Here is a 122,663-nt window from a genome sequence, read left to right on the forward strand (position 1 = left end):
GGCCCACCTTGTAGATGTAAAGTCAGAGACGATCGCTCATCTATTGCTGCTGTTTGAGTTGGTCATCTTCTAGACCTTCATCAGTGGTTACAGGACGCTGCCCACGGGGCGCTGTTGGCTGGATATGTTTTTGGTTGTTGGACTATTCTCAGTCCATTTTGTGTGTGTGTGTGTGTGTATGTGTGTGTAAAATGCCAATACTATGAATTTTAAATCAAATCCACAACACAATAATGTATAAAAAAGTCAGGGGGTCTGAACACTTTTTAAACCCACTATATGTGGTCCCAACAATTCCTGCTGCACCACCATGTCACTAAATACCAGGTGATGGATGTCCATAAAATTATGCATCTCCAACCATCCTTAACAGATAGCAGCATATGCTATCACAACCCCTTAAAATATTAATAAATATATGATATAAAAATATTAATTAATCATTTTGTTTTGTGGCTGGGGGGTTTGTAAGTTAGGCACCACATATTTCTCCTCTTTAAATCTTCCGTTAATCAAAGATCTAATGTTGAGTTATTATAGTTCATACTTGTTTAAATTTGCAATTAACGTAACATAACTCACCTTTATCACATCGTGTCTTGGTCATTTTGTCCACCGTCTGTCTTTCATCACATCAGTTACAATATTTCTCTGTCCCCATGAAAGCTCCTTCAATCTAACACTCGAGTGAACTCGCCACATGAACAGATGGCTGTACACACATCTGGCACAGCTGGAGCCGAGAAACACATCTGTGCAGTCCCAGGTGGGGCAGGAGGAAGGCGCTGCCTCTCTGGTATTGACCTCTGCTTCGATTCTTCTGTGCCCTAAGACGCCAAAGATGTTTATCTGTGCCTGGAGCTGCGAACCCACCCAGGCCGTAACTTTTTACTTTATATCACAACTCTGGTCTGTTATGTACTGTTAACTGGGGTAGTAAAAAGGTGTGAACCCTTCACCTGCATTTCAGCATGAATTTCTAAAGTCTTGCTACAGTCTGTGTCTACTATTAGAAAAGACTGGTTAATGGAAGCAGACCATGGAGAAAAATGTACAGTTGAGATATGAGTCAACTTTAATAAGAAAAGTAATTTGGTAGATTTTAGGTAAAATATTAAGGTGTACATAAACTTTTGGTGACTTGTCCTTCTCCTCTGGCGTTGCAACAGAGGTGCTCGTTTCAGCATTAGCTAACCACAGCACTTGTTTAAACAGGTTTTATTCCCCCTTCGAATAGTAGCAACCCCAACACCCCTAACCATTAACTTTGTTCTGGGCTGTGCTCGTAAATAATTTTCATTGTGCTCTACCAGCAGCTAAACCCTCTCCACAAACACATTTTTACATAAGTAGGTATGGTAATTTAGCAGTTTAATGGTCAAAGCTCTTCAGAAATAAAATCTCATATAGATAGAATGCTAATTTTTATTTTTTCCCTGTCAAGAATTCTGGGTAATTACAGAAAAGGCTAACATCTTATACACCGCTCAAGCATAACAATAAAACCACCTCCTTGTTTCTACACTCACTGTCCATTTTATCAGCTCCACTTACCATATAGAAGCACTTTGTAGTTCTACAATTACTGACTGTAGTCCATCTGTTTCTCTACATGCTTTGTTAGCCCCCTTTCATGCTGTTCTTCAATGGTCAGGACTCTACAGGACCACTACAGAGCAGGTATTATTTGGGTGGTGGTGGTCCTGTGGGGGTCCTGACCATTGAAGAACAGCATGAAAGGGGGCTAACAAAGCATGTAGAGAAACAGATGGACTACAGTCAGTAATTGTAGAACTACAAAGTGCTTCTATATGGTAAGTGGAGCTGATAAAATGGACAGTGAGTGTAGAAACAAGGAGGTGGTTTTAATGTTATGGCTGATGTGTCATCTCCACCCAGTTTCATTCTAATGTATTCAATGCATTTTTTTTCTTTAATATATTTGTCTCACTAACTACTACCTACTTAAACCACCCACATTTGACAGCAAGTTGAATCATAATAATGGTTATCTTATAAATACTTTGATTAAAGGGTGCAACGGTAATTAGTAGTAGTTCCTAGTTTGACTGGATCCCAAACATTCCGATTAAATGAATCTAAATATAAAGGACAACAATAAAAATCTATTAAGCATCTGATTTCCTTCATGACCTCTTGTAAGTTTGGGTGGTTGATTTTTGTTTTTGTTTCCCCACAGTGAAGAAAACTTCCTTGACTAAGCTCATGACTTCGTCCGACTGACACTTGGTGCATTTGGTTTTAATTGAGGCCCATTTTCAGGCAGCGCAAATAGAAAACACATGTATTAAACTCCCCACCTGGTTTTGATCAGCTACTGAGTTTGTGAAGCCACGCGTCCAAGCCCGGTGCCAAAAACAGAGCTGCAGAAAAAAATCTTCTGTGTTTTTGACAATTAGTGACCATTTAAACAACTTCAGCTAAATTTTGTTTTAGACCTTAAAGATCATTTGGGAATATAATCCCAGTGCATGAGGGATTCTCTGGGGATGAGTTTATTCCTCCTCCACTAGAGGGGGTTCTGTGTCTGTCCTGCTCAATCATCCCTGATTTGTGACTGCTGACTGAATTTAGGAGACAGGATCATGAGTTACTTATCTCTTAATTGACTTTAATCTGTTCTTAATTGTAGCAAATGTATCATACTTTCATTTTATATTGCACAATGGATTGAAGTATAAAGTAATAAAGATGTTCTTAGAGAAGTGCATCTTTGGCCATTATTACTGGAGTTGGTTACCATTTGCTTCAGCCTCCTTTCTTCTCAACTCCTCTAACAAACCCGCCTATTACATTTTGGAATATGACTTTAGGGATTTGCTTCCATTAAGCAATAAGAGCAACACCAAGGTTGGGCACTAATGTAGATCAATATTAGGGCCCTGTGTGCTCTGTGCTGGCCAGTCATGTTCCATCCCAACAATAGCAGACCATGTTTATATGGAGCTTGCTTGTTTTTAGCATCATGCTAACACAAGAAAGGATTTTCCCTTAATTGTTAAACAAAGATAAAACACAAAGTTAATTGGAACTGTTTTTGTGCTGCAGCACAGCGACACCGAAACTATCAAAAAAAACAACACATAATTTATTTTCTACTAGAAGAGTTTGGCACTGTACATTTGAGCATGTTCTCTCTTGGCATCTACCAAACCATATATATTTGTCAGATTGGCAGATGATGAGACGTTGATGAGATTTGTCCATTGGCAGTGTGCTTCACACCAGTGATGCTAAGATCTAGTATTGTTTGTGATAAACCTAGGCTTGTATATGGCAGGAAACCTTTTACAGACAGTTTTGTGCTGAGTTGCAATCAAGGATAAACAATTTTAAACACTACATGCTTGCAAAATGAACATTTGTTGAGCTTGTGTGGCCTACTACACCATGTGCTCCTAAACACATCCAAGAAAGCGTCTCTCTATGTGTAACCTACAAATTATAAGGGATGTCCACATTCCCTTTCCCAGGTAGTGTGTTCTTGCTTAAATAATAAGAAAGCGTATTGGATGTTAATAGTTTTTTAATTGAGGGCATTGATAAAACCCTGACCCTGAGTGGTTTCATTAACCATTTCCCTCAACACTACGCATCTGGTTTGACCATCCGTACACCCCACCAGCCCCCCTGCCTGCACCCCATCAATCCTTTTGTCATCCAACCACAGTCTCCATATATTTCCCAAAGTGATCCGTGACACTGCGATACAAAAATGATGAATGGATTTTTCCACACAGGAAACGACAGCTAAAGAGACACCCAACCCTCTCACATCACCATGCTCTCTCATTTTTCACTCTTCTTTCTCTAGTCACCCTGCCATAGTGCCCCAAACTTGTCATGACCAGGCTCTACCAGATATAGATTCGTACCAAGATGCCGGTTCCAAAAAACTTTTACTGTTTTAATTGTTGGAACTTACATTATCTTATTGTCTATATTAGGGCCAGTCTGAGCAATCAGCAGCCTAAGCAAGTCCGTCTGAGCCTGGACTCCAAAGTTAAAGTACCTTTTTAATTGTTAATTAATGAAAGGAATTTCATTAGAAAGAAAATTATATATAAAAATACACATTAAAATTATACAACATCATGATTTCGTTTATCATAAGCTCATGTCTTGAGAAGCTAAAAATCTTAACATAAGATCAATAAGGTAAAAATTATTATTTTTATAAATATACTGTACATTTATATTATTTCCAGTTGGGTGACACAGTGGTAAATTGTGATAGCCCACTACCACTGGAATCGCCCAGTCTGGTGGCTACATACAGACATACATAACTGTCTGTATCAGACAAGATTTTACACAATATAGAATTCTATTTTATTGTATTCAAAAAAAAAAAAGATGACAATAGACACCATTTATTTATTTTAGTGTCTGTACTTTACTGTAGTGCCAGTTAATTTTTACTTAATAAAACCATCAGTACATTAATTGTGTAAGTGTGGATAAACCTTTGATTTTGGTGGCTGGATGGAAATAGAGATAGATTTTTATTCCACAGTGTAACTGCTTGCTTTACTGTGCATTTGTCACTACATTCTTGATTCTTGAATAACAATGAAAAGACCTTTCTACTACAAATATAGAATTGTATATTGAATTGTATTCTATATTTGTAGTAGAACTGTGTAGTAGAAGTCAGAGACAGTCCAGTGAGTCCCACAGACGCCAGGTCTTCAGATCCAGAACCACACGATTGGACACCAAAACAAGGCGAGACAGGTCCACGTTGCAGTAACACATCAGAAGTGTGTTTATGCATGAGATGAGCTTTCTATTTTACTCCCACAACAGCTCCTCTGATTACACATTCTACTCTAAACCAATATCACCCTTTAATTCTTTCCAGAATTTCCATTCTTCCTTCTGGCTTCTAAAAGCCACAAGGTGCTTTTAACCAAGACCCCTGAGAAAGAGAGAGAAGCACTGAAAATACATTAAGTGAAGTGATGGCTGCAGTGGACTGATGTGTAGTTCAGTATAAAACATGTAAAACAGTGTGGTGATAATCGATCCGGGGGGTCAGTCCTTATTAAATGACACAGTGTATTATTAGCACTGCATGTTATACATTCTACATAAAACACTAGTTTAAAATCCATCAAAACACTTTGTCTTCCTATAATACAGATGCCCTTCAACAGACAAACCATGACCCTTACAAATCAGTCATCACACAAAATAAGTCATCATTTAATATTCCTCTTATTCGATCAGTGTATGAGATGGAATTATTTTAATTCAAAAGAAGGATAATGAGTGGAGGTGTCCTTGAGATGACTGTGAAAAGGAACCCTGGCAGAGAAGCACGACTGATATGGAAAAGTGAGATTTAACATATGACAATGTCTGCTTGTCGTTATGAGAATTCTCTTGAAGAAAAACCTTGTTGTGCATCTATGTGAGCTTTGACAATGTACAACATCAACTATACAGAAACTGTTGTGGTTTGTTGGTGTTAATGTTTTTTTTTTTTTTTACAATTTTAGTCTTGTATAAACAAATCTTTAGGTTTTAAACCTGACAGAAAATAAATCATACAAAATAATAAATGGAGTTTTATTCTTTTTATTAAACAAATTAATATTTTTGTAGGAAGTTTATACCCTGAAGTTTTTTCTTAAACTAAGTTATTTAAATGTTATTATTATTTTATTATTATTTTATTATAGTTATTTTGGTTTGTCAGTGTGAAATAGACATTCAAATAATTTATTGCAGGGTGACAAAGTGAATTAATTTAACTGGTCCTAAAATAAAGATATTAGGCCACAGTTACATGCACAGAGACCTGCTGCAGTGTAATGCACTTTGGAATTGTTAATGATTTTAATTAGGAAGGGGCAGCGGGAGAGCGCATCACTGCCATGCTTTCACTCCAGGGTCCTGAGAGCCAATTAAAATGTAGAGCTATTCAAACAGCCTGGCCTCTTTCTGCAGGGTGCTCGGCTCTGCTGCTTTGCTGTCCAGCACAGCAAGGTTTTCACGTAACCCTCTTACACTGACTCACTGACTGTGATGGTCGCAAAGCCGACGCCTGGTTGACATCAGGAACCAGAGAACCTTTGCTACAATAAAATGACATTACAAATACCCTGACCCTGATTTACCCTGATTTAACTGGGTAGGCCTGAGCATAAGTGGTGAAGGAATGCAGAGGGCATAGTGTAATCTTCTCCACTGCTCAGGGGATTTACCAAAATGAATTGACCATGGGGGGTTCCTACCATTCTATAACATTCCTGCCATATCAACAACTGATGAGAACAGTAACAGATTCTAACATTATGCAAAGCTAGTGACACATGTTGCAGGAAGTGTGCTGGGGCAACATGCAAGCGATAGTGGGCATGAAAGCTAAAACAGCATTCCTTTGCCTTTTGATCAGATGGTCTGTGAAAAGCAAACCAAAGTCAGTCTTATGAGCTGTACACATGTACATTATGAATTACTGTACAGAAAGAAAAAAATCTTTTAGCATAGAAGTATGAGCTGTACCTCCACCGCCACAGCAATTGGTTAAGAACCCCCTGGTTTAAAATGTCTCACAAAAGGTTCATTTTATCCCATCCCTAACACATGTTTACTAACTGCCTCCTGGTTTGATAGAGCTCCTACTGTTCTGTACAACAATAAAAGCTCTGGGTTTTCCAATGTTGCTTTGGACTGTCCTTATATGCTCTTCCTATAAAGTGTGTCAGCCTTTATTACCCCTCAGCACTGCACAGCTTCAGACTGTGTCAGAGATAACCAACCTATGCTTCCCATTTTCTTCAGTTATGAATTCTGGAATGGTATTTCTTTGAAAATAATAATTAAAAGAGGGATAGGGGTTCCATTTTTTACAAAGAAAACTGACAAATGAAGAGGTAATATTTTATTCTCACAAGAAAAAACATGAGCATCCATCCTGGCTCAGCATGAAGTGTTTTCCTAGAGGAGAACCTCAGGCGTTCTCTGGGCTTTCCACAAGGCACAAGTCTCAGAACCATGCAGTATGTTGCATCTAATTCAAAGACAAGCTTGAGTGTTATCTAAGAAATTGTAATTTCACTTTTGTCCTCAATAAAGATTATATATATATATACTGTGTATATATATACCCTGTTTGCAACTAAATGAGGCTTAGTCATGAGTACAGCATGTTGGCTGGACTGGTTGCACTAAAATAAAAAAAAAGGATCTATTACTAATGTTTTTTAAAGAATATAGTTACAACAGATTTCAGAAGTACTCCTGATCCAAACATAGATTCTTGTCTTTATAACATAGTGCAAAATGTCCCAAATGTTTCTGAAAATGTGGCTTGTACATTAAGGTCAGAAAGTCTGGAATATTCTATACAAATCTCAGAAAGCATGTTATGGGTATAAATAGTCAGACATGCCTTTTGAAGCAACTATATGTCCAAACAAACAACTGCCAATAAGTACAATAAACATGGAACAGTGGTTATTGATAAAGAGGTCCTTTTTGCAACTAACTGAGCCTTGGTCATGAATACAGCATGTTTGCTGGACTAGTTTCACTAGATCTATTAATAATGATTTTGAGTACTCCTGAGCCAATGTGGCTATATTTGTCAGACATGTCTTTTGGAGCCTTTTCTAAGCAACCATATCTCTTAGAATCATTCGTACAAACAACTGTCAGTAAGTACAATAACCAATGGAACAGTGGTGGTCAAGGTTTAAGGATTAAAACTCAATTTTAGGATGGCAGGTCTTCTTGCTCAACATCAATGTCTAACCTCACAAATGCTCTTTTGGCCGAACAGCTACAAACTCCCACAACCACACTTTAAAATCTTGTGAAGAGCCTTTGTAAGGGATTCCTGACAGGCTCAAGATCAGGAGTCCACTTACTTTTGGCCATATACTGTACTGTGTGTTGTTTTTGAATGTTTCTTCTATAGAACAAAGATACTATGTGAAAATCAAAGAGAAACATGGTCCTAAACAAGTAATGTATTACCTGCAGTGCTGCAGCAGAGTTATTGCAGAGTTATTATACATCCTTATGTAATAAGTACATCATTTCCTTAGTAATTTCATCTACTCTGAAAACGCAGTGTTACAAAGTACTCCATCTTCACTGTAAACCTTTCCTTATTTAAAATCTGCATCTGATATCATTTGCTGGTAGTACACCCATCATTTGTCAGGTACAAACAGCTGTCAGCTAAACAGAAACAATATTAAATAATTTGGATTATTTGCAAAACTGAAGAATAGAAAACTACAGCACAGCAGATTCAATTAAAGTAGAACAAGTCATATGATATATATAAGCTAAGAACACAAAGTGCTTTTACATGTGACAACCAGAAATTGTCTCTTCCTATCTAAACATCTTGGACCAGCATTGTTTTCAATTATTCATACAGGTTATATGGATTTTTCCCAAATGGATAATATGTCAGTCCCCGTTGAGGTGGAGGTTTGCTTTGGTTTTGCAAACTCAAAGCTTTTCGTAGTCATTACAGTCATTATGGAAATTTATAACTAACCATTTAAGTCAGCTAAACACATGTACAGGTGAGTGCCTAACCTTTCAAATCATCAATTTACTTCTATTAAATGTATATGGTCAATATGCACTGGCAAACTGTTAAATGTCCAATTGATCTGACCATGTCTGTCAAGTCTGCATGTATCTAGGATAATTACCAAATTCTAGATATGTGTATATTTAATCAGTGCAAAGACATTATTAAATCATTTATTCGTTCATCTTCCAGATTAGTTCTACCCTGATTTGGGCCACACTGGGTATGAAGCCAGATATGGTACTTCAGCTGTCCTGTAAAGTGCATGTAACTCTGCAACCGCACCACAATGCCACACTACAACCCTGTAGATCAGTGTAGAAAAGTGCACATACAACAGAATATTTGAATAACTTTTTTAATTACATGTGTTAATACTAATAAATCGATGAAAACAGATAGGACACTACAAGACAATTAAACCAGGAATATTTAAACCTATAGATAGATAGATAGATAGATAGATAGATAGATAGATAGATAGATAGATAGATAGATAGATAGATAGATAGATAGATAGATAGATAGATAGATAGATAGATAGATAGATAGATAGATAGATAGATAGATAGATAACTTTATTAATTCCATAGGTAAAGTCAGTTATTACAGCAGCTCCAGTACATTAAAGCTGCTGGTATAAACGATCTTCTGTACCGTTCCTTGTTACAGCAGAGTTGGATGAGTCTGTTAAATATATAAATATAAGGCAGTGGTAGCCTAGTGGGTATAGCTTTGGGCTATCAATCGGAAGATTGTCGGTTCAAATCCAGACTCTGTTATGCAGCCACTGTTGGGTCCTTAAGCAAGGCCCTTAACCGTCTCCTCCAGAGGTGCTGTACAATGGCTGACCCTGAGCTCTGACCCCAGCTTCAGGATGGGATATGCGGAAAAAGAATTTCATTGTACATGTATATATGACGAATAAATGCTAATAAATCCTCTTCTTTGCATAGCATTAACAGAATCAATGCATTACTGTGTAACTACAGCATATATACTCGAATTAATCTAACCAGTGATGTGCAGTATGCACCAGGATTGATACCCCGGTCCTCCCTACAGTCCATGACATGTTATTGTAGTTGATGAAAATCCTGTTCGTGTGTTTGTAATATCATTAAAAATCGAGCACGGTTAAACTGCGCAGCCGCAGATCTTCTCTCTCCGTGTCCGTCACAAATCACTACCGAGACATGAAGCCCCGCCTCTCAGAACGCCTTGAAACCGTCTGCCTTTCGTCTTCTCCCGTCGTCTAATGTCGGGGGCGCCTTGAAACGACATCTCCAGATATTGCTTTTCACCCAGACAGCCCAGTGTGGACTGGCCAGCAGCCAATCAGGAGCTTGTTTATACTAGGTGAATGAATGTTCTGGCGACATGCCAACCAATCAAATCCTGATCTGAGTGGTGCCTATTTTCTTGATTATTTAAATTTTAAAAATCTGCTCATCTACAAAATTGCTGTTATTTTTAAGCAAAATATATAGAATGCCTTTATTTGTTATATGTACATATATAGGTGTACAGTACAACAACATTTTTTCTTCAGATATCCCAGCTTGTTTGGAAGCTGGGGTCAGAGCACAGGGTCAGCCATTGTACGGCGCTCCTGAAGCAGACAGGGTCTTGCTTAAGGGCCCAACAGTGGCTGCATGGCACAGCTGCGATTCGAACTCTCAACCGATAGCCCAAAGCTCTACCCACTACGCTACCACTGTCCCTATAGACACTTAAAAAGCTATCGCCCAACATGGGGCTCAAACCCACAACCCTGAGATTAAGAGTCTCATGCTCTACCGACTGAGCTAGCTGGGCTTTTATAAACTGAATAAGTATGTATATTTGTGGCACAGTCATTATGCCTGACGCCCTTCCTGACGCTTCTGCCCACTGTTGCCTCTGTTTTTCTGTTGTGGACTTTTGCTTTTGTAGCCTCGCCGCAAGACTGCTACTTACTGGATGCATTTTCTTTTTTGCACCATACAAGATTTTTAAAAGAGTTTATACTATATTTTTGTGAGTTTGTGCCTTTTAGGTAATAGTGCATTTGTAAGGTCATGCACTGATGTTAGATGAGAGGGCCTGTTTTGCAGTCAAAGGTCCAGTTCATCCAAAAATATGTTTAATGGATTTAATATCAGAGCTGTGTGCAGACCACTGGAGTTCATCCACACTAAATGTATCAAACCCTATTCTTATAAGATAAGATAGACTTTATTTTCATTGTAGTTATACAATGAAATTTTGGTTGGAAGCTCTTTACCGAGACAAGCAGCAACAATTAAAATAAATATAAGATAAAAAATTTTAAAATATATAAAAAAGTACAAAAAATATATGACTCGGTGCAGCACATAATAAGCTAAAATGATAAGAATTTATACTTGGTGAAACAATATGGACATATACACATGGTTGAATAGTGCAAACAGAACAGTGTAACCGATATCCTATCACAGTAGAGACAGATAATAATAATAATTGTTATTATTATTGCACAAATAGTATATATTTATATACAGAATGTAAAGTGATCTGTACTTTTATGGACCTTGCTTTGTGCACAGTCAGGCTGAAATAGAACCATAACACTATTACACTTTTAGCAATGTGTGGGTGAAACAAATAATAAATTATCCACTTAATTTTACTGTATAGAATTATGTAAACCTTTGTTCCTATATTGTTTAGAATTTAATTTGTTATGAGTGATATGATCCAAAAACAGATTTACCACATGAATAAAACATACTTTTAGTATATAAATACTGTACTGGAGATTTAGACTTAATCTTTTTGAAAATGACTGGGTTTTAATGAGTGTTTTAGCACAAGTACAATCAGCATAAACATGTTATTACCGCTCCATGTTTGTTTGAATCTGCCGCTGCGTGTGTGCGCTGTCTCCATAGCGCTGTTCCATTGGCCACAGATGTGAACCAATCAGGGGCTCGAATGGGACTCGCAACGCAGCACGAGCTCATTAGCATAGCGGGATGTGACCAATGGGAGCTCGTGTTTACTTTGCCAGGGCTGAGAGAGAGAATGTGTGTGTATGTGTGTGTGTGTGTGTGTGTGTGTGTGTGTGTATGTGTGTGTGTGTGTGTGTGTGTGTGTGTGTGTGTGTGTGTGTGACAGAGAGAGAGAGAGAGAGAGAGAGAGACAGGAGTCTGAATGGGGCGGCCTGCACCGGCGCTGTAGCACATCCACACTACAACAACACTCACGGAATATACCAGGATCATATTTTAACATGATTTTTAAAATATTGATCTGCGATTTTTTCTTTTTAATTAATTATATTTATTGTTATGTGCGGATTTAACACACCAGTAAGTAATAATTTTTTCTATGATGTAATGCAAATATATTGTAAGGGAACACTGTACATTTTACACATATTTACACAAATAGCAAACATAGCTGAATAATAATAATAATAATAATAATAGTAATATAATTAAATATCATGTGCAATGGATTTCAAATACATCCTAAAACCTTTTTTAAAAATTAACATGCATGTGACACCTAATTCTATGTAATTTATTTTCTGTAAATTCGCAACGTTGCTTATTTAATGTAATTAAATAATAATTTTAAAAGAATCATTTCTGCTCTTGTGGCCAATTTATATTTCTTACACTTATATACAACATGTACAAAATTATTACATTATAAAACAATTATCCTTGTTTTAAAATCTAATGTCTAAATCTACATTGCTACAAATTTACTCTTTGAATTAAATGAGTTTTTAAGACTGTTAAACAATAAACAATCCTAAGCTCAAAAACGATGTAATTTATTATTATTTTTTATAAATGATCTGCACCGCCGTTTTCATGTTTTAACTGATAGCGTCTAAATCTATTCAAATAAACTCGTATGTAATTAGACCTCCCGTCACTGTGATTAATTTCAGCAGAAATGTTTTTATTTTATCACTAGGACACGTTTGATTTCATGTTGATTTGGTGTTGTTATGTATGAGCCGGTTGTTCGGTGTGTAAGGCCGAGCTGAGAAGCGCCACTTTGTTCTCATCGTGTCCGGGTTACGCGCGCTTCCACTCGGCCTGCCTGTCCGCCAGCACCCGCTCCAGTCATTCAGCCTGACGCTAAATATAAAAACACGTTTAAACTTAATTCGTGCGTTATATTGCGTTTTAGTTTAATTGCTCTGTAGTTCATTCTAAAAATCGTGGGTTTTTATGGTGGTTTATATATTTTATTCCATTTTCTAAATCATGCATTTTGAAAGAAGCATTGTTGGACGATGCTAGTCTGCTGCTGCTGCGTTGTCATTAAAAAGCAAACGCGCAGTTTGGACCTTAATTGTAATTTATTCCTGATTTTAAAACGATATGAATGGTATTGATTATATTAATTGTTGGTGTTTTATTCGTGTGGAGGTTTTATTGCGTGTGTTTGGAGGATTTGAATTCAGGACTGAGCGGTAATGGCTGACATACTGCAGCCAGACAAAGGCAGCTAAGCTCCCTGCGCCCTCAGCTCACACTGTACTGTAGCTTAATCAGTTCTACTAAATATAGAATAATGTCAAATTCTCACACAATAATAATACATTTACTTTAAATTAAGCGTGTTGTCTTTTATAATGCATGATTAAAAGGGTAAAATCTTATAACCGATGCTTTGATTGGCTGATTTTGTAAGGAATAGGCTTGTTATATTAAAACAGGTCTTTACACTTAGGGTCAGAAATATGGAACTGCAGGTGACCAGAAGCCCAATTTTATTATTAATTGTTATGTTCATCATGATAATCTGAATAAAATGTAGTGGTTACAGTTCATAATATATGATTACCCTATGGTCACTAAAATGCTGCTTTTTATAAATAAATTCTTATGTCTGAATAATTGTACCATACAAATGAATGTGATGTTACAATTATTAATGAGATATTACAATTATTTGTAATATTTTTTGCACCAAATTTGAGCCGAGTTCTAATTTCAAAAGGACACGAGGATATCCAGAATGACACACAGGAATTCAATAGCATTGTGTTTTAAAGTACACGTATTTCCATTTACTCAGTAATACTAATTTTAACTCCCAACATAAAAAATACATACTGCAGCTTTATTACGAATACATTGTAATTTTACAGAGAAAATACATTATTTACAGGGAAGCCTTCTTTCTTGCACCAACAGCTCTAATTGTGAAGGGATATTTTAGGCTTTCCAGTGACATGCATAGCTGCAAATACTTGACGTTTTATGATGTTTTTTTATCTCTACTGACTCCAAAACATCACATAGTTGATTCATACATAATTTTAAATGAATGCATTTATTTAATAAAAAAAAAATCATGTACAGATTTATACTGTAATTTTTTTTTTTTTGAGATTTAAGACTTTCCAGGATCACATGCATGAGTCCAAGAATATCATGTCTTTATAGTATTTTACTCTACTGGTTTTACTTTATTAGTATCTCTCTAAAGTAGCATACTGCATCTTTAATAAAACACATTACAAACAAATAGTTATTCACTGAACTGTTTACTTTTCATATAATAACACAAAAATGGATGCAAATCTGACTCAGTACCTCCAACTCTAAAAGGAATGTATGCTTCTATCAGTGTAACATGCAGGCGCACAAGAACATAATGTTTTACAGATTTTTTCTCCACTGACCTAAAACTACTAAACAGTTCATCCATACACAAAAATGTTGCACAGTGCAGCTTTAATAAATTAAATATCAATGCAAATAAATGCAAATTAACATCTTGTGTGCAAAACATTTGACTAATTATGACTCTAGAGCTCTGATTTAAAAAAGAATATCTTATGCTCTTCTGCATGTACAAGTGTCAAGTTTTAACATGTTTTGTCTTTACTGACTCAGTAGTGCCTTTAAGCTTTACATTGATCATTATGTGCTGGAGCATTAGTAACAGGGTAACAAAAAAGTAATTTCTGTTGAATTTATTTATGTAAAAACATTGAACGACATGTAATCCAACACAGTGTCTGATCCAGCTTTGAAAACTGACATACTGACTCAGAAGTCATACTTGCTTAAATTCCACATAAAACAGTAAACTCTTGCAGCGTTAAGATACGACACAGATAGTAATTAGTTGTTTGTTTAGATGCCGTGTATACAGAAATCTTGCACCAAACCTGACACAAAAGATTAGAGCTTCTGTACTGCCTCAGTGGTACCACTGCTTCATTTCTGACCTAGTCACATACTGCAGCTTTAATAATAAATTCATATGATTTGCATTATAATTCATGCATAAAGCTTATTTTTAAATGCTTTTAAGTTTTTCATACAGCATTTCTATTAATTATTGTAGATTAAGTGTGATGTGTAATTATGATTTTGTGTAATAGTTTAACCCTTTGTATAGGCCTGTTAGTTGTTGCACTTATGCAAAGTAATATGCAACTAAAAATAAGTGCAATCAAATATGTATATCAATCATTCTCAATGCTTAAAATAAGAAGCAGAAAGAGAAAGAGTGGCATACTGCAGCGTGCACACACAAACACAAAATTAATAATTTCATTATTCCACCAGTCAATATGTTAATCATTGAATTAGCAGTGGTATATTGGCTTGAATGTGTACTATAGTGCAGTACGGGAAAAATGTAAAATGTAAAACATCAACAATAGTTACATTAATACATTAATAGACAAATATGGGCATCAATATATATATATATATAATAATTAGGGAAGTTGTAGCCTAGCAGTTAAGGTACTGGACTAGTAAGCATAAGGTTGCTGATTCAAACCCCACCACTGCCAGATGCCACTGTTGGGCTGTTGAGCAAGGCCCTTAACCCTCAATTGCTTAGACTGTATAATGTAAGTTGCTTTGGATAAAAGCGTTTGCTAAATGCTGAAAATGTAAATGTAATTACATGATAAATACAATGTCACACACACACACACACACACACACACACATACACACACACATAGGCCTGCAACATTGGCGAGTTTTGCCTCAGATCTCCACTGAATGTATTAATGACCATTTCAGTGAATCCGTCCAGACTTAATCTGATGCCCAATTCCATTCAAACCAATTACAATCCAATTAATCAACGTTTCTGTCTGTGCAGCTGCACAGGATTATGTAGCATTACAGATGCACAGAATGACAATAAATATTTTGTTATTTTAACATTTGAAAGCATGAAGTTTATTTTGCATTGTTCAGGTTAGGAGTGAGTACAAAAGCAATCCACATCATTTGCTGGAGCATTGTGTGTAACTTTCAGCCAATGCAAATGTCACCAATGTGCGAGTGCACACGCCTCACATTTATTGTGCTCGACTGGACTGTTTAATTGTCTTGCTATGAAAAGTAGTGAGTAATGTGTCGATTTTTGCCTAGTCTTATAACAATTGCTATTCAAATGAGGGCTTCACAGTGAAGCTCGGGGTGCGTTGAATAACCTTTTGCATGGAGCCCTTTGTGTGCGTGATACTGGATGCATCTGCATTAATTCTGCAACTGAACATCTGTATCAGCTCGCTGTAGGCCATTCCCCTATAGCGAGCACCAGAATTTGACCTGAGGTCTAATTTCAAAAGGACATAAGGTGATCTAGAATGACACACAGGAATGGCATTGTATTTTATAGTGCTTATAGTATTTCCATTTACTTAATAATACTAAAAACATACTGAAACTTATATAAATAAATTACAATAAATTGTAATTTTACAGTGAAGCCCTGCACCAACAGCTCTAATTGTGAAAGATTTAGGCTTTCCAGTGACATGCATGGCTGCCAGTACATCATGTTTTATTATGTTTTTTAATGTCTACTGACTCCAAAACATCACTCATTTGATTCATGCAAACTTATAATCACTGCTTTTATTTAAAATAAATGCATTTATTAAATGTATATATATATATATATATATATGTGTGTGTGTGTGTGTGTGTGTATGTGTCTATTTATCTATATATACATATATTTACATATATATACATACACACACCACACACACACACACACCACACACACACACACACACACACACATATATATATATATATATATATATATATATATATATATATATATATATGTATATATATATATATATATATAATTATATATAATTAATATGGAAATAATTTAATGGAAATGTGAGGCTTTTCAGGACCACATGCATAAAGTTTGATTCTATTTAATTCTGCAACTGAACAAATATATCAGCTCGCTATAGACCATCCCTCCCAGTATGGACGTTAAATAGTGACACAGCTGAAAACAGTAGAACCGGTGCGCACCCAGAGCTTTATAATGATCCAGAATCGATCTGCATGCACATGAAAGCGAGGCGCAAATCAAACTAAAATGGTTTTATTTCCATGTTGGCAGAAAACATGATCGGAGGCCGCAGTCGGACAGGACAGGCTTCATCTGAGAGCGACTCCGACACAGAAGGATTATAAATAAAGAAATATATGGCTTTGGTTTGAACGGAAACGTTTCAGCGCTGCCGGATTTGCTCGGGATTATAGCAGTGCGTGTAGCAGCAGGAATGGAGGGCCGGGATTTCAGCGCTCCGGCGGCGCACCTCCTGTCCGAGCGGGGCGCTTTGGTTCATCGCGCCGCCTCACGCATCACACCGAGCGGACACAGTTCCGTCCAGACCGCCGCTGCTTTCCCGTCGGGGAAATATTACCCATCCCATCTCCCCATGGCCACACATTCAGGTATGTACTGCACACTCTTTAAACGTGTGTTTTACCGCAGAATGATGCCTATATTTTATTTTAACATTTTGTGAGAAATGGAACTGTTCATGGAAGCTTTAGATGTGTCTGAATATGGAGGCAAATTTCCTTCACATCACTGGTTTGGATTTGGATTAAGCTGGTAAAACATCAACCTACATGTATCCTACAATAGTAGCAGGACTATTTATATACAAAAGTAAAACAAGTATGGCTGATTTATGTTTAACTTTATTCGTTTCCCAAATGTAAAATCAGTAATTAGTTTGATCTTTTTAATTATATTTACCCTGGTATGAATGGGTATTTTCATGCTGTTTTACTCTACAGCTGCAAATTGTACAGATTTGTGTTTGGTAAATATATAAATAAATGTCTTTTCTACATTAGAAACACAATACAGGTATTGCAAACCATTTCTGTTTCTCCATGTCCCCCCATTTATGGTTTCTTTATGTTTAACTTTATTTATTTTTCCAAATTTAAAAACAGTAATAAGGTTTGATCTTTTTCATTATATTTACCCTGGTATGAATGGGTATTTTCACGCTGTTAATCTACAGCTGCAAATTGTACAGATTTGTGTTTGGTAAATATATAAATAAATGTATTTTTCTACATTAGTAATATAGGTGTTGCATACCTGTTTCCTTTAGAAATTGAAAGGGTCATTAAAAACCGTTGAGTTTCTTCATGTCCCCCCATGTCTGGTTTCTTTATGTTTAACTTTATTCACTTTCCCAAATTTAAAAGGTTTGATTTTTTTTAATTATATTTACCCTGGTATGAATGGATACTCTGTATGTTGTTCTGCTCTACAGCTGCAAATTGTACAGATTTGTGTTTGGTAAATATATAAATAAATGTCTTTTCTACGTTAGTAATATAGGTGCTGTGCAACTATTTCCTTTACAAATTAAAGGGGTAATTAAAACTGTTTTTTGTTTCTTCATGTCCCCCCATGTTTCTTTATGTTTAACTTTATTCATTTCCCCAAATTTAAAAGCAGTAGTAAGGTTTGACCTTTTTTATTATATTTACCCTGGTATGGATGGATATTATCACGCTGTTTTACTCTACAGCTGCAAATTATACAGCTTTGTGTTTGGTAAATATACAAATGAATGTCTTTGTTTACATTAGTAATATAGGTGTTGCATAACCTTTCCCTTTACAAATTGAAATCATTGTTTAAAAAAACGTTTTCATGTCCCCCCATGTCTGGTTTCTTTATGTTACTTTAACTATGCAACTTTATTAATTGTTCCAAATTTAAAAGCAGTAATAAGGTTTGAGCTTTTTAATTATATTTACCCTGGTATGAACAGATTTTTTCACGCTCTTTTACTCTACAGCTGCAAGTTGCACAGCTATATATATATATTTTTCTACATTAATAATATAGGTGTTTCATAACTCAAATTGAAATCATCCATCCAAATAAAACCCCCCATGTCTGGTTTCTTTATGTTTAACTTTATTCATTATTTTCAAATTAAAAGCAGTAATAAGTTTTGATCTTTTTAATTCTATTTACCCTGGTATGAATAGATATTTTCACGCTATTTTACTCTACAGCTGCAAGTTGTACATATTTGTGTTTGGTAAATATATAAATAAATAAGTATAAAAAAGTATTTTTCTACATGAGCAATATAGGTGTTTCATAACTCTTTCCTTTTACAAATTGAAATCATCGTTTAAAAAACATTTGTGTTTCTTTATGTCCCCTCTGTCTTCTAATACGATACATATCACCTTTTAAACTGGATTTTACCTGTTTTTTATCTGGTTGATGTTGACTGTTTTATTGTGATTGTACACTGAATGATCAAAATATGTGGACATGATGGACAATATGGAGACTTTTGGTTACTTGGTTACTAGTTAACTCTTCTGGGGATGATTTACACAAGTTTTTGGTTGTTTGTTGTAATTGGTGCCCATTCAGTCAAAAAATTTATTATTTTCCTCAATTCATCTTAATAATCGGTGTCGCTGAGAGAGGATACATTACAGCTGTGGTGATGTGCATCCATATCAGGCTTGGATGCAGGCTTACAGTACGACTGTGCACTCTCGCTTCTGAGTAGCAGAGGGCAAACTGGTGCATTATGGGTTAATGCGTAGCCTATTACTCTCTGATGTCGTAGACCACTGCCGGTTAATGCCTGAAATTTCATCCCTTGGTTCATGATGGGTGAAATGCGATGAGAAGCATTTTTTTCCTTTCAAACAAATGCAGTTCAGGTGTGTTAATGTACGTGCTAATGTGCTCTGTTTTCTTTAGAAAATGGAGAGTGATTTTACAGTTGAATGATTATGTATTAACAGGAAATAATGCAAGACTTCTTGATATAAAAAAAATGCTGACTAAGTTTTGTTTTTCCATTTTGATTAACATGTATGATAGGTGCACCGTTTAAACTTTTTTATGGTCGATTCTGATTTTTTCCCAGACAATCGTTTTGTAGTATTAATACATTAAACACACAAGCAGATTTCAGGGTTTTATTAGTCACAACAATTTACTTTTGCTCATTAACAGACTAAATTGTCTTTTACATATATATATATATATATATATCCTCTGACCTGCGCGCAGCACTTAAAATAACCCTTTTCACCAATGCACTCTGCACAGGCGCCTCTATCCGCCAATCAGAGTCCTTACACAGTGTTTGAAGGCCCCACCCCTCGCGAGTTTCGAACCCACGAGTTCAGAATCTCTGCGCTGGTGTGCTAGCGGAATATTGTCTTGTATTATATTGTCTTGAATTATTGTAGTGTAGAAGTCATGTAGAATTATGCTGCATGTATTAACATTTATTTACACTTTGAAACACTTCCAGTCAGGTGACATTTTTGTACCCATATTCAGGCAGCATATAAGTGCAGTGCATGTTCACTTGACCTGCTTAAATTATTATTAACAATATGAAACCACAACACCAGTAAGATGATATTATAAATAATCAAACTCCCATTGCAAGTTCCAATAGCATTTTTGTTTCCAATAGCACACTGCATATCGTGCATCCCTACCATTTTAAATGCTTTTTGAGATGGGCTATGAAAAAAGGACTCGTTGATGTACTAGTTAAAATGGTTAAATGTATTGCTGAATGAAGCCACTGTGGTAGACAAACGAGTGTAAATGGTTTTAGTTTTTGGCTATAGCTAAAATTCAGTTGTGTGATTATTCTTTTATTTAGTTAAACAAAGAGCCCATAAAAATAATGATAATAAAAAACTGGTGGTGTTTGGTAATATTGTGAATAATGTTACATCTAAGCTTAAGCATAACAAATTCTGACACACACACACACACACACATGTATCCATGCTCTGTGGTATAGACATAGATGTCTTTTGTTCTTGCAGATGTTGGAACAGACCACATTTACACCAATGTAAGCTATAGGCTAGTGTGTCACCAACCGGATGTGTTGCGTCTTTTGTACTTTTCCCATGGCCCGTTCCAACGCACACACACACACACACACACACACACACACACACACACACACACACCTTCCTCAACGAGTTATCAGGTTTGAAACAGTGATAGAGGTGAGATGCAAAGATTGCAAAGAATTTTAATACTGGTGATGAGGTGAATTTGTCACAACACACCGTGCATCGAAACCTCTCCTGTGTGGGGCTGTGTAAGTCACAGGCCAAAGTGCCAGTCATGGTAATTGATTTAGATCTATAAATGTATTTGTATCCTCTGTATTTGAGCAGATTGCTGTTAGTAAGACTACTAGTCTATTCCTGCTTTCTAAAACCTCATGTTGTTTGATATACAGTGATTTTATTAACCTTATTGTGGACTGCATTACTTGCCATTGACGGTATTTATTTATGTATTTATTTTATTAGGATTTTTAACAGGGCATGTAGTTACTGGTTACACAAGATTTATTAGTTCAAGTTTTTAATGTCAAACACAGTCATGGATAATTTTATATATCCAATTCACCTCACTTGCACGTCTTTGGATAGTGGGAGGAAACCGGAGCTCCCAGAGGACACGCACACAGACACGGGGAGAACATGCAAACTACACACAGAAAGGACCCGGACCACTCCACCTGGGGACTGAACCCAGGACCTTCTTGCTGTGGGCCGACAGTGCTACCCACCCTATTCACCCCTGCTTTTGATTGGCCAATACCAAGGTTTTTATTTACCAAAGGTTTCAGTACTCTAGGTGCTCTTGGGTTTTATAGCTTGACCCTATATACCAGTCTGCTGGTCTACATTGAACTTGTGCTTCAAGCCAATCAATCTATGCACACTTTTGACTCATTATTGCCCTTCATTCAAACCAAGGCAACCCAGTGCTTACAATGTGCTGTTAAACATTCATTCTAATGAAGCAATGCATGTGTTTGGTACCAACAGTCCTAGAGCCCTATAGCAAAGTTTACAGCTGAACATCTACAATCAGTAATGATCATTTTATACTTAATAGCATGGTTGAAATATGGTGGATTGAAAGTTGACCCCCCTAATTGCCACTGTATAATTTGCTCTTTGCTTAGTCATTATTATTATCGTTAGTTGATGCAGTCACACCTTTTAACACTTTTTTCCTTATTTTAAAAAGGGTTGTGATTTCTTTTGCTTTATTCGTGTGTTTATTTTGCCAACTTGTTATATAACATCACAGCTGTAATTATCTAGGCCACTTGCCCTCAGCTGATGCCTCAAACCAAATCACAGGCATGACGTTATTCTCGAACACACACTCCCTCTCTTGTTCTATTGCTTAAACAAGTTTTGTAGCGTGATTGTGCATCAGACTCATTGTGTTGTGCCAGTCGGGACTGTTAGAGAGGAATGGGCTTAATAAACAGTTGTCACTTAGTTTAAATTGAACACCTTTTGATTTCATTCATTCATTCATTCATTCATTCATTCATTTACTCTAATCATGTGATCCAATTAAGCTAATGATTTATTTAAATTTAAAGAGGTATTAAAGAAAGTGTTACCAACAGGAAACAGCAAACCACACTCTACTATATCACAGCAAGCCATACTAATGTACACTTTGTGACCGTATAAAAAATTACACCATATGCCGCTCAGGTGGCGCAGCGGTAAAAACACGCTGGAACCAGAGCTGGGATCTCGAATACATCGTATTGAATCTCAAGCTCTGCCTGCCGGCCGAGGCTGAGCGGCCGCATAAACAACGAGTGGCCTGTTGTTCAGATATGGGCGGGACTAAGCCGGATGGGGTCTCTCTCTCTCATGACTGGTACAATTACGACCTCTTCTGGCTGATTGATGGCGGCTGCACAGAGATGAGAAAAGAGTGCTGTCAGGGTGTGTCTCTCCGTACACAGTGCTGATCTGCAATGCGCTCGTCAAAGTGTAGGTGATAAGATGCATACGGCATGCTGCCCACGTGTCGGAGGGGGCGTGGGTTAGCTTCGTTCTCCTCAATAAGAGCAGGGATCGGCATTGGTGGAGAGGAAGCATGACGCAATCGGGCAATTGGACGCACTAAAAAGGGAAGAAAATGCATAAAGAAAATTAAAAAAAAAGACACCATACAGTCCAGATGTTCTCAACAACCAACCATTGAGGAGCAGATGCAGCAGCTGCATCTGAGATGGTTTGGGCACGTGTGCAGGATGGATGTGAACCAAATTCCATAACCAACTCCAAGGAGGATGGGGGTCCCTGCTGAGTCTGGTTCCTCTCAAGATTTCTTCATGTATTTTTAGGGGAGTTTTTCCTTGCCACTGTCGCCCTTGGCTTGCTCAACAGGGGTTTTTGGTCTGTTGGTTCTGGATTCTGTAAAGTTGCTTTGAGACAATGTCTATTGTAAAAAGCGCTATATAAATAAATTATCCTTGACCTGACTATGGAGGAAACGACCCTCCCAGTGGAGAATCCAACAAACTGCACTGAAGAAACCTTGGTCCAAACTAATTAGATGAGATCTAACAAACCTTCGGCTCACTCTCAACCAAGCTAAAACACTCGCCATGGACCCTAAAGCTTGGAGAAACATTATCAAGCAGTATCGAAATCCTACAGCACCCACAGCAGCATACTGGTTACGGGACCACCCCCACCCAAACACTAGCTAGGGACCTCAGTCAGTCTCAGTCAATTCATGTCTATAAAAATGAAATATTCCTTGGTGATTCTGGTTCTGTTGCCCACCTTTGGGGGTTCTAGATTTGTTTCATTACTTGTTCTTTTGCTGACTTGACTTGCTGACTAGTACAGAAGGTTTTACACAACCACAGTTTTTTTTTAATTGCACTAAGTTTGTAAAAACTAGATGTCAGTCTCAGAGACGGAGACCTTCACAGCAGCAGCTGTTCTTTGCTTTTTCTCATCTCCATCCTTTTCAGAGTTTGTTTCTGAGGAAGCAGCGAGCTTTCCTTTCTCCTGACTCTGTTATCTCAGTCGTTGCTGATGGTGAAACATGCTACGCCCAGCAGGCTGTGCTACTCGCAGATGGAACGGTGGCTGCTAAGCTGTCCTGACAGTTCCTCACAGATATCAGGCTTCATATTAAAGCCATTATCTACCTGCTACAGCATGCCATCTGACATTTCATCCGTGTGAAGGATGCCGACTGTGCGGCTGGGGCGGAGTGGGGGAGGGTGGAACAGCACCCAGATAGACTGGTTTTCAGAACTGTAATGGCTAACACTGGTGTAAACTGGTGTAATATAGTGGTTGCCCTCTTACTGGTGTAAAATAAATGGTTGCACTCTTACTGGTGTAAAATAAGTGTTTGCCCTCTTACTGGTGTAAAATAAGTGGGTCCCCTCAGGGCTCTAGACTAACGTTTTGCACTGGTTGCACTGGTGCACCTAACTTTTTTTCTTAGGTGCACCAGCACAAAAGTTAGGTGCACCCAAATTTTCGACCGCATCGCATTTAACACCGCAGTTTTACAGGTTCACTTTTTTTTTTTTTTTTTAATCACTGTCCATACAGGCAATATTGACTTGTAAATAACTAACAATCTGGTCAACATGGCCTCGTCTGATGATCTGTTTGCTGCTGCCTGCCGCTGAAAGGCAGTGGGGAGAGGGGAGACTTGGGCAGTGCATTTATCGAGGCATGTAATGTGTTTTATAGATGCATTGGGCTTTTTCAGCCTTTCAATTCAAAATGTATTAGAACCAGTCACAAATATACTATTGCCGGCCACTGTCTTCTTTACAGTTAATTATAGTATTACAGACTAATTATAGCACACTTATAAAAATTATAAAAATAATAGAGTAAATGTGTATGTATGTGTGTATATCTATTTATATGTGTGTGTATATTTAAAATTATATGTATATGTTTGTGTGTGTGTTACAGAGTGTAATCTTAAATGCAGTGCATTATATTATCGGCTTTACTGAATCTTTTACACAGATTCCCAAAATCACTTGCGGTGCACTCACTGCGTATTTTGACTACATGTATTGTAATATATTTTGGTCTTTTAGTTATTTTTATATTTTACTTAACGAAAATATTGTCGTGTTTTTACTTTCACTATCGCGGCACTTTACCGCTAGCATTAGCCCCTTGCTACTGTAGAGGGTCGGCTCACCTAGCCGCTGTCCGGTGGGGATGCTGCGGGTCTTTTGCTGTGCGGTGGTGGAGGTGTGGGAATAAAGACACACGACAGGGTAGAGTCACTTTAACTGTTTAGTCAGGACTTAAGTGAGCGTTACAACACTTTACACCGCCGAGCTCCAGAACCCGAACTTCCATTCTGGAACATCCGGCAAGTCTCATATACAAAACTAAACTTACTGCAGAATGTCCGAACGCACGTGTATAAACCTGGTGCTGCATTCTGATTGGCTCAGCTGAATGTCGCTCACATATCACCGCTACAATATTGTCCCGCCCTTCACTATCTCTGATTGGTTTAGACCATGATATTGGCCTAATGTGTGTCTGTTGTTTTTTTTTTCCCTCGGACGCCTGGTCGCACCGGTGCGACCTGAGATTTTTTTTAGTCGCACCATTGAGAAATTAGGTCGCATGTGCGACCAAATTGGTCGCACTCTAGAGCCCTGTCCCCTCTTACTGGTGTAAAATAAGTGGGTCCCCTCTTACTGGTGTAAAATAAGTGGGTCCCCTCTTACTGGTGTAAAATAAGTTGTTGCCCTGTTACTGGTGTAAAATGAATGGTTGCACTCTTACTGGTGTAAAATAAGTGGGTCCTCTCTTACTGGTGTAAAATAAGTTGTTGCCCTGTTACTGGTGTAAAATGAATGGTTGCACTCTTACTGGTGTAAAATAAGTTGTTGCCCTGTTACTGGTGTGCCCTCTTACTGGTGTAAAATGAGTTGTTGCCCTGTTACTAGTGTAAAATAAGTGGTTGCCCTCTTACTGGTGTAAAATAAGTGGGTGCCCTTTTACTGGTGTAAAATAGGTGGGTGCCCTTTTACTGGTGTAAAATAAGTGGTTGCCCTAAATGGTATTCCCTCTTACTGGTGTAAAATAAGTGGTTGCAGCTTTACTGGTGTAAAATAAGTGGTTGCCCTCTTACTGGTGTAGAATAAATGGTTGCTCTCTTACTGGTGTAAAACAAGTGCTTGCAGTTTTACTGGTGTAAAATAAGTGGTTGCACTCTTACTGGTGTAAAATAAGTGTTTGCCCTCTTACTCTTGTGCCCTCTTACTGGTGTAAAATAAGTGGTTTCCCTCTTACTGGTGTAAAATGAATGGTTGCACTCTTACTGGTGTAAAATAAGTGGGTCCCCTCTTACTGGTGTAAAATAAGTGGTTTCCCTCTTACTGGTGTAAAATGAATGGTTGCACTCTTACTGGTGTAAAATAAGTGGGTCCACTCTTACTGGTGTAAAATAAGTTGTTGCCCTGTTACTGGTGTGCCCTCTTACTGGTGTAAATTAAGTGGGTGCCCTCTTACTGGTAAAATAAGTTGTTGCCCTGTTACTAGTGTAAAATAAGTGGGTGCCCTTTTACTGGTGTAAAATAAGTGGGTGCCCTAAATGGTATTCCCTCTTACTGGTGTAAAATAAGTGCTTGCAGTTTTACTGGTGTAAAATAAGTGGTTGCACTCTTACTGGTGTAAAATAAGTGGGTGCCCTTTTACTGGTGTAAAATAGGTGGGTGCCCTTTTACTGGTGTAAAATAAGTGGTTGCCCTAAATGGTATTCCCTCTTACTGGTGTAAAATAAGTGGTTGCCCTCTTACTGGTGTAGAATAAATGGTTGCTCTCTTACTGGTGTAAAACAAGTGCTTGCAGTTTTACTGGTGTAAAATAAGTGGTTGCACTCTTACTGGTGTAAAATAAGTGGTTGCCCTCTTACTGGCGTGCCCTCTTACTGGTGTAAAATAAGTGGTTGCCCTCTTACTGGCGTGCCCTCTTACTGGTGTAAAATAAGTGGTTGCCCTCTTACTGGTGTAAAATAAGTGGTTGCCCTCTTACTGGTGTGAAAGGTTGAGAGTTTGAATCCCAGCTCTGCCGTGCAGCTACAGTTGGGCTCTTGAGCAAGGCCCCTAACCCTCTCTGCTCCAGGGGCTCTGTACAATGGCTGACCCTGTGAACACTATATTTTATTTAACACATGTGGTTAAATGCACACCTTTAGTTTTAACCATGAACACGTTACAGTACAGTTTCTTATCAGAGCATTCTTCAATCACAGGTCTGCGTCGCCTGCGTCATTACAGGACCTGTGAGTTCATTCTTGTTCATCCTGCATGCACAAACCTTTCAACAGGAAAGTCTGCATCGTTATTGGCAAGGCCGAAACCATTTCCTGCCATCTCCCCCCCTCAGGGCCATTGTTACACCATTGTGCATGTGTGTTTTATGGCATGTTGTTTAAAGATAAAAACACACAACCTCAATCCTGTTTTACTGCGTCTGAGGTAATACGAGCTGCCACCGGCCTGCTTTCTGCATCCTGCCTGGATATCCGAGCAACCTTGCTCTGTAAAAACTCCCACTGTAAAACTGTTTGCTTCTCTCATTATTGTTATATACGTAACACTGTGGGAGCGGAATAAATCTAATATACGAAAGTATCAGATTTAAAGACTTTTGAAAGATTTTTAAGACTTTTTTTTTAGGCCTTGTGCAGGTGAAAAGATGCAGTCGGCTACTGCACATGTGTCAGAGGGGGCGTGTGTAGGTTTGCTCTCCTTAATCGGGCGGGGGTCAGCACCAGTAGAGAGGAAGCATAACGCAACTGGGTAAAAATTGGACGTGCAAGGCGCCCAGGTGGTGCAGCGGGATATTCCGCTTGCACACCAGCGGGCATGATTGGCAGTGCCTGCAGCAGACACGTCTCTGCTAGGGCGGGAGGGCCGGACTATGTGGGTGTGGTATTCAAATGCTGTGTAAGGACCCTGATTGGCCGATAGAGAGGCGCCTGTGCAGAATGCATAGGTGAAAAAGGGTTCCGCAAAGGGCTGCACGTGGGTCGGAGGAGGCGTGAGCAGCAATATACCCACCTCAACTGCAATCAGGGATCCACAAGCAGCGGAAGACAGATTGACTACGCTAAATTGGGAGAAAATGGGAAAAAAAATGCAGAAATAAAATAGAAAAAAAAAATCGGACGCGCTTAAAAATAGGGAGAAAATGCATTAAAAAATTCCCACTTTAAAACTGTTTGCTTCCCTCATCACTGTTATATACGTTTGGTTGTCAGAGCGGAATAAATCCCCTTTCGCTGTATGTTTTTATTGAATGGCTCACTGCTGGAATATCCCTGGAGAACAGCGGTATGCTAAAGCTGCTCTTCAAAGACCAGAGACAAACACAGGTGCTGGTGGCCCTAAAAAAGTGCGTGTTAGGTTTACGACCGGCTGCGGCTCCGGCTCAGCTAGAGAAAGGTGTTTGTTTGCTGGCGTACCACCGGAGGGTCATAAAATTTGTGAGGCGTCATTTCTCGCACCTCTAAACAATCTTCAAAGCGATACTTTGCTCCAAATGCTCGCTCGAGTTACAACAAAATTAAAACCATCAGGATCCAACCACTATGCTTTAGCTTTTGTTTGCTATTAGCAAGGTTGGCATTTTTAATTTGAAACAGCCTGTGGACCTCAGTTGACCTCATGTTGAGCGGGGGGTGTTTTTAAATTTAGCTTCGAAAAATCTGGTATAATTGAGCCCTTTCTTTTTTTAATTTTATTTTAGTTAATGCATTTTCTCCCCATTTTCCTCCCGATTTAAGGCACTCGATTTGTCTTCCGCTGCTGAGAGATACCAGATTGCATTCGAGGAGAGCACGTCCCTGTACACGCCTCTTCCGACACGTGTACAGCCCTCCTCTACTCGCCCCTGCATTCTGCACAGGCGTCTCTTCCGCCAATCAGGGTCCTTACACAGCGTATGAAGATCCCACCCACACATAGTCCGGCCCCCACCCTGTACATACGGTGGCCAGTTAGTATCTGCTGCAGGCACAGCCAATTATGCCCGCTAGATGGCGCCCAGCCGACCGGTAGCTGTTTCGACCCGAGGAGTTCAGGAACACGGTGCTGGTGTGCAAGCGGAATATCCCGCTGCGCCACCTGGGCGCCAATTGCGCCTTTTCTTTTGATGGTAGTACGTAACCAGTTTTGTTGGCATTCGAACAGGTTGTTATATGAAAAGTCGTATATCATGGCAGGCAGGTGTGTGAGAAGCTTAGAAATGTGTGTGTGTGCATGTGTATTGTTGCATGTAGATGTGGGCATGGATGTACTGTGTGTGGTAGAGCAGGTTTAAGATTTTTATTTGTTGATGTCAGTGATGCGAGGCATCAGTAGGGGTGTGAGTCTGACCGAGTTATGTGAGCGTGGTCAGCGTTTGTGAGTCTGGAAGCGACCGCCGAGTGCCCTACCGCTTGGCGGCATGCCTTACCCTTCTCGCACTGTGGGCCAGGCGGGTCAAACACAAAAGAGACCAGCAGACCGGGCAACACCTTCCTGTATCGCGTTACCGGTCTTAAATTTCAAAACTCTGTTGTCTATTTTTACACCTCAGCTGAGTAAGCGGCGCTCAGGATAGCTGCCGGAAAAAGCCGAGGCAGCAAGAACGACGACGTTTGAAGGAGTTGTAAGCAAATCGAGTGGATCTTCGGATCTTCCTTTCTTGCTCGCAGCTTCTCGTCAGGCTACCTGCAGCTGCGCATTCACACGTGACAGCTGTTAGCCATTATTAACGTCTGAAGCAGGAAAGCCGCGTTATGTGTTTTTAATTTCAGTTTTATTAGCGGGATCTCCCGGAGAGGCCGTTACCGTGAGGGCTGCTTTCGGAGCAGGGTGGGGAGGTCTGGAGAAAGCGACTCTCCAGGGACGGCAGGGAGAGTGTGTGATGATGGGGGAGCCTTAACACTCAAATCCCTCCCAGCAGAAGCCCTATGGCTGGCTGCCTCCGGGCCTGACAGGTGCAGTACTGATTTCTTTCATCTGCCTGAGTGACTGCCCTGCTGCCCTGAGGCTTTTACAGCATGCCTCACTGAGCTTAATAATAATAATAAAATATCATTATTATAATTATAACAATAATAGTTTTATTATTAGGAAAAATAAACGTACAATTGGTTCTGGGAGTGGTGTTGAGTTTAAAAGGCGTTGAGTTTCAAGATATTCTTTCCCATTAGGATGTATGAGAAACCTGTTAATGCGTTCCATGGTCCTGTGAAACTGCATATATTTTCTGCTTATGTAAAATAATGGGGTTGTTTTTGACACATATACACTAAAAAATATAATAAATAAACAAATATAATATAAAAAAAAACACTGAAATACAATCAAAAACAGTTAAAAAATAATTTAAAAAAAAATACAATAAAACCTCCACTTTACCTTCCTTATTGTTTCCTTATGCTTCTTAATCATGGAGATGCTTGATCTTGGAATTTTGTATTCTGTTTAGTAAAGGCGCATTCACATGAGACGTGACAAAATAGCTTTTGTGCTGCTGTGCCGTTATTTCCTTAGCTTAACGTGACTTATTGTACTAAAACAACGAAGAATTGTATTAGTAGAGAAAACTTATGAGCATTAATAATTAAGACAGTTTTAGTGTTCGCATTAAGCATTATTTTTTATGATAAGCATTTTAGAAAGGCTGATTCTGACACTCAGAACCTCGAGCTGTAACACAAGTTTAAAAGTGAAACAGAGGAAAATGCAGATAAACACAGATACATGTGGAGCTTTCAGAGTGAATTTGACGGTTATTCCACACTAATTTAGATTCGTCTCATATTCGTACTTGGATGACGTTTTACCACACCGCTCAAGCCAAATGCTGAACAAAGCAACAGTCGCACACACGTCGAGTTCAAGGGTACCAAGTTCTCGACTGCACTCGAAGTGCTTCGAGTTTTAAGGATTTGGAGTTTAGGGGACATTGAGTTACAAGGTACCACTGTATAATAACAGTGATATTTTGTAGAAAACAAAGTGTGAACCTTGTTAATTAAAAAGAATCTGACTTAATCTGGATATACATATATATGGAATCTATGGAATCAAGACAGGAATACTTTCTAGAAGAGCGATAATGTCAAAGCATTTCACACCAGAGAAATGTCTTGCTTACAGATGTCAATAAGTAATTTACTAACCAATAACAGTCAAAGAATGAATCATTGTGTAATTAATTCTGTCACTTAAAAAATGGGAATAAAATTCCATTCCAATAAAATTTTCAGTAGCTGACTCTTGATTGTGGATGGCTCAGTGGGTAGCACTTTTGCCTGACAGCAAGAAGGTCCTGGGTTCGATCCCCAGGCGTGGCGGTCCGGGTCCTTTCTGTGCAGAGTTTGCATGTTCTCTCCGTGTCTGCGTGGGCTTCCTCCGGGAGCTCCGGTTTTCTCCCACAGTCCAAAAACATGCCAGGTTAATTGGAGACACTGAATTGCTCTGTAGGTGAATGGGTGTATGTATGTGTGTCTGCCCGGCGATGGACTGGCTTTGTAATTCATAATTCGCTTTGACCCACCCTCAGTGCGCATGTGGCGGTTTTGTTTTACAGCCACATTCAAAGATCTGAAAAACCTCATTTCATGTATTAATATCATTTTCATCTACACCTTTATCTGTTGGGAAACACTAGGCGCAAGGCGGGATTATTTTGGACAGGGTGGCTGTACATTGCAGGGCAATAATATCAGTAAAGCTAAAAAAATAATAATGTGTATTATGTTTTGACGGGGTGCTATATGATTGTTGGTGTAAAGAAAGTGGCAAAATGTGCATCATTTATCATTTACAGCAATTTACATTTTTATTGGGTCTCTTTTCCTGTTTTGACCACTAGGCTACACTGCCTGCTGTCCACTCTCACTGTGAACGTGAATAAATGTGTCCAAAAGCAGCATCCTTCATTGTCATTACTCTTGCTCACACAATTGAAGATGGGGTTTCTTCAGAGTGTTTTTGTTTATACACACAGAAAAAATCACTCATATTACCTCTCATAGCAACGACAACAAAAGATGTGACCAAAAAATAAGCAACCGATCACAGTGTGCAGGGTTTCGTTGCAAACAGAAGCATACAGCATAAAGTAATGAAGCCAGAGCAAAGCACATCACTTAGAGAATGAGGCAGGGGGTGAGACTGGGGGAGAGGGATTAGTGTTGTATAAAATCTATCCAGTATTAAAGAGACAGTGGAGGCTTAGGAGTTAATCCCCCCGCTGTGGGGCAGGAGTGACGGAGGGAGGAGGTTAACGGCTGGTGGAAGGAGGAGTGCTGGATTTATGCCTTTTAAGTACCCATTTTCTGCCAGTGCTAGCGCTGAGCCAGATTTTTCCTGCGTCAACCCGGATCCGAAGAAATGGTTACAAGCGATTACATGTAAGGTGACGGATACGCGTTTTATACGAGCGCAAATCGTACAATGAAGTGGGAAGTGGGCGCGAAAGTGGGTCTTATTGCATATTCCAAGGTCCTGGGTTTGATTCCCAGGTGGAGCGGTCCGGGTCCTTTCTGTGTGGAGTTTGCATGTTCTCCCCGTGTCTGTGTGGGTTTCCTCTGGGAGCTCCGGTTTCCTCCCACAGTCCAAAGACATACAAGTGAGGTGAACTGAAGATACAAAATTGTCCATGTCTGTGTTTGACATTAAAAAACTTGAACTGGGGCGCTTAGGTGGCGCAGTAGTAAAACACGCTAGCACACCAGAGCTGACATTTCAACCTCGTTGGTTCGAAACTCAGCTCTGCCATCCGACAGGCTGGGCGCCAACACGAACAGCGATCGGCTGTTGTTTAATCAGATCGGAACTCACGACTGATGCAATTACAACCTCTGCTGGCTGATTGATGGCACCAGGGTGTGGCTCTCTGTACACAAAGCTGATCCGCATGTTAACTCGCCCTGTGCAGGCGAAAAGATGCAGTCGGCTACTGCACACGTGTCGGAGGGGTTGTGTGTCAGTCTCGCTCTCCTCAATCAGAAGTGGAGATCAGCATCAGTAGAGAGGAAATCGGGTAATTGGATTTATTTATCCTAAATAAATATAATATTGCATATTCCTGTACTGGTCAATTTACAAAAGTTTGGGAACTTGTGCTCTTAATTTCTTCTGCCTTCCAAAACCAGGTGTAAATCAACAGCAGCTTGTAGCTTGGAGCGGTTGCCAGGTCCCTATCATTCATTGGTATTGGATTACCTGATTACCTGTCACTGGTTTGTTTCTTGCCTCTAGAACCACTGTTGGGTACCTACCACACCTACTTGTGAACAAAGTCATGCTGTTTTGGAGATACTTCAACCCATCAGTCAGGCTGTTATGATTAGTTATGTAATAAATTGTGAAATTGTGTGTAAATTGTTGTAAATGCTTGTTTACTTTCGCTGTATGTGTACGGAGGTGTAACGGAGTCTCATGTGTAGATTTAGGTGGGTGGGTAGGCTAGAGGTGAGTAGCCAGAGGTGTTTTATTGGGTTTTGGGTTTTGTGTTTAGGAGAGATTAGACAGAAACAGGAACGGGGGCGGTGCAGGGTCGTTTCTGACAAATAGTCAGGAATGCTTTGAAGTGAAATCCAAACACGACAATGCTCTTTTGTTTCTCGCTCTATCTGTATAGATATTGAGTTACTTTTATGCCCTTGGAGGTCTAGTAATTTACCTTTTCATTTTTTTCCCTCATTTTTGATGCCAACCAACAACCATATATTTACATCTGCAGTGTTTCTTTAATTAATTAAAAGTGGCGCAGCAGTAAATTATGCTAGAACACTACTGCTAGGATCCAGGGTTTGAGTCCCCAGAGGTGCTGTCAGCATGTTGGGCATCTACATACAGCCCAGTGATTTTGAGGAAACTGAACAAATACATAATTGAGAAATTAATAAATGTATTTATTTTGTCTCGTTGTAGAAATAACAAATAGTGGCTCGGGTAGCACTGTCGCCTCACAGCAAGAAGGTCCTGGGGTCGATCCCCAGGAGGGGCGGTCCGGTTTGCATGTTCTCTTCGTGTCTGCATGGGTTTCCTCCGGGCGCTCCGGTTTCTTCCCACAGTCCAAAAACATACAGTCAGGTTAACTGGAGACACTGAATTACCCACCCTATAGGTGAATGGGTGTGTGTGTGTTTGTGTGTGTGTATGTGTGTGTGTGTGTGTGTGTCTGCCCTGTGATGGACTGACGACCCGTCAAGGGTGTTACTGTGTGCCTTGCGCCCATTGAAAAGCTGGGATAGGCTCCAGCACCCCCCCTTCCCGCGTCCTTAATTGGATAAACGGTTAAGAAAGTGAGTGAGTGAGAGTGGTTGCTTAGTTTAAAAAGCAGGGTTGCCAGATCTGTGGCAAACACACCCATCATGTCTCGGGAGCATGAATTACGTTATAGAAAATCGGTGTATTGGACTACTGGGGAGAAATTTAATTTACCTTCTATGGTGGAGATGTTTTTTTTTTTTGCTGTGATTGTGTAGTGGAGACTCGTATGGAGTATCTATTATTCTGAGTCTGAAGCACTGCTGGTGGCTACTGGATCAGTGCTGGTGCATAACTAAGCACTAGAACTTGCAAAAATTAAGCATAAAGCATACAATACTGAGAAAAAGGCGAGAACCAAGCGAGCCTCCCTAAAAAATAAAGTCTATTACTCATGTAAACAGAGAGACATGCGCCGGCTAGAGGACAGTTACTGAACTACAGGTCTTCTAAACAATCGGACCAGACATTTGATTTTCCAGATTTTGTCCGTTAAATCCGAAATCCGTTAAATGGAGGTCTGTTAAATCACACTGTATTTTACAATTAGAGAAATAAAGCAGGCAGTGCCGTTAACCTCTGCTAACTTACCCAGTTTCCATGACCAGTCATCACTTTCCCAGCAGCTCTGATAGAATGACCTGATATAGGGACAGTGCTGTAATAACATGCACACTGTGTTTCTGAGAACTGTCAGGATAGAGGAAATTAAAACGAGCCAGTCATTATCGTCCCTCCAGCTCCTCTGGCTGCCCATCTTTTACCGTTGGGCCAGTCTGAAACCCTGAGCGCGTTAATGCCCCGTTCACGACGCCGCTCTCTCCAGGAAGCTTTATGATGTTCCATGAAATTTAGTGATCCCTCGTTACGCAGTGCCAGCAGCGGAGCTCTTCCCTCCACTTTCACAAACGGCCTGGAACTCTGGTTTATATTACGACCTGATGAGCAAATCCTTCACAAAATCAACAGCTACACCCAGTAAAATGTTATTGTTCAGGGATTGGGAGGATTCTTAAAAGCCTGGTGGAAGAACCGGACAGTGTGATATGTCTGTAAAACTGAGGTTCACTTCCAGTCTTGTTCTGACGTCGCTAATGGAGCATTAGTTTTAATCACAGGACAATTTTTCAGACTGGTTTCTTTTGTCCTGCACTCGTTCTTAAGTGTGACGTAGTGACAGAGAAGTCCAGCCATGAGAGTCATCTGTCTCCATCGTTTCCACCCACACATGGAGGTTCTATGGATCATTAAAATGAATTCCAGTCTAACCATGAAAATTCCCACACCAGAGTGGAGTATTTTCCCCTCCCTAATTTCACCACTTGTTTACATCATTTTTTTCATAAACTTGCTTTGTACTGTGGTATTTTTGACAAGATTGTCATATTTAACCTTAACATCCCTAATATATCATTTGTTTTATTGTTTTTTGATGCATTTTAACCCCCTATTTCTCCCAATTAAGCATAGCCAATCTGCTGCTGGGGACTCATGACGGCATCCAAGGAGGGTGTAAATTCGCCTGACACACACTCCCTCCGATGTGTGCGCACCCGTACTTTGGTGGATTTGCTCATGAGGTCGGCTTTACGTATGGAGAGCCACACCCCGATCTCTGCGCTCCTTCACTTTCTGTACAGGCGCCTCGGGCTGCTTACCAGGCTCCTTGCACAGCGTTTGAAGACCCCACCCACTTTATTAGTCCAGTCTTTCCCACCCAGCAGACAAGAGGCCAATTTTATCTGCTGCAGGCATTACCAATTGTGCCTGCTAGAGGGCGCCCAGCCGACAGGTAGCAGAGTTGAGATTCGAACTCGGGAGAGGATTATCCTGCAGCGCCACCTCGGCGCCCTAGCATATCATATTACTGTCATACATCATTGCCAGTTCACAGGGCATCATTTTACCTCACCATTCACACTTGGAGACAGTTAAGAAATGTAATACACTCCTCATGCTTTGAAATTTTTTTCTATTTATTGATGCATTTTCTCCCCTTTTCTCCCAATTTAGCATAGCTAATTAGTCTTCTGGTACTGGGGATCCCAGTTATGTCCGTGGGGATCCCAGTTATGTCCGTGGAGGGTATATCCACCTGCCCCACCTGCCCCAAAGCCAATTTTGTCTGCTTCAGGCATTAGCCAGTTGGGCCTGCTAGAGGGCACCCAGCCGACCAGAGTTCAGAATCTCAGCGGTGGTGTGCTAGTGGAATATCCTGCTGTGCCACCTGGGCGCCAACAGTTATTTTAATACATGCTGGAAAATATCAGAGCTTCAGTGACGAATCGGCATCTGGAAAAATCGAGGCTGGAATTGGGTTGGTGATTGGTGCACACTACACGACTGTTTGTAACGGGCATGTGCCAATGGAAAAAACATGAAAGGTCTGGCTTAAAATCATGTGGCGTGTGCTAGGCGTGACCACATGTGTATGCGTTCTTGTGTTTGCTCATGTATACTGTACACACATAACTGTATCAGTAAGTGACAGCTGTCCCTCTGACAAGTGTGACTGTTTGTCCTCACTGTGTGTGTGTGTGTGTGTGTGTGTGTGCATGTGTGTTTCGTATGTTTTATTTGGATAAGCGCTACCATTCTTTGAAGCGTGCCGTGGCTTTAACTCCAACTTTGATTGATTGTATTAGCTTTTCTTTGTGCCAGCTCGCAGCCGCCCGGTGCGTCTGGACGCCATTCCTGCACACTTTATTCACCAAAGCAGCTGCACAGCTGTGTGTTTCAATGAGGCTGTCAGTAGTGTGTATGTATATGATGAGATTAATAAATGTGGATTGTATGAATCCCTCCGGGAGACGGGAGTATCTGGGGTGTTGGCGCTAAGAGACGGAGGAGAGAAAGAGCCAGTTCTGTTCTCCTCGGCTCTCTTAATTTATGGACCCAGGAAGGAAATCTTTTATTTGTTGCCTTTCATCTCTTTCATCCAGTCGCTCCCCCTCCGCTCTGCCTCCATCAATAGATCCAGACCGGTCTCTGTTTCTCATATACTGGTGTAATACAGTAACAATGGAACAGGATAAAGGGAGAAAAAGCGAATAAAAGCGTGATACTGAGCGTGTGATAGAGAGAGAGAGAGAAGTACAGCAGAAGCACAGAGCATTGTTCCATGACAGAGGAAGATGAATTCAGGCAAAGGTGACAATGATATGATGTCAATATCGTGATCTGTTTACATTGATGCACTGTAATGAGCATTTATAACATACTTCATCATGTATTGTCCAGATAGACTCCTGGGTAAACTCTCGCTGTGGTTAGTTGGAGTCCTAGTGCTCTAGATATGTTTGTATCTGTATGATTTGAAGGATTTAAACTCATTTAAATGTAAACACCTTTAGACACCTTGCACAGGCTCAGTTGATAATTTGAAACAATTCAAGCAATTGAGGGTTAAGTACCTTAACCACTCAGCTTGATGACTGGAAACATCCTGTCTGAACTGATGAACTTGATTTTTTATGCAACTTGAAGATAGTTGATTAAAAGTTGGGCCTAAACATCATAAACATGTGGACACTGTCTGCCTTGTGTCAACAGTTATTGGTGGTAAAATATTTTTTGTGTTGTGCCGGAGGGCTCTGTAGTTCCAGTCGAGCATTGTTTGAGCATTTTTGCTGACTAAGCATTCCTTTCTGGCCACAGTTTACAGTTTACCCATCATACAATAGCTACTTCTTTATTATTAAATATCACAAAACAAAAAGTCTTTTCAAACCAGTTCTGTGAGCATGACAGTGAGTTCAGTGCACTTCAGTGACCTCTCAAGATCATTTAGATTCATGAACATGACAATGAGTTCAGTCTACTTTTGTTTCCTTCTTAATAGTCAGATCCGAATGCTGTAGAGCAGTTTCGGGATTTGGTAGAGAGGAAAGTTTGCAGCATAAACCAGTGAAAGAAATGAAATCCACCACACACATAAACTTGGTTTGCTTCGTTCATGTTTTACAGAAAGCTTGCTCGGTGGAGGTACATTTTTGGTAAATGGATGTCTGCACATGGACACGAGTCATTAAGCAGCCCATGCCCTTATCTGTAAATAATACACACACAGTCTGTTGATGTGGCGCCTGCATGGTGTTCCTGGTTTCCACATCGTTGCTTCTCTATGAACAAGACTAGAAGAGAAAAAAATACAACAGAACAAACTCCGTTCTCACTTTACTTTCTGCTGAGTCTTGGAAACCGTAGTTCATGTAAAGGTCAGAGCCTCGGCGTCAGAGCACACATTCTTGTCCACTCAGGTGATAACTACAAATATACTTTAGTTTCTTCTCATGTAAACTCAGGAGCGTTGACACGGGCATGTCTGTGGACATACACACATCCTCATGACTCTTCCCGTTTGCCTTTGCTCATGAACCTGTCCGACAGGAATGTGGAACCTATTTAACGAGAGAAAGTGGGAATGCATCAACTTGTCCAGCCAATGTGCACCCATGTGGTTTTCTCACCAGGTCAGTGCCACATTTTTCACTTTTTTGTGATTTTTTTCCAAGCATGTCATTGTTCAGAACTAGGGATGTCTCGATCCGATCTCAAAGATCGGAATCGGGGCCGATCAAGGCATTTTTTAACTGATCGGTATCGGCTTTACTAATGCCTTTCTAATAATGTGTCAGTAATGATATAGATTTGTTCTGTTGTAACACTTTACAGCCAGTTGAAAGTCATTTCTGTGTTTTACTGCTCGTGATCAGGTATTAAGTGTACACGCTTTCTGTCTACTCTGTGATCTTTTAAAAGTCCTGAAATCCACACTTGCACTCACCCGTACCTCCCACAGCTGTGCTGACATGGTTTATAGCTCCAGAGCGCCACATACATCGTAAAAGAAAAAGAAGCTAATCCACCAGTTCCGCCAAACCGCGCCATCTCAAGTTAGTGGTTAATGGCTGTGAAAGGATAAAGAGTTTCCATTTTAGATAAAACTGGGCCAGCGGTGTGAGAACTCATCTGGAAAAGGTTTTTTGGGGGTGAGTATTGGCGTGTATGTGTGTTTGAGTGTGTGTGATGTTTTATACCCAGGGCGAGTAAATTTAAAAAGAGAAATGCTTTCCGGTCCCAGTAAGCGGCGGTGATTGCGAGGGGGTTGATGGTTGGTCGGGCTGAGTGGATGAGTGTGAGTCAGATTGAGGGCCGTGACTATTATGATTGTAAGTACCGGCTATGTGGCCACCGCTCTGGCAGGCCGCTTTATTTCGGCGCTGTCGTACTGCTCTGACCCGGCCTTTCCAAACCCTGTAATTAAATCCACGGCTCTTTTGTTTGTGGGTGTGTGTGTTGTTTCTCAGTGCCCTACAGCTCTTGCTGCCCTGATTGCAGTCTTAACTCTTGGCCTAGTACAGCAACCACAGCTGTAAAGCATCTGCGTGTGTGGTGACATCTCACAGTCCTTCACTTGCTCAATTCCCCGCGCTCCTGTTTTCATGCAGAAGCCTTGAAATGCTTTATAAACAGTGACATGCTGAAATGAGAGCAAAGGGAAGAACATCGCAGTCAAAGCCTAAACCCAAAACACTGACTATATATATATATATATATATATATATATATATATATATATATATATATACACACACACACACCGATCAGGCATAACATTATGACCACCTCCTTGTTTTAACACTCACTGTCCATTTTATCAGCTTACTGACTGTAGTCCATCTGTTTCTATTCATACCTTTTTATCCTGCTTTTACCCCGTTCTTCAATGGTCCGGACCCCCACAGGACTACCACAGAGCAGGTATTATTTAGGTGGTGTATAATTCTCAGCACTGCAGTGACACTGACATGGTGGTGGTGTGTTAGTGTGTGTTGTGCTGGTATGAGTGGATCAGACACAGCAGCGCTGATGGAGTTTTTAAACACCTCACTGTCACTGCTGGACTGAGAATAGTCCACCAACCAAAAATATATCCAGCCAGCAGTGCCCCGTGGGCAGCGTCCTGTGGCCACTGATGAAGGTCTAGAACAGGGGTCCTCAAACTTTTTAACCGAAGGGCCAGATTACTGTTCTTCAGTGTTTCGGGGGGCCGGACCGCGGGTGAAATAGTAAACACACCCAAAAAAGCTATTTACTATGTATACTGGATGTATTGTCTGGGCTTTGTATAATTGTAGTTCATAATGATAATGCAGAAATTTTATTTATTTTAATAATTTCCATTATCCTACCTCATACAGTGTTTCCTTAAAAAATCAGTGTGAACTGTGAGTCTGCTTTTGCCTGACGACAGTAAGCGTCAGGTTCCATATTTGTTACTGCCAGTCATAATAGCTAATAAATGTTGATCAGTGAGTCTGGATCTGGTTGGAGATTTAAGGTGTTTCAACTTCGAAAAAGTCTGCTCACAGATATAGATGCTCCCAAAAACGGTAGTTACTTTGAGTGCATGGCTGCGTCCGGAATCGCATACTTCCATACTCAATAGTACGCGAAATAAGTACGCGAGAGCGGTTAGTATGTCCGAATACATATTATACACAAAGAGGTACGCGAGAAGTACCCGGATGACCTACTTATTGGGCAGCCATGTTTGAGTATGCAAGCGATGCACACTTGCGGTCCGTTAATGTATCCCATAATGCAACTGGAGCTGCGTAGGCGTTCGAAGCGTAATAAGAAACAAGAAAGATAGCGGTCCTCTGTTTACAAGTGTAAGTAAGATAAATAAAATAAAACATTTTAAAGACGAATTAATAACAAAAACACGATAAATATCCAAAAGTTTGGCGAGTGGGGTTTGTAATGAGTGTAACCATGGTGATATTACGTCATCACGTCCCACGTCATCACTTGACGTTGGAAAGATGGCGGATGTAGTGCGTAGCAGTGTTGTGTGCATACTGCATACTTCTGTACTGGAAGTATGTACTTTTTTACCTGCAGAGTAGTGCATACTTCCTCCAATCTAGTACATACTCTCTAAGTATGCGATTCCGGACGCAGCTCATGTTTTATTGAGATCGGGGAGCAATGGAAAGAGAAGCATAAAAATTAAACAATGTGCTTGAGTTTTGATTTTGGATGCATAAATGCGTTGATCTCCGGGAGCAGGTCGTTAAAACATTTCAAAACTCGCCCCGACTCAGCCAGCGGATCTCAGTAAAGCACATCTTCAGCTCAGACAAGAATTCCTGAAACTGCCTGTAGTTAAGAGCATTAGCTTTAATGAAATTAACACAGGACACGAGGATTTTCAAAACGAAATCCCACAGTGGCTGCGGTCACTCATGTCTTCATTGATGCGCTAATCACTCCCCTCATGCTTGGAGCGCCACCCGTTGGATCGCTGCCGTATAATCTACTATCTATAATCTCCTTTGTTATTTTTTCCCCCGTTATAATACTGTGAGTTCGAAGATGAACAGGGGCCAGACAACATGTATTGCTGCTGTGGTTAAAGGGGCCGGTCAAATTAAAGCATCGGGCCGTATACGGCCCGCGGGCCGTAGTTTGATGACCCCTGGTCTAGAAGATGACTAACTAAAACAGCAGCAATAGATGAGCGATCGTCTCTGACTTTACATCTACAAGATGGACCAACTAGGTAGGAGTGTATAATAGAGTGGACAGTGAGTGGACACGGTATTTTAAAACTCCAGCAACGCTGCTGTGTCTGATCCACTCATACCAGCACAACACACACTAACACACCACCACCATGTCAGTGTCACTGCAGTGCTGAGAATCATCCACCACCTAAATAATACCTGCTCTGTGGGGGTCCTGACCATTGAAGAACAGGATGAAAGAGGGCTAGCAATGCATGAAGAGAAACAGATGGACTACAGTCAGTAATTGTAGAACTACAAAGTGCTCCTATATGGTAAGTGGAGCTGATAAAATGGACAGTGAGTGTAGAAACAAGGAGGTGTATATATATATACTGTATATACTGTATATATATATATATATATATATATATATATATATATATATATATATATATATATATATATATATATATATATATATGAAATTTGTTGGCCCAAAATTAAGGGGGAAATTTGAAACTTGGCCTTCATTGGCCTCTTGAGTTAGACAGGAAAACTGTTGGACAAGCCTCTGGAGATGGACAAAGTGTGTGGGACAGTAAGACATAGGTGCTTCATATGTAGAGTATATCCTGATGAGTGAATAGGGAGTGGGGTCCGATTGCCTTCAACTCAGCACTCAAGATTATTAGGACCTGGTTGACTGAGAACCTACACAAACATCTTGATCAAAAGTACTTCAGAGAGCCACGCAACACTCAGTCATATGGAAGGCAAGTAAGTGACTTATCCAAAAGTCTGGCCTCTCACCATGTGAAAGATGGAGACTGGAACCTGGAAAACGAGCAAGAAATCTAAAAGACTAAGTGAGACAGTGAAGAAAAGTGGCACAGGGTGATGGGGGAGAGCAGAAAGGCTTTGTAGAGTAAATCAACCCTGAAGACTCTAAAGACACACCAGAGAACACACGGCGGATTTATGTAGTGTTGGTCTATGCATCGTCTATTTCTCACACAAAGATCTCTCTGGAGATACCAGGATGTAGCTGCCTGTGTAAACGTCCACTCCTGCCAGTCCGTATTTGCATACTTTACTGTGTTTTACCGTAGCCTGTCAGACAGAGCCCTGTCATCTGCTTTTTCTTCTTGGTTACCTGAACACTCACCGTTAGGAGTCACGTGCCTGGAAAAGACCACCCAGCTCTTGATAGTGGGGGGTTTCTTTGATGTGGAGTGGCTGCATGTGTGGAGCATGGGTACACACTTCTTTTAAAACACACTTGTGCACTTTTACAGGCTTCCGTGTGGCGTCAACATGCATTCTCAAAGGCTTGGGTTACATTTACCCAGCCGTGCAGACCCAGACATACAGAGCATTTTCTACTTAAGTCAGGCTCTTGTGGCTAGCGCCAAGCGAGCGGAATCGGCCATCACACCGCTCTGTAATTTTTCAATTTAGTTTAGTATTAGCCTGATAAACTATATGAAAACAACTTAACCAACCACGGTGCCTTCGGGTGCTTTTACACAAATGATTGGATTACAGCTTAGTAATGAAATAGGTCTGGACTAGACATACCAGTGACTTAGGACTTGTGTGATTACATTTAGGCATGTCATTTGTATCTTTGGATTAAATGCTGAAGAAGCTCTCTTCATTAGGGCTTTACATAGGAGACCATGTTAGTGATACATAAATTCATTATGGAACAAGGAAACTGCTTGTGCTGTTTGGGATTAATGTAGCTGTTTTGCTAAAACAAGGATGTGTTGAGTAGGTCCTCAGCTGTCATTGAACCCTGGTTTAGATCATGTAGCCGAAATCAACACTCTGATAGCCGGATTCCCTAATTTAGTACACAGTTCTAGACCAGTTAATTGTATATAATAATTGTATAAAATAAATTGTAGATTGGAGCACAAAATATGCCTAAGACATTAGCTCTGATCAACTGTTTGAACTCAACTTTCCGATGCCTAAATCCAACACAATCTTAATAAAATTTACAGACTTGTCACAATTTCCACCAAGGCACAAGGTGTAGCCCCGCACCTGTAGGAATTAAAAATGAACCCAATTTGCAAGATGTGTAACCAATATAGAGCCATAAACAAAAGGGTAAAGGAAAGATAAAAGCAGTGGCCAAAATAACAGAAACAAATAAAGCAAAAAATAAAAGACACAAAACATTGACAGCCAACAACGGAGAAAGTGGATAGAAAAGGGATAGAGCAGATATTAAATCTGGTTGTCCCAATATGGCAACAAAGTTCTTGGTAAAATAGCAAAGAAAAGAAAACCCAGGACAATCTGGAGACGGCAATGAACAAAAGAACCACAACCCATCAACTGGCACAACCAGGGTCATTGTGAATCCAAATGTAGGGCCTGCTTCGAAAAAACACACAGCAAAATGATAAAAAATAAAGTCTGATCTGTGTGGTAAGACTGAGGTTCATTGTTACATTTACCACACTAAACTAACCCAAACTAACTTTAGTTATTTTAACCACATTCAGTGCTGATGTTATAGGTGTAAATATTTAGCCCTGACAATAGATAATCATCACCAGTTACTTAAAAAGCTCAGTACGTTTCTGATGCTGGCAAAGAAGTCATCATTTCTATCCTGAACAATGTGTCTAAAACGCTTGACTGGTCATCACATATTGATACAACTTGTGGTGTCCAGATACTTTTGTACATATGGTGTATTGATGACCTATTAAAGTGAATGTTTATGAATCTGCGCAAGATAAAAGCCAGAGAATTGTGAACAGTTTCATGTCCTAGCATTGCAGTTGTGATTACAAAAGCTTTCACCAGGATGTTCTGTCAGTCTGACACGTTGCATATCCCACACTGCTGTTTGTTCACCCCTGCCTTCACTGGACAGCCATGTGAATTGGGCAACAGCAGTTCTGAAACAAACCAGAGCTGTAAAAAAAAAATCCCCCTTCTCCCTGCCAGTGGAACCATGTGAAATAGTGTTGGGGAGGTTTTGGAGAGCTGTGGGAGCTTTTCGTACCGCGTGCTATGACTCAAGTTCGGCTCAGCTTAAACAGATGGCTGCTTTTGAGGATGGAGCAGAGCGAGAGCGTGGTGTGGTGTGGTGTTCTGGGAACGGAGGAGAACAGCCCACACCACCTACACTGAGAGCTGTTTGATAAGTACCAGTTGGACTGGGCTTGAGAAGAAGGAATTTGCAGATTCAGTCAACACATGATGACATACCAGACACCATGGCTTTTATTACGGTGTCAATGGCATGATTGGCGTCAGTCGTGTTAGCGTGCATAAAAGTGATGTCTGGCACATCGAACCAGCCTCAGTTAAGCTTTAAACCTTCACGGTTATAAAACAAGCACATATAATATTAAGATTACTAGAGGATTCTAACTCCCTAGACCCTCCAGAGCTTCTTACCAATGATGAAAGAGTAAATTTGGGATGGGCTGTTTGTACCAAACTAGGTCTAAATTGGCTCTTGGCTCTAAATGTGGCACCAAAATTTAAAAACTAGGGAACTCTTGATCTTCAGTCTAATGATCCACCACTGATCTACACCCCCAAGGTAAGGTGACAAAAGCCGTGGAGCCCGAAGATACATGGAGGAACACAATATATTCCAAGCATTCCTCTACCACGTGTCTGCTTCCAGACCAGACAGTTGTAGTCATGGTTGCATCGGTTATGCTGTTACCTTGACTTTGACCCCTTTAGTGTACTACATTGGCAACAACGTTGGCAAACCTGGCAGTGGCGGACTTTGGACCAGCGATCATTTGATTACTAGTCCAGTACATTTACCACTAGGCTACAACTGCCCCTACTAGACTGCCCGTACTAGACCACTGCACCACCCACATGCTCTGAAATTGGCAACCTGGCAGTGGTGGACCTTGAACCAGCGACCTTTTGATTACTAGTTGTACCTTAACCACTAGGCTACAACTGCCCTTACTAGACTGCCCGTACTAGACCACAGCACTACCCACATGCTCTGAAATTGAGATTGTTTTTCAATAAATATTTACCAGTAAAGTCAATGCTGGCAATAGCAAGCAGGTCAGTTATGCTTCCGACCAATAAACAAGCATTTATTAGCGCTATACCACTAATCGATTGATCACACTGATCTACACAGGACTAATTCAATCCCTGATTTTTGCTAGGCATAAGATTGACATATACAGTAAATGGCTTTCAGATCAGTATTCCACCTTCTGCCGGCCCCAAGCTGTAATACGTCTTTGTTTGGGACAGTGGTAGCCTACAATAGCGACCCTGCGCTCTGACCCCAGCCTCTAAACAAGCTGGGATATGATAAAAAAGAATTTCATTGTACTTTACATGTGTATTTGTATATATGACAAATAAAGGCATTCTATTCTTCTATGCTTCATTCCACTGATGGAGATCTTTTAAGTCTGGGATCTGCTTTTCCTCGCTTGCCCAGTCTGTCCCCCAGTGGGCTTTCTGATGGTGGGAAAAGACATGTATCTTTTTCAGAGGGGACCAAAACAGCGTTTATGGGCCATAGCAGCTCTCTGAAATCATTTTCCATATCAGCGTTGCAGCATGGACCCCGTGGGTGGCTAAATCAGATTTTCCCCTCGCCATGCCAGTGGGAACGGCATGAGGGAGCAAGTAGATTGGATTGTGGGGAGACTGAGCTGATGCAGCTGTGGGAAGCTCTTTGTGTCTATGTTAGCGTCGGGGTGTAGATGCATTTCAAATAAGTGGATGTAAAGGATACATTCTGGTGGTACAGCTGGTAGCATGCCACACAGCTTCAGGGTCCTGAGGACCTGGGCTTGAATTTGACCCTCAGTGATGGTCTGTAAGAAGTTTGACTTTTGTTCACGTGTGTTTTCAAGTATTCTGGAAATGTTTTATCTAAAAAAACATGCCAGTAGCTGGAGTGGCTATTTAACATTTGCCCAAGATTGGAAAATGTCCAATTGTCTTTCCAGGTTGTAGTTTTACCTGGAGACCAATAGATAAAATTTCCTCCCAATCTAGTTGTATCCAATTACCCAATTGCATTACGCTTCCTCTCGAGACTAAGACTGACACGTGTGCAGTAGCCGACTGCATCTTTTCACCAGCACGGGGCGAGTTCATATGCAGACCAGCTTAGTGTACGGAGAGCCACACCCTGATCAGCGCATTATTCCAACCAGCCAGCAGAGGTTGTAATTGCATCAGTTATGAGGTCCCATTCGGCTCCCATCCTGTATGAACAACAGCCAATCGTTGTTTGTGTAGCTGCCCAGCCAAATGGCAGAGCTGAGATTCTAATCGAAGAGTTTGAAATGTCAGCTCTGGTGTGCTAGCGTGTTTCACCGCCGCACCACCTGAGCGGCCACAAATGTAGTTTTTAATAACAATTTTCATTTACTGCCATCTAATCTGATGTATATACAATTCTCCAGAGCGGTCACTGTATTCTTTAGAGTGGTCACTCAGCCAAGCCCTGAGCTAATTAATTTACCCACTCGAGAGGTAAATGAATCAAATACCTTTCTTCTACCTCTCAATCTTTTGATGAAGTACACTTTGATTTCTGTATCAGACTGACCTTGAAGAAAGCAAACAGCCAGATTTAATAACGTAAGCGAGGGACTGAAGAACAACACGAGGTGTTTTTAGAGAAAACAGAGCCGGTGGAGGAACGTCCAAGCCAAACGGCAGTCGTCTGGAGTGTTATGGTCTTCCTGTGATGTGAGGTACGAAGTAATGGTGGGAGTGAGGACATGCTGGGATAACTTTTACTCACCACGCTCTACATGTGTGCTGAACCTGGACGGGACTGGACGTCTGGAGAATGTAGAAGCAGGGCTGACAATACTGAAAATCATCCCTGTTCAACAGCACGTCTTTAATGTTTCAGACGTTGATTTAGCAACGTGTTCAGTTTTCAGGATTTTTTTTTCCTTTTTAAAGGATGACACACTGTGTTTAGCTCCAGTGCACTTATTCACTTCGACCTCCTGTACAGTGATTTCTTTAAATGCTACAGCTCAATCTGCTTCACCTAAACAATTTACGTCTTACTAAAGATAATATTTATTTTTACCACATTGCTTTCCTCACTTGTAAGACGTGATTCCACACTAAACTAAGAAGATGTTTAATTATGTAAGCTTACGTTCCTGATTAAAAGAGGCAAACTTTAGCTGGGTTTCCATTTCAACAAATATTCAATCATTTATAAAATGTTTAACGTGATCTGACGGGTTTTGGGTATAAAAATGGATTCCGTGCTGGTCTGTTTCTTTATATAGCAGTAGGATTCTAGATTTCTGTGAAGTAGAAGTGCTGAAGTGAAAGTCTAATCATTGCCAGTTTGCTCTTGTCACGTCTACCAACCATACACTGACTTAATGGAGCTAAGACGATCATGCACCTCTTCCGATACATTTCCAGCTTCCAGTGGAGTCTTATGGAGAGCCGAACCGCGTACAGACAAACACAATATAAAATTCCTGATAGCCTTGAAATTAGTGCAGGCACCCCCATCAGATAGCAGAGGTTGCAGAGGGCAGGAAAGAAGCCCAAAATAGTGTTCACACAGCACACGAATGATTTTGGTTGTATCCCTGGTGTCGTCCAATACCTGAATCCACACAGTCTAACTAAACCATCTGTAGTGCACTAATTAGAGATACTTTTTGGTAAACTAGAGTGCAATTTGGGACACAGTCTACTTCCACTTGCACAAATAATTTGAGCCCTGCCTGTAGTTGGCCTAAATTGGTTTACAATAAAAAACTAAGATTTAACTAAAAGGGCAGCTGTAGCCTAGTGGTACTGGACTAGTAATCAAGGCTGCTGGTTTAAGCCCCACCATGTTGCTTTGGATAAAAGCGTCTGCTAAATGCTGTAAATGTAAATGATAATAGTATTAAAACTTAACACCTTAAGCCAAAATCTTAAGGCCAAGTTACTCCAGACGTTTGAGTAGTCGACTGGCCCTGTAAAACTGGTCTGACTCACCTTGGTGGGGGATGGGGGTGTGTAAGACCTCTGGTGTCCAAACCATTGCCTGTCATTCTTTCCACTATGGACTTCTTTCCCTTGACAACAGACCATGATTCAGCACTCACAGTTTCACATTTAGTTTTTCTTCCCCTCTCTCATTCTTGTATTTCTTTTTGGCTTGTGCTTGCATGGACGGTCATGTCTGTTGTGAGTCTACCAGACTGTCAGTTACAGAAGATGTGGTCAACCAGCACCAATACAAATGCTGAATACCCACAGTATCCTGAGTATAACTGAGTATTCAATTAATTCTGTCCCTTATTAAACAAAACAACCACCTAAGGCAGCATATTCATGTAAAAGGTCTCATTGTCCTTGAGAAACCAAACTTCCTGCTTCACCCCACCACAAATATATTCCCTGGTCCCAATCCGATATTCACTCTTCCCATAAAACGAGCTGCAACAGAGCTCTTCAGTGCCAGACAACCAGGCCTTTGCCCACGTCTGCCCCTGACTGCGCTGCTTTCTCATCCACAGAGGCACAAGTATTTCCAGCAATGTCTGAAGACAGGCTCCTATAAATGATTAATCGTCAAAAAACCCAGGCCCGGTGCCTTTAGGGGTCGAAGCTGGCGCAGTAGGTAGACGCCTGCTACATGTGCTGCTCTCTCGAGGGCTGCAGATGTGTCCTTGATCCCTCCCTCCCTGAGCGTTTCACACACAGACACGTTTCGCTCTCGCACATTCTCATCCGTGTGTTCACGCTCAGACCGTACGAGCCCGGCTTGGACCGTTTCATGAACGTTAGTGTGATCAAATTTTCAAGACCAAGCTGTCTGTCTGGCTGCAGTCGTTTTTCTACAGGCGCTCTAACTGCCTCCGATAAAACTTTAATTACATCCATTTGGACTGGCTCTATTGTTAGAGGTTGAGGTGCTTTATCACAGTTATGTCCACTCATGTAACGTAAACAAAAGCATGTTTGAAAAAAGGCTTGTGACCTTATGCCCGCTTTTTATTTACGTTATACTACAAAGTCCCAGAATGCACTTTACCCCACCTTCTTTGATATGAGGTTGAGTGGTTAACCACCAAGCCACAGAACCAACACCGGCTGCCAACTCTGGTTCAAATGGGCAGATTACTTTTTTTCTTTTCACACACTCTTGCAAACTTTACTTCCTCACTCCACATCACGTGTTGTGCCCCTTTTCCACTGCATATTACCCTCTGAGCCACACCTTATGTACTGTTGTCTGATTCCAGTTGCACAAGGGTACTTGTGATAGTACGAGGGTTCTTCAAAACGTTTCCGCACTTTTAAATCTCTATTTATTAAGAATTTTAAAAACAAATAACATCACTTTTCTATATAATCACCTTCTGATGCATTGTTCTGGCGTCGTACCCATTTTTTTATGCCATCAGCAAAAAACGTTTCTGGTTGAGCTGATGCAGCGCTGCTTTCACATCATCATCACATGAAAATCTTCTTCCCCATAAAGCTTCTTTGAGTGTCCAAAAAGGTGGAAATCAGATGGAGCTAAATCCAGACTATAAACGTCTCTCAGTGTCTCAGACATGACCGATTACAACTCCTCCCAAACTAATCGTTTCCAGTTAAAATATAAAAGTGAGGAAACTTTTTGAAGATCCCGTGTAGTAGGAGTTATTTGAGAGTGAAGCTGTGACTGCATTCTCAACAAGGTGCTGAGAACAAATATGCACCAATAAGTATACGCAATTTTACAGATTTTTAAGGAAAAGTGCCACATTTCACGGCAGTCATTAAATTACACTCATAAATTTCATATTTTTTTGTCGTTCTTTTTATACATTAATAAATTAAGTAACAATAAGCGTTTCAAACTCTTTCTGAAAAGCTGATTCTAACAATTTCTCAGCACCCTGAGCTGTAACACAAGTTTAAAAGTGAAACAGTGAGGAAAATCCAGCTAAACACAGACACACGTGGAACTTTTAGAGTGAATTTGACAGTTATTCCACACAAATGCAGATTCATCTCATAGTCGCACTTTGATGACGTTTCACTGCCCTGCTCCAGCCAATCGCTGAGCCAGGTGGCAGTTGCACACACATCAAGTTTAAGAGAAAGGTTGAGTTTAAGGGCACAAATTTCTCGATGAAGGAGTTTCAAAGGTTTCAAGTTAAGTTACAAGGTACCACTTTTTTCCACCTTGCCCTTCATTCACATGGAATTTTCTGGATTTCCTGAATCTTTTGATAATGTTAGGAGATGGTGAAATCCATAAATCACTTTTAATTGTGCATTCAGAAACGTGGTTCTTAAACTGCTGAATTATTTACTCATAGTTTCTTTTTAAAAAAGTGACAGATATCCACTCATCTTTGCTTATAAACAATGAAGCCCGTTAGTGAATTCTCCTTTTTTATTATTTTTATTTATTTATTGCATTCCTCATCTCTATATGCCATAGGGATGTAATGAGACACTCTACCTTTGGCTGGAAAATTCAGAACCTGGCAACCCTGTAGTGACGTCAACCAGGCGAGGTGAATAGCTCCAGTGCCCTCTGCTGTTTAAAGTGAATATTGATTCATTATGCATGTAAACCAATTTGAATCGTTACACATGCGAATCGATTTTTAACTGTCTTGTGGTGCATCGTTACATCCCTAATATGCCACTATTCCATGTTTTCTGAAGTACCTTGCACCTCAAATGCCTCTTTTATAAATCATTTCTCATTTGCAGTTCACCTACTGTCCCAACTTTTTTGGATTTGGATTTGTACATTTTAAAAAGCATTTTATTATTAAAATTACTGAAGAGAAACTGCAGCATCTTTATTTCTCCTGAAGTCTGTGTGAACTTTGTTTGAACTAAAAACAAATGTCCTGCTTATACCTACCACTGTTCCAGCTTATTACACCCCCCAACACCCCCCCGTCTCCCCTCCGTCTGATGGATAGCTAAGAAGCATTTAGCGCTCTGAAAAACCCTGAACGTTCCAGGCTTTCAGATGTTTGTTTCGAGTGGCTTTTAGGAGCACTTCCGAACAAGAATAAGCCAGGCTTCTCTTACACACCCTTCCTCTCCACCCCCGGACTGACCACATCCACCAAACTCACTCCACAAACATTCAGAGCGCTGTGTTGGAGGTGTGTGCTGCCCTTCTGCTCTCTTCCTACTCAAGTACTGGAAAACCTCCAACTCTGCTTACTCTGGTTCTGATCACCCAGCCCACCCGTCCGCCCGCCTCCACCGCTCACGCTGAGCCTCAAGGGGGGGTCCTCCTACTCTGAGCCGGCCTTCCACTGCGTCCCGGAATCAGAGCTGCCGTCCCCAGTCGCCGCCAAACCGACAGGAATGTTTGGCTACCAGTTTGTCTAATGTTTTCAAGATGACTTTAAGCGTTAGAAGGAAATCCCCCCGTTTGAGTAGCCATCTGAAATTCCTTCTGCTTTTTTACAGCGCGGAAGTGTGCTCTGAGTCACTGGGTGAAAAGCTTTAGCCCTACCACTCCGTCTCATCCTCTCAGGGTAGTGCACTAGCTGCCGGTCAGGGCGAAGCTCAGAGCCGTGGAGCGGAGGGCTCTCGTCTTTAGTTCAGGTTCGCCCGGCGTGCGCTCTCGGTGATGCAGGAGCGATTTGATTTCCCGCTTCATTCCCAGATTCATTATTTAACATCTGTTTTGAGGCGAGAAAAGGTGTCGACTCGGACCTCTGAGACTCAGGAGAGACTTTTAAAAGGCATGTTTGTGCTGGGTGAGTTCACGTCAGCCTCGCTGTCATTTCACTCTTTAGTCTCTTGAGTAGATTTCATTTCTCACATCGTTTCGGTTGGAGCTCAGAGTGTGTGGCTGGCTCCGAGCGCCAAGGTTGTGGAACCGAGACGACTGTTGTTTTTGGATCGCGCCGGCGTGCCGAGAGCTATCCAAAGCCTCACCACATGTTAGCATGTTAGCGACTGAGACTGACAAGCCCAAATGTCCAGAATTTTCTTCTGTACTCACTGTTTGAAAATCTTACGTGGTGTGTGTTTCATGTGTGTGTGTGTGTGTGTGTGCATGGAACAGATATGAAATTGCTAGTGGTTCCAACTGTCACATCTGCCATTTATCTGCCGAGCTGTATGTGTGGCATTTCCATTGTTTTTTCTTTATCACACTCGAGTTTTATAAGGTGGGTTTTGATTAAATTAACTTTTTCAGGACCTCAGTAACTTCTGTCATGTTTTTAGGAGACTTTTAAGTTCCTGGCTTAGTGTAGATATTCAAGCAAGCTGACACATCTGTCATTGATCTGTGGTGTTTATCAGGGCTGATTTAGGTTCCGGAGGTGTGGTTATAAAAAAATATTTATATATATACACTGATCAGCCATAACGTTAAAACCACCTCCTTGTTTCTACACTCACTGTCCATTTTATCATCTCCACTTACCATATAGAAGCACTTTGTAGTTCTACAATTACTGACTGTAGTCCATCTGTTTCTCTACATACCTTTTTATCCTGCTTTCACCCTGTTCTTCAATAGTCAGGACCCACACAGGACCACCACAGAGCAGATATTATTTAGGTGCTGGATGATTCTCAGCACTGCAGTGACACTGACATGGTGGTGGTGTGTTAGTGTGTGTTGTGCTGGTATGAGTGGATCAGACACAGCAGTGCTGCTGGTGTTTTTAAATACTGTGTCCACTCACTGTCCACTCCTACCTAGTTGGCCCACCTTGTAGATGTAAAGTCAGAGACGATCTATTGCTGCTGTTTGAGTCGGTCATCTTCTAGACCTTCATCAGTGGTCACAGGATGCTGCCCACAGGGACTATTCTCAATCCAGCAGTGACAGTGAGGTGTTTAAAAACTCCAGCAGCACTGCTGTGTTCATACCACTCATATCAGCACAACACACACTAACACACCACCACCATGTCAGTGAGAATGATCCAGCACCTAAATAATACCTGCTCTGTAGTGGTCCTGTGGGGGTCCTGACCATTAAAGAACAGCATGAAAGGGGGCTAATAAAGCATGCAGAGTAACAGATTTACTACAGTCAGTAATTGTAGAGCTACAAAGTGCTTCTATATGGTAAGTGGAGCTGATAAAATGGACAGTGAGTGTAGAAACAAGGAGGTGGTTTTGCGTTTCTGTTTGTGTGGCATTTTATTGCTTTTTGTGTCACACAGAAGTACCTCATGATGTTTCCATTTTTGGGAGCTTTTAAAATTCAGTCATATTTTCTGGAACCATTTTTAGTTTTTGCCTCAGAACGAGTACTGAGTCCAGCTCTTACATGAGTCCAGCTCTCACATCTGTCATTTTTACTAGGGTGTAGCTCTGAGAACCTTTTTTAGTTCCCAGTTAAACATTTAGCAAAATAATGAACTTTAGGCACGTTTCCAAGACAGTAATCATGACTTATCATTTCATGCTCATTTTTACATTTTTGTTGCCCTATGAACTTTATTTTATCACTGGAGGATTTGGGGTTGATTGGGGTGAAGTTCAGGAATTTATTTCTTAGTTATTTCTAGAGTAGGGATTTGGTCCAGCTGTCACAAATGTTCTTTATCTGTGTACTGTTTATGTAGCATTCTCACAGATTTTGTCTCTCATAGGGCAAATTTTTTGTACTGATATATTTTTTTAAGATATCCAGGACCATCAGGCATATGTTCTCCCTTTTTCTCCCAATTTAGAGTAGCTAATTAGTCTGCTGCTGGGAAACCTGATTGCATTTGAGGAGGGTATATTTGCCTGCTCCAAGCCCCTTCCGACACATGCGCAGTGCCTTAGCCACTTCTTTTTTGCCCGTGCTTTGGTGGATTCGCACATGGTCTGCTAAACAGGGTCCTTGCACAGCGTTTGAAGACCACACCCACTTAGTCCGGCCTTTTTCCCACCCAGCAGACTTGGTGGCAGTTTTGTCTGCTGCAGGCACTGCAAATTGTGCCCGCTAGATGGTGCCCAGCCGACCGGTAGCAGAGCTGAGATTCGAACCTGGATGTTCAGAATCTCAGCTCTGGTGTGTTAAACACATGAGGGATGGACTAAAATTTTGATTGCATGCTGCTTCTTCTTATCCAATATAAGGGCCTGACCTTAAGTCTTTTGACTAAATGGGCACAGATTTCCACAGACATACTACCAAATGTTGTTGGCAATTTTCCAGAGGAGTCGAGGTGGTTGCATTAATTTTATACACCTGTTTGTAACAGTGGCCTCTTACGTTTGCTATGTCCATGTTCATTTGTATGTGTATATACACTGATGTGCCAAAACATCAGTACCACCCCTTGAAAATGTGGATGGCAATGCCTAATTTCATAATGATCATTAAGACTGGGGTAAATTAAATGTTGGGCTGATGGTCGTTACTGTCCTGAGTGAGGGGTCAAAATGTTATGCACAGATGACTGGATTGAAGTATCTCCAAAAAAGGCAGTCATAGTGAGTGCCCACTGACAGTGGTCCAAGTCACAAACTTGTGAAATTGTTAGGCAGCCAAGACTTAAAGGCTATGACATTTGGTACTGACCAGCAGTAGTGCTACTGCGCCCATATTGTGGATCGTTTCAATACTGGTGATGAGTTGAACATGTTAACATACAGTGCATCAAACCCCTCTGTGTAGGGGCTGCAAAGTCACAGGCCAGTCCAAGTGCCCATGCTAAGTTCTGCCCATGGTGGAAAGCACTTACACAGGTATGCAGGCATTGGAACTGGACAACAACGTAATGGAAGGTCAACTGGTGGCACCAGAATGCAACAGAGGACGACCCACCATGTACAATACAGAAGTTAAAGGACCTGCTGGTAATGCCCTGGTGCATAATACCACAGGACTCCCTCCGTCTTGGCCGGTCAGAGCCGTTCTGACAGCATAACAGGCGGGTGGTCCTAATATTTTGGCTCATTGTGTATTTGTGTTAACATTGAGGAAGGCACACATGGATTGCCAAGATTCAGCTCCGATTAGGGCACACGTGACCCACTTTTCATAAGCATCCACAGAGGCGTCCACAGGCACCGCTTAGGGCCCGCTGCCAAAGCTGAAAATAAACACGGTTCAAGGGAGGGAGCGCGGCGGAGGGAAAAGAAAAACACTCCGTTACGAGCGCCGAAGCCAACGTCCTCCTTTTAATAATCTGCTAAGCAAACATAGGCATGGGCACGGTCAACGTTCTCGCACCCTGGACTTGTGCTCCACTTGGTCACCCTGTTTTCCTTGGCCGATGACCCTCGCCAGTTATTTTGCTTCACTTTGTTCTGTGTGAGAACGTCTCATTAGGACTGAAGGACCAGCACAAGCAGAAAGAGGGAGAGTGATGGAGATGAAGGAAGCAACAATGTGGCTGCTTATACAGTACACAGTCTGGACTTTTCATCACACTGGTCAGTTAATTTGTAAGTGGGTGCAGATGCCAGTGGATTGAGTGTTTTTAGACAGAGAGCAGCTGAAGGTAGATGTTGGTATGGGTAATGTCATTTAGACCATCCTTGTCAATAAATCTTTGGCCCAGTTGCAACAGTGAACCAAAAAATTGTATGGTGACCCATAAATACCATCAATAAAATTATTAAATTAAAAATTGAGTATTCAAGAGTCGATTCAAGAGTAACTCCAGCAGCTTTCACAGAGCTCGGACACCAACCCCATCGAACACCTTTGATATTAATTGTTACGTCAATAATGAACCAGACATTCATCATTAACTGTCCCTGAACTCTGTAGATTTTAACACAGTAAGCACACATTTCCACTCCAAAATGTAACAAAGAAGAGTTTAGAAGAGTGGAGGCTGTTATAACTACAAAGACAGGGGGGGACTCCATATTAATACGCCCTGTTTTCAATTTTAAGTTGGGAGTGGTGCACTAATCAAAAGTATCCCGTCAGCAGCATATTGAGGTCAAAAACTAACGCTGCTAAATGGGCTGCCATGGGATGTCCCAAAAACTGCCCCTCTGTGCAGTGTCGGAGGGGGCGGATAGTCTCAGCTCTCCTTGGGCAGCATTGGGGCGGTGCAAACAGCAGTGGATTGCAATAGTGGAAATGGGGAATTAACATATTTGGAGAAAGATATGTAGAAATGCAAATTAAATTGATAATTATGAGGCACCTCATCTCTGCTACCGGTCAGCTGGGCGCCATCTAGCGCCATCCCGGCACAATTGGCGGGAACAAAATTGGCCACTGAGTCTGCTGGATGGAAAAAGACCAGACTAAGTGGGCGGGGTCTTCAAACACTGTGCAAGGACCCTGGTTAGCATCCCGAGGTGCCTGTTCAGAAGTGGATGAGCCTCATGTGCGAATCCACAGAAGCACAGAAAAAAAATATACCTTCTTTGAACACGATCGGGATCCCCAGCAGGGGAAGACTAATGGGCTAGGCAAAATCAAGAGAAAAAGGGAGAAGATGCATAAATGTTACTGGGTACTGGCCACTCCTGGCACCTAAATCTACATGCTGTAACATCACCACTATAGCTGGAAAATCCTTTTGTACCAATCGAGATTGAACGTCCATAGCCGATGCCATTATAACCTATAAATGTACATAGGGTTTTATAAACACAGCACACGGAGGCTATAAACACACACATTGATACATATTCACTGGATGAGCGAGCGCTCAGATGTCTTCAAGCGAAAACGCAGTTTAAGCAGTGCTTAATCGAAATGTTTTCTGCTGCACGTACTACCCATAACACATAATAGAGAATCAGCGGGCAGTTTACAGAGGCACTGTGCTGAATGGTCAATTACTCATCTTTGTCTACTTAAATGCTCGCTGGAGTGGGTGCGCACCAGATTGCTGAACTGCTACATTTATTACACAGCCAAAAGCAAACAGGAAGCCTTTAAGAGCGGAGCGAGGCCTCTCCGGGCCTCTGAGTATTGTAGTCTATACGGCTTCGTGTCATTCTCTGTAATTAAGACGAAGTGTTTACCTGCCCGCGATGGAGGCTGCATGATTACGGCTGTCTGACCGGAGCCGTGCGACTAAATTTGCGAGGCTGAGATGTGAGAGGACTGTAGCTACAGAGCGCTGGTCAGCTGATCATCTCTTACGTTATTAAACGAAAGCTTGAGAGAAAGAGGAGCAAAATTCCAGAACTGAGACTGATCTGAGAGTGGTAGAGCAGGGGAATAGATAAGAAATAGAGAAATGGAGCAGAGTTCAGGGAGAGATTAAGGGCATGAGAACGAGAGATTGAAGAATGAAGATAATGGAGAGAGAGAATCGGGGGATTGATTACTGGAATATGGGACTGATGACGAGGGAGGAATGCAGGGAGAACGGGCATTCAGCTGTGAGATGAAATGTCTGGCAAGTCCAGGCTAATTCAACCAGGCTTACCCATAATGCCCTTGCACAGGTTAAGCTGATAGAATCCATAGTGAACACAGGTTTACTGACTTGTAGCCTTTTACACATGAATGATAAATTACACCTGATTTACATGAGTCCCACATTACGTACATTTGTATTGGGTTCATAGACATTCCTTCAACAATATATTCATTTTCTGCAGCTGTTCTTTTGCTATGACTGAATTACTGGATGATTAGACATTTTTGGCATTTTGATCAACCGCTTTAGTCCTGGTCTTGGTCCTGGACAAGGCGCCAATCCATCACATGGCCACCAAGTGCCATGTACTTTTATTCTTTGACGTGATTACAGTTGTGTCCATATAACTAGTGTTAGTTTGACTGCACTTGTGGTCTCTTGCCAAGGTTAAAAGGAAAGCCCTGTCACCTTATACCGACAGTAAATTGTCCAGCTGGTCAGATTTAATCTAAAAACCACCAAACACCTGTCTGCCATGAGTTAGAAGCCTCTAAGCCTATGGTGACTGTTGACAGTTTTACCCCTGTTCCAGCAGCTTCTTATTTATGTCATACCTGTTTTTAATCATTCAAACAAATTTCCTGTTAACATAAAATGGAAGCTTGTTTTTACCTTGGTATAAAACAACTGTTTCTTGTTTTTTCTGGATTTATCCCATTCATATCCACATCTAGTCATTTCCAATTCTAGCTGGTTTAGATCAGTTCCTGTTTTAGCTAAGAGATCTCTGTTAATGGTGGAATCTTCCACTGTTCTACAAGGTCACTGATAGGAGTATAAAGGGTGATTATTTTACTTACTTCTTATCGCATTTGCAGAGCTTCCATGTAAGACTGCAGACAAGAATAAAACTCTGTTCTACTCATAATTCATTAAGGGTATTTCCACAACAAGAGCCACGCTAGGCTTCATATGACCCCCCCCTTGCTCGCACCACCACCTGAATCAGTCCCAAAGATCGCATATCATATCAGCGGTGGGAAGACACCCCATCCAACCTTCTATTTTTCAAACAAGTTCAGTCGTACAGTCATGTGTGGATGCCTGGCCGGGTCTGTGGCTCTGCTGTGGTTAGAACCGTTGAAACATTCCACACAGAGCGTGTTGGCCTGTTAGACTGCTGGGCCACCAGTGTGCCTGTTTTATGTATTTTTTCTTTTTAAGTGCAGTCAAACTAAAAAATTTTTTGGTCACCATCAGCTATAGTCAGGCTTTGCTGCATCTACTCAGCTCAATGATCTAATCCTCATTTTCCTCCTCTCTTCCTCTCCCTGATTCTCTGTATGGACGCAGGCAGCGGACTGATGGGCAATTCCTCAGCCTCATTCATGGGGACCTTTCTGGCCAGCAGCCTGGGCTCCTCTCCTTCACACCCGCCTCATCCCTCCAGACCCCCTTCCTCCCCCTCTTCTCCTCCGTACCGCGGAGGGCCACACTCCACTGCCTCCCAGATCTGGTTCCCACACTCACATGAAGGTAAGCTGCTGACCCCTACCCTACCTGGACTGCATGCCTCTCTGTCTCCTGTTGTTTGTGTGTGTCTGGTGAGCCTGCTGCATTTCTCATCCAGTTTACAATCCAGCTAGATGTTCTGGAGACTCCACCCTAGTGGTTTCCCACATTGCGACAAAAGGGCAAAAGTTTAGCCAAAGAATCTTGTGATGGTTTGTACACGTCAGCAAGAATGTCAGTTCAGCCCCAAGCACGCACACACACAACACACACAAACACACACACACACACAACACACAAACACACATACGCTTGAGGCTATAAAAGATTGCGCCTTCCACAGCGATCATAGCTGTGATGTGAAAGACTCTTGGTTTTGGTTCAGGACTTGTAGACCATGAAGGGCTCATAATTAAAAATTGTCAGTGGTTAGTGATCATTTCTGTTCATTTATTTTAGGGTAAAATAAATATATTGTATAAAGATGCAATGATTAATGAACACCTTGTGTCACAGACACACCAGGTCATGCTGGATAGTTTTTAATGAATGAGTTTTAATGAATTTTTTCTTGCTGTGGTAGAAACCGTGGCTTGCCAATGGCACCATGTGACCAAGAAACTATAATTGTTGTAACTGGACATCTCACCACGGGTTTGGTGGACATCCCATTCCAATACCACTAACATTAACACAAAGTTGGAAGCACATAATTTATTTTATACAGTATAACTAGTAATACATACCAGGGTGCCTAAAATAACTAAACTTATTAGCAGGGCTGTCCACATATTTTCGGTTGTTACAAAAACCTAGTGATCTCTACACAGATCCATTTTGTCATCCTACGTACTCCAGAGAAGAAGGCTGTCCGAATTCTTAGATCCCTTAAAATGCTGCCTAGTAAGGTGCCCTAATTCGAAGCGGTAAACTGCCTGAATAATGAGGGAGCTTTCGATGCTTCCTTAAAGGTGATGGCAATCCCAGCATTCAGTGCGGCACAACTGAGTTCTTTTCAAAATGTAAATAAATTCTTATTGATTTTTATCTTGTATAAAGGTGAACAAGTGTCATTTATTTGCAAATTCAGGCAGTTTATTTGTTTTTATTTCACAGAGGGAGACGTTAGCTGGCATGCTAGCGGGGTGTGTCGCCTCAGCCCATTGGTTTGAAAGGTCTGAGGCAAACTGTGGTGATGTTATCGCCGTAATCGCTGTCTAAGTAGTTCATCTAAATAACCTGCCTTATAAGTCCATGTCTAATTAGAATCTTCTCTACAGAGGCAGCTGCCTAGGTAGGCAGTAGACACCAAGGCAGCTCACTAGGTGTTCGAACAGACCCATGAAGTATCACTATTCCAGTAGCTTAACGGTGCTGCACGGCAACAGGGTCCTGGGTTCAAACCGTACCTCAGATGAGGTCTGATTAGTTTGGCTTTCCTTCACCATGTCTGTCTGTTTCCTCCTTGTCCGTCCACATACTTTTGGCCACATAGTCTGAGTTAGCAAAGTGGAAAAGAACCCATTTAGATTTCAGATCTCTAAATGTATAAGTCTCTGAGTGTATCAGTTTTTCAGAAGAAACAGGTCATTAATAAGACAGCCAATGATAATGGTGACGTTACTAAAAGTAATAAAAATGATTATGAGTGGGGTTATTATGATGGGCTATTATCTCTATTGCGGTTTAATTGCGTAGAACACAGAGGGAGCGTGATTGAATCCCAACCCTTTAGCTGTGTTCGGCTCGCTCCCTCTTTAGGATAATTGCATATTGTCTTTTCCTGGGTTTCTATCGAAAGCGGCTTATCAAAATGAGGGGCACAATTACCCAGCCTGTCCATGCACCATGGGTGTCTGTGATCCCCCGCCAGCGACACTTGTGTGTAGAATTGCCTTTCATGACTTTTTTTTCCCCTTAGATATGACAAAGTTTCATTTAATAACCCTTCGTTTGCATAAATCAGCTGGTTGTAGAGGTAACGACCCTTTGCTTTTGTCACTAATCTAAATTATTAGTTTACAGACACCAATAAGGGAAGAGGTTTCTTCACACCAAACTTATTAAAACCTGTTAGCAATATGTGAATAGAATAGAATGCCTTTATTTGTCATATATACATACACCAACCAGTCGTAACATTATGACCACTGACAGGTGTCTCTTCATCACGGCTAGTGGGTGGGATATATTAGGCACCAAGTGAACATTTTATCCAAAAAGTTGATGTGTTAGAAGCAGGAAAAATGGGCAAGCGTAAGGATTTGAGCGAGTTTGACAAGGGCCAAAGTGTGATGGATAGACTTTTGGGTCAGAACGTCTCCAAAACGGCAACTCTTGTGGGGTGTTCCTGGTCTGCAGTGGTCAGTATCTATCAAAAGTGGTCCAAGGAAGGAACAGTGGTAAACCGGCAACAGGGTCATGGGCAGCCAAGGCTCACTGATACACATGGGGAGCGAAGGCTGGACCGTGTGGTCCTATCCGTGTGGTCTGATCCGTGTGGTCTGATGAATCATGTTTTTTCTTTTACATCATGTGGATGGCCGGGTGCGTGTGCGTCATCTTCCTGGGGAACACATGGCACCAGGATGCACTATGGGAAGAAGGCAAGCCGGCGGAGGCAGTGTGATGCTTTGGGCAATGTTCTGCTGGGAAACCTTGGTCATAATGTTATGCCTGATTGGTGTATACAGGTGTACAGTACAACCAAACTGTTTTTCCATGTATCCCAGAAAGCTGGGGTCAGAGCGCAGGGTCAGCCGTTGTATGGTGCCCCTGGAGCAGAGAGGGTTAAGGGCCTTGCTCAAGGGCCCAACAGTGGCTGCATGGCAGAGCTGGGATTCAAACTCTCAACCTTTTAATTGATACTCCAAAGCTTTACCCACTAACCAGAATAAGAAGTGTGATGTATTGTTACACAGAATTAGAAGTTGTTTAGTTCATGCGACACTTGCAACTAGTGGACATGTGAATTTTACACACAGGTATGTTAGCAGATACACAAACCTGCACATGACGCTGGCACACGTCTACGAACACGGTAAGGTGGAGAAATAAATCAGGCCCTACAATAACACAAAGATTTAATGTTGTTAAGAGACCTATGAATCAATAACATGGCACATGATACGTCAGGTTAAACCTATTATATTTTCTTTCAGTTGAAGGGGGGGCTGAAACCCTAGAAAACACAGGGAAAACCCACCGGTCTCAACGCCAGCTGGCTGATGTCCAAACTTAAACCGTGCCAAACCCGAGGCCTGCCAGTTCCTTCCTTATTTCTGTCTTTCTATTTCTGTTTCTGCTTCCACTTTCTCCCAGCGTCCCACATACTGTTTGTGTCAGCTCTCTTTACCCAAGCAAGTCTTCACTGCTCCTTTCTTTAGATTTGCCCCCCCCACCTACCGTGTGCCAAGCTTCATCCCTTCCTTTCAATTAACAATCCAAAAGAGCCACGCTCACCGTGCCATTTGCCCTCCGTCTTTCTGCGCGTTCTCCGCTGACATTTCTCTGTCACTTTTTCTCAATTAGTAGACCTGACGGGCAGCTCTGCCTTCTGGTTTTTCTGTCGTCACTCTCTTCTGTCTGTCTTTCCTCTTAAATGCAAATTATTCTGCTCTATTTACACTTGCTCATGTATTTGGGTCACTGTCTGGATGATGCATTTGGAGTAAAATAAACGTACCTAATAACAGATCCTGTTATTTGATATTTCTGGTAGATACAGTGGTACCTTGAAACCCGACCTCAGTTGGTTTTGGGAGTGGTGTCGAGTTTCAAAGGCGTTGAGTTTCAAGTTATTTTTTCCCATAAGGATGTTGGGAAACCTGTTAATGTGTTCCATGGTCCCGTGGAACCTCATATATTTTAGGCTAATGTAAAAAATGGGGTTGTTTTTGACACTTATAAACTGAAAATAACACAAATATGATATAAAAAACACTGAAATACAATTAAAAACAGTTAAAAAATCAATACAAAATAAAATAAAACCTGCACTTTACCGTTATTTCTTTATTGTTATTTTAAAACATTGAGTTTTAAACAATAAGCATTTTAGACTCTCTAGTAGAAGCTGATTCTCACAATTTTCCAGAACCCTTAGCTGTCACACAAGTGTAAAAGTGAAACAGGAGGAAAATCCAGCTAAACACAGATACATGTTGACGCTTTTAGAGTGGATTTGATGGTTATTCCACACAAATGCAGATTCGTCTCATATTCGTACTTTGATGACATTTTACTGCACCGATCAAGCCAAGCGCTGAACAAGCGGCAGTCGCACACACGTCAAGTTTAAGGGAAACATTGAGTTTAAGGGTACAAATTCCTCATGAAGTGTGTAGAGTGTCAAAGATTTTGAGTTTAGGGGACATGGAGTAAGCATGTATTACCAGACCAATTAAAGTTGAACACTAAAGGACACTATTGCACTTAAATAGAAAATCTCCTAGTACAAACATTTATTCCTGTGACATGTGATCAATACAGTAAAGGCAAAATGTAATTACATTCCACATTCAAATTAATCAACTACTAATTAAAATTTGCTTGTGGGGGACAAAAAACCCAGATAGACAAATGATCAGGAAGGAAATTCTAGAACTGAATAGAACCCATGCATTCATTTACTGGCTGTTTTACCACCGCTTTATTCTACTCAGGGCTGCGGTGGGTCTAGTTCACTGGGCGAAAGGTAGGAAACGCCCCAAATAGGTCCATTAAAGGGCAAACACACACACACATACACACTTAGATCCATTTTTTGTAGCTTTAATTAAGCTAACTGCATGTCTTTGGACTTGTGGGAGCACCCAGGGGAAACCCAGGCAGACCAGGATCATTCCACCTGGGAATCGAACCCAGGATCTTCTTTCTGTGAGGCGTCAGTGCTACCAACCTAGTCAGTGCACATATGAATGGAATCATTAAAAAAAAAACAGCAATCCATAAACAAATGAGCCACAGTTTGCCATCCTTCCCGGATAATGAGCCACCTGCTGGCACGTCAAGGTGCATTGAGTGAAAATGGTCTGATCTTCTGTCTGGGTGACACATATTACTACCATTAAATTCATACCAATAAATAGTTGTTGGGCACAGTGGGTCAGTGGGTAGCACTGTTGCCTCACAGCAAGAAGGCCCTGCATTAGATTCCCAGGTGGAGCGGTCCAGGTTCTTTATGTGTGTGGATGTGTGTGGGTTTCCTCCGGGAGCTCCGGTTTTCTCCCACAGATGAAAGACGTGCAAGTGCGGTGAATTGAGGATTCAAACTCGAACTGATAAATCTTGTGTAACCAGTAACTACCTGTCCTGTCATGAATGTAACCAAAAGTGTGTAAAGTATGATGTTAAAATAGTAATAAATAACTAATAAATAAATATATAAGACCTACAGTTCAATTTTTTCACTTCCTTAGCTCCAGAACCACCAGCTTCATCTGCTGCATTTTCTTCTTTCTTGGCTGCTGTGCATTAAAAGACTTTGGATCTCATAAATCCCCTTTATGAGTTTTGGATTGTTCCATTTGGTCTGTGTGAAGCAGCAGCCGTGCTGAATTCAGGCTTGATAAGAAACCTGGTTGTTATTATCCAGTCAGCATTAACGTAGTTAACAGAAGTTACCCTACCTTCCCCAGTTTTAGCAGATTAACAGCTGAATAAGCCTCTGTGCCAATCCATCGGTGCCCAGTCGCCACCCAGATGGCCCTTTCCAGCACCGAGCAGCCGTCCGCTATCGGGTAAAGCCAGCCTGCACTGTGAAAGGGGATTAACACACCAAGTGTTGTGCACTGAGAATAAATGCACGCAGACACCAGTTTCTGGCCGAATAAGCAAGGAAACAAATTGTAGTCCTGGTCCTCACTTACAAGGATATGAGCGAGAACATTTCTTGTTTAAACAACACATGCTGTCATAAATGAGGTGGCTGATGATTGCTGACAGGCAGTGAATGTGTGTGTGGGGGGGGGGGGCAGACTTGTAATTACTTTTCACTGCTCTCTTTGAGAGAGCCAACACTTCAGTTTTATTAGAAGGAAGCTGATTTGTCTGAGCTATTGAGGACTTGGACATTAAGGACACACATGATGCTTACTGGTTCTATTCAGACTTGGCATTGCCTTCCATCTTGGGTGATCCAGTATCTAACGAGACCAGTGACAGTGGTCAAACTACTGAGTCCAAGACAAGCCAGACACCCAAGACTTTTGCTTACAAATTACATTCCAATTCATTTCCAAGGGCTAAACGGGTTTGGAGTTCAAACACAGGAAAATGATCAAACCATGTCTTTATGGATCTCGCTTTGTGCCCAGACAAACAGTCATGCTGGAACAGGAAGGAACATTTCTAAAACTGCTGCAAAGTTAAAAACATGTAATTCATTTTAGAATCTTGTATACATATTTTGGCAATAGTAGTGGCTGAAACACATACTTAAAATTAAGAGGAAAATAAGAAGGGGTGCCCACATACTTTTGGCATGTAGGGTATGTTATCGTAAGTTTGCTTCTTTGCTCTTTTGCCTACTTATAATGTAAATTATATGGAATGGAATGTCTAGCAAGCTCATGGTCAGGGGTCCAAGTACTTTTGGCCATATAGTGTATGACAAGAAAATGAAAAACCATTAAGAATTTCATTGGAAATGCATGTTTAAAATCTAGTACAAATCATTTTTATATAAATAAAGATATCATTAGCATTTCTTGAGCATGAACAAATGGGATTGGCTGGTTACACGTGTCAAGGAGAAAGCACATGCTAGCCCTGCTGTATTAATAATGTGTTCTTTTATCTTTGATCTGTAATGTTTCCCTTTGTGCTATGCAAGATGACTTATAATGGTATTACTTTGTTCCTTAAAGTATCCACACAGTGGTGCTCAGGTTATGTAAGCATGTAACTATTAATAATTATTGTAATTTTATAATACAATAATATGTAATATTTCCATAACTGGAATGGGTAAGCAGAGTCCCCTATATTCAATAGTCAACGCTGAACCACCAGCATTTCTAAAGCCGTCTAAAAAACTATTCCACAGAGTTTCCATTTCTTCCTTCTGTCCACATGAAGGGGTGTAGAGCGGAGGCATCATGGTTCTTCCTGGCAACTTTGTTAACATATTTTTAAAAAATCCATTTCCATCCACAAATCACTGCATTATGATGTAATTCTATCCGTTATGGTTAAAATGACCCATTTCTACTCTGCTGAAGCTAAAATTAGTATACATGACCGGCCTGTCCGTGGCACACCAAAGCTCCCCACCTATTCAAAAAATAGTTAACCATGTCCACCAACATCCCGGTTTGGACGTAAAAGTTAGATCAGAGTTAAATCAGATGTTAAAAACACTTTTGTACTCCTCTAAGTGGGTTGAAGGTCAGCTGTGGCTACTTTTTGTTTAGACAAAAGCACAAACCTCAACGTCTGATTTGCTTTCCATTAAAGGACGTGTTCTCTTGCAAAGGTATAAATACGTTTCTGTTGACAAACTGTAATTCTGGATCCACAGAGTCTCTCAAATTCCGAGTCGTGATTTCCGTCCAGTTGCAAGAAGGTGTAAAATAGACATTGTGTTGCAACAGAATGTAAACATTTATATAATCTTTAACAATATCTATTGGTGCAATAACAATAATTACAGTTGCACCATATGGACAAAAGTATTTGGACACCTTTTCTAATTATTGATTTAATGTGATTAAGTCTAACAGTTGCTAACAGGTGTAATAAATCAGTTATATAAGGGAAATGATATGCTTCCAAATTTGCACCAGTGGTTCAGGGGAAGGCTCTTTCCTGTTCCAGTATGACTGTGTGCACAAAGCAAGATCCATAAAGACATGAAGAAAAAAAACAGTGGCCTGCACAGAGGTCTGACCTCAGCCACATTAAACAGCTTTGGAATGAACTGGAACATAAGTTGAGGCTTCTTGACCAACATAAGTGCCCAGCCAAACAAATGCTCGTTGGATTCAATGGGCACAAATTTCCACAGACGTTCTTGTTTGAGGCTTTTTCAGAGGAGTGGCTGTTCTAGCTGAAAAGATCACATAGAGGTCATTTATTTTAATACAGTTTTTAAATGGATTGTCTAACAAGCTCATGGTCATGACCATATAGTGTATGGCAATAAAATGAGTAAACATTAAGAATTTCATTGAAAAGACGCAGCAGCAATCATGAGCATTTCTTGAGCATGAACAAATGGGGTTGGCTGGTAACATGTGTCAAGGAGAAAGCACATGCTAGCCCTCGCCCTTCTTTATTGGCAGCTTTGTGTGATAAAGGACATGTAGAAAACAAGTGGAATTGATCATAAATAAACCTGGTACATGATAAATATATTTTATTAATTATACGTTAGATGGGATCTTTCATCTGTAATGTTTCCCATTGTGCTATGCAAGATGCTCCCTGCACAGAATATCAATGTTTTGAATTTGTAAAGGCTTTGAGATAAAAAAAAATATCCTTTATACTTTTAAGCAGGCTTCAAAGCTTTGCATGAGCTCTGTTTGATTTTGTTGTAAATGGTATCCACATGGGCTTGTTGTCTCGGTGTCTGATGTTGGAAAGTCTATCAAGTTAAATTAAAGTTGAGCCTTGGACTTTGGCTTAAAGCTCAGCAGGTTCTGCTGCCCGGGGTTCTGCTTATTATTTTTCTTCTTTTAAATTTTCTCTCCTCGAGGTGCTTCGTCAATATTGTATTATTTTTGTTTGCAATCAGCTTGAAACTGGACATCTGAGAACATGTTGAAATAGAACTGCTGAAGCAATGTGACCAAAGCAAGTAAAATGTATACCTGAGAATATGTGCATCTAAGCTTGGTTGATTCGATCTTTTCTATCGTTCTTATTATAAACACACCCTGAATGGCCCTTCTCCTCCTCACAATTGTAAACATGAGGGACTTCCTCATGAATCAATGACTTAGGTCTACAGCTTCTAATGCTGAGGGGAAAGGCACAAGCTAATACTCATGTAAACTATATGGAGATTGAAGTATGTGTGCTCCTCACCCATTGTTAAAAGCTGTACACAATCAGTTATATAAAAAATAAATCATATTCTTTGTCTGTCTCTGTTAACATTGTTTTGCTTGCCCCTATTTATTCGTTTTACACTTTTTCTCTCCTAGCAGCCCCGGGGTATCCACGCTTCTCAGGGAGTCTAGCGCATACATTTCTCCCCTTAAGTCATTTGGATCACCATGCCAACAGTGGAGTCCTCTATGGGCAGCATCATTTCTACGACACCCAAAAAGGTGAGTAAACTAAAATAAAAAATGAAGAAATATACACAGATTAGCCAAACATCAGGACCACCTGCGTAATATGCTCTCAAAACAGCTTTGACCTGCCGAGACATAGACTCCATAAGACATCTGAAGGAGTCCTATGGTGTCTGGTACCAGGATTCCTGATACCATGACTATCAGCAGGTGATTTAACTTCTGTATGTTGCCAGATTGTTTGATCAACCCTTTGTATAGCTCTGATGTCCTGTTTCAAAGCCTGTTTACCTATTGTATGGTCACTTGGACTGGCTGGCTACTATGCAGCCCAGTACCCAGAAGGGTTTGACACAGTGTGTATTGTGACACATTCTCCTCATCGCAAGTATTCATATGATGTTTAAACTGAGCCACAGTAACTCATCTTTTGGTGTGTACCAGATGCCAGATCCTCCAAGTCCTTTGGCATCAATGAATCCTGGCTGCCCAACAACTTATCGATGGTTCATGGCTTGTTGCTATTCAGACCACTGTTGGTGGGCACTTACTAAGGCTGTTTCAAAGATGTTTCAACCCAGTATTCTGGCTATAACAGTTTGGCACAAAGTCACTCAGGTCTTTATGCTGCCCATATTTACTGCATTTAACATGTGTTGACACTATCATCAGCCCAACTTTTTATATATCCCTGACTGTGAAATGTAGCCATTCCATTTTTGGAAGTGGTCTTAATGTTTTGGCTGATCGTTGTACTAGTTTTAGGTGACCCTAGACTGCTAGCATTCATGCTTTATAATTTTTTACTAAAATAATAAGTAGTGGGATGCACTACATACCTTAAATATACATGTTACTACCCACAGGAGTCCCATTTATTATCTTGCTTGATTATTCTTGCAGAGAACTTCTATTTAAGAAGCCTTCCATCACAACCCCCGCTCATCTCAGCCAATCACAACATCCCACCCATGTCAAGGACAGGGACAGGCAATCCCCAGGGCTCTTGCAGTAGGGACACAGGAAGTGGGATGAACTTGCAAAAGAGTCTGAAGGAAGTCAGCATGGACAAGGGCATGGTTACAGGTTCAAAGGACAAAGAAAGGACCAGCAGCAAGCAGGAGTCTAAAGCTCGCCATCCGCACAACCACCATACACAGCCCCAGCATCTTCACCCACACCAGCCTCAACACCACTCGCAGCATTCTGCCCCCATGGATGACATTAACAACCTGGAGAGACACAAGTCGTCCCTGCTTATGGAGTACAAGGATTATTCACAGACTGTGGGTAAGCCTCTTAGTGCCTGTCTGCTAAATGGGAAGATGCCAAATGGTGACTCTCGGGGAGGGGCTGGGACTGGTCATGGGGCAGGGGTTGGATCCAAAGCATCATCTGCCAGCTGTGGAGGAGATGGCATGGGCAGGCGTCCTGGAGACTCGGTGAATGTCCAAGCCAGACATTTGGGGAACAGCAGTACTGGCCACTGTACTAAGGAGGCAGTAAGTGGAGAGATGAGGATCAGCGAGCAACCTCTTCCAGATTGTGTGGAGAGGGGTCAGGTACTGCACCAGTCCTTGCCCTATTCTGTACCTCCTCCAATGGCTATGAGCTCAGCCACCGGTGGGGGACATCCAGGAGGCTTTCACTGTTTACAGCTCCACCCTGGACATCCTCATAATCCACATCACTCACAACATCCACACCATAGTCACCACTCACACCATCATCCAGACTTTTTCTGTCCCCCGCCCCCAGCCCCGATAGCCAATTCTTCATTACATGAAAAAGGGGTTGCAAATGGTGGAGCAAGAGATCCTAAAGTGACAAGACCCACATATGTTCCATCTCCTGGCCACTTGGTGGAAAAAGCTCTAGGACCCTTTCAGCTGGGAAACGGTGAATGCCAGGGTGTGGCTGGTGGAGGAAGCAACTCAAAGGACAAGACAATAGAAAAGGCAAATGGTGGTGTGGGGCACCCTGGAAACTGGCACAGGAAACAGCAAGAACAGCAACATCAGCAGCAGCAACCTCCACCACAAAAGCAGCATCCTTACAGAAAAGCAGAAAAAGCTCCTGACTGGATGCATAACCACGATCATCTCTTACAGCAACAGCAGCAACAACATCAGCAGAACCACGCTCAGCAGCATCAGGCAGTGCGCTCCCACAGTGCAGACTGCATCAGCGGCAGGGACGCAGACGTCTACAGGTCTGCTCTGGGACAGGACCCTAAAACTGGCCATTCATTAACCCATGCTAATAATGTTAACACACAACCCTACAGGGATTGCTCACACTCTGGACAACCTCCTAATTCTTCACCGCTTGCTAATAAGACCATGTCTCAGCAAGGACCTAATGCTGGAGGTGGGAGCTGCTCCATGCAGAGAGACGGCCAAAAGGTGGCACGGATACGCCATCAACAGCACGGCAGAGCGGGTTCAGGTGCCCCCTCGGCTGAGCTGGCACAAACCACTGGTGGTCAGGAGATGAAACGGAAGATGGACATGTCTCCATACGGCTACAGTAACAACGGGCAGCATCATTCACATCAGCAACAGTCTGTGCCACCCTGGACCATACATCCTAATCATATTCACCTCGAGGAGGACCAGCGCAAAGCTTACATGGAGTCTGTCAGTGCACCTGGCAACAGACAACAACCCCATCAACACCAGTCTGCTGGAATGATTCCTCCACCTCCTCCCCCAACCCATCCTGTTCAGAACCAACAAGAGGTGCTATCCCAACAGGGAGAGGGTAGTGCCATGAAAAGTCTTCTGAAGTACAGCAACCAGCACCAACCTCTAATTTCCCAGAAAAGTCCATTTGGAGGACTTGGAAACCTCAAAACGGGACCTAACGGCTCCAACTGCACCATGCAAACTGGCAAATCACCCCTGCCCTCCAGAAAAGGTCTAGTCAATGAAAGTGACCGTCCTGACTGTGGGGGGCGGAGCAGGGAGATGGGTGACGCACCCAATGGAGAAGGGGAAGTACGGCAGCCTCCAGTGGGAATCGCGGTTGCTGTAGCACGGCAGAGAGAACCGATATGCCGACCACCAGACAACCACCCAAGTAGCTGCCAGGGGCGTGTCCACTCTAGCATGAAAGGTAAGCACAACCTTTAACCTCTTGGGCACTGGTTAAACAAATAGCAAGCCAGAAATGCTGTTCTTCCTGTTGGTGTGTAACCCCTGGAAGACCCAGCTGATGAAAAATAAACAATGTGGCCTGCCAGGACCTAAAGTGGAAACAGGCTTCCCTACTGCTGGTCTAAAATACTATACATAATGCTATTCAGGGGCAACAGTCCTGTAGTTTCTGTGCAGGACGGTTCATTTAAAGCAGTGGTCCTCAACCTGGGACCTATGACACAGCACATCTATACTTTATAGAAGCCTCGCCTTGATCTATACCTTGTCCTGATTTGATCACAGAGATCCACAGACAAGTTCTTGGACCCCATGGTTTGGTTTGTCCTGACAATGTAGTATCAATTGTGGATCTTTATAAATCCAGGTGTGTGAATGTCCAATTGATTCAGATTACAACAGGTAGACTCTAGACATGAGTTCTAGTCACATCTTAATAGTAATCAAGGCAAACAAGAGGCAATGGCAAGAGGGGAAATGGCTATTTTACCAATTCAAATCAGTTCCACAACAAAATTAAGTGTACAAAAGCACTTTTGAGTGTTTAAATGGACATTCACTTATTTGGGTTGAATAATTCACATTTCTGTTCATGAATTGACAATTTACAGGCTTAGACTCTTTCTAACCACAATTTGACTTTGTTCAGGCGCATCACGGCCGATGTATTCCTCAGACTTACCCAGAGAGGAGGACAGGAAGAGAATGAGTGGAGAGCATATGGGTCATCACTGCCTTGACAGAGAGCGAGACGCATTCATCAGGTAAATCCTATTTACAGCATCAAACACACTTACACTTCTCTTTTACTTATATTCTTCTAACCGTTTACTTTTATATCCATCTTCTCAGGGATAACAAGGAAATGGTGGAATTTGCAAGGATCCATCCTTCCAACAGTTGTCGTGGAGACCTCACCTCTCATCTCATGGTGTCCGGTGGAAGTTCTCTGCAGTCAGGCCAGCTAGGAGACCCTGCGGCACATTCACACTCCGCGCACCACCACTGGATGCCACGCACGGGAAGTCCTTCTCTCTGGATGTCAGGTCATTCTTACGGTGTGTAATTGAAACAAAATGAATGATGTCTCTACTGTACGGTTTTGTTCTGTTCTGAAAAATCGAATAATGATTTTTGAATGTGTTTTATTCTTGCTTAGGTATTAGCCACACTACCCTCCACCAGAATCTCCCCCCTGGTTTCTCAGCAGCCATGCCTGCACCCCTGCAGCCTGTACTACCCCTACCTCAGGACCCTTCTGCACAGTTGGTGGTGTTGCCAAGTGAGCCTGCCACACATCCGGCCACTCATCATCTAGGTATGGCAGAGTTTATTAGTTCACTGCTCTTAACCTCACTGGTTCCAGTGGTGATTGTGGTTTTAAAATGCTCTACACTATATAGCCAAAAGTATTAGAGTAGTAGACATGTGACCATGAGCTTGTTGGGCATCCTATTCCAAAAATTCCAAAACCATGGGCTTAAATATGGAGCTTTGGAGTCTGGACCCTGTGCAGGCCAATAAAGTTCCTCTAAACTCTTATTACCTGAAGCTTAAGTTAACTAATGGGCAAAACTTGTGAAACCTCCCCTAAATTCAAGTATTGTATCACACTGGACCACTTGTGCCATCTCCATAAGAATGTTTGTCCAGAAGGGTCTGGATGGGCCACCCCTCATCCCCCCTTTCCCCATCATTTTAGGGTTAGCACATGTGAGAGAACAAGCTTCTCTGGAATCTAAAACTCACATGGGCTAAACAGGTTGTGAAATTTAATTAGCTTTCCATCCTTGACAGAGTTTACTTCCTTCTGCCTTCTGCAGGAGTCCAAGATTGGTGGGAAAAGCCATACACAGAAGTACACAAAGTCTTCCTCGGGGAAACGTTAGCTGTGCTCGGTTAATATTTCAGAACAAATGTCCATGGTGCATCAGTGGGTATGGGGGTGGGATGTGCTGTGCACATGACGGTCAGCCTGGATGTGTGAGTGTTTATGGGAGCTTTGTGAAATGTGGGAGAGGGATGGAACAACATTTAGAGGGGAATCGTGGGATGCATCACAGTGGAGTATTTCGAATTTCTTGGACCCAAACCATGCTTCCTGGCTGGATTCCCCAACATATACACTGGAAACAGGATTTTTTTAACTGCATGTTTAACTGCACAGGACCACAGTAGTGTCTAGAGATGGTAGGGTGGGTCTGTGGCTAAAATTTGCATTGGCCAAATGGTAGCAAAATCTTGGGTTTTATTTATGAGGATTAGTTAGTGGATATGAGAGAAAATGTAGGAGCGTTTCAGTTTTTCGAAAAGCCCTGCTCTTACAAACAGCTTCTCCATTTGTGTATTTGCCAGTTTAGATTACGTCTTAGTAAATTTGTCAGTGATGATTAACTGTTCTAAAAACCATTCCTTAATGATCATCATATCTCATCATAACATTAATGCAACAGCTCACTCCTTTTCTCTTTCTTTTTTTATAAGATGTAATGGAGCAGCCTGGTCTGTGGCCCCCAGTGTACAGGGCCCGAGGGCCTCCCTCCCACATGCAGCATCCCGCCGTGTACTCTCGCTCCCAGTTTCTACGGCAACAGGAGCTGTATGCACTCCAGCAGCATCAGCATCAGCAGCTGCAGCATCAGCAACATTCTGGTCACCAGCAGCCACCTCAAGCTCCACAGCAGCACAGAGCGGCACCCAACACAGAGCTGCAGCACAGAAACGGTCACAGTCAGGTAGATTTTACAGTCGTCCAGATGAATGAGTCAAAGCAACTGAACTGGCAAGATACTGGTTCCCTTCCTTCTAATCATTCTTTCTTTCTTGCTTCCATCCTACCTTTAATTTTTTATGGTGGTGGGGGGTTGGTTTCCTTGATATCACTGGGAGCAAGGCCATCCCACCATTAGCCAGTAATTTCTATATGCAGGCACCCATATTTGCAAATAGCATTGCTATTATTGGGCTAGCATAATTTAGCACTGTGCCACCCAAGTGCCCCACCTTTCACAATTCCTTAAAACTTTAGTTCCGTCCTTGCTTGTTTTTAAACCCTACCATTCTTGCATCCTTTCTTCTGAGCTTTCTTTCCTCTGACCTCCTTCTTCTAATTTTTTCCTATTTTAACCTTATTTATGACCTACCTATCTTACTTCAGTACTCTCTTCTCTTGTTACTTTTTACTGTCCTTTCCATTCCTCATTTTTACATTTACATTTCAACATTTTATCAACCTTCCTTTCTCTTTCCATTTCTTTCTCTCTCCTTTCATTTCTTTTAAAACAAGTATTGTAATAAAATGTCAGCTTTCACACATTGACAGTTGGCATCTCTCATTTGTTTATATATTTTTTAAAAGTAATTCTGGCATTTTTATATAATACCCCTTCAATAGTTTTTTAAAGACACTATATTTAAAAATAGCTTTTTATTTCATATTCTGTGATTTACACCCAACACCAATAAAGGATGGTCTACATTTTAGTGTTTGAAGCCAGTAAATCATATGTTCTAAATATTTCCCTTATCTTTCCCAAAATCTCAACATGATCTGAAGCTTATTCAGTCTTAAAACTACAAATGGTCCTGTGCAGCATCAGTAAACCTAAAGCAATTCCATCACAGGTCAAAATCAATAGACATCAAGGTCTTAATTTATGCCTGATTCAGCAAGGAACCAAACTGCTCCTCCATTAATGCTCACATTGCATGGCTTGAATGGCAACAGCCCGTTCATCAGCCTTTTTTGTTAGCCAAATTGTCCAGATTTGTTTATGGATAGAAGCGGGGATCAGATAGCTCTTTATGGTTTTACATGGTCTTAATTTTGTAACCTTACTCATTGCAGATGCAGAAGAAGCCAGAGGAGCACAGTGTGGAGTTGGAGGACATCTTATCAGAGTCCAAGACCCAAAAACCTACCAAGTCTTACAGCTATAGTTCCTCGAATCGGACGTCTTCACCTGCTAGGGCCTCTGCTGCACATGTGTCACCCTGCTGCCAGTCGCCCTGTATGCACTCGCACCCAAAAAGCACACCATCTACCCCCTGTCCTGTCCAGAGTCCTGCTCCTACTGTGGCCTGCTCTCCTGCCATGAGTCCTGCGCCATCACAACTGCCCAGTGTAACAGAAAGCCAGGACAAAAGAGCAGAGGTGCAGCCACCACAGGACTACCCTCAGTCTCTGGAACTGGGTAAGAAATGTTTATAGGGTCTGACGTAAGAGTCTTGTACTGTGTCTGTTTGAGCCGTCCCAGTCCATGTACATTATATGGCTAAATATATATGAACACCAGACCATGAGTGTGTTGATTTTCTGCACACCAAACTGGTCAAAATGTGTCTTTAGGGACCATCCTGAAGCAGAAAAGGGCCTTCCTTGAATTTTTACCATATATACATGCCGAGAGGGTTGCTCAAGGGCTCAACAGTGGCTGCATAGCAGAGTTGGGATTCAAACTCTCAACCTTTCAATTCATAGCCCAAAGCTTTTTACTACACCTTTTCTACACCTGTTGCCAATGGGTGTGACTAAAACACCTGATTCAATAAATAGGAGTGGTGTCCACAAACCTTTGGCCATAATCTGGCTATAATCAGGATCTGGTTTGATCTCTGTTTTTTAGTCTTCAGTTTCAGAGAAAACAAAGAAAAGTGGCGATTATTGTTCATCCAGCTTCATGTCGTTTTCTCATTTCTACGTGCCTGCAGTGGTTCTCCAAAACAAGAGAAGCATATGTAGATCATTATCCACACCAAGCCTCAACACTCACGCTGGAACAATCTGGCTGCTTTTAGATTCTGTGGCTGTATGTGGGTGGCTGCACTGGCAAGTCCACGATTGATTAAGCTGCGGAAAATGTCCAACAGCTTGTCTTCCAGGCCTCTTCGCTTCTGACATGATGAGAAACACGTTGTCCAAAGCCTCTGTCGTCACTAACTCTCCGTCTATCCTCACCTTTTTTATTATCATTAACACCTCACTAAGTGCTAGTGCGCCAGAGGATATTAAAGTTCCAGGGGCGGTTGAAGAAACACAGCACTGCTCTCAGAGCTAATCCAGTATAGTACTGATGCCAAGTACAGCAACAATCGCAGAATGATTTCACCTACCGGTTAGCACTCAGTACCCTGACATTACTTTCTAAAACCCATATAAAATTTCACATCTGGAAAAGCCAACCAATAGACTTTACAGTAGTGTTGTTTAAAAGGACGGCGGATCTCAAAATAATGAAAGTAAAGGACTCGGAATAATGAGAATACTTCTTTTGCTTCTCTGTCTCTTTCAAGTCTAGTAGATCTGCTGGCTCGAGTATTTAAACATTTATTTTCATCCACTTTGTCCTGGCCAGGTTTCCTCACTCACTCACTCACTCACTCAATCCAGTCACACTGACACCTAGGGCCAGTTTATAATCCCAATACTGGTATGTTTTTTGGGAATGTGGGAGAAAACCAGAGTACAATGAAACATCTAACAGACTTCAACCGGTGGTGCCGATTAAATCTGGTTTCAGTGATCTATGCAAAACCAACACAACCTTCTGTGCCACCATGCCCCCATCAAGAGCAATATATGGATGAAACTGTATTCTTAATGCAAATCTACATAATCATTAGGTTGGATTTTTCTTTAAACCATGGGAGTAATTTAATGAAGACACATCTGTGTCAGTAACTAATTTAATTACGACAATTTAAACTGGAACGAAGGGATGTCAAACTTATTTCTTTTGATTAACCATATTAGCCAATTCATGGTTTGCTGGGGGCCAAGGTATAAGGTTATAGCAAAACAAAAACATGGCCCTAAACTACCTTCGAGGTCTATTAAAACCGGCTCTGTACCACGCAGCCTTCGAGCCACTAGTTTCGCTCGAGGGAACTCAGGGAAGACTCGCATCAAGGCTCTTCTCTGTACTTGCACCCAAGTGGTGGAACGAGCTTCCCTTGTCTGTCCGAACGTCCGAGTCTCTCACCGTCTTCAAAAGACGATTAAAAACCTTCATCACCTCTTTACTAAGTACTTAAGCTGACATGTACTTACTAATGCTTTTATTTCTTGCATTTATTTCTTGCTAAAAAAAACCCCTTTGGTTCTATAAGGGTTTCAGCAGATTTGTATTGTATATAGAGTAAGGTAATGTCTACTATGGAAGCACTTCTGTAAGTCGCTCTGGATAAGAGTGTCTGCAAAATGCAGAAAATGTAAATATACAGTGTATCACAAAAGTGAGTACACCCCTCACATTTCTGCAAATATTTCATTATATCTTAGTGTAGATTTACTGTCTTCTGAAAATAACTCAACACACAGCCATTAATGTCTAAATAGCTGGCAACATAAGTGAGTACACCCCACAGTGAACATGTCCAAATTGTGCCCAAATGTGTCGTTGTCCCTCCCTGGTGTCATGTGTCAAGGTCCCAGGTGTAAATGGGGAGCAGGGCTGTTAAATTTGGTGTTTTGGGTACAATTCTCTCATACTGGCCACTGGATATTCAACATGGCACCTCATGGCAAAGAACTCTCAGAGGATGTGAGAAATAGAATTGTTGCTCTCCACAAAGATGGCCTGGGCTATAAGAAGATTGCTAACACCCTGAAACTGAGCTACAGCATGGTGGCCAAGGTCATACAGCGGTTTTCCAGGACAGGTTCCACTCGGAACAGGCTTCGCCAGGGTCGACCAAAGAAGTTGAGTCCACGTGTTCGGCGTCATATCCAGAGGTTGGCTTTAAAAAATAGACACATGAGTGCTGCCAGCATTGCTGCAGAGGTTGAAGATGTGGGAGGTCAGCCTGTCAGTGCTCACACCATACGCCGCACACTGCATCAACTCGGTCTGCATGGTCGTCATCCCAGAAGGAAGCTGACGCACAAGAAAGCCCGCAAACAGTTTGCTGAAGACAAGCAGTCCAAGAACATGGATTACTGGAATGCCCTGTGGTCTGACGAGACCAAGATAAACTTGTTTGGCTCAGATGGTGTCCAGCATGTGTGGCGGCGCCCTGGTGAGAAGTACCAAGACAACTGTATCTTGCCTACAGTCAAGCATGGTGGTGGTAGCATCATGGTCTTGGGCTGCATGAGTGTTGCTGGCACTGGGGAGCTGCAGTTCATTGAGGGAAACATGAATTCCAACATGTACTGTGACATTCTGAAACAGAGCATGATCCCCTCCCTTCGAAAACTGGGCCTCATGGCAGTTTTCCAACAGGATAACGACCCCAAACACAACCTCCAAGATGACAACTGCCTTGCTGAGGAAGCTGAAGGTAAAGGTGATGGACTAAACCCAATTGAGCACCTGTGGCGCATCCTCAAGTGGAAGGTGGAGGAGTTCAAGGTGTCTAACATCCACCAGCTCCGTGATGTCATCATGGAGGAGTGGAAGAGGATTCCAGTAGCAACCTGTGCAGCTCTGGTGAATTCCATGCCCAGGAGGGTTAAGGCAGTGCTGGATAATAATGGTGGTCACACAAAATATTGACACTTTGGGCACAATTTGGACATGTTCACTGTGGGGTGTACTCACTTATGTTGCCAGCTATTTAGACATTAATGGCTGTGTGTTGAGTTATTTTCAGAAGACAGTAAATCTACACTGCTATACAAGTTGTACACTGACTACTCTAACTTATATCCAAGTTTCATGTCTATAGTGTTGTCCCATGAAAAGATATAATAAAATATTTGCAGAAATGTGAGGGGTGTACTCACTTTTGTGATACACTGTATGTGTATGCAGGATGGCCGGGTGGTGCAGCGATAAATGAATTCAGTTCTCAGTGGTGCTATCGGCTGGTCAGGCATTTACATAGACATGGCTAACTATGTCCAAGGGGGAATGGCCAAACAGCCTAGCCATTTAGCACCAGTTCTAAACTCAGATAAAATAAAGCATGCCCTTGTTTATACAAAACTGCTCCACATCAGGTATGCAGACCAAAATAATCCTCTGTGGCGACCCTAAACATACAGGATTAGCCAAAAAAAATCCCAAAGAACCCTAATGTGTATGCCAATGATATACAAGCTCCAGTTACATGAGTAATAAGAGCCATCATTTCCATATTTTCATTTGCATATTTGGCAGATACTATTTTATCTGAGGTGACATGAAATTGAGACCTCATACAGTCCAAGTAATTAAGGGGGGTTAAAAGCCTGGCTCAGTGGCAGCTTGGCAGTGGCAGGGCTTAGAGTCTGGACTTTACGTTCAGTACCTTAACCACTGAGTGGAACCACTTTTGTGCATATTCTTTGTGTGTTCATTTTTAGTTGTGTTTCCAAGCCTCACACTTAAGGGCGATTAGAGTAGCTACTGAGAGTTGTGTATATAAAACACAGGCTAAATAAAAAAGCACTCCTGCTTTGCATTATGGATTCATTTTATGGGTTCTTGCAAATTTCAGAATTTTTGGAAATGTGTTCTCAAATGTCTTTTTTTTTTACAGACCATCCACCTGGATACTCCTACCCTTCAGTCACCCTGGGATATAGAAGCGGGCCTTCCCCACAGGAAGTTCGATTAGTTGAGGCAGCCAAGCTTAAACCCATCATAGTAAAGCCTGAAGAGCATGCTCCCACCCCACTGTCCAGTCTTGGGGAAGGGCTGGAGTGCCAAGCAATAGTAAGGCCTATAACAGAGCCCCATCTGCCAATGGAGGAGAAAAACATGGAAGACCTGGTGCAAGAGCAGGCGGAGTGTGTATTGAAGCAGAGTGACAATCTGAAGCCAGTAGAGTCTATGGGCTGCTGTGTGCCCGAGCTGGAGCAAGTGCAAGAACAAACAGCGCTGCTCATGTGCCCTCCTGATGATACCCCAGCCTGTGAACCAGCACACTGTCCTGTTTTTGAGGAACAAGTGCTTAAAGATGACTCTACAATAGCATGTCAGGAGAAAGGTAGCATAGTCCTTCCTGAGCAACACAACAATGATGTTCCTGAGCTGGAACCACTGGGAGAACCAGATCAAGTGCATCCATGTATTTCAGTCAGCTCAGCTGACCTCCAGTCCAATTCAACTACTGAGCTAGACGTAGACGAAAGAGCCAAAGATGCCCAGGAGGAAGACTGTGTCCAGATTCTGTCAACCCTTTCATCTCCTATCTGTGCCGCTGACCTCCCCCAGCCAACGGCGCCAAGCTACTGGAGCCTGGAGCTCCTGATCGCTGCAGCCTTCTGCGGAGACTGTCCTCCTCCCTCACCGCCCCTTACCACTACGCCCCAGGGCAACGCTGGCCCATTTTTTTCTAGTTCGTATGGCATAGAGCTTCTCAGTGAGCTGGCTGATCTGGAGTGCAGACAGAAGCCAGTAAGCACAGGCAACAGTGAAGGTGAGCTGCAGTGCACAATGTACAAATGATCCTACTTTCATATTAAAGCAATTAAAAATTGGCCCAATCTTTTCTCTATGCTCTAATATATTGTTGCATCGTATGGTTGATTAAGGAGTTGGTATATTATTTTTATTATGTTATTTTATTACACAGGGGATGAGCAGCTCATTTTCAACCTGCAAAGCTTGGCCACCTTAGCAGCTGCCCGTGCCCTGGAGTTGGACACCAAGACAAACATCATAGCAGAATCTGAGAAGCAGAATCCAGCCAAAAGGACTCTCAACCTGAGGCGGAAATGCAGTTGGACTCCTCGTCATGAACCAGTATTACCATGTTCTCTTTTCATGTTAAATCATTATTGTGACTCAGAATAAAACACTGTGAGAAAAGTAGTTTGTCTTTTTTGATCAAGTGATTTGATCATGTGTTTTGTACAGGTGTGTCCTGTGAAGGGTTCAATTGACACAATAGATGGGCAGGAACTGGCTATGCGGGTAAGGCTGGCAGAGCTACAACGGTGTTACAAAGAAAAGCAGAAGGAGCTAGCCAAGCTTCAGAGAAAGCATGACCACCAGTAAGCACTACCCCCCCCCCCCCCCCCCCCCCCCCCCCCTTCTAGTCCAACTTGTCTTCATTTATTTATATAAACACTTACAAAGCAATTACTGAAACCATTCTGCCAGCTATGTCTAAACAACGCCTGGTGATAAGATTGCCCAACATAAGCTCTATTTTTCCAGGAAAGAAGAGACTCCTCGAAGTCCTGCACGCCGTGGCCCTGGCCGACCACGCAAACGGAAGTCAACCTCAGGGCTGATGTCCATACCCCCACCTGAGCAACAGAAAAAAGCCAAGTGAGAAAATATCTTCTCCCCAGCTTATGCAAACACACAGATAAGCCTCACGTTATCAGCACAATCCTGGAGACTGCTCCTCATACTATAAACAGGAAGCAGAGGAACTCAAACCCAGAAGGAAGTTCAGTTCAGTCTTATCTTAGTCTGCACCGAACCTGAAATGCATTAAATCATGAAAGCAGTTTAAATTATATAAAAATCTGATTGTGTGTTCTTCTCTATTTATCCATTTACAGCATCTTTCTGTACAATATGGCCAAAAGTATTTGGACACCTGATCGTGAGCTTGTTGGACATCTTATTAACCAGAATTGAGGCTTCCTCTGGGAGGGCTTTCCACAAAGGGGTCTGTGGCAATTTGGGACTGGTCAAAGCTTAACATGACTTATTGTACTTAAACGCGCGAGGTATTTCATTAGTGGAGAAACTTATGAGCAGTAATAATTAAGAGAAGTTTAGTGTTTTTATGTCATTTTTTTAGTACATTTAACCACGTTAAGCTTTTTTAACGATGTGTTTTAGACTCTTGGAAAAGCTGATTCTCACAATTTCTTAGCACCTCGAGCTGTAACACAAGTTTAAAAGTGAAACAAAGAGGAAAATGCAGATAAACACAGATACATGTGGAGCTTTCAGAGTGGATTTTACGGTTATTCCACACAAATGCAGATTTGTCTCATATTCGCACTTTGATGATGTTTTACCGCACCGCTCAAGCCGAGCGCTGAACAAAGCCACAGTTCATTGGTAATTTGAAATTAAATAAATAAATTTTTTTTTAAATAGCTGAACAAGTTGAGTTTAAGGTAAACTTTGAGTTTAGGGGTACACATTTCTTGACGAAGGATGTCGAGTTTCAAAGATTTGGAGTTTAGGGACGCTGTGTTACCACTGTATATTAAAAACAACACGTATTTGAAAAAGATTAACCATTTAAATGAAAGTTATGTCAAAGGGGTCTGTGGCAATTTGGGACTGGTCAGTCAAAATAACTATTTTTAGGGTTAGACACTGATGTTAAATGAACAGGCCTGGTTCGGAATTGCCTTTCCACTTTATTTTAAATGTGTTGATTATGGTTAAGGTCACGCTTTGTTTAGGTCAGTGGGGTTGTTTTACATTGTCTTTATGGACCTTGCTTTGTGTTCAGTGCTACAGTCATGCTGAAATAGAATCTCTGTTTTATTACTGATTCATTACTGAAACTGAAGACTGTTGTACCTTCTTCCTCAATATAATATAAAGAAGAAAAGAATACAGATGTATGCCATTTAATACCAGTTTCTACTGTTGAAAGCATTCTTATATCTTCATCCAAAGCATGTGTAGTTAATTTGTATATAAATATAAATGCCATCTTAGATTTGGCAAAGGTCTAATTAGCTGTACTAGGCCTTCCTCTCATAAATAAAGTGCTGTGCCAGCGGTTCCTCTGTGCCATACAGGTCAAGAGAAAGCCTGTCACTTTTTAATTAACGCCATTGTCAGTTCCCATGTGCAGGAATCAGACGGGCATTGTGGTAGCCCTGGTCCCATCGCTTACCCCCTTTGTCTTTCTGTCTGGTCCTTTGGGCAGTCTTGTTCACAGCTGTCCTGCTGCAGTGTCACCTCCGCTCTGTTTCTGCCCTTGTAGTCGTGTTCCCGCTCGGGTCACGACATGATAACGCCTGACAGTGACACTCGGACACGCGGGCAGTTAGCCAGAATCACTGAGGATAGGAAGGGGAGGGTGGAGCTGGTCTTTCTGCGGTCGCCAGACTAGCTGCCAGTTTTCGGAAAAGACACCTAGCTTTCAGTGTGTCTAGATGTTTGCTTTGGGAGGAAGGGGGTCTGAATGATTTCTTTATACAATACATATTATTGTCAATTTATTTTATATATATTATATTTATAATTATAATGATTTAATTATCATATGCTAAGACTATAGAGATTGCTAAAACAGGATTAAAATTTTATTGACTTCTTGTTCCCTGTGTTTGGGGGCATTGTTATCCTAGAGGAGACCACCCCATCAAAGAAGACAAGCAGATCATAAAGAGCAGGTCACCTTAGCAAAATACTGGCTGCTGCAGCTACAGTCGTCATGCTTCTTCTCTGATTTATTGATTTATTTGTCACCTGTCCGTATGTGTGTGTAATGCCAAGTTCACACTACACGACTTTCTGATTTCACGGGTCGCTGTGCGGTTCACACTACACGACTGAATCTTTTGCACTCGGGAGTCTTTCAGTCGGTGTGTATTTCACACTACACGACTGATCGGTGATAGAGGGTTTCACACTACACGACCTATCACCAACTGGAATCGCAGGCGAGCTTCTCTGCTCTCACAAATATCGTTTTGTTACGAAAACACACGCGAGATATGACGAAAGGTTTCATGATACCACGTCCTAAAATGCACAAGTAGCGAGCGATCAAAGTTTGTGCACGTAAAAATAAAGAGAAAAAATAAATGAATCTTAGTGGATTTGGCTTGGGTTGTTGTGTAGTGAGTGATTTAAACTATATTAAGCCCCTGTACAGCCTTTTACACTCCTCCCCTGCATTTCTTCTCACGCTGTATCTTGCGTTCTCATTGGCTGTTCGACATAGCACTCATTGCCAGTCGGGAAACACCCATTCAGATATCTGGCATGCTAGATATCTCGATCCGGTCGCCGAAGCGCTCGGCGAGCCGGTCGGATCGAGTTGTTGGGTAGTTCACACTTGACGATTAAGAGCCGAGTTTTGATCGCCGAGCGAACGCTGCCGGCAAATCTAGCACCGACCAGTCGCCGAGCGAAAACCAGGGCAAAAATCGTGTAGTGTGAACCAGGCATAAGCTACAGTGAGCACCACTCCCTAATAATCAGTTCTGTTTAATTAGCCACTGGGAGTGAGCTTGACAGGAAGGGGCCGTGTCACATCGTGTATGTCGTCGTGTGGTGCAGTAGGGTCTGCCTCATGGGGACAACACACACTCTGCCGCTGCCTCTTTCTCCGACCTGCCAATCAATGCAGTCCCAGGGCAATTAACCACACACACACACACACACACACAAACAGATTTAGCACACATTAAAGTGCACACAATGCAAATTGTACAAAGCCCCTGCTCCAATTATATAATGTATTACAATTAGGGCATTTCGGAGGAGAAAATGTCAGTGAGGTTTCCCTCTTTAGCACTCGGGGCTTCACTGGCGATTGGCATTAAGCTCCAGTAAATGTGACGAATGGTGCAACAGTGGGAGGAGGGAGGTTAATCTCTTTGTTTGAGTGCAGCCCTCTGTGCATTTCTGTGCTTCGTTGGGCATGTTGCCAGGGAAATGCAAGGGCATTCTCCCGGCAGGACAGCGGCACCGTGGCACTGATATGGAAATGGAGCACAATCACTGCTGTGATGCAGAGCGAGGACAAACACGCTTCGCCTTCTGTTAATTTCCTGTACTCGCTCGGTGTTGCTTTATTGAAATCTGGGGTATCTTTTGATTGACAGGACTGTGGGGGCGGTGCTGAGTCTGCTGACAGAGGACTCTGGAGGATCCAGTGATTTGACCAAGAAGAAGAAGCTGTCCAGCCGCGTATTCGGTCGTTTCGGAGCCATGCAGGTCATTGTTCTTAACTTCACATTTGGGTCATTATCTGGACAGGGTGGCATTTGGAATGGAGTCGGGCAAATAAAGTGAAGAAATCAACTCTTTAGTCGTTTCCTCCAGAACAGGAAATTCTTAGTTTTTACTGACACCAGTGACAGACCAGTGTTACTGCAGCCTCAAATAACATAATTTAATAAAAAATACACAGTACCAATCAAAAGTTTACATGCACTTTTAAAGGACGTGAATTTCTTGGAATTTAATGATTTCTGCAGTTGTTCTTTCACAAAGAATCAGAAGGATATCCACAGAAACTAAGATTATTAATTTGGTGATGTAAATTGACTACAACTGGTGACTTCGCCCACATAAATAGGGCTAGTTTGTCTCCCACCTTTACAAAGTATACAAACCAACAACTCTTTGGCATTAACTTCTTCAGCAATTTGAGGACCCATGACCGTGTCGCCGGTTTACCACTGTTCCTTCCTTGGACCACTTTTGATAAATACTGACCACTGCAGACCAGTAACACCCCACAAGAGCTGCAGTTTTGGAGATGTTCTGACCCAGTCATCTAGCCGTCACAATTTGGCTCTTGTCAAACTAGCTTAAACGCCCATTTTTCCTGCTTCTAACACATCAACTCTGAGGATAAAATGTTCACTTGCTGCCTAATATATCCCACCCACTAACAGGTGCTGTGATGAAGAGATACTCAGTGTTATTCACTTCACCTGTCAGTGGTCATAATGTTATGCTTAGTCAGTGTATGTTCCTAATGTATGTAAATGTCTTACTTTATCTAATCTGTATGCATCCTTTTAATACAAGGCTCTACTTGACTGAACCTCTAACACTTATATTGAAAATACCCTAGTACACCACTGACCAAATATCATTTTGTACTTTAATCAGGTTCTCCAATTCTGACCTGTTTTCTAAGTCTCCCCTGACACACGACAGCCATTAATTCAGGAGACGAAAGGGCTGGCAGGTCCCTCCTCTGAGACACCTATAGACAGCCAACAGCATCTGAACTGTAGCACTCGCAATGTCACTTGGCAGATTAACACACTTAAAAGCCGGAGCCTTCAATTCCACTCACATGAGTATAAAGACACTGAGGATTGGCTGGCTTGTATTATTAATGTGGAGACATGACTGCTCCACCCAAAGAACATGACTGATCATTTAATGAAGTCTATCGAACCCTGGAAAATATGACTGTCCACTTGTAAAACTGGGATGGAATGATGTGATGCTTTCCATGTAATGGTGATGTCAGTGACTTCATATATTTCCAGTAGACTTATGAATAAGAACTCTCAGCCAGTTGTGGAATTTGTGGGAATATTGGAAAAAATTACAGCACTGCACCCCGTCTGAGAAAAGGTGATACTGTGGTACTGTGGTCGTATTTGTCTTTGACTCTATCATGATAAAAATCGAAATGTGATTTATTATCCCTCCCCTTGTAGAAAGACTTTTCTGCAGTATAGCTCATATTAAACATGGCTGTGCTCTCATGTTGAGCTGTTTCTGATGGTGTAGGTGGATGAGTATTTGAATATTATTTGAATAATAGTTTTAAAATAGTTTTTATATTGATATTGTGATCCACCCTCCTCAATTTATACACTATTGTTTGGGGTCTTAGAGACGCCACAGCTAGAATACTTAATTAAAGGCAACAGATTTTTATAGGTTTTTAGTCTTTAGTCCAGTTTGTGTCTGGGGTGTTGAGGGTACAGCTGACAATGTAATTTTATTGTACCTACACATCACTGGGGTCTATGGGATCTCAATTAACAAGGCAGTAAAGTCAATGTCAACAGAACACAAGGATTCAAATTCACATTACAGTTTTACTCTTTGAAAACAAAAGCGGTTGGCTAAAATGATGTATGTTAATGGATAATCAAAGGATTCCGATTCAACCATGTTTGGCTTGACTGTTTTGAAAGTAATATACAGGTAAAAAAAAAAAAAATACAGTAATAAAAAAATCAAAATAATTCTCTCCTTGTTTTATTTTGTCTCTTAGATGAAGATGCAAAAGAGCAGCATCCACGAGTACCACATGGCACAGCTGAAATCCAAATCTACTGTAGCAAGAGCCACCAGGGACAGAGCCAATGAGTCTGAAGGCCAGAGCGACACAGGTAAAACCTACAGGCCTGTTCTTTGTTTACGTGATGTATTCTGTAGCATTAAAATGCTAAAGTTTGTAAACGTATTGACAGCTGATGCATATGAGTGGTGGTATCTGAGCAGTTAAGTTACTGGACTATGAATGAAAAGTTCATTGGTTTAAGCTCCACTACTGCCTAGCTGACACTATTAGGCCCCTAAACAAGCCTCTGTCACAACTGTAAGTCACTTGGGATAAAAGCGTCCGCTGTAATTCTGTACATGTAAACGATGTCTCACTGACTCTCGTACAGGCAGTGGAGACAGTGGCGCTCAGGAAAGCTGGAAGGGCCATAAAGAGATGATTATGAGGAAGAATATTAAGAGGAAGAGCGATGCAGCTTCAAATCAAGTGTCGAGTCATCTTCAGCAGCCTCGAGGCAGCAAGAGGGATGTGATGGAGGACAGGGAAACGTTCGCCGAGGAGAGCGAGTCTTCTGAGCAAGGTGAGTTTGAACCAATAATAGCTGGTGTAATTTATCATCAGCTTTTAGAAGTGACCCTTTTAGCAATTTTTAGCCTTTTCTTAACATTTTTCTCTTCGTTCTTAATTACCTAAATTGTATTTGGTCACTGATAAATTTAAATGAAATTCTTACTGGTTCACCACATTCCGTCAAGCAACATGTACAGACAGGTAACAAATTAAAGGAGATGAGTGCAGTAAAAATGAGGACAGATGCTAAAGGGAAAACGTACTGGCAAGGTCTGAAAGTCTGTCCTTTTTACATAGAGAGAAAGGGCACTACAATTTAGTACAAAGATTTATTGAAGATATTTTTTGAAATATTTAATAGCATTTTGAGTAGAATAAATATAATCAATATTTGTAACAGCATATACAGCCTTATCATATTAAAAGGTAAACTAATGTACCCCTTTAAATAATACATATATATAAAATGGGTGGCACAGTGTCTTGTTGGGTAGCACTGTCGCCTCACAGCAAAAAGGTCATGGGTTTAATTCCCAGGTGGAGTGGTCTGGGTCCTTTCTGTGTGGAGCCTGCGTGGGTTTCCCCTGGGAGCTCTTGTTTCCTTCCACAGTCCAAAGACGTGCAAGTGAGGTGAATTGAAGATACAAAATTGTTTGTGACTGTGTTTGACATTAAAAACTTGAACATGATGTTAAAATCCTAATAAATAAATAAAATAAATAAATAGCATACAGTACGTGGAGGGCCTTTTCTTGTTCCAGTATGACTGTGCCTCTGTGCATACAGTAAGGTCTATAAATACATGGTTTGACCATTTTGGTGTGAAGGAACTCTTGGACATTTGGACTAAATGATTGCTAACTAAATTGCCGAAGGATTGCTAGGACCACCTCATAGTGCAAATTAACCAGTATATGTGAAGCACTTGAATGCTATGCGAAAAATATTAAATCGTTTAACACTAACCTTACATTTTGACTTTCACAGCAAATTTCATATTACATGGCTCTTTGGTAGGGTCCTATGTGTAATAATAAGACCGAGTAATGTATCTTTATTTGCCTCATTCTGTCCAGATAATGACCGCAGGTTGTGGTCTCACTCTGTGCTGGTTCTCACAGATGTTAGGCGAGAAAAAGATAAGAGTGTGTGAGATTGTGTGTGTGTGTAGAGGTGAGTGAGAGGGTGTTGATGAATGGCTTGTAAATGACAAGGGGGGGGGGGGGGGGGTGCGTGTGGACACCTGACACCTTTCGCTCAAGCCCCCGGCTGGCAGACACACAGCCACAGCTGCAGCCTGCTGTCTGTTACAACAGCTCACCAGCTGAGTTCTGTGACATGCTTCCTCAGAAGTCCACCGGCTTTGGAGAGAAGCATGAAGGGAACGTTGGAAACATCCAAAGCTTTTATTGTTTATTAGAACACTGGGGGGTTAGCGGTAGAAATTTGTGGAATGTTTTTTATACATTGTAAACAGTTCTTTACAGCTCATCAGTTTAAATAGACTAGTCTTAGTCCATTGAGGGGCTGTAGGTGACTTTCTACCTTTTTCTATTGGTAATCTGTCAAACTGCACTTAAAAAAAGCAATAAAACTGCAATAAAGACTGTAGGTGTTAAATCAACACTGAGAACATTTATCTAGCTATAGCTTATTACAACAATGTAGATATTTTGGGACAGTAACTGTAAAGTAAATGTAAACTTCTCTGTTTCTAGCATTTCAATACAGTTGCTACAGTTGAAGTCAAAAGTTTAAGTAAATGTCATCAGACATACTTTTAAATTGATCTTTTTTTTTTTTTTATAAAACGGTGGCACTCAGGCGGCACAGCAGTAAAACACACCAGAGCTGACATTTCGAACTCCGTTTTGAATCTCAGCTCTTCTATCCGGCAGGCTGGGTGCCTACATGAACAACAATTGGCTTGGTGGGAGCCGGACAGGGATTCCTCATAACTGATGCAATTACGACCTCTGCTGGCTGATTGATGGCACCTGCACAGGGACGAAGGATAATGCATTGATCAGGGTGTGGCTCTCCGTACACAAAGCTGATCCGCATATGAACTCGCCTTGTGCAGGTGAAAAGATGTAGTCGGCTACTGCACACGTGTCGGAGGGGGCGTGTGTCAGTCTCGGCTCTCCTCAATCAGGGTGGAGATCAACATCAGTAGAGAGGAAGCATAATGCAATTGAGTGACTGGATGCTTGGTAAAAAATATGCACACAGCATTTAGCTTGTGGATTTGGTGTGGCATAGAAGGTACAATAATGTCAATTCTCTGTTAGTGATTGTGATTAACTATTGATGTTGACTTTTCTGTGCTGCTCCTATTACAAGGTATATAAACCAGTGATTTCTTTGCCAAGGGTGGGAAAAAAACAACCTGCACCTTATGCTGAGATGATTTGTCCAGATGGTCAAATGTAATCCGAGAAGCACCTAAAAATAAAATCTGCCAGAAATGAGCTGTTGGGAACACAGGGGAGACTGAATGAGCTATAATAATACAAAGTTTGCTTGACTGTGTATAATGTCTTCTTTTTCTAGCAGACTCTATATTCTGTGTACTTCAGTTTCTATGTACTTTAGTCATTCAAAGAAAAGGAACGGAAATTATTCCAACTTGGCATGACATTCATGTCCCCTACCTGAGTTGTTAACTATACATGGATACTCATGTGTCTTTTTTTGCCTCAAACAGCTTGACCATTATTTTCCCTTTCTCTTTTCATTACTCTTTGGTTAAAATGTTGTAAAATTCCATAGTAAAAAGAAAATTAAATGAGCTAGGGCCATATTTTATGCATCTGCATTGTTCCATGGGATCATTGGGACACAAAATTCTTTTTAAGTAGGCTAGACTCATTTTTCTCTATTTTACAGAAGAAGAAGATGCAGAAGGCAGTTACAATACTAACGAAGGCTATACCATCAAAGCCTCAACCTGCAGAGAACCCCCAGCCAGCTCAATCCTAAAAGACCCCTCGCCTTCCTCCATAGTAAAACTGGAAGTCAATCAAAAGGCAAAAAATAAAAGAGAACGCCAGGAACTATACGGTCAGTCTTTGTTTTGTTTGCTTAAGTCACCATAAACTCATTATAGCAGCTAATGTTAACATCCAACTCGTGAACTCGTGCAGGCTCCCAGCTGCGCTCTACCACAGAAAGTGACGTAAAGGTGAAGAAAAAGGTCTCCTGCAGGTCGACCCCGGTCACAGCAGCTAAGCCCCTGGGGGTGAGGAGGAAACCGGGCCGACCCAGGCTGCAGGAAAAGCTGTGGGCTGGACACTATCGCAAACCCACAGGCCTCCTGTCCTTCACCACCACCACTGAGAGGCTGAGAAGAGCCACCCGCAAGAGCTCTATGCTCCGAGGAGCTCTTAGCAAGGTGAGCGCAGTCTTCATTCATGATAAAGTTACAGCGTGACATTAGTACAGCTTTGTGATTGATGTTCTGCTGCTTAAATTGGGTTTGGAGATTAAACACTTGTCACTGATGGCGAGGGGTATAGTGGTATAGTTCCTCTTATGCTGCAGACCCTGACCAAGGAGAGCCACAGATCACAAAGTGGGTGTCAAAGGCTTAAAGACTAGTTTGTGCAAACAACATATGCACTAAGATGCCGGTTGCCTGGTGTAAGTGGGTCAGAATTTTCAGTTTGTTTCACTTATTTTGTCCTAATTTACAGAGAAAAAGTTGCTGGTCAGCTGTGGCTCAGTCTCCCCAGAGTGAGGACAACTGCAAACGTAGGACCAGGTTTAGACAGGTACGTAAACACACAACAGACTTTTTAATTCTGTATTTTTTTTTTTTTGACAAACAAAAAGTCGTATCCATATTAATAGTAGGTATTAATCGTGATTGTGCTGTAATATACTTTTATAGACATGCAAATATGTCAAAATATGTTGAAAGTATATATATAATCCGTTCACTTGACCGGTTATACATGTAATTAATACACGTGGAATATTCCTTTCTGGGAACACATGGGATTAAAAGTGTTAATGAATAAGCTATTATTTTTTATCCTTGTGTGGTTCACTCCATGTTTATCGTATTTGGTGTAGTCCAAAGGTCGTGCCGTCAGTCGTCTGTTGGAGAGCTTCACGGCGGACGAGGGCTTTCAGCTGGGCGAAGACGGCAGCTTCTCTGATGAGGATGAGGAGCGCAATGCCCGAAAACCTCCAGGTAAACATGTCGGTCCTAAAGAATTCAAGCCAGTAAATAGTCTCCATTAATATAGGATTCTACAGTGCCTTGAAAATGGATTCAGCCCTAATAAGACTATAGCCACATTACCTAGGTCAGGCTGTCGCTTTAAACAAGAAGGACACATCTTAAAACGGCCACTGTGGCAGTGTCAGTGTCAACAATTGAACATGATGTACACCATCCCAGCTGTGAATTATGGTGTTGGTAGCATCATGTTAAGGGGATGCAGCTGCAGAGACAAGCAGGCTGGTCAGGATTTATGAATGGCAAAGTACATGGAGATCTTGGATAGAGATCTTGTTCCTGTCTTTTATAAAGCCTAATCTGGAAAAGAAGATTGCCTCTTAGTGAGAGTGAGAATGACCAAAAACAAAATAAGCATTGTTTTAAATGTCCCAGTCTGTGTTTTCATCTTACTCTTACTGAACAAACCCTGAACGCTTCAAACACTTAGCAAAATTAGTTCAGACGTTAAAAAAAGACTACTGGCTGTAATAGCTGCCATTGCTTGTTCAAGCAAGTACTAAACAAGAAGAATTACCACACTAAATGGATGAAAGTAAGTGGACTCTTTTAAGTGGATCGTGAGCTTGTTGGACATCCCATTTCCGGACCATGTGTGTTAATATGTAATAGCTGTAATGAGATAGCGGAGATGGCAAGAACAGTTTTAACATTTATGTCCATGTAGTCAAAACAGCATTCGTTAGGTCAGTCTTTGTGCAGGTCATTGGAGTAGATTTACACCAAACTTTGTCAAACCATGAATTCATAGAGGAGAAGGAGAATTTTGCAAACTGCTTTCACAAAGATGGAAGCAGGTGATTTGATTTATGCAACAGATTTTTACACTTGTTAGCAGTGGGCGTGACTGAAACACCTGCACTCAGTATTGTGCCACTTTTAGCCATATAGTGTATGTGTTGAAATTGTAATTTTAGAATGGATATTTAATGTTTTACCTGCTTATTTTACTGTCTGTAGCTGTTCCAAACTGTGTGCTGACGAAAGATCTGCTGGCTGATGGACTCAAAGTTCTCATTACTAAAGAAGATGAGCTTCTCTACGCTGCGAGAGTTACAACACTGGATGTGCCTGACATGTATGTGCACACACACACACACACACACACACGCACACACACACATAAAATTAAAAACTGATGTGGTATGAGTAACACCATTCTAACTGTAAAATATGGTGCTGGTAGCATCATGTTATGGGGGTGCAGCAGCAGAGACTGGCAGGTTGGTCAGGATTCATTGGAAAATGAATGGCATGGAAGTACATGAAGACCTTGGATAGAGATCTTGTTCCTGTCTTTCATTAAATTATTGTCTTTATTAGTGGTAGTTTACCACTAGTATCACCAGTAATGCTGGTTACATCCCCACCACCACCAAGTCACCACTGTTGGGCCCCTGAGCAAGACCCTTAACCACAATTGCTTGAACTGTATTCAATCATAATTGTAAGATGCTTTGAATGAAAGCGTCTGCTATATGCCGCAAATGTAAATGAGTTTAGGCCAGATGTATTTATTTCTATGGTTCGGTTATTTAAAGCAGAACTCAAGGCAATTATATCAACAGTTAATTTAATATTTTTGTATTACTAGTTTATTACAGAAAATGACATTTAAAATCAGTAACTTTTGTGTTTATCTAGGTTCAATCCGCCTGTACACTGCAGATCAATTTAAAAGTATTGTATTTGATTGCCTGATCAGTATGATGAAATATTCCAGAATTCCATGATCTGTTCCAGAATGACAACACCAGATTTTAATCACCAGATTTCAATCCTAAACACTAATGGAAAACGTTGTATGTAAAAAATCGGCACTCTAACCACACACATTGTGATGATGTTCTTTTGGAAGAAGATGCAGTTGAGTACCAGCACTGCAGAATTTGTTTGAACAATAATAATAAAGCTGTTTCAGTGTTGCTCTCTTTTTCCTTTAAATTGTCCGTGGGTATATATACACACAGAAAAGCATAAAACAATAACATGCAGTTTGCTGAATATTGCAGTTACCTACAGTATCATCGCAACAGTCAGTATTGGATGTATTGTGTATTTCTGTTTATGAATAGAAAAGGATATTGGTTTTAGATCAGTTTATGAAGGCGTCCTGCAGTGGAGGGTCAATCACAGAAAGGTAGTAAGACAATGGGAGTCTGACACAAGCACAGCTGAAAAGAAATCCTTTGAACTCGCTCTCTCTTACGCTCTCTCTCGCTCTCCTGCTCTCTTTATCTCTTAGCTACAATATTGTTATCGATGGAGAGAGAGGAAACCGGCCCAGAATCTACTCTCTGGAGCAGCTCTTGCAGGAAGCGGTGAGTTCTCGTTTGAATTGCAGAGCCACACTTTTAGCTTTAGCCTCTTTGGCTTTACGCACACACACAAATGCTTACACACTTTTCTTTATTAGCTATTACTCACACACCAGCACCACCCCCACCACTTCATATATCACCACATCCTACAAAATCTATCCCACTAGAACACCACACTCAACCGTATCATCTTCCACAGACTGTTGAGTGATCCACTTTCTCATGGGTGCCATTTGCGTGTATTAACTCGATGAAATTAAACTTCATTTTTTATCTTTGTTGACTAAAACATGTATTTTGACCACATTATTATAAATTTCTTATGGAAAATAAATATTAAAAACATAGTTGGGTTATGGAATCACCAAACAATGCAAGGAAAAGGATTTCTGAAAGATTTTACTCATTATATTATATTATATTCACTGTAAAGTGTAGTGTTAGAGAGTGGGAACAAAGGACAAAATATGTTTTTAAAATGTATGTTTTAAATTATATATCCTACATTCACAATTAGATCAATGTGGACAAAAAAATGCGTATTAAAGTAAATTTTCATATACATTTATACATATAATCTCCTGTTACGGAAATGGCACAGATTCGGCGGAATCGTTCTTCTCTTGTGCTTCCCACTTTACCCAGCACCACGTCCCAGGGAAACCCTTTCTCTGCTCACACCTCCTCATTAAATTCAAACTCCGTTAGCCTAATGAACATCTTCATCTGCTTCTCCTTTTACAGTAATGACCATTATGAAACTGTTATACCAAGTGCAATCTCTTTAGACCCTCTGCTCCATTATACTGGAAAACACACAGCGTGTCCATTAGAACCACATCCCTTAAAACTGGCACTCTAAACCCACAGCTTATCTCTATTCGAGAAGCTTCAAACAATTAGATCCTCCCCCTACCTGGATTAGACTTATCTGATGGTCGATTTGAACTAGAAGAACTAGAACTAGAAGACCATATTGGACTGAATGGGCACAATTTACCACAGGAAATTACAGGAAGGCTTTTCAAAAGAGTGGAGTCTGTTATAGCCAACAGGCTGTACAATGTAGTCACACACACACATTTACATTTTCGGTATTCAGCACCCCGCTTTTATCCAAAGTTACTTACAGTACTGTGATAGTACTTTGTCTAAGCAATTCAGGATAAAGGGCCTTGCTCAAGGGCCCAACAGTGGCACCTTGGCAGTGGTGGGGCTTGAACCAGCAACCCTTTGATTACTAGTTCAGTACCTTAACCCCTAGGCACACACACAATTCCACCCTCTAGCCATCATGCTGCCCTACAGCTCATCAGTCAGAAAGAGCCTGTTTCTATGGCAACCCCAAACTAAGACGACTTAAAGGGCTTTGGCGAACGGCGGATGCTGAGCCCTGACTGCACTGTGGAAAGTAGAAACGGCGGCAACCTGCAATCACAGCCTTCCCATTCACAGACTTTTTAGTATTACTCAGCAGGTCAGGGGTTTTGAGCATCACAGCTTCCGCTGCTTTCAGGCATGACTGGCATGCTGGCATGAGATAAGTGCTGCTTTCAGAGCTGCCACAGTGACTGGTGTGTATAGGAGTGGATGTGCTTGTGTGTTTCCTCTGTTTTGCTATCTGACTTTTCCTCTGGGTGCAAACACCTCTTTGTCGGATGCTGGCACTGACTAACAGCGGTGCCTGTGTATGTGTGTGTGCCAGGTTTTGGATAGGCGTCCTGAAACAGAAGCTGTGTTGGCCAAGGGTACGAGAGTTTGTGCCTATTGGAGTGAGCGTTCGCGATGTCTGTACCCAGGATATGTGCGCAGAGGTGAGACACAAACTTATTTTGTTTTTTCTGTTTGGCACATCAACCCTCATTATTCTTTTTATTTGACTTAATAAATTTTGTGCTAAATATTAGTAAAAGTTTAGAAGAAGAATGCCTTTATTTGTCATATATACTACTACTGTTATGATGTGGGAGGAAGGACCCAAGGATGCGGAGGTTTAACTAAAAAAGGTTTTATTTACAAAATCATAAACATAATATACATAAAATAAAAGGAATAACAGTAACAAAAAACACTTCGGGGAATCCCGAAGGCAGCCGGTGACGCCAGACTGAAAGAAACAAGGGAAAAAACATAAAGGGGAAAAAGGGAAAGCGCGAGGCGCGAACCCTGGTCGCTCACCTCCAGGCTGGGAGCTTAAGCACGCTGCCACAGCAACGCTGAAAGCAAAACCGCTCCCAGCACTAAAGAGGCGAAGCGACCGGGTTCGCGAGGTGGGAAACCTCGCGCTGTTGGCCGAAGAAGGGGGGATAACACCGCCGGTAGATAAATGGCACGGCGCTCACCAGCAGTTAATGCTGGTCAGCGCCATGCCATCCACCGGGTGTGATTTACTTGCGGATTTCAAAAGTTAAAAGCAAAGGCGCTGTCACCAGCCAGGGTGGCTGGGAAGTGGCCATTTGCTCCTGCGCTCCAGAGGGCGGAACGTGACGCTGTCACCAGCGGTAGCTGGGAGGGGGTCAGGTTCCTCTGGGCGCAGTCATGGGGTCTCTAGGTGGCGGCGGCACGGCGGCTCGACGGCTCGGCGGCAGCGGCCCGACGGCGACCTGAGAGCGGCAACCAGGCGGCGGCGGCGGCACGACAGCTGCGGCACTATGGCGGCAGCTTGGCGGCGGCGGCGGCGTGGTGGCGCCCACTAGCGGTGGCCCGGCGGCAGCGGCACGGCGGCGGCGGCACAGTGCGGCGGCACAACCTGAAGATAAAAAAAAACAATAAACATAAAAGGACACCGCAGTGTCAAACAAACTCAAAGAAAGAAAAAAGAATCGGCCACTATGAGCAGAAGGTGCGACGGCTACAGCTCTGCACCTATCCCTTAAATAAGGGAAGGCACAGGTGTAGCCACTTCGCCCTAACGAGCTGGCCAGGTACTTAAAGGCACAGCTCGTTTCTGCTCTGTAAGGCCTGTGGCATCAGGGAGAGATGGTACATTCCCCTGATGCCACAGAGCCTAACAGTACCCCCTTCTTAAGGAGACCTCTCCTGAGGTCTCCAGCCGGCGGTCCCGTCCCCACCAGTGGCTAAAAGCCACTGGGGGAGTGCCCCCCCAAAAAAATCTTTGGGAGAGGACGGGGTCCTCCGCTGGGTCCAGTAATGGTCGCACCTTGCTGTTCTGATGTGGGAGGAAGGACCCAAGGATGCGGAGGTTTAACTAAAAAAGGTTTTATTTACAAAATCATAAACATAATATACATAAAATAAAAGGAATAACAGTAACAAAAAACACTTCGGGGAATCCCGAAGGCAGCCGGTGACGCCAGACTGAAAGAAACAAGGGAAAAAACATAAAGGGGAAAAAGGGAAAGCGCGAGGCGCGAACCCTGGTCGCTCACCTCCAGGCTGGGAGCTTAAGCACGCTGCCACAGCAACGCTGAAAGCAAAACCGCTCCCAGCACTAAAGAGGCGAAGCGACCGGGTTCGCGAGGTGGGAAACCTCGCGCTGTTGGCCGAAGAAGGGGGGATAACACCGCCGGTAGATAAATGGCACGGCGCTCACCAGCAGTTAATGCTGGTCAGCGCCATGCCATCCACCGGGTGTGATTTACTTGCGGATTTCAAAAGTTAAAAGCAAAGGCGCTGTCACCAGCCAGGGTGGCTGGGAAGTGGCCATTTGCTCCTGCGCTCCAGAGGGCGGAACGTGACGCTGTCACCAGCGGTAGCTGGGAGGGGGTCAGGTTCCTCTGGGCGCAGTCATGGGGTCTCTAGGTGGCGGCGGCACGGCGGCTCGACGGCTCGGCGGCAGCGGCCCGACGGCGACCTGAGAGCGGCAACCAGGCGGCGGCGGCGGCACGACAGCTGCGGCACTATGGCGGCAGCTTGGCGGCGGCGGCGGCGTGGTGGCGCCCACTAGCGGTGGCCCGGCGGCAGCGGCACGGCGGCGGCGGCACAGTGCGGCGGCACAACCTGAAGATAAAAAAAAACAATAAACATAAAAGGACACCGCAGTGTCAAACAAACTCAAAGAAAGAAAAAAGAATCGGCCACTATGAGCAGAAGGTGCGACGGCTACAGCTCTGCACCTATCCCTTAAATAAGGGAAGGCACAGGTGTAGCCACTTCGCCCTAACGAGCTGGCCAGGTACTTAAAGGCACAGCTCGTTTCTGCTCTGTAAGGCCTGTGGCATCAGGGAGAGATGGTACATTCCCCTGATGCCACAGAGCCTAACAACTACAGTACAATGAAATGCTTTTTCTGCATATCCGAACTTGTTGGAAGCTGGGGTCAGAGCGCAGGGTCAGCCATTGTATGGCGCCCCTGGAGCAGACAGGGTTAAGGGCCTTGCTCAAGAACCCAACAGTGGCTGCATAGCAGAGCCTGGGTTTGATCCGGTAATCTTCTGATTGCTAGCCCAAAGCTCTACCCACTACCACTGTCCCTGTCACTGTATCTGTTATTCTGAAGTTTTTATACTAAAGCATATTACTACTTATTACACACATAAGCATACACAATATGGAGGGCGGTACAGTGGCTCAGTGGGTAGCGCTGTCACCTCACAGCAAGAAAGCCCTGGGTTTGATTCCCTTCTGTGTGGAGTTTGCATGTTCTCGCCGTGTCTGCGTGGGTTTCCTACGGGAGCTCCGGTTTCCTCCCACAGTTCAATAACATGCAAGTGAGGTGAATTGGAGATACAAAATTGTCTGTGACTGTGTTTGACATTAAAAACTTGAACTGATGAATCTTGTGTAACCAGTAACTACCGTTCCTGTCATGAATGAACCAAAGTGTAAAACATGACGTTAAAATCCGTATAAATAAATAATACACTATATAGACAAAGGTATTGGGACACTCTTATTCATTTAATTCAGGGGTTTCGTTCAGTCCCATTACCACTGGTGTATAAAATCAAGCACCTAGCCACGTAGTCTGTCTGCACTGGTCTTGAGACACGTCTTGGTCTCTGGATAGTCCCTACAACTCTGGTTCATGTCTTAATGTTACGTAATTCCACAGGTGGAGCCAGTGATGAGGGTAAACCAGGGGCTGTAATGGTGGAATTTGATGATGGAGACAGAGGACACATCTCATTGCGCAACATTCGCTTCCTTCCTCCTGGCTTCCAAATCTCTTGTAAGTTCGACTTCTAAACTATAATCTAAAAGCTTGATTTAGACAAAGAAGCATGTGCTAATGTGTTACAGTCATTCAGCCACAGATGAAAAGGTGCAGCAAGCATTAAAAATTCCATGACTGCATTGACATACATGTCCTTTACAAGTGTATGTAAATGTTTAACTTAAATTCTATAATTAGTCAGCAATTTAAGAGATGCTTCCGGGGTCCCGTTAAATAAAAATAAAAGTAAAGTAAACAAAGTTGCTGACTTTTATATTTGCATTTGATCACATACACAGACTAAACATTACAATATAAATGTACAAAAATTTTAAGAATAGAATAGAACACGTTTATTTGTCATATATACATATACATAAGTACAGTACAATGAAATTCTTTGCATATCCTAGCTTGTTTGGAAGCTGAGGTCAGAGCGGAGGTTCAGCCATTCAGTCTGGTGCTCCTGGAGGGCCATGCTCAATGCAGCATTCGAGCCAGGATTCGAACTCTCAACCTTTTGATTGATAGCCCAAAGCTGTACTCACTAGGCTACCATTTGACATAAATATTGATATTGTACATATTGCTACTGATTTGCAGTCATTTAAGTTTTTATCCTTTGACTCTTAGGTGGTGAGTCCAACCCTACTCAGGTCTCCTCTGGTCAAGCAGACAAGGTCTTAGCTGGTCAAGGGGAAAGAGGTCGCCAAACTGATAGATCATCAGAAAAAACATCAAGCAAAGAAAATGCCAAGATCCAGGAGAAGTCAGTGAGAAAACCAGGTAAGTCATAATAATAGACAGATTTTCACTAATTATTTCAGACAGTATGCATGTCACATGACATTACCAAGTCACATTCAGCAATTACTTGGCAATATTTACTTCTCATTTGCATTCATGTAAAATCTTTGTCCACTTATCACCTGTTTACTTCCTAAACTGTCCTATAATCTACAGTAAATATAAATTATTTTGTTTCTCAGGGAGACCAAAAGGTTCAGGTCTGAAGAAGTTCTCGGACAGTTTCAACAAGAGCTCGGCATCTTCACCTACTTGGCCAGCGATAGCCGTGCCTAAAAAGCGAGCGCCTGTCAATTTGTTCCAACTTAATGGCTCAGCATCTAAGAAGACGTTTAAAAACAAAGAGAAAGACGTGTTTCCTCACACTCCAGTCTCCATGACAACACCAGCCAAAGGCATCTTTAATAGCCGGTCCTTTGAGGTGGACTCGTTCAGCAGTATTGCTAATGGCTACTCTTCCTTCTGCAGCCAGGCCTCCGGTATGACTCTCGCGAGTAGGGGCGCTCCTTATGGGCAGAAGAGAAGGTCTGAGGAGTCTAACCCGCCTAAGGGAAGAAAAAATGAATTCCTGGTCAAGCTAGATCATGAGGGAGTAATGTCTCCCAAGAATAAGAGCAGCAAGGCATTACTAATGCTAAGAGGCTCAGGATTCAGTTCAAAAGACATAGGAAACCCACCCAGGCCTGAAGCCTATTCTCATCCGGTCTTGCTAGTGAAAGACAACAGGAAGGGGGACAACTCGCGGGCAGAGCTTCTCCCCATTCAAAGAAAGCCTTCTTCATTGATGCTAATGGGCAAGCAGGAAGATCTAAGCCTTGGCTGCCACAGAGACTGCAGCTCTTATTCAGACATGGATGAGGAAGATGAGAAAGAGGAAGACAGGAGGAGGGGAGGTGCATTAGCATTGGTCCCAGCTTCAGGTGGCATGAGGACAACTGGTCGGTTCCTCTCACGGCTCTCAGCTTCTTCTTCATCTTCAGGGTCGTCTAGCTCCTCTAGTTCAGGTTCTCTCTCCAGCTCCAGCGTTTGCTCCTCAGACAACGACTCATCGTACAGCTCAGAGGACGAGGAAAGTTCTACGCTGCTCCTGCAGAGCTGCCTGACCTCTCATCACACTCTGCTTCCACCCTCGAAAGCCTCCACCAGGCCGTCACAGCAAACGTTTGTGGCCAAAGCCGTGACCGTTTCCAATACCAAAAGTGGGAATCCTGATCACAGCGATGGCTGCAAGCCGTTGAAAAGAAAGGAGTGCATTACGTCCCACTCCAAACCCTCCAAAGACCTTGTTAAGAGACAGAAACTACTTCCTGACCATAGCAAGCCAAAGGTGTCCTCCTGCCTGCCACTCAGACAACTTTGGAGGTGGTCAGGAAATCCCACCCAGGTAAGCCAGAAATCATTACAACAAAGCATGTTTCTGACTACTGAGATCAGTTGGTTTTAAACAGTGATGAGTGAAATTTGTTTCAAAATATATTTCTTATCCTCAAGAGACGTGGGTTGAAAGGGAAAGCTCGGAAGCTTTTCTACAAGGCCATAGTCCGCGGTAGGGACGTGGTTCGTGTAGGAGACTGTGCAGTCTTCCTGTCGGCTGGCCGGCCCCACCTACCTTACGTCGGACGCATTGAGAGTTTCTGGGAGTCCTGGACCAGCAGCATGGTAGTAAAAGTGAAGTGGTTCTACCATCCAGAAGAAACCAGTCTGGGCAAGAGGCACCATGATGCCAAGGTAAACTTGTCTTCTATAAATCAAAGACCATTTAATTATTTATTAGGATTTTAACGTCATGTTTTACACACTTTGGTTACATTCATGACAGAACAGGTTATTACTGGTTACACAAGATTCATCAGTTCGTTTAATATCAAACACACTCATGGACAATTTTGTATCTCCAATTCACCTCACGTGCACGTCTTTGGACTTTGGGAGGAAACCGGAGCTCTCAGAGGAAACCCACATATACATGGGGAGAATATGCAAATTCCACACAGAAAGGACCTGGACCACTCCACCTAGGAATTGAACCCAAGACCTTTTTGCTGTGAGGCACCAGTGCTACCCACTGAGCCACCGTTTTACTTTTCCAGTCCCCAGGCTTTTACAGTATATACAGTCTATGACTCAGAGCCACATGAAGTCCTGCAATCCTCACTATTACAGTGTTCTAAATAACAGAAGTCAGACTGGATGGTTTTCAATTGAGTTCAATACTGATTAGAAACTGTAAATAGGACATTAAACCAGTAGCCAAGTAGCAAATCCCCTATGTACAAACAGTTCTTCTTAAGCATGGTTACATGGTTATTCTAAATGTAATGTAAAAATGCCAACCATTTGACTCTACACTAGAATAGGCTTATAAACAAATACCTTTACAGGGTTTGGTTTGCATGGCATCTCAATGTATATTTCTTCTCTGCAGCATGCCTTGTATCAGTCGTGCCACGAGGATGCGAACGACGTGCAGACAATCTCTCACAAGTGCCAGGTGGTGAGTCGTGAAGAATACGAACATCTGAGTCGCACCAGGAAACCTGAAAGCAGCCTTCAGGATCTGTACTACCTTGCTGGCACCTACGACCCTACAACCGGTCAGCTGCTTACTACAGATGGAGTGTCTGTCCACTGCTAGCTCTTGGTTCAAAGCATTGCTGGTCCTGGCAGGCATACATTTGGCTGGGTGAGAATTTGACAGAAGACCAATGCCATGTATTGGATGGATAAAGTTAAAAAAAAAAAAATGGTGGTATGGTGAGTCCTCCTGGTCTCTTGTGTTTGAAGGATAAGGATGTATAATCTGACATCTTAAACAATTTAACTTCTTAACAACAAACTACTACACGTCACCAAAGCAGAACCCTTTGTTGGGCTGGAGGAGGTGGCTGTCAAGTAGAGATTCTTCAGCCAAGAAAAAACTCAAACAAAGGTGGTGCGGTGTGTTTTTCCTGCACCATGTCGTGATTCCAGGGATATTTAAGTATGTTAGATCTAGTATATTACGTTTATATGTGTATATATTAGGATTTTTTTATCAAGCCATACACGTCAGTACCTCTTACCTGTCTTCTTATTCAGGTGTATAGTGTACAGGTTGCTTGTATGATCACTTCTTTCATTGTTAGTTTTGTCATTGTTGTTTATATGTACATACAAAGGTATTTTATATGCGTCATGTACAGTATAAATGAGGTTTATCGTCTGATGCTTTGATCAAATTATTTTTCTATGAGCTGTTATTATGGAAAGAAGAAAAACTGAAGATGTGTGTTGCACTGCACATTACCTGCTGAGACAGACAGATTAGATGCTATATGTGTTTTAGTCATTGTTATGACTGCACTTTGGGCATTTATTATTATTTCTAAAATGTATTTTGTTCTGGTCTGCTTCTATTATTTATGTGGCCCTTTTTCTTTTTTTTGTTTTCTTTTATAATTCAAATGTCTATAATGATATGAAATACTGAAGAAACAATACATTTCTGAACATATTTTATATTATTTAAATTACAAATCATATTATAAGAGATTATGATCCATGGAAATTCAAGAGACTGCAATGTTCAGATGTTCAAAAAGCTGCAGTATGTAACTGTTCATCATTTAGTGATTTGGAAGGTAGAAATGTGTATAACGTACAGAATAATGCCCCCTGGATCCCTTTTAATGGTGCATAGGTTAGAAATTGGCTCAAGCAGTAACCTACAGAAAAATTCAAAAGTCATGGCTTTAAATGAAAGCAAAATGGTATTAATTATATATGTAAGTATTACCATTTTGGTTATTTATTTCAACAAAGTTATAGCTGTGTGAATATTATTTAATAATACAAACAGGCGTATTGCTTTGAGGTATTTTACAGCTATGTAAAGGGTGCTCTGAGTAGTTACCTGAAGTATGTTGTGGTATTTCCAGACTTTCGTTTTTTTGGTGTAAAGCATTACACCTGCCACTAGGAGGCCATTGGGAGTTCTGGACTGCTAAGTAGCATAAAGTAAAAAGAAGAATTTTTATAAATATTTAATTTTAGAAAAACTAAATTTTAACCATTTTAAAACATGGTATTGATGTACACATATTCTTACATTCACATCTTATATACGACATAGAACCTGTCCTATTCTCTGTTAGCCAATCTGACTAACTAGCTTAAAATGTGCAAAATGTTGCCATGTCAAATACCTTTATGATTTATTGTTGTAAGAATGCAAGACTAATTTGCTTGTTTTAAGCACCAGATTATACTTTGTTAGCCAGTTAGGCTACCTAATTAGTTCCAGTCTTTGAATTGTGTCCACTTTCCCAGTTATGGCCAGGCTATCTATGTTAGCCACTCCTGCTTCCTGCTCAGTCAAATTGCTTAAGCATTCTTTTATCACATTCTCATGCTCCTCATATGTGATTTATTCTGTATAAGTAAGAACATTAAAAAATAACAACCAATGCACTTTTAACTAAGTAAAATTACATACTGCAGCTTTAACAGGTCTGAACTATCAGAGCAGTCTAAAGGTCTCTTGAAATTGCACATATAGTACTGTACATCCTTCTGCAATCATCCAAATTCTTTAACGTTTTGCACTGATGTCCCATTTTGCTTTTCAACAATGTTTTATATCTTTTTTCACCTTTCTACCTATCAGCTTACAGCCACGGCTAATTGAGGCAATACTGTCTTACAGGCCCGGGTGTGGTTTGTCTTAGAGAAACCAATGAAGCGTGTGTCTTTAGAGACAATCATATTCACGACAGAGCAAGCATGGACAGGCTCGAGCAATCAATCGTTTTGTGTGTGTGCCAAAAACAGGTTTTCATTTTGATTATATGAGTTTCACTGTATTGTCTAAGTATTGAATGATTGTTTTTATTGTTATCATTTATTTATTGTCAGTGTTGCTGTTTCATCACAATACCAATCGTTTCTATTGAAAATGTGACAGAGCTTGTGTTGTTTTAAACGTGGTTTTTTTCCAATCCAAGTGCAATGGGTGAGCAGAGGGGGATTGTACAGAGAGAACACTGGAATTTGTTTGCTGGTTTGTGCCTTGAATTATTGTTTGCTCTTTATCTTCTGACCCCCCATTAACAAATTCTGTGGTCTTGCAGAGGAAGTGACATCATTCATTGAATTTGCCTGCCTGTTTACTTCACAAATGAACACTAACATGTTTCTCACTGGATTTAACAAGTCCTGTTCTGACACATAACTTAAAACGAGAAGCATTACATTTAGAGTAGCTAAACTTTTATTGTAAAGTACACATAAAAGCATAATATATGTGGATAAATACATTTTCATGTGCTTAAATTGACCAGGGAATATCTTATCATCTTTACATCTTTCATGATCTTTAAATATACATAAATATGCAATTTAATGGCACATTCATGTCCTACATTCGCCTCTAATTGCAGGCTGGCTGACTAACACTAGTAAGCTATGTTAGTTTACATTTGTCAAAGTTGCTCTAGTAAAAATCTTCATGTACATTACATCTGCTATTTCATATACATTTAATCTGCTATTTACTTTAACAGTTCTTTGCAGAATTACAGAAGCACTTAAAATAGGTAATAACAGCACTATTTAATTACATTATTATAAATGTAGTGTGAAGGATAGTGTGATATGAGACAGCCAAGTAAAGAAAGTATTTCATAATAAACACAACTGTATTTTGCATGTTGCAAGCAGTTGAAATATGCTTTTTTAAGCTGCAAAACACTTGACTCATAATAAAGTGATTATATTAAATTCTCCCAATGTACCAGGTGATTTACTGTTAGTAAAGAAGCTGGAACTGATGGTGTTACTCTCTAAAATATCTGTGCATTTTTTAAATTGTTGGTGTTAAGCCAATCTGGTAACAACTTTGAAAGTTAAGCAAACAAGACTGGCTGCTATCAAACCCCCAAATCGATTTTGGCCAAAAAAGATTCAGATTCAGCCATGCACTTTTTTGTTACATTCAGACAGAACTTAAAATCCCAAGTAAACTTGACTTGCAGCTTTCATGCTTTATTTATTATTTTTATTTAGCTCACTGTTTTATGTGTATGTTCGATCATGATTTTTTTCCTGCATTTGTTTTGCTGTCTTGGTTAAGCAGGGCACTTGATGGTGTAATATGAATGTACATCAAAAAATCTGGCTAAATCCACAAAGATTGATAAAATAAGATTTTCATTAAATGTTTTAGATGGTCTTGCTTTACGACAAGTCCACACTAACACAGAATTTTTAAAAATCTGGATTTTTTTTTTTAACACTACAATATACACATGTACCCATGTTAGTGTGGACTAGGTCTTAAAGGTTAATCATCTGTCCTTATTTATTAATGTCACTCACCCCTAGCAGAAGTGCAGTACTACTTTGATGAAAGTTTTGAATAACAGTCAATAAATGTAAAGCCTCTTGCAAAAGGCTGATGGATAATAGGTAATAAGGACGCAGGAACGTCTGTCTTAAGAAAACTGTTTTAATTCTGATTCTATTTGGATTTGTACATGGAAATACTCTGCCTGTCACAGAACGTCATTGTTAATCCTGAGATGTTTTAACACTAAGAAAAAATAAGTATATATTGTTTATGGTTGTTCTTTTTGTCCGTTTTTCCCCTTCTGTGTTGAGAATTGTTGTAAAGTTTGTAAATGTAAAGTCTGGTTTTAAGGGTAAATGTTTTACAGAACACTTTATGAGTATCAAAATGTAAATGTGCTTTAGTATTAAGAATTTTTATAAAGGGCCTATGAATAAATATCACACTAAATGGTTCTTCTGTGCTTTACTCAACTGATTACACTTAAGCCAAGAGACATACAAAGGATAACTGTTGCAGACAGAATTTACTCTTTAATCCACCTCATCAAAAACTGTGAGTAGTAGGTTTCAGGCAAGTGGACACAGTTAACGCAAGTAGACGGGAAGCGTGTCAAGAACATAATTTGTTGGTTATGTTGGCACAAACCCACAGGATGCAGAACTGCAATTTTTTTCAACGAGTTCATATGAAGTACACACAATGTTATGTTGTGGCCAACCTGAATGTGACATATTTGTGATTTTGAAATAAGTTGACGGTATGTGATGTTGGTGGATACCTATTTAGAACTTAAATACAGTGTTTTTTCGAGTTTGTTGGGCCAAAAACACATTTTTAATCAGAAAAATATATTAAATAAATTAAAATAGTCCTAAATAAGCAATGTTCAGGGGATGTAGGGAGCAGCAGGCCTCCAGACTGTCTAATACAGCACATGAACAGTGCTTCACTGTTAATACAATAACTTTCCCAAATGATCTCCAAAAGGTCCCTGTATTGGCCTGCATAGAGCAGTGAGGACGATACAATGTGGACTGATGTGTCTCAATCCATTTATAATATCCTATACAGTGTGCTCGAAATAGTAGCTTCACCATTAGTCAAGCTCTAATTAAGCTCACTATTTAGTGTAAAAGACGGTATTTGGAACACAACAGGTCGACTCTGCTCCGTCTGAGGCCTGACACAGTTTCATATCAATATATATTATTATATGAATATAATGGTCCATTTTATTTTCATTCTTATATTTTACTTATTCTTTACTAGTTTTAAGTGTTAAGTTAGGGGGAAGCACTTTACGGGCTCATAAGTTCGTCATCCAGGTATCTCAATGCTAGCTCTAGCTAAGGCCTCAAAAATACATCACCGTAGCATTGCTACAAGCTAATATCTTTGCTTTTTGAAATAACTAGCGTCAAACTCGAAACAGTGTTTTTCAGGTCACTACTGGGCCGTAAAAGCATATTAGCTAGCGGGCGTACCTGTTAATAAGAAATCTCATAAATACATCATCCAGTTTAAGTTCCAGGTTGGGTTGCCAAATCCAAATCCTTAAACGCTATAAGGTGAAGTTTAGCAATGTAATGTCTCTTACACTGTCTGCACTGGATGTTGCTAATGCTTTGTATTTAATTTACTTAATCCCGAAACTGTGTTTATCACAACAGGTGTTTTTTCATGGCAAAATTATGTAACATCAGTAAGGGTAACATTTAGTTCAAACTGCCTGTACTATGAAAAATCAAACATCTGGCAACCATAGTCTAATTATAATTTATCCAGTACATCTATATCACTTAATATAAATGTACATTTTACCATGAATACACACTTCAGGAAAAAAAAAAAAACAACAGTTACAGTATGTTGTAGTTCTATCTTATTATTATTATTATTTTTATTATTTATTTTTTTTTTTTTTATTATAAGGCAGCAGAGTGGTTCAGTGCATAGCATTGTCACCTCACAGCAAGAAGGTCCTGGGTTCGATCCCCAGGTGGAGCGGTCCAGGTCCTTTCCGTGTGGAATTTGCATGTTCTCCCCGTGTCTGCATGGGTTTCCTTCAGGAGCTTCGGTTTCCTCCCACAGTCCAAAGACGTGCAAGTGAGGTGAACTGGAGATACAAAATTGTCCATGACTGTGTTTGACATTAAACTTGTGTAACGAATAACTATTATTTCGGTCATAAATGTAACCAAAGTGTGTAAACCATGATGTTAAAATCCTAATAATATTTATTATTATTATTATTATTATTGTTATTATTATATCTTTACTTCAATCTATATTATATTAATATTAATAATATTATAAAGATAATATTATTTATATTATTATTATTATCAGGACAAATTTTAGGCTAGATTCTTCAGTAAAAAGCTTTTTGGAAATCAAAATCATCGATTTAACCTGCAGCATCTTGCTTTCAGTAGAAGAATCCACATGATGGTCAGGGTAAAATAAAGGCTTTGGACATGTAGGTACATCTTTACAAATCAGTCCCCTGACAGCCATAAAATGAAAAGAGAAAATCATTTAACTCTTCACTGGCCACATCCACTTTTGTCAGCACAAACAGATTTTATAGATGCTCTCTGAAGGTTGTGTGTACCACCAAAAGAACCTGAATGGGTCAGTGACCTTTCCACATGTGACTGAGTAATTGTAGGGGGTTTTATGTCTGTGTCAGGGATAAATGGGGCACATCAGTCATGTCCAGCACTGAACACAATGTTGGGTCAAAGCTAGGGCAGAGTACTCAAAGTCATAGGGAAAATTGGTTGACTTTGAGTAAAACTACATAATTATAGGATCAAATATGGGAATTATTAAAAGTAATTACAGTTCAGGTTGCTGCTGAAATGGTCTAACATAACAGTTCTTCACAAAAGTTTACATTCAGAAGTGTTCTATACAGTAGTTTACAGCAGTTTTAATATAAGATTTGTTGCTATAGTGGGTGCCAACATAGTCACATATTTTCCCTATCTGTGGCCATTCTGACTGTAACTACATTATAGTTCCTTTTTTAATGAAGACAACAACAAAATGTAACCTCACATGGTGCTGACCATACCATCCTGTAGCGTAGTGGTTCCAAACCTTTTTGGGTGACTGGGCCACATTCTGTACAGTAGTGTTTAAAGTAAAAAATAAAAAAGGGCCATGATAACTTGGGCCACTGTATCATATTAAGCCTAAAATACATTTCATCCAGGACAATTGTCACAAGGTGTCACATCATTTTGAACTGTATTGCTTAATTCGTTAACTTGTTACTAACAGATCCCTTTGGGCTATTTTCAGATCTTCCTTAGCACCTCACTATCTCATTGACATGCTCTTAACCTCCACATTGCTCCTACACTCCCATGCTTGATTGCCTGGTTGTCAATAGAAGAAAGGTTTATAAATGTCTTGCCCCCTGGCTGACCTTCTCTTCCCTCTAAATGGCTGTGTCAAGATGTGTGTTGGTTAGAGGAAAGAGAAAACAGGCTACTTTAAAAGTGATGTGGCTAAGGCAAGTGGTCTATCTATGGAAATTCCCAGGAATTAAAAAAAAAGTTTAAAAGACGTAAAAAATTCCATTGTTAGGTTTAATGAAATATGTATATTTTGTGGATAATTTAATCAGTGAATGCTCACTGGGTAACAAACCCTACTTTGGGGACAGGTAAAAAAGACCAAAGGCACATGTATAAGTGGTATCACTGAAATATTCCCCTCTTTCACTGTGTCCTTTCAAATTCTGTTCCTAGACGGGTGAAAAAAACAACAAAAACATCACAAAAAAGCAACATTTGCCCCCTGCTTGGTACCCTGTGGTATAGTATGTTTTTAAAGCCGTGCTACCACATTTATTGGTTGTATTCATTGCCAAATGACCCTTACTGTACCTTAGTCCTTGTGCTAAATCTGATTACCCTTCGTATGAAGCAGTTTACAAGGGTTGAGTGAGAAACAGTGCCATTGAAAGGTCAAATGCAACCATCACAGAGCACTGGAGTGAAACAGTGCAAGTGTCAAGTCAAGTCAAATTTATTGGTATAGCCCTTCTTACAACAGACATGGTCTTAGAGCAACTTTACAGAATCCAGGACCAAAAACCGCACTCTTTTGTTGGCCTAGAGGGTTATTAAATGAATTAGAATTAGATTACATGTAAAAAAAATAAAATAAAAAAAAAAGCACAAAGAATTTCATTTGAATTCATCATCTTTCAGTTCAGTCTGTGGTCAAATAAAGTTAAATAGTGAGTTTTAGGACTTGAGTGCAGATTGTAAGTGCAGACACTCATAATGCAGGTGCCATATTTAAGATCAGACTGCAATATAATTTATAACAATAGCATCATTAAAAAAAATTTAACTTATAGACCACAATAACCACAGTGGGGCAAACTAAACAACTAAACTGTTGTTGCTACTGCTATTGTTTACAGGTACCTTCAGCAAGCTGTAGCCTCACCTTTAGCAAACTCCTCCTCCTTCACAAATATAAAATAATTTTGTGTACTTAAAAAAGGACAATAGCACATTAGGTACAGTACAGACAGTTCTTAATTCCATACCTTATTGTACTGTATGGCAACATGTAGTGAAAGAATAGGGTGTTGTAATCATCACAATTACAAACAACCAGGTTCTAAGTTCATTGCCAATTAAGAGCTTAGCTTATGTTGTAAAACCTGAAAAGGTTTTTTTTATTTAAAGGAAACGTCTCCAAAAGTCACGACAGCTAATGTCAAACATGGACAAGGAGTATCAGCATTGGATAGACAAAACTAAACAGAACTACACTTATATAAACCAGCACCAACAAAACTGTACTCACTGTGCTTTACAAAGCTGAAGTTAACGATAGGGCTGCCTGTCATAAATACATAACGTCTAATGTCAAGTGCAAATTATGTATAGACAAGTCTTCAACAGACTTACTAGGGCAGCACAGTGGCTTGAGGGGTAAAACTGTCACCTCACAGCTGAAAGGTCCTGGGTTCAAGGTTTTCTGTGTGAAGTTAGCATGTTCTCCCCGTGTCTGTGTGGGTTTCCTCCGGGTGCTCCGGTTTCCTTCCACAGTTTAAAGACATGCAAGTGAGGTGAATTGGAGATACAGAATTGTCCATGACTGTGTTTGATATAACTTTGTGTGAACTGATGAACCTTGTGTAATGAGTAGCTACCGTTGCTGTCATGAATGTAACCAAAGTGTAAAACATGACGTTAAAATCCTAATAAACAAACAAACAAACCAGGTGCATCCTATGGTGCAAATACATCCTGTTGTTCCATCCATCCATCCATTCGTCTAAATACATAAATTGTTGAAGGACTGTGTCTGTTAAGTGCCCACCCAGGTTGATAGCACTGTCGAGTCTTGATATCTATATTCATCAGTAGTAGGCCAGAGAGTTAGACTGCTGCGCCACCTCAACCCTAATTTTTGATTATAAGATTTGATTTTTTTCATTATAATTGGCCCACTTTTATTTTGTTTAATCACCCACTGTTACTAAATTAAATTCAATAAAATGATTTAATTTAATTGAAGTAACAATCAAACTTCCCATAGATAGTGAAAAGTGCTTTAAAGCTCTTTCTGATGAATAGTATTCCTGAAGTAAACGGATCACAATACTACTACCCGACCACGTTGGCTGTGGCGCTGGGTGTTTATGACACTTAGAGCTGTAAAGCTGATTGAATTCTGTCACTGTGTACACAGCACGCAGACCCTGTTTACTCAGGTCTCCAGGCCTGTAAAGTGTGTGTATGTAGGGGGGAGGTGATGACTGCTCGGTGTATCGTATTCCTCGAGTCTGTTGTCCTGTTTGACATTCAGCGTACCTGCGGTCTTTTAGGAAATTGCTTCATATCTTCATAAGTAAGTCACAGGCTTTAAATAGATATATTTGAATATATTTTTTAGTGGACACAGGGTCCCAACAGTACCAACCTTGCAGTGGTGAGGCTTGAACCAGCAACCTTCCGATTATCAGTTCAGTACCTTAAACACTGAGCTACCGCTGATAATCGGAAGGTAGCTGGTTCAAGCCTCCCCACTGCACTACCCACAAGCAAGCGTTAGCTCAGTTGTTAAGGTACTACCCACAATCCTGAGTGTTTTACATTTACGGCACTTAGCAGCAACTTTTTTATATCCAGCGACTCATAATAGTGACTGAATACAGTGTCAGCAACTAAGGATTGAGAACCCTGGTCAGGGGCAGTGATGGGGCTTGAACCAGTAACCTACTGATCACTAGTCCAGTACCTTAACCACTTAGTTTAGGGACTGGCCTTGTGTAGATGAAAAGATGCGGTCAGGTACTGCACATGTGTCGGAGGGGGCATGTGACAGCTGCGACTGTTCTCTGCAAGAGTGAAGGTCTGCAGCACTGGAGCGAATTTCAGTTGGGTAATTAGATATGATTGGGGGGAAAATTTCGGGGGACCAGGCATAAAAACATAAATCTGTGTGGATATAGAAAATAAGGTAAATAGGCTCATCAGACATTTTTTCTGTTGCCCAGGTGTCCATGTTTTATGATCCTTACACAAAATGGTGCATTTTGTCATACGTTTTCTAAATGGCATCCCTGAAATTAATTCCAAACAATTTATGCTTAAAATCTCATATATTATCAAATCAAATCACTTTATTGTCACGTCACATTAACACAGGTGTGAAAGGTGAGTGAAATGCTTAGGTGCTCAGTCCCTCACAGTTGCGATACACATTAATTACAAAAATATACACATTAGCTTACATAAAAACTAGCACCATTTGTTCAATATATACAGGACTCTTTATGTGCAGTACAAAATTATGAAAGTGAATGAATATAAATATATAAAATAAAATTGGAATAATAAGTCCGAGATGTACAGTTGTTGTGTAAGATATTAATTACACATGGTAAAGTGCAGAGTGCAGATTATTATTATTATTATTATTACTATTAGAGTTTCTTTATAGCTGATACATGCTGTTATTTGGAAATTAACCTAATACACTTCATTCGCACAGCTGTGTTTGTACGTGTTGTTTAGTAAATCAAACTGTTTTCACTTAGGACTCAGTCTTGATCTTGTGTCCATGTTTCTCTCATATGGAATGTACGGACTCGATGAAGGTATTTGTTTTTGAACTATCCTCTGCTCTTATCACTGCTAATTAGCTTAATATGTCTAACAAGCAATTAGTTAATGCTGTGGACTCTTTGTGTCAGGTCTTACAGTAAGTGTGTTTGTGTGAGCAGCTGGTGCTGAGTCAGCAGGAAGGGAACCTGAGCGAGAAGGTCACCCGGCCTCCCAAGAGTCTAAAACTAAGGGTCAGCCATTAATCTCCAAACAATACCAACTGGCTCAGGACCAGTGTGTGTGTGTGTGTGTGTGTGTGTTAGTGTGTGTGTGTGTTTGTGCTTGGGAAAGAACTCTGTCTGCAAACTTCCCTCAATGTTCAAACCTTGATCATTAAGCACATCTGACTTGTGTAAGTCGGAAGAATGGGCCGCCTTGTTTCATCCAGTCAAATGACTCCTCTTGTCAGCAGGAAGAGGTAAGCGCTGATGTCACAGTCGTCATAGATACTGCGACCGAGTACTACATACAAAAGCCTTTTTTACCACATAGTCATGAGCGTTAATCGCACTTCGGGCCTTATACCCTGCACTGAATTCGTTTCAACCCCCCATCCGTTTTATATGAATTCCATATCCAGATCCAGTGATGGGAGATTAGACAGCTCTGTCACGCTGGGTCGCTCCGCCCGCACACAGCTGCTGCTGAATGGAGCCAGTGATACACATTAAATGGCTCATTGTGAGGGGATCCATCGATCCTCCCCTGCCCCCATTTCTGCTGCTTTTCTCTCTATTTTACTCTTATTCGCTCAATCCGTCCCTTCTCATAGCCTCCCGCTCTGTCTGGATCCGATTCTCGTCTCTTTCCGTTCAGGTTCTGTGGGAGTGAAGTAAAGGTTGCGAGTTCAAGTACATCGTTGTGTTGTTAAGCAGAGTTAGGAAGCAACAAGCATGGCAGAGGCGAGGGCAGTACATGCATTTCTAAAGCATTAATTCAAGTATAATTACAATACGGTTGATTTTTAAAGTGACGGAAGTAAACAACCTCTGGAAACTGTTTAAAAATGTTCTGTAAATGTTAACATAAAGTTACTTTATATTTGGTAAAATTAAAACATTGTGGCATGTCGATGGTTGTATATTTATTTATTTATTAGGATTTTAACGTCATGTTTTACACTTTGGTTACATTCATGACAGAAACGGTAGTTACTCATTACACAAGATTCATCAGTTCAAGTTTAATGTCAAACACAGTCATGGACAATTGTGTATCTCCAATTCACCTCACTTGCACGTCTTTGGACTGTGGGAAGAAATTGGAGCTCCCGGAAACCCATGCAGACACAGGGAGAACATGCAAACTCCATACAGAAAGGACCCGGACCGCTCCACCTGGGAATCAAACCTAGGACCTTCTTGCTCTGAGGCGACAGTGCTACCTGTTCTGTCATGGGTGTGGCCAGGGTGTGTAAAAGATGATGTTAAAATCCTAATAATTAAATTTAGGCAAGTCAAGTTTTGGTTTCACCACAGTCTCAGTTCGAATGTGTATGCAAACACTAGGACTCCAAATTGATTCTTTAATTCCTGGCATTAAAAAGTAATAAACAGCATCGTTAGTCCTGCGAATATTGCTGAGATTGGCCGGATTTGCATGACCTTTTCAAACTTAATGGACTGTGAAATTCATGTGACCCTGGTGATCAGATTATTGCCAAAATGGAATGATTTTGTGCATGTTAAATGTAATAATCATAAGCTACATCACTGCTTTGTTTTACACTGTATCATGCCTGCAGCAGTGTACACTGTATATATACTGTGAAGTAGTCTGAGCTGGACACGGTGAGAAGGGTCTAATTTATACAGCTGTGCAGAACCCTCTCGGATTTAGTACGCGGCTCTGATGGACTTAACGATTTTAAATGTTTAAAGTTTAGAGGATAATGTAAGGTGATCTGCTGTACCCCCTTCGGGCAGCGCACACCCCCCCCCGCACAGACACAAAGACTTTAGATTGAACCCGAGCTCCAACCACCTGCACCCCGTCTCAACCCACTTTTAGAGCAATGAGAGAGGCCATTATGCTCTCTCCAATTTCTTGCCACCGCTTTAGGGCCGCTCATGCCACAAGGGGCCACAGTGCCACCAGCTGCCTGCTTACTCCCACTGCTCTTAGCTCTAAACTGATGAAAACAATTAGTTTTATTTTATTTATTTTAAAAAGATTATTATGATTTATTTACTTATTTATTTGTACATTTTATTCAGTTTATTTTATTGTATTTTATTATATTTTAATAAAGAGGTTATACGACACCAACAAATAATAAAAATAAAAATAATAATAACAATAATTATACATTTATTTACTTTGGTAGCTTCTTTATCCTAATCCTAGTACGGTAATAAAAAGGATTACATACCAAAATTCACAGATCTTATTATAGTATTGTATACTGTTTTCACTAACCATGTAATCTTGGTCAGGGTCACAGTGGGTCAAGTGCCACACAAAAACACAATATAAAAGAGGAATATCTACTCTGAACAGGGCAACCAAATATTTACTTACCCATTTACACTAAGGGGCAGAATAGTCAGTCCACCTTGATGTTTTTGGGAGGTGGGAGGAAACCGGAGTACACACATGCAAAACTCCTCACAGACAGTAACCAACAAGTATCAAAGCTTGGACCTCAGGACCCCTCTTGCTATGTACCACTAACATAGCTGTACCACTGTGCCTCCTGACAACAGTAAATATCACTTTTAACCTAATGTCATACAATAGTGCAAATATTATATATATTGTAATTATTAGTTTATTAATCTGTCTATTTAGAAACAGATGACTTTGTGTTGTGCTGCCTAGTGTTATATATTATTGACACTAGGTCAGTATGTTGATGTAGTATCTCAGTATGGTCAGTATAGTGTTGTCTAGTATTTCTATTGACTTATTGTAACATTCATTCTGGTACAAAAAAATACCCCCTAACACCACTTCACGGACCCCCAGGGGCCCAAACTTTGAGAACTGCATTAGGGTGGGTGGTGTGTATACTAAAGTGATGAAAAGCTACTAGTCTAAATATGTGTGTGTGTGTGTGTGTGTGTGTGTTTGTGCATCTGGCTGAACGGTGCAGTCCTGCCTGAGCAGCCTCTACATCCGGCAGGCTTAACACTTCAACACTGACTGTAATCTAAATTTCACACTATGCTGATCCTCTCTCGGGGAGTGCTGGTCAAAGGTCACAAATTTTTGCTCCTAAATGACTGCTCATACCCTCATCATACCCTCCTCAGTCCTGAGATCCTCACAGCTGCACAAACAACAGGAACGGACAGAATCAATCAGTGCAGGGATTAAATGTGCTCTCATTAACCCCTGACCTTTGACTTTTCTTACCTAATCCTAATCCCAATTCATAGTGCACGCTGTCTGAGTGCCTGTAAGAGGAAATATTATCCACCCAACTATATTCTTAAACCTTAAACTAAGTTAAATGGGTAAAGCTTGCCAATGATTGTGCTTACATGCACACTTGGCTTCTTTCATGCTATAAAAGGCTCAACTCATTTGAGAAGGCTGCATGTCAATTCAGTCAAAAGCACATTTGTAAGGTCAGATGCAGATGTTGACCAAGAAGAAGAAGGAGAAGAGCCTGGATTTGAACTGACAGTCTTCCAATTGATAGCCCAATGCTCTACCCATTAGGCTACCAAGGTCTGGCTTGTTATCAATGTTTGGGGCAGTTGTAGCCTAGCGGTTGAGGTACTTGACTAGTAATTGAAGGGTCACTGGTTCAAGCCCCACCCCTGCCAGGTTGCCACTGTTGGGCCCTTGAGCAAGGCCTTTAACCTTCAATTGCTAAGACAATATACTGTCACAGTACTGTAGGTCACTTTGGATTAAAGTGTCTGCTAAATGCCAAAAACGTCAAATGTAAATGAACCAAAAGGTGTTTAATAGGTTTTAGGTCAGGGCTCTGACTCTGACCGTGTGTTTTTCTCCACCAGACTCATCAAACCATGTCTTTATGGACGCCACTTTGTGAACAGCAGCACAAATTCAAGAATTTAGTAGTAAGAAGAGGTATCCACATGTTCTTGGCTATTGTACCAGTGCATCGGTGATGAACTAAACAGTTCAGGGAGTTTGGCTGTGTTTTTGTTACACCCGTGTGTACAGTATATATAGACACACTGAACACTGTGACTGGCCCATTAAGTATTTACACTTGTGTAAAAATCAGTTTTTCAGAGTGTAAATGCAGTTAACCATATCGATGACCATCGCTTGTCCAGTCTGGCTGAGATTGCAATACTGTATATTAAACAGTGAATGTGGAGATGAAAATAGAGTCTGTACACACATAGACAAGCTGCTGTACGACACGCTCTTTTGTACAGCAGGTGGCAGATTTATGGAAACTTAGAGGTACTGAGAGAGGATATATGTTGGAATTTAGCATGGCGGTGAGCCAGGGGTGAGAACTATGTGAGTTCCTTATAAATGCCTTTTGTAGCTCTGAGTTTCAGAACACATTTCAAGTTTATTGATTTTTAGAGAGATTACTGTATTTACTCTTAATTCATCTCTTAATTTAAGTACTATTGCATGTAAATATTACTGTTATTATTTCAGCCTCACACTGGACACCAGAAGTGTTTCATTTATATGCAGTGTAGACACTAATATTTGGAAACCCCTTTAAAGATTGAATTCAGCACGGTGGCTCGGTGGGTAGCACTGTCACTTCACAGCAAGACTACCCGTCTTGTCATGGATGTAACCAAAGGGTGTAAAACATAACATTACAATCCTACGCTAAAGTAGCGCTTGGGTTGTTCAGCAGTCTAATACGTTAGCTCTGAAATTCGAATCCCAGGTGGTGCTATTGACCTGGCTGGGCACCCAACAGGCACAAGTGGCTGTGTTTGAGGAAGAAATGTCAAGAAAAAGGGGGTTCAATGCAGCTGGGTATCTGTGCTCTGTGCTATCTGGTTGAGGGGCCTGCAATAATGATGGATGTTTGCAGAGCGCTTAGGATGGATTTTAGTATGCAGTCCAGCTCTCTGTGAGACTCCATCACTGCCAGGGGAAAATATGCAGCCGACCGACTATGAGCATGGCAGAGGGAGGTGGAGCAGGTAGACGGGAATTGGCAAAAATGGGGCAACTGGTTATGATCACATTGGTGGAAAAAGGGTAGAAATAATTAAAACAACTAATACTTGGTTGAGTCACCTTTGCTACATGTTTCAGACAGTAGTCTCTAGGTAGTGGTCTGCACACCATAAACATCTTTACAGAATCTTAGAGCATTTTAGATCACTCCAGTCCTGACCAGACTCTCAGTCCCTGCTGCATGTTGTAATGTCAGCTATATTTTAGCTTATGGATCGTGTTAGCTGGGTGACGTGCCTTGTATGCTGCTTTGAATTCAAGTGAAAGGTTCCACTTTCTGGAGTGCCAGTTGCCACTCTGGTTCATAAACCAAGTTTAGTGGAATGGCCTGTCTTAGAGAGTTTGGCTTTCTTCACTTTATGATGGACAAAGCTGAAATGTTTTTAAAATTTTCTCCAGATCTGTGCTTCTATATGATTGGATTCCTAACTGCTTTATTTTCATTGATACTGTGAACGGTCTCTACCAAACTGATACAGAAACTGAACTCTCTACCTTACATTCTATTGAAATAATATGTTGCACGATATCTAATTATAGTAATGCTTTTTTTAGTCTCACTGTTTTTACATTTTACTAGATTGTAGAAAGTCTGTGTTTTTATGACCTACAAATGTAAAAAATCACATGTTTTAAACGTGCATTATTAATGATTCAAATTCTTTTAAACTTATTGTAAAGTCAGTTTTATATATATATATATATATATATATTGCAGTCAGTTTTATATATATATATATACAGTATATATGTATTATTTCTTTTACTCAGCAGCTCTGATTCCTTCTGAGAAAAAATGTGTATCATACTTAATAACAGTTATTATCGTCACTTAAAAAGATTTTATTTAAATATGACAATAGACGCTCAAATACATTTTAAATATGTGAACATGGTGTGTGTTGAGAAATGATAGCAGACGATTCAGAACCCACTTCTACTGTGTAAACTGAACGACGGCCTGAGCCGTATATCACACTGATTCCAGTCCGGTACAGCAGAGAGGAGCTATGTCACTAATTGTCATGTTTAGCGTCTGAGTAAACTGGTCATATTGTTATTTAAACAGCTGCTGTCACCCACCGACATTTATGAGCATTGTTTAAGCTTTGGTCTTGCTCTGCGGCATGATCACACCCGTCACTCAGAATGCGCTTCCTGTCAGCAGGGGCAGCCTCTTCCTGTCTAATCTATCATCCGTGCGGCCGGATGGGTTGATTACAGCGGTGGGGGGCTGATACACAGCAGGATGGGCTGATGCAGGTATATGAGTGCTGAAACTGTGTGATTTTAGCATGCTGTCTACATCTAGAAGCAATTTAAAGTAGTCTACCTTCTGCATGTTTTAACATACAGTACCTGTAGTACATGGGGAGAACGAGCCAGACTTTTTACAGACACTGAACATAAACCAGGATTAAACCTAGATACCTTGGACCCTCATGTTTTGTGCCACCCAGCTGCACTATGTTGCCCCACTAATAGTAACAATACTAGACTGGCAGCTTCATTTTATGTGTTGTAAGCAGAAGAGAACATACCAATATGACACTCTTGATCAATGTTAGATCTTTCTGGGTTATCTAAAAATAAAACCTGGATCTATTCTAAGAAAATACATGCATCCTCTTCCAGAAAGGTCAACTGCAACTGTTGGGTTCAAACTTCTTATTCATGACCCTAAAAGTGATTATTTACAATCCCAGTGTCTGATTTTATTATTGTACATGTAAATTGTGGCATTGGATTACTGGGATTCCTAAACAAGTTAATACAGTAAATAAAAAAAACAATAGGGACACACTTTAGGTAAAATTTGTTTATACGAATTTGTAATTTTGCCAGCATGTGTCAAAAAAAAAAAAAATACAATTTCCATTGATGTTGACTTTAATTAATGGTTAAGATTATCGATGTGAGATTAAGATAATTAAACTATACTTTATATTTATATTGAAGCTTTTAAAGGACTTACTGGGTTAATCAGTTTATAAACTCTACTGCCACCAAGAGGCTTTAGGACCTTATTATTAACAGGTAAAGAGCGCCATCTGCTGATCATAATGGGATCATGCAATTGAGACAAGGAATGAATACACCCTGGACAAGGCACTAGTCAATTGCAGGCAGAAACACATTTATGCACTTTCACCCGGGGTAGTTCAAAATAACCAGATTACAGTGCTTTTAAAAAATATTTGCCCCCTACAATTTGTTCTATTCTTGCATATTTGTCAGACTTACGGATAGGCGTCATAGGATCAGTCTTGTACGGTGATGGGTACTTGATAATGGCAACAACAGTTGGAGATCACAGGCTTTACTAGTACTGCATTATTAGGTAAAAAGGCTATATAATTATACACTATGTTTTTTTTTATTAATATAAAAATAACAATACCATCACTATCATCATCATCCCTTCAGTACTATGGACATGTTCATGCAAAGTGACATTGTTTCCTTTCATGGCCTTTTCTCTATACTGTTTGGAACAGGGGCAGGTTAACAGCTGTTTGGAGGTTATACAGTTTATATACAGCATGTCATTGCTGTATATAACTCATTTGATTCAGAAATATATAAAGTCATAACAGCACAGGAATATAACAGACCAGCCAGCAGAGAATTTCTTTAAAAGTATTTTAACACCTAGGCCTCATAGCTTGAGCTATCTCAAATGCTCTTCTTTGGGACTGTTGTGAGAGTATCACAGTAAACATATTATTATATACTATACAAGCTGTTTATTCAATATTTATTATGTACTAGTTTATAAAGAGAAGAAAATAAACCGTTAGCTAATTTAGGGTTAGTCCTGCATTACTTACTAAAGCTTAAGCTCTTATTTTAGTTTGTTGTTTGTTTCAGTGTTGTATTAAGTGGTTTGCATAAGCTCTACCCGTATGTCCTGGTTAGGTACTCCTTGAACCTTGAGAAGTAAGGTAACTAAATTTAGCACAATGCTGGTTCACTGGCAATGAAAAACACAGAAAAGATCACAGATTTAAAAGTGCCTGGTGAAAAAGCAGCATGAGTAGCACATACAGTAGATTAAGTTTTCTGACCCCTTGACATCTTTTTTTTTAAACTTTTTTTGTGTTGTGGATCTCTTTTTAAATGGATATAAGGATATAATTGTAATTTGAACTTAATGACCCATAATGATTAAGTGAAAAGATTTGAAAATTAATCAAAATTCATTAATCAAAAACTTAGACTCTTCACATCACTCCAGTTTGAGGTCAGATGAACCCTGTTTGCTTTATCTGTTCTTGAGGTGTCAGTAAAACTGCATGCAAAGGTTTAGAAAGATTCGCCTGGCTAATTCCATCCCCATGGTGAAACACAGTGGTGGCAGCAACGTGCTGCGGGAGTGATTCTCAGCATATGGCC

At 41.2% G+C, this 122,663-nt stretch overlaps 1 protein-coding gene across 3 annotated transcripts; it reads left to right on the forward strand.

Annotated features, from left to right (window-relative positions):
* The first annotated feature begins 16,993 nt into the window (after positions 1-16,993).
* On the forward strand, positions 16,994-103,702 carry LOC134335842 (BAH and coiled-coil domain-containing protein 1). 3 transcript variants are annotated; one of them, XM_063018450.1, is made up of 28 exons: positions 16,994-17,325; positions 59,185-59,367; positions 68,496-68,621; positions 69,492-71,705; positions 72,396-72,510; positions 72,599-72,804; positions 72,906-73,064; positions 74,231-74,481; positions 75,594-75,939; positions 80,210-81,091; positions 81,248-81,417; positions 81,532-81,668; positions 81,835-81,948; positions 85,437-85,548; positions 87,584-87,701; positions 87,984-88,175; positions 91,055-91,228; positions 91,312-91,559; positions 91,861-91,938; positions 92,243-92,363; positions 93,372-93,489; positions 94,657-94,732; positions 96,438-96,546; positions 99,747-99,863; positions 100,482-100,634; positions 100,838-102,039; positions 102,147-102,383; positions 103,081-103,702. In XM_063018450.1, exons 1-28 carry the CDS (start codon positions 17,151-17,153, stop codon positions 103,288-103,290), a joined length of 8,343 nt encoding a protein of 2,780 aa, XP_062874520.1. In that variant the 5' UTR covers positions 16,994-17,150; the 3' UTR covers positions 103,291-103,702. The 3 variants fall into 3 exon arrangements, with proteins under 3 accessions (XP_062874520.1, XP_062874522.1, XP_062874521.1); XM_063018451.1 differs by lacking the exon at positions 16,994-17,325 and adding an exon at positions 52,228-52,290; XM_063018452.1 differs by lacking the exon at positions 103,081-103,702 and having other exon boundaries at positions 102,149-102,295.
* Positions 103,703-122,663: the final 18,961 nt, after the last annotated feature.

Source organism: Trichomycterus rosablanca, chromosome 22 (assembly GCF_030014385.1).
Source record: "Trichomycterus rosablanca isolate fTriRos1 chromosome 22, fTriRos1.hap1, whole genome shotgun sequence".
Taxonomy (NCBI): Eukaryota; Metazoa; Chordata; class Actinopteri; order Siluriformes; family Trichomycteridae; genus Trichomycterus; species Trichomycterus rosablanca.

Excerpts from the sequence above, each read along its gene's own strand:
- LOC134335842 (XM_063018450.1), top strand. The coding sequence starts at position 17,151 with ATGGAGGGCCGGGATTTCAGCGCTCCGGCGGCGCACCTCCTGTCCGAG. Across the intron at positions 72,511-72,598 it reads GAGCGAGACGCATTCATCAG|GGATAACAAGGAAATGGTGG; the intron begins GTAAATCCTATT and ends CCATCTTCTCAG. Across the intron at positions 102,384-103,080 it reads AGAGGCACCATGATGCCAAG|CATGCCTTGTATCAGTCGTG; the intron begins GTAAACTTGTCT and ends TCTTCTCTGCAG.